Source organism: Sceloporus occidentalis, unplaced genomic scaffold (assembly GCF_023333645.1).
Source record: "Sceloporus occidentalis isolate IW3139 unplaced genomic scaffold, rSceOcc1.0.p SCAF_2, whole genome shotgun sequence".
Classification (NCBI taxonomy): Eukaryota; Metazoa; Chordata; class Lepidosauria; order Squamata; family Phrynosomatidae; genus Sceloporus; species Sceloporus occidentalis.
In genome coordinates, this window is record NW_028316982.1 from 8,203,665 (window position 1) to 8,347,843 (window position 144,179).

Below are 144,179 nucleotides of genomic sequence, written 5' to 3' on the forward strand. Positions count from 1 at the left end.
GTTACTTGTAGGGGGGAAGGGAGAAGAAAGATTTATGCGGTGGTGAGAACATAGAAATCTGATCCAGGTGAGGCGCCTTCTCTAGCAGCACTGCATACACTGCCAAATCTAAAATAAGGAGAAGCGGAAGTATCAGGTCTCACCAGGACGCCACTTGAGGACCTCTAAAGGTGACCTGGCTTCCACAGACTGGGAGGCCTCTCTGGATCACCAGAGCTTCACTGTCTCTGCTCCACGAAGAGGATTTATTATTTCAGGGAATAACAGGGATGAATGTACAGAACAAAACACCTTCTCTTCCCCTCTTTTAATTATCATCATCACCACCACCATCATCCTTTTTTTATTATTTATTTATATAGCACCATCCATGTACATGGTGCTTTACAAACAGTTGCAGAATAAAATATCTACAGTACTATTCAATACTATAAAATACTAAAATATGATATTAAAATACAATGAAAACGCAGAGAGACATAATGCAAACACACAGAGACATAATGCAAAATAAAACAAAATAGGCAGTACGGATAACTGAATATACTAAAGATATAAAACACTGATCTGAAATTCCAAAACTTTTAGAAAACAAAAAAGATTTCAATCTAGATTTAATTGAATTGAAATCAATTTAAATTTGTTTATCTTTCAGAGCTCCTTTGCTGTTGTTATTGACTGCCTTCAAGTCCTTTCCAATTTATGGCTCCTCTAAGTCAAAACTATCACAGGGTTCACTGGGGATGAGAGTGTGTGACTCACGCAAGGTCTCACCCAGTGAGTTTAAATGGCTGAGCAGGACTTGAACCCTGGTCTCCAGAATCCTAGCCCAATGCTCAGACTACTAAACCATGCTGACTCTCTCTGAGCTCCTAGGTCAACACAAAACAGATAAAACCAGGGGAGGACATTTAAACAACTTTTTAAAAGCAGGTTTTCACACACACACACACACACACACACACACACACACACAAAATTGGAAAAGCTCCCCTGATGTTAAGGGCCAAAAGCTGAATAAAATTGTGACCCATTGGAAGGTTGTGAGAGAAGAGCCAACCTGATTTGTTTTGGGAGTGAGTTCAGAAGCCAGGGTGCTGCTGCTAAGAAGGCCCTGTCTCACGTTCCCACCAACCAAGCTTTGTGAGACAGTGGGGCATGAAAAAGGATCTCCTCTGATGATATTAGATTTGGGGCTGGGAGACTGTGGCCCATCTGCTATCCTGGCTCTAAGCCACTTAGGGCTTTGGAGGTCTTCAACTGAACTCAGAAGCAGATTGGAAGTCAGTGCAGTTGGTTCAAGATTGGTAATCTGTAGTCTCTAAAGGGTGCACCAGACCACTGTCCTACTGTCATGTTTATTATTTAGTTAGTTAGTTAGTTAGTTAGTAACATCCATGTACATGAGAGAGCCAGTGTGGTATAGTGGTTCGAATGTTGGACTATGACTCTAGAGACCAGGGGTTGAATTCCTGCTCGGCCATAAAACCCACTTGGGCAAGTCACATTCTCTCAGCCTCAAGGGAAGTCAATGGCAAACTTCCTCTGAACAAATCTTGTCAAGACAACCCCATGATAGGTTTGCCTTAGGGTCACCATAAGTGGGAAAGGACTTGAAGGCACACAACAACAACAACAACAATCCATGTTCATGGCACTTTATAAACAGTTACAAAATAAAACAATTATAACTATTCCAATGATATAAAATACTAAAATATAATACTAAAATACAATGCAAAAAATCCACCACTTTTAAAAAACCACGTATAATGGTTTGTACTAGCTGTAGTTTCTAAATTTTCTTCAAGGGCAGCCCCACATAGCGTGCATAACAGTAGTCAATGGAGGTTGATTCTCTGTTTTCCCAGGTAGGCAATGGTTATCAATCACCATTATTCTTATTCCTCTTATTATTATTATTCCACATTTCTCCCCACATATTTTTATTATCCCTCATATATATTTTAAAAAAATATTATCCCATACACACACACACACACACACACACACACATGTTTTACTGCCCCTACATAGTCACATATGTCATTAAGGGCAAGCCAATAGGGGTTAGGCCTTCATAACCCAGGGCCCAAAACTTCTTGCTCATCCCTACGTAGGATGATAGCATTAATGGTATTTGCATAAATTTTACATTACAATTCAGCAACAGATTCAATAGGCCTGTTCTCCTTAGGCTGTGCAGTCACATTCAGGCTGTCTGTTCAAACTGATGCAGTGGTGAAAAACTGGCACTTAGGAAAATTACTTGCTTGGGTAAAACTCCATTGGCCATGCTGGCTGGGAGCTACCACCCAAACAAGTAACTTTTCTAGGCTCTGTCTGCAGTGGGGGAGAGTTCCATTTTATGTCACGATTGGATTTGTTGGGCATTATAAATTGCTGTAAGCAGGGGAGATGACACCTAATACCCGATCCAGCATGATTTCTAAAAATCCAAGCCAGAGAGAAGGGAGCCAGCGCTTAATGGATGTCATGGAAGCAAAGTTATTGATCGAGCATCATGATGAATCAAATAAGGTTGTCAAAAGAAAAAAAGAAAGAAAGAAAGAAAGAAAGAAAGAAAGAAAGAAAGAAAGAATACATGGAAGCCTAAGACAGCTTAGAAAGTTTGTTTATTTGTTTGTTTGGACTGCAGCACCCAGCACTGCTGGCTGGGAAATTCTGGGAGCTGTTGTCCAAAGAAATACATTTCCTGTTGTAAAAAAAGGGCAGGCACTTCTGTTGAGAGTGCTTTAGCTGCATATTTCTGCATGGCAGAAGGGTGTTGGACTATATGACCCTTGCGTTCCCTTCCAAGTCTAAGATTCTGTGACTTCAGATCCATCTACACTGTAGAAATAATGCAGTTTGACACCACTATAAAAGCCATGGCTTTACCCTACAGAACCCTGGGGTTTGTAGTTTTGTGAGGAACTAGCACTCTTTGGCAGAGAAGGCTAAAGACCTGGTAAAAACTACAAATCCCAGGATTCTGTTCCCAGGATGGAGCTACAGCACTTAAAATGGTGTCAAACTGTTTTGTTATTTCTACAGTATAGATTCACTCTTAAGATTCCAAGGGTGTGTCTACACTGTGGAAAAGAATGCAGTTTCACACCACTTTAGTGGTTTTGATGTCTGTAATTTTATATTGTTTTTAGATGATAAGTTTAATTATTTTATTGTAATATGTTTTTAGAATTTTTATTTGTGAGCCGCCTTGGGTTCCTTCGGAGAGAAAGGCAGGATAGAAATCAAATAAATAAATGGCTCCAGCCTACAGAATCCTGGGATTTGTAGTTTGGTTGGGCACTGGCATTCTTCGGCAGAACAGGCTGCAGACCTCATAAAAGAACAAATCCCAGGATTCCATAGGATGGAGCTATGGCACTTAAAGTGGTGTCCTACTGCATTATTGCTACAGTGTAGATGCATCATTCATTTCTTTTTCAGTCAGACTGTAGCCGCTTTGTTGGGGGATTACTTTTATAGTTTCAAGTATGTGCGGTTTCTCCTGAATTTGGCTGGTGGTGTGCCACAGGCAAGCAATCTTTTAGCACTGACCAATACTGACGCTATGGACCTTGGTTTGTCATGCTGGTGATGGGTGCCAATTGCATCCTGACCTGGGCCATCTCTGCTCACCATGCATCAGAATGCAAGACATCCACACACAAAATGGTGGACCACCTTCTCCCTTAGAAGAAGGAGAAATATAAGATCCTCTCAGGAGATCCTGATGTATCTCTCACCGCTCTGTGAGTCTAGATGGATGAGTGGGCAAGACAAAGCATTCTCCATAGTGCCCCCCCTTCCCAGTTTGGGAATGATCTCCTCAACAAAGTTGGGTTGGTTTCCATCCCTGTTCACTTACCAACAGGCAATGAAGAGGGTATTGCTCCTTATGGCCTTTGGCCCTTCAGACACTGGGACTGAGAGAGCTGCCCAAAACTATGTCAAAACATGGGTCTACATTGTCAGCACTGACTGGCAGCCATGGCTTCTGAGGTTTCCTTTCAGGCCGGGTTCTCTCCCAGATCTGGCCGGAGATGGCATGGATGTTCTGTCCTGGTGGTCTCCCATCCAAGAGGTCTCCAGATCCAACTCTGCACAGCTTCTGAAATCTAACTGGGTGTTCAAGGTAGGGGAGAAGAGAGAGCAGCCTTTGCTTTGGGGACAATTTTGTTAATAGCATCAAGTCCTGTTGTTCGTTCTCACTAAAGTAGATCTATTTAATCTGTGGGATTTACCTACATGTTGACTCACCATTCATCAAACAAAAGGATCCCTGGTGTGTGTGTGTTTAAGTGTTTTGTTTTCATTTCTTCAAGATATTGTTTGTATGCATATTGCATCCTGGTATGCCTGATGAGCTGAGAAACAATAAATGAATACAATAACATAGGAGAAACAGGAGGAGGAACATCCCATGAAAACAAGGCGGGGGGGGGGGTGAAAGCAATAGAAGAAAAGTGGAGATACAGAGCTACAGTTTGAACAATAGAAAAGCTGCAGCAAGGCTGGTGCTTATCCCTAGAAATCATATTTTATCCACACTTGTGTTGATTGCAATAACATCCAAAATCCACAGAATCTTTATGGGGCCAACCAAAATGCACAAAATACATATTGCAAGCTTTCAAAGCTCCACTGGCTTCTTCACCAGTCAAAGGTGTTAAAAATCATACAGGAGAAAGAAAATCTATGACAATGTAAGTCACAGGCCTGCATTTTGTCAAGATATTGGTGTTGTTCTGAATTGAGATGGTATGGAGGGATATCAGTGCTCTTCACCTTTTAGCCATGGGAATACTGGGAGACAAAGCATCTTAAGGTCCAGGAAATAAAATTTAAATTCTATTAGCAACACAAAAGCATACAGTGGCCCCTTGGTATCCACTGGGGTTTGGTTCCAGGACCCCCCTCCCCTGCTACCAAAATCCATGGATGCTCAAGTCTCATTATGTACAATGGCATGGTATCCTTTATATAAGATGGGGACAAATCAAGGTTTCCTTTTTGAAATTTATGTATTTTTAAAATATTTTCAAGCTGTGGATGCTTGAATCTGTGGATAAAAAATTCCATGGATATGGAGGGCTGACTGCACTTCCTTTGAGATCCAGGAAGTCTTTTTTGTCCTTTGCAAAGCTACAAACCCCTTTGTTAGGTAGAGAGCATTGAACTTGTGCTGATGGGGTCACATTTCCCCTAAAGGACAAAGTTCGCAGTTTGGGAGTACTCCTGGATTCGTCGCTACAATTGACATTTCAAGTAGATGTGGCAGCCATGAGTGCTTGGTACCAACTACGGCTGATACGCCAACTGGACCAAAAGGACCTTGAAGCAGTGGTACATGCACTGGTAGTCTCAAATCTTGACTTCTGTGATGCGCTGGGTCTATCATTGTACCAAGTTCGGAAGCTTCAACTGGTTCAAAATGCGGCAGCCAGACTGGTCACCGGTTTGTCCAAATTTGACCATATTACACCTGTTCTAAAATCTCTTCATTGGCTGCTGATCAGCTTCTGGATGCAATACAAGGTGTTGCTTATTACCTTTAAAGCCCTATATGGCTTGGGCCCGAGTTACGTGCAGGAATGCTTCTCCCTACATAATCTGCCCTGCACTCTCAGAATAACTGAGAAGAACGTATTAGAACATCAAAAAACCAGGCTCACATCCCAAAGAGCCTTTACCATAGCTGCTTCAAAATTGTGGAATGGTCTTCCTGAGGAGATCCATCTTATTGCCTCCTTGGAGGCATTTAAGAGGGCACTTAAGACAGATCTGTTTGTATTATTTGCATTTTAACTGTATTATATTTTATATTATGCTGTAATCCCACCTCGATCCACCTGAGAGAGGTGGGAAAATATAAATTATTATTATTATTATTATTATTATTATTATTATTATTATTACACACCTGACCTTGTGTAAGAGATGTTCCCCATCTTTCTAACTGTTGTATAATTATTATTATTATTATTATTATTATTATTATTATTATTATCCACCTGACCTTGTGTAAGAGATATTCCCCATCTTTCTGACTGTTGTATAACTCTATCGTATTTCCACCTGATGCTCACCTGGAATACTGTGTCCAGTTCTGGGCACCACAATTTAAAAAGGATGTGGAGAAACTGGAGCATATCCAAAGGAGGGCAACTAAGATGGTGAAGGGCCTGGAAACCATGCCCTATGAGGAACGCCTTAGGGAGCTGGGTATGTTTAGCCTGGAGAAGAGAAGGTTAAGAGGTGATATGATAGCCTTCTTTAAATATTTGAGGGGATGTCATATTCAGGAGAGAGCAAGCTTGTTTTCAGCTGCTGCAAAGAATAGAACATGGAACAATCGATGCAAACTGCAAGAAAAGAGATTCCACCTCAACATTAGGAGGAACCTCCTGGCAGTAAGGGCTGTTCGACAGTGGAACACACTCCTTCGGAGAGTGGTGGGGTCTCCCTCCTTAGAGGTCTTTAAGCAGAGGCTGGATGGCCCTCTGTTGGGGATGCTTTGACTGTGATTTCCTGCATGGCAGGGGGCTGGACTGGATGGCCCTTGTGGTCTCTTCCAACTCTATGATTCTATAGGTTTTTTTTGTTTTTCGGGCTATGTGGCCATGTTCTAGAAGAGTTTCTTCCTAATGTTTCGCAGATGCTGGCGAAACATCAGGAAGAAACTCTTCTAGAACATGGCCACATAGCCTGAAAAACCCACAAAAAACTATGGATGCCAGCCATGAAAGCCTTCAACTTCTATGATTCTATGATGAGCTAATTTTAATTAATTGTTAATTTATTTTATCAATGTGTTTTTATGTGTATCTTAGTGAGCTGTAATCCCACCTCGATCCATTGGGAGAGGCAGGAAAATATAAATAAAAAACTATTATTTATTGCTGGTAATAGTATATAGCTTAGGTCTGGGCTATCTGATAGACCGTAGGCTGTGAAGCCTGCCCCTAAGGAGTGGCCTGCAGCTGCCTTCAGGTGCACCAGATCAGGGCTGCAGCAACTGATCCGGCCTTTCCAGGGCACAAAAAAGAACCTCAAAAAGTGGCTCCTTTTTGTCCACCGGAAAGGGCACAATAACTGAGGCAGTCCGGCTTGAAGGCACTCCTTTGGTGCTGCATCATGTGAACACAGCACCAGAGGAGTGCCATGATGCTGAGTGGCATGTGGAGTGGCACATGGCATCACGGTGCCCTGAGGACAGAGTCGGGGTATGCGTCAGGTGGACACCACGCCCCAACTATGCCCCAGGCTGGCCTTAATGGCCGGTCTGCAAAGGGCCTGTATCACCCTATATGAGCCTGCTCAGGCCCTAAAGTCCTCAGGAGAGGCTCTTCTCTCAGTCCCACCACCTTCCCAGGTATGGCTGGTTGGGACAGGGGACAGGACCTTCTTAGTGGCTGCCCTAGGCTCTGGAACTCCCTTCCCAAGGAAGCCAGAATGGTCCCCTTCTTGCTGTCCTTCCAACAGTAGGCAAATGCTTTTTTATCCCAACAGGCTTTTCATAATTGAAAGCTTCACAAGAAAGGGCTTTTAAGAGGGTGCTATATTGTTTTTAAGGAACTTTTAAAAACTGCTTTATATTTTGCTGCTCCCATCTTTCTTTGAAATCCTATGCATGGCAGCAGCAGGTCCTGGGATGCTTCAGCCAGGCTCCTGAGAATCCTGGAGGCAGCCAGAAATTGCATCAAAAGAATTTCACCTCTTGGACATCTTGAAAGGTGTTGTCATGTCCAGGTACTCATCTGGTAGGAGCAAAGGGTCTGAAACATCAATCTGGGCCCACAGATCAGGAAGGGGGCTGGATTCACAAAATGGCTAAATGTCTCACAAAATGACAGTTCCCAGAGTTTCATAACATTGAGCCATGGTGGTTAAAGTGATGTCAACCTGGATTATTTCTGAAGTACAGATGCAGCCTCAGTAGTCTGGAGTGGATGGAAAAGCCATGGGCGACACAATCCAAAGGCTTTTTCTCCTATCCAGCCCTGTGACTGTGTAACTAGACTTTTGTTATATATCCAAGGATAGCTGTCTTGGCCATATAGCAAGGTACACTATCACCCAAACTCTACAAAAGAGTCACACCTTTATTGGGCCTACCAAAATGCACATAATATATGTTGCAAGCTTTCAAAGCTCCACTGGCTTATTCATCAGAAAGAAGTGTTAAAAATCATACAGGAGAAAGAAAGAAAAATTACAACACTGGAGTCGCAAGCCCCCATTTTGTCAAAATGCTGTGTTTGTTGTCATCAGCAGTGTTGCCAACAAGCCTCGAAAATTCATCCCCGGAATGTTTTACCAAAATGCAAAATCCCCGGAATTCCCCAATATTTACCGGAATATTCAGTCAAAATCCCAGGAAAGAAATTAATTAAATTCCCCAGATTCTGGGGAATTCCACAAAAATTGACAATGCTGGTCATTGGTTCAGATGGTATGGAAGGATATTCATGCAGCTGGGCCCCTCCTCCTTCTGGCTATGTGGGTACTGGGAGATTCAGTCCTGGAAATAAACTTTAAATTCCATTAGCAAGACAAAAAGCTACGGCCTTTGAGATCCAGTTTGTCTCAAATCCTTTGCGAGGCTACAAGTCCCTTTGATAGGAAGAGAACACAGCAGTTGTGTGCCTTCAAGTCCTTTCTGACTTATGGTGACCCTAAGGCAAACCCTATCCCTGGATTTTCTTGGCAAGATTTGTTCAGCGGGGTTTTGCCATTATTGCCTTCCTCTGACGCTGAAGGGGACATGCCCAAGGTGAGTTCCCATGGCTGAGCAAAGGAGATTCAAACTTTGATTGCAAGAGTTGTAGTCCAATGCTCAAACCACTACACCACGCTGGTTTTCTGTGTAACTGTACACCACCTATTCACTTTCAGCAAAGACAATACAAAAGCAGAGAAAAGAAGCACAGGAAGATGGAGGGGAGGGGAGGGGAGGGGAGGGGAGAGCATGGGAGTGCATGGAAGCAGGTGTGCTCAGCAGCCAGGATGGAGCTCTGTCCTTTTGACCCTTACCTCCACCTTTCTCCCTTCCTCCTGTGGTAGGTGTGCAAGAGAGGAACTGCAGCATTTGGGGCTACTGTTCAGGAAAACAACAGAAGGGGAACATTTCACAGAGCAGCAAGAGGAAATTTCCACTGTAGAGGCCACTGAGGACAGGGGAACAGGCTATTCTACTAAAATCAAGGAGGTTTGTGGCTACTTGCCACCTTTTTTTCTAAATGCATCACTGGCCAGGATCCTCCGTTATATTTGCATAGTTTAAATCTACACTCATGTAGTTGCACAATAGTAGCACCCCTTTGAAAATGCTCACATTGTGCAACCAGGTGTGTATCTACCATGGTGCCTGATGGTTGTCTCCTTGTGCCATGGGGAATAATGCCCAGTGTCTGTTCCTGCAATCCCAGGGGATCAAGGGGGACACTGAAGTCACTGAAGAATTGTTACCCTTCCAAGAATGTACAACTGTATGTGCAAAGGATATGCTTGTGAAGCTCTGTTTAACACAACTGTGAAATGAATGTGGATGTTACACATTGGCCCCAAAAAATTACAACAGGGTGTGTAAGGGAACTTAGAGGTGTGTAAAACACAAACAGGATTTTGGCTATAGAAATGGAAGAAATAATCAAGTGTTATGTAGCCCAACTCACTCAGTGAGCAAAAAGTCCAGACTGCCATGCTGCAGAAATAAAGTAGTTTGACAGCATTTTAGGTTCTATGGCCCAATTGTATGAATTCCTGGGATTTGTAGTCTTGTAGATATTTAGCCTTCCCTATCAGAGAGCTCTGGTGCCCAACCAAACTACAAATTCCATAGCATTGTGTCATAGAAGTTAAACTGGTATCAAACTGCTTTATTTCTAAGTAAAGCACACCAGAGAAGTAGCCTTCCAAACTCTGTTCAAGCAACTCAATGGGTGGGGGGAAGTCCACTGCTTTCCAACATGGTCCATTCCACTGGTAAAGAGCTCTTATTGTCAGAAAGTTCTTCCAAATGTTGAGCCAGAATCACCTTACTTGTAATTTGAATCCAACCCAACACTGCTCTTTAGTGTGGCACAAAACAAGCTCATTCCATCTCCCACATAATGGCAGCTCTTCAGATATTGAAAATGGCTGTACCACCGCCTCCCTCCATCCTCTTATACAGACACTTAAAAATGACTTATCCAGCAACCCATTAGCCAATCACCCAAGATATGTCAACAATAAGATTGGCTTACAAGATGATCCTCTTCCTGAGCATTCAAAACAACAACTCACTGTGTTTTATGGTCCACAACACCTCTGACTCACCTTGTTGTTGACTCATCATACAACCTCCATGCAAAAATATCCAACAGAGGAGAGCCCACCATCTTCTGAGGTTGTTTTTCTTGTTGGGAAAGTTTAGTTGAAATCTTCTTGCCTTATCATTGGAATACATTGGTTCTGGTCCTACTCTCTGGAGAAGCCAAAAACCAGCTCACGCCGTCTTTTACATGGCAATTCTTCAGATATCTAAACTTGGCTAGGCAGTGTGAGAAGCCAGTGAGGTGTAGTGGTTTAAGTTGGACTACAACTCTGGAGTACAGGATTCAAATCCCCGGTCACCCATGGAAATCCACTGGGTGTCCTTGGGCAAGTCCCACTCTCTCACGAAAGCAAAGGCAAATTTCCTCTGAACAAATCTTAGTAAATTCACCTTAATGTCTCTGTAAATCAAAATCCACTTGAAGGAACACAACAAGAACAACTCTACGTCATAGACTGTCCAAAAGACTAATAAATGAGAGTAAATCAAGTCAGAATTCTCTCTAGAAGCTACAATTACTAAACTGAGTCTATCATACTTTGGGCATATCATGAGACAACATGACTCATTGGAAAAGACAATAAAGCTTGGTAAAGTGAGATGCAATAGGAAAGAGAGAGACCTGAATCAAAGAGTTCTTGTCATTTTCCCCAGACAGATTCAGCACCTTGGATAGCTCCCAGCCTGTCATAGTTTGGCCACATCTTGAGAAGAGTGACTCATTGGGGAAAACTAAGGGACAGTCTCGGGCCGCTGCCGGTTGCAGCGCGGAGAAATCGCAGCAGCCAAACCGCGCGACTCCTCCGCACTGCAAAGAAGGAGCGTGAAAATCACACTCCTTCCGACAACCCAGAATAGACGCCGCAAGTGCCAAAGTGCGCACTCACGGCGTCACTTCCAGGCCGTGACGTGCAGACGCAGAGTGTCCTTTACGTCAAAATGGTGGCGGCCATGTGGACTCTGTCTGTAACAGGGTAAAACGTCCCTTATGGAGGTATGTAACGCGCCCCAAATGCTGGAGAAAGTGGAAGGCTGGGGAAGGAGAAAGAAAAATGGATAATAGGTGGATAGACTCCATTAAGTAAGCCATGGTTGTCCTGGGTTTGTGAGAACTGAGCATGATTGTTAAGAAAAGGGTGTCTTGGAGGTCTCTCTTTAATTGGGTCACTATATAGCAGGGTCATTTCTAGGAAGGTGTGGACCACACCAGGTGACACCTAAGAGAGGGATGTCTGTCTTCTGGTGTGGAGTGTACTGCCACATCTAGTCACCAGTAGACCAGGATTTCCAGAAACTAAAGGAGGGACCTGGTCCACCTACCCAGAAGTGTCAAGAAGGCCAGCTGAGATGTTGTTGGCATGCCATAACAAACTCCTGGAGTTTCTCTCTCTTCACGAAATGGTGCCTGAACCCATTTGGGAGCTGTGAACAAAATAGGTACACTTGAACAACCCATGACACTGACATTTCCTTCAGGGGCCCCTGTCTACCACCCATCGGTGGCAAGTAGACCAAAGCCTTTCTCGTCTCTTCTCTTCCCTGGGATTTGTAGTTTGTTGTGGCACCAGAGCTCTCTGACAGAAAGGGCTAAAAATTTCACAAAACCACAAATCCTAGAATTCAATAGCATGGAGCAATGGCAGTTAAAACAGCATTCTTTCCACAGTGTAGATGCAGCCTAAGATTCTGTGAGTCTCTGATTCTGCATGAATTGCTCTTTCAACCAAGGTTTCTGCAGAAGAGCCAACGGATCAAACACACACCCCATGCAAAGACATGGCAGTCAGCTTGCTTTCTGCAGCTCTTACCACAAGCTGGCACTGCACTAGCCTGTTGGACTCTGCCTGTATAAATACCAAAATATTCCTACAGGTATCTGAAGGAGGAGCACTTTCATGTTGTGTATGTGAGAGACAAGAATAGACAGAGAGCACCCATGCTGCAATGAAGCTGTGGGTGGGGAGGATATCCCAGATTTAGGTTGTATCAGAAGAGTCACTAGTGGAACAGACAGGAGGAAAGAAGATGTGGGGAGGGTAAGATGATGATCAGTGAAAGCAAGAAGGAATTAAGAGGCTAAGGCTGGGCAGATGGAAAAACCAGGGAAAATGGCCTGCTCTGTAAGCTGCTGCTGAGCATCAAGGCAATAAAAGTGGATAACAACAGTCCTGAAATATTTAAGAGCCTGTCAGGAAGCCGAAGGAGGAGCAGAAGCCTCTCCAAGATGGAGAAGAGTCAGAGAGCCAAAATGCATGGAAACTGTGGCTGGGGAAGGGTTAGTAAAAGCGCGGGGGGGGGGGGGCAGAGGGAAGGGGAGGGCACTATCATATTAACCAGAATTGTGGGACCTCCTCCTCTGGAAGGTGCTTTTTCCCTTAAAGAAAAAGAACCAAAAATGTTGGCCGAGGATGTGTCACAAAATGGGAAGCTGCAATGGGTGACTGTAATGTTATACAAGTCTGTTATTATTGTTATGTGGCATCATACTATCTTTAACATATGGAGACTGGAGGTGGTTTAGCCAATTCTTTCCTCTGAAATGTCTACAGCACCTAGTTTTCATTGGCGGTCTCCCATCTAAATACTTACCAGGGCTGACACTGCTTAGCTTCGAAGATCAGGCAGGATCCGGGGCCTTGCATGTGTACCTGACTCCAAGTCACCTGTCAATTTATGGTGGCCCCAATAATTTAATAGAGCTTTCTTAGGCAAAGGACACTCAGGGGGTTTTGCCAAATCCTTAATCTGAAATTAATCTGGTCTTTGTTGGCAGTCTCCAACTCATGTACTGACCAGGGCTGACCCTCCTTAGATTCCAAGATCAGACGGGATCTGGGGCCATTAGGATATTTAGGCCTCTCTGGAGCTCCAGTATGTGACTGTAATATTACACAGTTGTGTGTTTGTGTATTATTGTTGTTCTGTGCAAATCATGTCAACCTTAGCTTCTGGAGACACTATGAATGGCTTTCAATTCAAATTAGAAACCAGAGCAGATTTGCTGCCCCACAAGCATGAAAGACACCAGTGCCGATGCAAACTGTTCATACCTGGAAGAATACACCCAGGCCTACTGGGTATTATGAGTACCTGGCAAGTGTTACCCCCAGGTCCAGTCTGCCTTCAGCCCTAGTTGACCACTGATATCAATTTACTATTAAAAAGGGATGTTTTAGGCAAGTAGCCCAGAAAGCACCTCCAGTGCAGGAAACTAGCCATGCCATAGATCCTGTTGGCTCAGCATGGGGAAAGCTCAAGGGAACTTAGCTGGGATAAATCAATTAAGATCAGAATTTGCATAATCCCTTCACATGGGAATGTGATGATGGGTGATGTGCAGGCTACTTGCCAGGAAGCTTGGAATCAAAGGGCACCTCCCTCTGAAGATGACACTTCTTTGTGTGAAACATTTGCCTTGAATGTCCAACCACCTCCACACATCTCTGGCCATTCTTCCTCTTGGAAAATCCACTCAGCTCCTGAGAAACTGCCTCTGGGCATGTTCCATGCTATAAACATGCCCACTTGGGCAATTCCAATTCAGTCCAGTTGAAATCAGGCAGAAACTCTGTCAGATTCAAGTTTGACCCTCAGTACTCCTGGCTGCGCTACAAAGCAGTGTACAGTCAGCCTTCAGTATCCACGGGGATCTATTCCAGATCCACCCGCACATACCAAAGTCCACAGATGCTCAAGGCCCATTGTCCTCATTGGGGACAATAGGACTTTGTCACCCCAGCCACTCAAAGACTGCCTAACCACTGTCACCGTGATGGGTGGCAGGGGGAGATTCCTCTTCCTCCTCCTCCTCTTCCCTCTGCTGCTCTTCCCTCCTCTGACTCTTCCTCCTCCCTCCTCTTCCTCCTCCTCCTCCCTCCACCTCCTCTTTCTTGTCTGCTGCTCTGCCACATGGGCTTGCCATCAGCGGATACTGGAATCTGCAGATGGCAAGTCCATGGATACCAAGGGCCTTCTGTACAAAGCCCCATTCATCTCACAGTCTTTGTCCAGATTGGAGCCTTGCTTCTGGAATTGGTAAAGTATTGTCCAATCCGTTAATTTTCTGTCTATTGCCACCTTTTGTATCTTAGTACTTGTGTGTGAATGTGAGAGTGTTTTTCATGTGTGTTGATTCCCCTTTTAATCAATAAACTAAACTAATTTGGAACCTGCCTCTGGGTTTCTTGGATTTGGAACCTATACACAGATGTGTGTCCTGACTTCAGAGTTGCCTGAAGCCCTCCTGCTGCTTCCTATCAAGTTAATTAATTCTCCTATTTAATACAATTTGTGGGTGTCCTCCCAGAACTCTGGCACTTAGGGGAACATAAGGAATGAAGAGCTGGGATAAGATATGGCTGTCCCAATCTGGTACCAACCCACAAAAACTATGCTTGGAGATGGGGAGGAGGGAGAACATTGCCCTATTTCAGCAAGAGATTGTGCCAGGGTAGGGATGGGACTCCTTGGGTATTTCACCCTTGTGTGCCAGGAGGAATAGTTACAGTACTTTTGTCTCCACTGGTGGAGATAAATAATATTCTTTTGTATTATTCTTTCCATTAGAGTGTCCCAAAGGATTGTGAAGGGATTTTTGGGCAGGGGAAAGCATGGGGGTTTCCTGCACAGGACCAGTGTTTTCTGTGCAGGGAAACATTTTTGTGAGGGGAAAAAAACCTACAAGTTCTTCTCTGAAGAATGATTCTTCCGCAACACTTGGGGTTCTTCCAGTTCTAAGATTCTATAATTTTATGTGCATCTACATTGCAGAAATAAAGCAGTTTCAGCAGATAGTTAGCCTTCTCTGCCAAAGAGGGATGGTGCCTCACTACACTACAGATCCAAGGATTCTGGAGGATGGAACCATGGCTGTTAAAGTACTGTCAAACTGCATTATTTCTACAGTGTAGATGCAGCCCTAGCTTGTCTTCTTCCTCATTTCTAACTTTTCCCATCTTGACCATCCTCTGAATTTGCTTAGCCAGGTGTGTCTCAGTTTTCATTTGCAAAATATTGGATGGTATGGGGTTGGGTGAAAGATAGTGAGCATTCAGATCCTGGGGTAGCAAAGCATGCTTTCCCCATTACTATGCTTGATGTTTGGGATAGGTTTCTACTTTTGCAATTCACTTTTTGATTTTTGCAAACCATAACATTGCTCATTGAGGTCAGAAAGTTCTACCTTTGACTTGTCTGTTTGGCTAACTTTCTTCCAGAAGTCCTGAGGATAATCTATGTTCTCTTTGCCAAACTTTGGGCAGGCTGCAATGTTCTTTCCAGAAAGCCATGCTTTCCTTTTGGCTGTCCTCCCATGAGCATTACTCTTGTTCCATCTTTTCTTGATCGTTGAGTCAGGAAGAATCCCATTAGCCAAGGCAAGTGTGGCTTCCAGATCCTTGGATGTTATTCTGGGGTTCTTCTTTCCTTCCTGAATGATGTGCCAGTTTGTTCTTGGAGAGATTCTGGCAGGGTCACTACACTTCCTGGCAAGAGCAACTGTGGTCTTGAACCTTCTCCATTTGGAAATTATCTGTCAGGCAACCTCTCTAAAAGAAACAACTGTAAGATCTTTGTTGAAAAAAGCCTTCATTGGTCCCCACCTCCCAAGGTAACTACCAGCTAGTCTCTAATCTTCACTTTTTGAGGGGCTCAACAGACTGCCCCTAAGAGGAGGCTATGTGCTGCCTCTTTCCTAGCTAGATCGGGGCCGCAGCAACTGAATGCCACAGCCCCAATCAGACCTTTCTGCAGCACAAAAAGAAGCTGCAAACAGCAGCTCCTTTTTGTGCCATGGAAAGGGCACCTAGCTGTGGCAGCGGCCTTTCAGTACTCCTTTGGCACAATGCATTTAAATGCTGTGCCAATGGAGCACTGTGACACTCCCCACCATGTGGTTGGGCGTGCAGCATGATGCTGCAGTGGGGGCAGCATGTGTGCATACACCACACCCCCACACCGCGCTGGCATATAACACTGGTCTGTACAGGCTCTAAGTTTCTAGAGCAAATGGTGACAACACAACTCCAGGTTTCCTTGAGTGAAACAAATTACCTGGACTCATGGACAACACCAGCAGGATTCTAGCCAAAGTATGGCAAAGGGCTTTGTAATCATTCATGTAAAAATCATTATTGGCAACTAAAGAATCAGTTACCTTGGATCCCATATTGGGAGAAACCTGGGGTATTAATTAATTAAAACAATTGGTCTGCTTTTCCTCATACAGTTCAGGCAGCTGGAAGTCAGGACCTAAAATGTAGGAAAGCCACTACCAAAATATGCAGGAAAAGTGTGTTTTCCCAAAACACCAATGGAGAAAAAGGCAAGCTGCCCCTTCTCACTATCAATGTTTCCCTTCCGTTCATTGCTCAGCATTGCCAGCAAGAAACAGCTGCTGCCTGCAAGGCTTCCAAGTGCGCCAGATGTACCCAGGGCATCCATCCACCATTTCCTCCTAATCCCAGGTCTTCAATCTCTCCCCTGATTAAATTACTGGGCTGGAGTGGGATTATCAGCTAGATGAATGACCAGATGCAGTGTTTTATTTCACTAAACCAACATTAACAGGGCATGCAATACAGGATTTGACTGGGCAAACCAGTCAGAACATGCTGGGAAAGAGAAGTCACCATGGCATGGGATGGGGAGGGATGATGCACTGGTGAGACCTCGGGGATGCTTTTAATTTTCAAAATCCATATTAGTGTAATGCCTTTATCAGGCCAACCAAAAAGATGAGAGAGTTCCCAGACAGGAAAGAGAGGAAGCTGTGCGATTGTTCTTGTGTCAGTTTGAGGCAGAGATGCAATTCTCTGCTAATTTTCTCCTCAAAAGAAGCAATGAGTAATCTGAGCAATTTTGATGCGAGAAAGTCATGCAAAACAGCACAATTTTCAAAGACTATTTGCAGTTTGGGAGTTATTCAGTGTAAAATTCACACTTGGACCTGGGGACTAATGTGACTGGAAGCTCATTGATGGGTTCCCCCTTTCAATGAAAACTGATTCCCTAACCATGGTTCAGAAACACAGTAGCTACAGGTTAGAGGTGTGATAAGTATCACAAAAATAACTTTTTTCAAGCTCTGATCACAGTTTAAAAACTGTGCATAGTAATTTCCATGGATGGTCAGTGCATTTCTGTGAACAAAAAGCACATTCTATACAGAAAACAATATATATCATCAAAAATATTATTTTCAGTACAGAAAATGCTTCAGTTGGGAAATTCATACATGGGTTACTTTGGACAGAAAATAGCATTCTCTAAGTAGAAAATAATGCTGTTTCCTGTGCAGAAAATGATGTTTTTGACACAGAACTACCAACTGTGAATTTTACGTAGAATAAGTCTTGAACTGCAAAGATCCTCATCAGTTTAGAATTCTTCTCATCAGGGTTTCTCAGCACTTAAGAAACTTGATTTTCAAAAAGTACATTCAAATATTCTAGTTTGAAAACTGGAGCACCCAAGTCCCAACCCATCTTACGTTTCTCTCTTCTACTTTGGATGTGCTGCCCACCCTCCAGGACAGAGAGCAAGGTTATGAGGACAAATTCATCCCTTTTGCTTCCAAATGCCCCCAAAAATGCAATAAGCCATTTTAAGTCCAGGAGAAGCTTCTTTTAAAACAACAACAACTGGAAGTGACAGGAGGCCACTTCCTAATTATGTCCTATTTTTAAAATGTGCCTTTCCTGGACCTTGAATGCTCCAGGGAGCCAAATACATGGGGCAAAATGTCCCCATGACCCCTAAGAGGCATTTGAGTGCTAGGAAAATGACTGTCAGGGGACCCTGAGAACCATCTTATGGTTCTGTAATTGTAGTTGGCATCACTTTCAAGATGCCATCCTGTGAAATCCTGGGATTGGTAGTTTGGTGAGGTCTTTAACCTTGTCTGCCCAAGAGTGCTGGTGCCTCACCAAACTGCAAATCCTTCTATAGGGTAGAATCATGGAATCATAAAGTTGGTGTGGATCCCAAGGGCAATCCAGTCTGACCCCCTGCCATGCAGGAACTCACAATCCAAGCACCTCCAATAGATGGCCATCCAGACTCTGTTTAAAAACCTCCAAAGAAGGAGACTCCACCACTCTCTGAGGGAGTGTGTTCCACTGTCAGGAAGTTCCTACTGTAAGAAAGTTCTTAATGTTGAGATGGAATTTCAATCTTCCTTATGGGTGAAAAAAGGAACTACAGTCACCCCTCCATTTTCTTGAGGATCTGTTCTGCACCCCACCCCCTGCAAAAATGGAAATTCATCTATATTCAAACCCCATCAGCTTGAATGGTGGTATCCCCATTTTTCCCCTCTGTTTGCTGCCCATGAATGGGCGAGGGATGTGGACCTCAAGTCCGCAAAAACTGAGGGGTGAGTGTAGTTGCAAGTAGCTCTGTTTCTGGTAAATAGGTCCATTATTTTGATTGACTGATTGACTTTATTTTTATCTCACCTTTCTCCCAAAAAGTGACCTAAGGCAGCTTCTAAGCTATGTTCTCTGGACAGGGGATGATCCATTGCCAGGTTTTATATATTTGTAAGGGAAGAGTTCCATCCCTTTGGGATTCAGGCACTGGGTGCATTTGGCATACCTGCTGCATGTACATAGAGAGAGAGGATGAGATGACTGGAGTGGGATTTAAAGATGGATGAGAAAATCCTTCTTAAAAGCCACTCCTGTTCCATCCTGTTCTGCCTTCCTAAAATAGTGATAACATGAATGACATTGCTAATAATTTTTCACCCTCAAATCTCCCCTTTAATTACTTAGTCCCCCTTCTCTGTCCAGTTGCATTCAGAAGTGGAACTGAGCTCTCCTTGGGCTTCACTGCAGGGTTGAAGATCAAGTAGACCTCTTTTCCTTCCCACCTCCCACCCCAAAGGAGGACTCTTAATACCTAGCACAGTCCCTTCCAACCCTGCTGGCTTCTATCAATAGCTCAGTTTCTCAATATTCCACTGGCACTGAGCTGAGAAGAACCTGAGCCGCCTTCCTTCAGCCAAGCGGGTCATGTCCTTGTGAGGTGGAAACCAGATCTAGATTATATTTCAGACAATGGGACCCTTCCAGGCTTATATCTGAAGCATAACGGTGAGCTGGGCAAAGGGACAGGGAGGGAAATGCACAAAGGATGTAGCTGTGGTTCAGTACACTTTCCTTCTGTCACTGGTTTATGCTTGCAACCAGCTAAGGGATGTAAAACAGCCAGGAAAAGAGAGGTAGAGAGATTACCTTTACTTTAAGGGCATTTCGTGGCTACAGACAGTGATCCCCAATCCTGATGGCACATGTGTTGAGGTCATAAGTTCCCTTTCTATGTGAGACTATAAAGTCAAGGAGTTGAAAGTGGCCACAACGCCCCACGCCCCCCAGTCTCATCCCTTGCCATGCAAGAATACACAACTAAAGGATTTCTGAAAGATACCCATCCAACTTCTGTCAGTCATGTCACCTCTTAAATTTCTTTTCTCCAGGCTAAACATACCCAGCTCCCTAAATTGCTCCTTATTGGGCTTGGTGGTTTCCAGACCTTTCACCATGTGATATAGGATTTTAGTGACAGACTTTAGTGGTCCTGTAAGTATGTATTCAAGCAAGACAGAAAGAGAATGAAAGTGAAGCAGACAGACAAGCCAAAGCACTGATTGCCTAGATGTCAAACTCTGACAGCCCCACACATGGAGGGGAACATCCAGGACAGAAGGCTTGCTCCAAACAGGGGCAATGCTCTCCAGCCATGCTCCAAATTGCTTCTTGGAATCATCTGCTTGAACTGGTTTATCAGTAAAAGATCTGAGATGGTATAGTAGTTTCCATGTTGGACTAGGCCTCTGGATTATATGATTTTAGACAAGTCATACAATCTCAACCTCAGAGGAAAGGAAAGGCAAACTTTCTCTGAGGAGTTCTGGACAAGAATACCCTAGGAGCGTCACTATATTGGAGACTGCATGGGGTAGTGGTTTGAGTGTTGGGCCAGGACTCAAGAAGATCAGGATTTGAATCTTTGCTCAGCAAATTCCTCACTTGCCTGCAAGACAATTTCATGGTCCAAAAGGTGGAAGAGGCAACAAAGGGGTCAGCTATTTTAGATCTGATCCTAACCAACAAGGATGACTTGGTTAATGGGGTGCAAGTGGTGGGATCATTATGAATGAACTCAGGCTTGCTAGAGAGGTTAAGAACAATAAAAAGGGCTTTTTTGGATATGTCCGCAGCAAGAGGAAGAAGAAGGAAACGGTAGGGCCACTGCGTGGAGAAGATGGCAAAATGCTAAACAGGAGATAGAGAAAAGGCAGAATTACTCAACACCTTCTTTGCCTCAGTCTTCTCAGAAAAGGCAAAGGGTGCTCAACCTGAGGATAATGGAGCAGAGGACAGAATAGGGGAATTTCAGCACAGAATAAGTAAAGAGATAGTAGAGGAACACCTTGTTAATCTAAATGAATTTAAGTCTCCGGGACCAGATGAACTCCATCCAAGGGTATTAAAAGAACTGGCAAAAGTAATATCGGAGCCATTGGCAATCATATTTGAAAACTCCTGGAGAACAGGAGAGATCCCAGCAGACTGGCGAAGGGCAAACATTGTCCCCATCTTCAAAAAGGGGAAAAAAAGAGGATCCCAACAATTACCGTCCAGTTAGTCTGACATCAGTTCTAGGAAAGATTCTGGAGCAGATCATTAAACAGAGAGTCTGTGAACATCTAGAAGGCAATGCCATAATCACAAAAAGTCAACATGGGTTTCAGAGAAACAAGTCATGCCAGACAAATCTAATCTCTTTCTTTGATAAAATTACCAGCTTGGTAGATGAAGGGAATGCTGTGGATATAGTATATCTTGATTTCAGTAAGGCCTTTGACAAGTTTTCACATGACATTCTTGCAAACAAGCTTGTAAAATGTGGGCTAGACAAAGGAACTCTTAAATGGATCTGTAATTGGTTTACCGGCCGAACCCAAAGGGTGCTCAACAATGGCTCCTTTTCATCCTGGAGAGAAGTAACCAGTGGGGTCCCACAGGGCTCTGTCCTGGGCCCAGTGCTATTCAACATCTTTATCAATGACCTGGATGACAGAATTGGGAGCATACTTATCAAATTTGCAGATGACACCAAATTAGGGGGAATAGCTAATACCCCAGAGGACAGGATCAAGATTCAAAATGACCTGAATAGACTAGAAAGCTGGGCCAAAGCTAACAAAATGAAATTCAACACAGAGAAATGTAAGGTATTGCACTTAGGGCGGAAAAATAAAATGCACAGATATAGGATGGGTGACACCTGGCTGAATGAAACTATGTGTGAAAGGGATCTAGGAGTCCAAGTAGACCACAAGTTGAACTTGAGTGAACAGTGTGATGCGGCAGCTAAAAAGGCCAATGCTATTTTAGGCTGCATCAATAGAAGTATAGTGTCTAGATCAAGAGAAGTAATAGTGCCACTGTATTCTGCTTTAGTCAGGCCCCACCTAGAATATTGTGTCCAGTTCTGGGCGCCACAATTCAGAAAGGACATTGAGAAACTGGAGCGTGTCCAAAGGAGGGCGACAAAAATGGTGAAGGGTCTGGAAACCATGCCCTATGAGGAACGACTTAGGGAGCTGGGGATGTTTAGCCTGGAGAAAAGAAGGTTAAGAGGTGATATGATAGCCCTGTTTAAATATTTGAAAGGATGTCATATTGAGGAGGGAGCAAGCTTGTTTTCTGCTGCTCCAGAGAACAGGACCCGGAACAATAGATGCAAGCTAAAGGAAAAGAGATTCCACCTGAACATTAGGAGGAACTTCCTGACAGTAAGGGCTGTTCGACAGTGGAATGCACTTCCTCGAAAGGTGATAGAGTCTCCTTCCTTGGAGGTCTTTAAACAGAGGCTGGATGGCCATCTGTCGGGGATGCTTTGATTTGGATTTCCTGCATGGCAGGGGGTTGGACTGGATGGCCCTAGTGGTCTCTTCCAACTCTACGATTCTATGATTCTATGATTCTATGATTCTTTTCATCCTGGAGAGAAGAGACCAGTGGGGTCCCACAGGGCTCTGTCCTGGGCCCAGTGTTATTCAACATCTTTATCAATGACTTGGATGGCACAATTGGGGGAATACTTATCAAATTTGCAGATGACACCAAATTAGGAGGAATAGCTAACACACCAGAGGACAGGATTTAAATTCAAAATGACCTGAATAGACTAGAAAGCTGGGCCACAGCTAACAAAATGAAATTCAACACAGAGAAATGTAAGGTACTGCACTTAAGGTGGAAAAATGAAATGCACAGATATAGGATGGGAGACACATGGCTGAACGAGACTATGTGTGAAAGGGATCTGGGAATCCAAGTAGACCACAAGTTGAACATGAGTGAACAGTGTGATGCGGCAGCTAAAAAGACCAATGGAATTTTAAGTTGCATCAGTAAAAGTATAGTGTCTAGATCAATGGAAGTAATAGTGCCACTGTATTCTGCTCTGGTCAGGCCCCAACTGGAATATTGTGACCAGTTCTGCACACCACAATTCAAAAATATCATTGAGAAACTGGAGTGTGTCCAAAGGAGGGCGACTAAAATGGTGGAAGGTCTGGAAACCATGCCCTATGAGGAACGCCTTAGGGAGCTGGGGATGTTTAGCCTAGAGAAAAGAAGGTTAACAAGTGATATGATAGCCCTGTTTAAATACTTGAAGGGATGTCATATTGAGGAGGGAGCAAGCTTGTTTTCTGCTGCTCCAGAGAACAGGACCAGAACAATGGATGCAAGCTCCAGGAAAAGAGATTCCACCTCAACATTAGGAGGAACCTCCTTACAGTAAGGGCTGTTCAGCAGTGGAACACACTCCCTCAGAGTGTAGTGGGGTCCCCTTCTTTGGAGGACTTTGAGCAGAGGCTGGATGGCCATCTGTCAGGGATGCTTTGATTGAGATTTCCTGCATGGCAGGGGGTTGGACTGGATGGCCCTTGTGGTCTCTTCCAACTCTATGATTTTATGATTCTATGAAAATTTACTGGGTGACTTCTCTCAGCCTAAGGAGAAGGCAAGGGCAAACCTGTTCTGAATAAATTAAAAGTCGCTTTAGTGCCTTGTTATCTAAAATCACACACAGAAAGTCAGGTAGATATGCACAAACACACACAGACACACACACACAAGTGGAAGTTTTAGCCCAGTAAACACAGCATAATTCTTAGGTCGTCCAGGGTGGGTCCTAATGCACCTTATAATCTTCCTTGCAGGACCTAAAACAACTTTTTTTGCCCCACTCTTGTTCTTCCCTTGAGGAGTTGCATGATGATGCAAGTTGTGTGTGGTTTTTCCAGCTGACTCTACCTCCCTCTGCTGTCCTGAAGTGATTCTGCACAAAAGAGATTGTGCAGGGACAGATTTTGAAAAATGCTGGCCAGTGGTTCCCTTGGGAACGGAATAGACCAAGTTTTTTCCTGTATGAGACATCTGAAATGGGTCCCTATGGATGTAGGCCTAGAGTTTTTTCTTGCCAACAGATGGTGATGATGATGGTGGTGGTGACAATTTTATTCATTTATATCCCACCTTTCTCCCAATAAGAGTCAGTCAGGGTGACCAGATGTCCTAACCACAAAGGCGGACAAGGCACCGCAAAATGTAGGACGTTCAAGAAAAATGGAAGGCATTAGAAAATAAAAGCTACAAACATTCATATAAATGTAAATTCATATTTCTTAGCCATGCTCAAAATGAAAGACATTTTGAAATTTCTCCTACACAGAATGTTGACATGGAGGACTAACCCCTAACCCCACTTATCCCTTCTGCCAGTTCTCTGCCTCTACACAAAACTGGAACATATGTTATGCAGATAATAGAGCAAACATATTTTCTGTTGCTCCAAAGAATTGGCCCTGAACCAATTGATTCAAATTTGAGAGGAAAATATTCTGACTCAGTATTGGAAAGAATGTCCTGAGGGAAAGAACTATTTCAGGGTAGAATGGATGGCCTGGTCAGTCCTTTTTTACTGTAGATTTTAAGCAGAGCTTGCATGACCAGTTGTTGCAGATGCTTTTGATCTGGATTTTTACAACTGCAGAGGGTCAGACTGGATGTCCTTCAGGGTACCTTCCAATCATTCTATAATGCTGATTTATTTATTTATTTATTTATTTATTTATTTATTTATTTATATTCTGTTGTTCAGTTCGGACTAAGACTGGAGGCAGCTCACAACCAAATTAAAACAAGCACAGGTAAAAACAAGCAAAACATAAAGATGTAGCCTTAAACACAATTAAGATATTGAAACACTGTTAAGCTTTTGTGAATCACTGTTGAGTTGTGATTTGAGCATTGGACTAGGACACTGGGAGACCAGGGTTCAAATCCCTGCTGGGCCATGGGTGACCTTGGGCAAGTCACACTCTCTCAGCCTCAGAGGAAAGCAAAGGTCAAAACATCCTCTGAACAAATTCTGCCAAGAAAATCCCATGATAGGTTCTCTTTAGGTTTGGTATAAGTCAGAAGTAACTTGAAGGCACACAGCAATGAAGCTTTTTAAACACTTTTTTTTTTAAAAAAGTGTATTACAAAGCCATTAAACCTTTAATAAAAGGAAAAGAATCCTCTCAGTTGCCAAAAACCTGCCTAATTTTTTTTAAAATGGTGTATGCTTGCCCGGAGAAGGCCATAAAGTCAGCGTAACATCCCTCAGCAGGAAAATTCACAACCTCAGAACAGCCGATATACTCCCTGGATGCACCTGTGAAAGTGATGGGATGGAGAGGAGAGTCTCCCTTGAAGACCCTGCAGTCTGAGCAGACTTGCACAGGGAGATGGAGTCTTTCATATATTCTGAATCTGAGCCATAGAGAGCTTTACAACCATGTTAGTCTCAAAGGTGCTACAAGATCCCTTTGCATAGTGATTTTCCAGATTTAACTGGGCAAAAGAACACAAACCCCAGGATTTGGTTGGGGTCAACCCCGGTGGTGTCACAATGAGTGGATCTTGATGATGCCATTAAGCATGACAAATAAAGTCTCAACTACAGTTGTTCAGAACGCAACATTTGGAAACAACTAGTCTAACAAATGAGGCTGCTGCTACACTGCAGAATTAATGTAGTTTGACACTGCTATAACTGCCATGGCTCAGTGTGATGAAATTCTGGGATTTATAGTTTTGTGACGCATTTGGCCTTATCTATCAGAGAGCTCTGTTGCCACAACAAACAACAAATCCTAGGATACCCATAAGATGGAGCCATGACAGTTAAACCCTCTGGATCCTTGAGAGCCTCTTCCCAATGTCATGCTGAGTTGGGCCAGGGGGATCTCACTCCTCTGCCTGGAGACTTTCTCTCGGGGAAAGCAGCAGTTTTCTGAAGGGAGAAAATTCATTGTATTATTTTTTCTCCTTTGAGGCTGTCAACGGACAGCCCTACCTGCCCATTATACTTTCTTAACAATTTCAGCAGACTCTGGCAACAGGGACCCTTCCTGCCTTATGCATCAAGTCTAACATTCATATTTAGTGAGCATAACTAATAACACCTATTGAGGTCAACAGGTAGATATGAGTGTTCTTCTTCCTTCTCTGGCATTGCTGACTCTACTGGTTTCTCCTGCCTGGCCTAGGGATGTCCTTATTTTCTCAGTTTCCCTTGGATGGATCAGCAAGTTCTACTGTAGTGAGTCCCTTCTGCTTCTTACAGATACACTACGTATGTGGAGTGACAACATATTTGAAGAATGGATAATGAACATACCATTTGATGGCAAGGGCAAAGTCCCACATGTGGAACCATTGCAGATGTGTCATTATGCACTTAGAGTGGGGTATTGATGCATACTGTACGTTGTGTACTGCCTTTGGATATTGCTCATGGCATGTTGAGCAATGAGGTGACATCGGGGCAAAACAGATGGGCAGGAAAAAGTGGCTTGAAGCTGCCTTTTCTGAAGCCACATTGAAACCCCACCAACCGCACCGCCAGCTCCCAAGGCAGCTGGAGTGCTCATGTCGTGACCACATGATATGGCTTCAAGCCAGGAAGAAGTGGAAAAAAGCTGCTTCTTTTTGAAATGGCTTTTCTCTGCATAAGGCGCCTAGAAGGCACTTTCCTGCTGGCTTCAAGGCATGTATCATCTAAACGCCACACCTTCAAGTCAGCCTGAAAGCACCTCTTTTTGCCTGTCTGTTTAGCCCCATCTATGTGCCTTTTCTAATCTCTCATATGCTGCACTATGTGAGCATTCTCTATTAGGATTGCCTAAGTTTGAGCATAGAAGCCAGCATGCTGTAGTCGTTTCAGCTTTGGACTAGGACTCTGGAGACTAGGTTTAGAGTTGTTGCTTGGCCATGGAGAATCACTGGATGACCTCAGGCAAGTTACACAGCCCCAGAAAACCCTGTGATAGGTTCACTTTAAGTTCACTATGAACCTGAAAGGACTTGAAGGTACACAACAACAACAAACCTCTAGCACTCTGTAACTCCCTTGGTGGGTATTTTCACCATGCTGAGGCCATGTTGAATTCTTGGCCACACGCACTTTTCCCAGTTCTTTTTTAAACCCCTCCTTGGAAACAATGCTTTTAAGGACTCATGGGAGGTGTAGTCCAACCCAGCTTCCCTTAAAACAGAAAACAATAGACAGTAGCTGTGTGGGTGGCAGGGTATACTCAAGCTGGTGCTCCCTCCATGAAACGCTTCCACCTGTGCTCATTTCCAGCTTTCTGCTACATCGCCCTGAAGTCCAGTCATATCAAAAGGAAGAGGGGAAGAGGCACTAATATGGCTTTGTTTGGTCTAACTAAGGCTGTTGCCACAGGGCAGGAGTAATCCAGTTAGATACTGCTTTAATTGTCATGGCTCCATCCTATGGAATCCTGGGATTTGCATTTTGTTGTGGCAACAGAGCTCTCTAAGAAAGAAGACTAAGGGGTTGTGCAGACCGGCCTGAGGGTGGAGTCAGGGTGTGGCGTTCACATGATTCCCAACTCCGCCGCCAGGGCAGCGTGATGCTGTGCACTACTCCACATGGTGCACAGCATCACAGCGCTCCTCTGCTGCTGCGTGCACACAATGCAGCACCAAAGGAGCACCTTAAAGCCACATCACTGTGGCTATTGCGCCCTTTCCAGGACACAGAGGGCGACACTTTTTGTGGCTCCTTTTTGTGCCCTGGAAAGGCCAGATCAGGACTGCAGTGTATGGTTGCCGCGGCCCTGATCCAGGGAAAATGGAGGCGGCTGCAGGCAGCCCCTTCAGGGGCGGTCTGCACAGCCCCTAAATATCTCACAAAACTACAGTCCGTCCTCGCTTTATGCGGGGGATCCATAAGGCGAATTCTGCCTATGCTCGAGCCCCATTGGAAACAATGGGGTTTGTGCGCGACGGTGCGGCAGCGCAGGAGTGCGCGGGGTGCAACAGGCGCGTGCGCCCATTCAATTGAATGGGACGCACCGCCCCTTCCGCCCCGCGCGCGCCCCGTGGCTTGAGCGCGTATGCTCAAGGCTGCGTATGGCGCGCCCGCGTATGGCTCGGGCGCGCTGTACAAAAAACCAAAATTCCATAGCACTGATCTGTGGAAGTTAAAGCATTGTCAAGTAGCATTAATTCTGCAGTGTAGATACAGCCTTAGAAGCATGCTTGCATTTGTTACACCTTGGAGGTTTTGCTCCAGAAAAATGAGCTCACATCCAGCATGTCTCTTCTTTTTCCCTGGTATGTAAGGATTAAGGATTTCTGATAGTAAGGTGTTTGGAGAAAGTCTGTGGAAGGCCAGTTTTGATGCCTAACCTGGAAGGTAATATAAATATCTGGTGGGGAATGTAGTGTGAATGGAATATGCAGTGTAAGATAATCTGGCACTTTCTGTTTTAGATTATACGGGTACCAAAGTCAGTGTCCCAATCTGTCCAGATATTGGTCTATTAGGGTGTGAGGCAGAAATGCATTTCTTTCAATACAGCTGGATTCTTGATTCGCCAAGCCTCCTGCAGCTCCTGTGTAAGGCAGAAAGGAAGCAGCCAAGCAGGGAAAGCCACTAAACCAGGCAATGAAGTTGCTCTCCCTGACTTTAATGGGAGATGACAAGGCATTTACGGAGTCCCTCTCCACAGCGGTTTATGTGCAATTCACTGTGCATGGTGGAAGCCTTCGCAGAGCAGGGTGCGCTACTGGCCTTTAGTTCCCGGCCATTGCCTCCGTATGGCAGGGGCCAATGTGCCAGCCACTGCCTCAAAGCTATCACTGGTGGATTGCTGGCATGTGTGTGTGGCGGGGAAATCAGTGCCTGGGGGTTCAGGCAGACAAGCAGGGAGGAAGATTTTGCTAAAGACTGGATGGGTTTACTAGAGGATGCTTTGGCTTACCAGGCAAGTGGGGGCTGAAAGAGACAGCCATCATACCCACAGCATAGAGTCAGAAGAGATCCCCAGGGGCCATTAATCCATCCCTCTTCTTCCATGCAGGAAGACACAATCCAAGCTTTGCCTGTGACAGCTGACCATCCCACCTCTATCTGAAAACAGCCTCCAAAGGAGACTCCACCACCCTCCAAGGCAGCAGCATCTTCCCCTGTCAAAAAGCTCTCACCATCATTAAGTTCTTCCTAACGCCTTCCTGTGTCTTGTTCTTCACCCATTTTTCCAACTGTACTGTCTCAGTTTCACACAGATACAGTGTATAAGCAAAGGCTAAAACAGTTTTTGTGTCTATTTTTGTTTTTGTTTTTTTGTTTGTTTGTTTTTTTAAGGTAAGGGGAATTTGTAGAATATCCACTTTAAAAAACAAAAAACAAAAAAACAAAACTAGTAACTCTGGAGCCTTTGATGTTTACAAAGACCTGTTCAAATTTCTATTTATAAAATGCAGAGAGCCAATGTGGTGTAGCAGTTTGAGCATTGGACTAGAACTCTGGAAGTCAGCGTTCAATTTTTCACTTAGCCATGGAAACCCAGTGGGTGACCTTGGGCAAGTCGTACACTCTCAGCCTCAGAAAACCCTGTGATGGGTCACCTCAGGATCATTATAAGTCAAAATGACTTGAAGGCACACGGCAACAAAATGCAGAGCCTGAAATGCGATTTTATTGGCAAATCAGAATGAATTTCCCCATGATATCAAGGGAGAAAGACTACAATGCCCATCCTTCCCAGCCAGTCTTGCATTATCTCTGGTTCTAATGTTAAAAGCTCCAAATATTTTTCCCCTGTTGTTCACGACTCCAGTGATAACTGGCCTTTTTGCTTTGTTATTTGGGCAAATGAACAAACCTGTCTGCCCCTGTGAAAATAGTTCCCAATTTTTGTCTTGAAAACACATAAATAAATACAGTGTTATCCACTAGAGTTTGGTTCAAAGACTCCCCATGGACAGCAAAACCTGTGGATGTTTAAGTCCCATTGAATACAATGGCACAGTGAAATGGCGTCCTTTACGTAAAAGAGCAAAATCAAGGTTTGCTTTTTGGAATTTGCAACTTTTTGGAATATTTTCAAGCCATGGATGGTTAAATCCATGGATAAAGAACCCATAGATATCAAGGGCCAACTGTAAAAATATTGCAGAATGGGGGTGGGTTAGAGAGGCCAGGCTCCTCATCACCTTCCTCCTCCGGCACAAAGATAAGCCTTCTTCTGTCTTGCTGCTCTTCAGAGCTCATTCCTTATACTTTAGATTTTAGAGATGGTGATTTATATATAGCACACCTTGCCTGGAGAGGACAGAACATCACCTGCCTGAGCCTTTTCAATGTGTTCTTTGCAATGGTGATCAAAGGCATCGCCACAATGGAGCACAGTCTGATGCTCACTGCTCTTTTGGAGTTGCCATGAACACCTTGTGCAAAGGTTTTCCAAATATTCCTACTCTCCTTGTTCCTGGCTCAGCATCAGGGGCAGAGATGTTTAACACACTCATCTCAACAAGGCTTTACAAAACAGGGAAAAAATCACTTTCATCTTCCATGACCTTCAGAGGGTGATGCTCCTCTATGTTCCTGTTTCCCTCCAAGTCCATGCTGAGGTGGGAAAGAAAACTATCCCTTCCCTCCCTCTTTCTCTCTCTCTCTCTTTCTCTCCTCCTTCTGGCCTTCTATTTTTAAAATATTAATGAGTATTCTCCTAGGAGAGAGGGACTGAACCCTCCCCCCCGCACACCTGAAGCTAGAAATCTCTGGTTTCCCAACTGAATCATTTCAGCATTTGCACAAAAATGTGGGAGAAGGCAGAGAGATGCTCTTGCATCTGCCTGTGCTTTGCTCTTTCCCTGGCAAGGACCTCTCTCCAAAACAAAAAGCTTTAAGGTCATTCAAGGCACATTGGAGTTTATCAGACAAGGGAAATTGGAAGTATAATCCAATGGCAATCCGAACACAATCATGGGGTTTAATGTTATTGCGTGATAGACTACCCACATGCAATTTCAAGCAATGGGAAGTCAATCCAAATGCATGGGGTTTCACTTTATTGTGTGATAACTACCACACACAATTTCGGGCAATAGCAAGCTATTTTCAGGCAACGGAAAGTCAGTTCGAATGCAATTCGAATTCATGTAAATTCGCTGAACTACCGAATTCACATGAATGTGTTCTGGCCCCCCTTTCTTTTTATTCAAAATTAAGAGAACTCCATTGTTCAGTCTTATCTGGAAGAAGCTGCTTAAACTACTTTTCCTACAGAGTCACAGAAGAGTTGGAAGCAGTGACCCCGAAACCTAGGACTTTATCACACCAACCTGTTATCTCCATGCAATTGGGGTACTTTAAGGAAATGGAAACATACTGGTTTGGGAACATTAGTTATCACTCTTCCCTGCAATAGTGCTAAAGTGCTGCTTTGACTGTCTATGGTCCGATGCTCTTTCTTCCACATGGCTGCCCTCACCCAACCTTCCTACACTATTCCATAACCAGCATGCTTTTTAGTTATTATTTTTATTTTTACTGCAATTGCAAAATTATGTCAATGCAATGAAATAAAAAGGAAAAGAAATGGGGAAAAAAGATCCTTCTTGGGAATCTTGAGGAAAAGGGGGAGTGGGGCAGAATCAGGGTCATTCATCTCATGTGGCTGCCTGAGAAGTGGAACTGCAGTGGAAGAGACCTATTGCATGACGCAGTCATGGAATAGCAGTGAGACTGAGAGCTTATTGATGGGTTTTACCTGTCAATGAAAAGGTGCACTGCATTCACAAATGGAATTCAAGGCAGAAGCAGGATGGAAACAATGTTGTGCAATAAGTACAGTGGGCTCTTGATATCTGCTGGGGTTTGGTTCCAGGACCCCCTATGGATACCAAAATCCTTGGATGCTCAAGTCTCATTAAATACAATGGCATAGGGAAATGGTGTCCCTTATATAAAATGGCAAAATCAAGATTTGCTTTCTGGAATTTATATATTTTAAAAATATTTTCAAGCTGTGGATGCTTAAAGCCATAGATAAAGAATCCATGGATATGAAGGGTTGACTCTATTGGCCAAAGATGCTTTTATCTTTTTGAAATTCCTCTTTTCTATTTCTGTGAGATAAAGCCCCTAGTCTAATGTGATTAAATCACTTCTGAAAGATACACATCCATCGTCTGTTTAAAGACCTCCAAAGATGAGAGATTCCACCACCTTCCAAAAGAACCCATTCCATGGTCAAATAGCTCTGACCATGAGAAAGGTCTTCCAAATGGTGAGGTGCAATCCCTTTTCCTCTTGTTTGAATCCACCACTCCATTTCTAGTCTCTAGAACTGCAGCAAACAAGTTTTCCCCATCCTCAATATGACATCTCTTTAAATATTTAAACATGACCATCATGTCTCCTCTTAACTTTATCTTCTCTAGGCTAAACGTATCCAACTCCTTATGTCATTCATCCTAAGGCTTGGTTTCCAGACCTTCGATCATCTTGAAAACATATCCAGAGGTAGCTGTTGCAAAACAAAATCCAAAACCCATAAAAGAGCTATATCCTTCTTGGCCAACCAAAATGCCAGACAGAGATTTTCTGTATTTTTGTTGGCCAATAAAGATACCACTCTTTTGTGGATGTGGCCTAAAACTATAGGTACATACCTTCTTTACAAGGTTTATGGAGACTGTGTATACTTAGTTGGAAGGCTTCAGAGAGATCATCTAGCTCAGCCCTGATGTGCAGAAATCCACTGCTATGGGACCTCTGCAAGGTGGGCCTCCAACCCCTATTTAGAAGATCTTCCATGAAGGAGAACCTACAATCGTCTACGGAGTCCATTCCACTGTCAAACAACCCTTGCCTTCAGCATGTTCTTCCTAATACTATTCAGAATTTCCTTCGCTGTCTTGAATCCACTCATTCAAATCCTACTCTCTAGAGCAGCTGAAAACAAGCTAGCTCCACCTTCGACATGACCTCCTTTCAGATATTTAAAGATGGCTCTATCATGCCACACTCCAGTCTTCTCTTCTCCAAGCTAAACATTACCATCTCCCTCAGTTGTTCCTCATAAAGTTTGGTTGCCAGATCTTTGGTCATCTTGTCATTCTTCTTTGCACACCTTCCAGCTTGTCAGTATCCTTCTTGAACTGTACAGAATTTGACACAGTACTCTAGATAAAGAACCTGGATATAGGTACTTAACAAAACCATTTCTCACCAGCTCAGACCATTGGTGTACTAGGCATACTCTTACCTGCTCTCCATGACAAAGGCTTTTGCAGTCAACTGTGGAATGATCCCTGGATCCAGAGTGGATCACCTGCCTGCAACATTTGGATCCCACCCCTGACTTATAGGGCCCACATGGCTAGTGCAGCTTCACCACATACTGGGCTCCCACTTGCATCTCTGGGCAATGCAAGCCCAGCTAGCCAGAATGAAATCCAAGGATGGTCTCCTGGTAGGTAATCTTGAATTTCCAGAAGCACAGAGCTGGTAAGGCATCACAGTTTCCTCAGGGGACACCAGCCCCATAAGAACACTCCCCCCGCAAACTAAAAGTGAGGCTAAAAGATTGGATAACTCTGAAAAATGAGAAATTGCTGCAACTTGAGGGTTTTGATTTAAGATTTGGTTGTCATGGTTTTTATGGTATTATAAAACTAAGGTTAATAATCATCATCCAATTGTTCATGCAACAGTTGTGTTTTCAGAACTCCACTTATAAACATGTGAACTAAATAGGGATGCTCAAACAAAGTACAACCACAGACATAAGGGAGCCTATGTGTATGTGTAAAACATGCACAGAATAGTAGCTGTCATTTTTTAATATCACCTAGCTCATAAAGAACCCCAAAGCACAGTGTAGTAGGGGAGTGGCCTCTGCTAGCTTTGCAATCTGGATTTTGTAGAGAACTTGATCATTTCTCTTCTGCATCTACAAGTTGTCCTTGGCAGATCATTTCTGGAATGTATGCACATCTCCTCAGAGGCTGGGTGGTGAATCTATTCCAGGTTTTGGCTGGCTTTAAAGGGGATGGTTTTAAAGGGGCCCCAATGTACTGAAAGCCCTTTAGGAACAGACTTCAAAACCTTAGAGGGCTTTTTTGAAACTTGGATTGGATTCACTGCCCTGTTGACAAGGTAATCACCAGCTGACCCACAGAGATCAACACAATGCACGGTATCTCCCCACATGAGCCTGCCTGCATCCTTTGAGTTGAGCTGCAAATCTTCCCTTAGTTCATTCTGGCACATCAGTGTAAAAAATTTCAGGAGTCGTTTCTCCATAAGGCAAGAATACAAGAGTTTTGCAAATTTTTCAATTACTTTTTGGTGGTGGTGGTGAGTCATTTGGGGACTCTTCAGTAAATGTTTCCTGAAAGGTGTTTTGTGCAGGGGGGGGGGGGGCAGAATACCGATTGCACCCTATGAGTGTGTAGGTTCCCCAACAGATGTGGCTTTATTCAATTCAAAGTTGAGGATAAGAGTTGTGCACAATATACCATTATGTGTGACTGTGCACTGAGAGACAATGTGGATGTGTAAGGGGCATGGATGTGTATAGTTGCATTTGGTTACACATTCAATTGTGCAAGGTCACAATTCACCAACAAGGTGGCATTATGTAAAGTTGCACTCCATTTCCTTAAGGCAGGATCCTGATAATAGTGCTTTGTGTAGGGGGGGGGGGGGGGAGGTCCGAAAAGCATGGCTGAGATCTTATCTCACCAAAGTAGTTAGGAATACATGTTGAGTTCCCATTACCCAAAATGCTTGGGACCAGATATGTTTTAGAGTTTGGATTTTTATTTTAGAATATTTGCATTTGTTGTTCTTGTGTTTTGTGCCTTCATTTCTGACTTAGGGAAACCCTAGAGTAACCCTTTCTTGGCAAGTTTCTTCAGAGAGGGTCTGCCACTGCCATCCTCTGAGGCTGAGACCATATGACTTGCCCAGTGGACATACATACATAATGAGATATCTTGGGACCCAGATCTAAGCACAAAATTCATCTGTTTCATATACATCTTATATACATAGTCTGGAGGTAATTTTATACAATATTTTTAATAATCTTGTGCATGAAACAAAGTTTGTGTCCACTAAACCATCCAAAGGGAAAGGTGACATGATCTCAGCCACCCATGAAAGAAGTTTTGGGTTTTGGAATATTTTAGATTTTGGAATTCTGGATAAGGGAGACTCAACCTGTACTTAACTACATATTGTCTCTTGACCTGACTCTTCACTCCTATCCTAACAGCCGGTAGCTGCATTGAGCCTCAGAGTAAACTGGTAGTGGTCAGAGAATGACTATGAGCAGGGCTATGACAAACAAAAGCAAGACTCTTGTCACTATCTTCATCACATCACAGATCACTGGCAGGAGAGGGCTGGAAATAGCATCCTGTTGCATTGAGCAGAACAGTCTTCTGTTGCCTAGAACAGTAGCTGGCTGTTAAAGTAGGTTTGGGAAGTTGGCCTTTGCAATTGTGACAATAGTTCACCTATCACAAACAGGGATACCAAATAGTTATGAATGTGTACTGCTTAATAAGATGCCATTATTGTTGCTGTGTGCCTTCAAATCATTTCTAACTTATGCCAACCTTATCATGGGGGTTTTCTTGGCAAGATTTGTTCAGAGGAGCTTTGCTACTGCTTTCCCCTGAGGATGAGAGAGTGTGGCACCCCAAGGTTACCAAATAGGTTTCATGGCTCAGCTGAGAATCGAACCCAGGTCTCCAGAGTTGTAGTCCAGCACCCAAACCACTATGCCATTGTGCTAGGCAATTTCCCCCCCCCCCCCACACACACACACAATACTGCCTTTTTCTCACACACAATAGTTTTTTGGGTGAAAAATATAATGGTGGTTTTTCATCTTCAGTTGGAGCACCACAAAGAAAAGAAAAGAAGGCACCCAGAATAGAACAGTTGGTGACTTTGCAAAATGTAGTTCTTGGAACTTCTGTATCTCACAGAAGCAGCAAATCACATCAGGTTAATTGACTGAAGTATAGAGCAGGTTTATGAGAGGCTCCAGCCATTGTGTATGAAACAGGATCCAGCCCTACCTTTTGGATCAGATCAAGGGGAAATAATATAAATGCTTGTCTAGAGCACTGATCGGATCAGAGCTCCCCAACAGATGCTCCCCACTAAAGGCAGGAGAAGACTGTTGGAGTCACAGCTGTGGCATGAGGTGTCATTAGTGCAAAATGACATTTACGATGGTATGTTCTTTAATAGCATTTAAATAAGGCTTTGAATAATTACACCCACTAAAAACTAACATTCCAGAACCTTATTCCTCAAGGAAGATGAGCCGAAACAGAGTTCTTTGCACTGGATGAAGTCTTATTCTGAACCATTACATTCAAGAAGAGGTGACCAAAAAGAGGTGATTCGGGGCAAGGAGGCGGGGAAGGGAGGTCTTGAGAAGAAACTTGAAAAATGTCTCTTGTATCCCTAAGCTTAAAAAGTCAATTTGATCCTTCTGGGTCAAAAAGGTGGAGTGGTCAGTAGAGAGGGATCTCAAGCGAAGGGTCAAGCCTTCCTGGCCAGAATCTCTCACACTAGCTGTCCTTGAGCAAACAGAATTTTTTTTTGGGGGGTGGCCCAACAAAACCAGGAGCAGAAGAGATGATGGAAGGAGAGCAGAACCTTCTGACCACAGAAAGGAAGCATACAAACAAGGAGGCCAGGAAAGGTGTGTGTGTTTATATGTGTGGTTTTTGGTTCAAGTTTCTCTTAGAACAGGGATGGAGACAGTATGGTCCTCCAAGGCTATTTTGGACCTGCCAAAAATCTCCCCAGATTTAAAAAAAGGGAGGGGCTTTTTGCCCACAAATAGCCCCTAGACTGCATCTACACTATATAAATAATGCAGTTTGACACTACTTTAAGTGCTGTAGCTCCATCTTGTGGAATCCTGGGATCTGTTGTTTTCTAAGGTCCTTAGCTTTCTCTGCCAAAGAGGACTGGTGCCTCAATAAACTGCAAACCTGCCTAGGATTCTGAAGGATGGAACCATGGCTGTTAAAACAGTGTCAAACTGCATTATTTCTACAGGGTAGAGGTATCTCTAGTTTAACCACATCTGTGCATTCTAAGCAGGTCTAGGCCTTGCAGAGTTTTTTTCTGTATGCAGGAAAAGACTTAAATTGTCTTTTGGGACAATTCTTGTTTATATATAAAAAGGATCTTCCTTGCTGAAAAAGTGGTGAAGTTGCCCACTGTGGCTCCTAGGGGGATGTTGGAAGGCACTGGGGGCAAATTTAACCTAAATTTGGACCATGAGGGTAGCACTTTCAGCTCTGTGTGGGGGAGAGTCACCCCCCTGACATTTCCCCACCTGATTTAAACCATACATACAAACACACAAATACACACAAACAGGGGTGAGGGCAACAGTGAGTAAAAGGGTCTAACCCTGCACTCTCCTGGAGAACCTTCTTGCTGGTTCTGTGTTGCTCTCAGCAAATCCATTCTAAACTGGATATGTAAAAGAAGAAATAGCAAGAGAGGGAGGAGGAAAAAAGAGAGGAAATGCCAGAAAGAAAAAAAAATCTTTGCTCAAGTCTAAAAATGTGGGGGGGATGTGTGGAGGGGCTGAGGTGGGGGCAACCCTCAGAAGAATTTGTCGTCGATTCTAAAGTGAGGCCGGGTAACGTCATCAGGATTAATAAAGACGGAGATGGACTTCCCTGGGTTCTCAGTCACCAGCTGCTGAAGCTTTTTGGCCAACCGGTCATCAGGCTGACTGCTGTCCCCACCGTCCGACTGTGGGGACGGGATACTGCTGGCGCTGCCTCTCCGCTGGAGTTCTAGTGTGAGCCGGTTGGCCGCCTTGACGTGCTCGATGGCTGTCTGGAGGTGCTCAGCCGGGTCCGAGCGTACGGAGGAGAGCTTCCGGGCATGGAGCATGACTGTCTCCTCAGAGAGATGCTCCAACATGTTGCACTGGGGAATGAAGTAGTTGGGGCACATCTTGTTCACCAGACAGTGCTGGAGGTCATCGATCAGACCCAGGAGGAAATGGGCCGCGTAGTCTTCCTGGGCCAGGTAGTTGGCTGGGAGCCGGTCGCAGGCCCAGAGCATCATGCTGCGCAGGTGGTAGGGGCTGATGGCCTTGGGGCGGGAGAGAAGCTTGATGATGATGGCTTTGCAGGCCTGGTAGGCTTGCATGAGGCTAGGGGAGATGCACTTCTTCAGCTGGACTTCGCTCCGGGCGAAGGACAGTCGCCATTCATTGTCCTTCCGGCCCTTGTAGGAACAGGCCGGCACCAAGTAGAAGCCGCTGATTACCTCTTCCTCAGTGATCTTCCCATCCCAGAAGTGGTTCTCCATCAGCCAGCTCTGGGCCACAGCTGGCCAGCCTTTGAATGAGACAACAGGGACGACATCGTAGAGCATGCGACTGCTACCCACACCCAGAATGATGGAGATGATGGTCCCATTCTTCTCCACCTTCTCCACTTTGGGCATGCCCCTCTGGGGCTTCTTCTGGATCTCAGACAGGACGATGCTGATCGAGTCATAGAACCACTCAGCCACTTTGGTGGGGGAGAAGAAGTAGTTGGTAGCCCCATTGATGTGGTCCACGATGGTGCAGCAATCCTTCCACTTGCTGATGGTCCCCTCATCAAAGAGCCGCAAACTCAGCCATGAGTGGCAGAGGGCTGAGTGGCGCATGTCCAGGGTGACCGGCTGGTTCCGGTCATGGAGCTTCAGGGCTGGCACCAGGAGGGTGAAGTCCATATCATAGTCAGTGCCACGGGCATAGATGTTCAGCTCATCCAGGTCCAGGTCCACCACCCCTTCCCGGACACCTCCTGAAAGTAGCAGGTACTCGTTAGCCACCGGAAGTTTTTGGTCGAGTTTCTGTACCATGCCTGGAAAGAGAAAGAGAGAAAGGGGCAGCATTAGAGACTCTATAAAGGTCATTTAAAGCAGGAGGACGCATCCAGCTTCAACACCACTTCAGAGTCTACCATGAAGAAGGATAGAAAGAGCTCAGAGAGCTCTGGTGCTACAACAAACTATAAATCCCAGAATTCCATAAGATGGAGCCATGGCAGCAGTGTCAAGTCAGCCCTGCATATAGAATTGTATAGTTGGAAGGGATCATATGGGCCATCTAATCCAACATCATTCTACCATGCAAGAATTCACAACTAAAGCATTCACTGGATTTGGAAGCATCCAACAACTTCAATTGACATGGAAGTCACCAGCCAACGCTCTTCCCTCCAACAATAAAACTCTGTCGCTAACATTTGTGGTCTGTTCTATTTGTTCCAGCTGCTGAAGCAGCAGAAGTCTATCTCCTGCCAACTGGTGAATTCTCTGCAGAACTAGCACCATCATTCCAAATATAAACAGAACAAACCGGTGACACACTGGGCACAAGCTAGACTCAGCCATCATGCAATGGCGAAGGGTTTCCTAGATGAGTACTCTCAAAAAGAACAACGGCAATGCATACTACGCTTGGTAGTGGGCTATTGATAATTAGTAACAGGTCTGGAAACCATGCCCTATGAGAAGCAACTTAGGGAGCTGGGTATGTTTAGCCTGAAGAAGAGACAGTTAAGAGGTGATATGATAGTCCTGTTTAAATATTTGAAGGGGTGTCATACTGAGGATGAAACAAGCTTGTTTTCTACTGCTCTAGAAAATAGGACACAGAACAATGGGGTACAAACTACAGGAAAAGAAAATCCAGCTGAATATTAGGAGTAACTTCTTGACAGTAAGAACTGTTTGACAGTGGAACACGCTCAGAGAGTGGTGGAGTCTCCTTCTTTGGAGGTCTTCAAACAGAGGCTGGATGGCCATCTGTTGGGGGTGCTTTGATTGTGAGTTCCTGCATGGCAGGGGGGTTGGACTGGATGGCCCTTGTGATCTCTTCCAACTCTATGATTCTATGATTCTAAGAGCAGAAGACTACAGAAATAGATATGTTTGCACTGAGAAGCCCAGATCTTTTGCAAAACCCTGGTCCCAGCAAGAACAGGGCACACTGTGTCACTTTAAACTAGGAATTTTAAATTGGTATATTTTTATATTTGGGTGGCTCAAATGTGTTCTATGTTCATTTGTGTTAACTTATGCATTAGAATCTCACTGCAAGAAAGTTTTGAATAGTTTTCAAGGACTATTTGCAGATCAAGTGTGGTCAACCTGGATTATTTCTGCACTGCAGATACAACCCCGTACACTCAAAGAAAGGGTTTTTCTTGAGTCAAAAAAATGCCCATTTAATGCCCCTTAAAACCACCTGGAACAGCACTGGGATTCAAGACACACATTCTGGCTGCACCTAAACCTCCAGATATTATCAGAAATCAGCCAAAAAACACCCAGTAAACCCAGAAATAGAGTTGTTGGGTTTTTTGTTCCCTGGGGGTGCATTTTTTAAAACTGGATTTAAAGGTGAAAACAGCCTGAATCATATTATTGCACTAAGGTACAGCCATTGAATCAGTCAGGATGATTAAACATTGGTGAGTTAGAAGGTGATTTGAATCTGTAACACCAGAAAAGCAATTTGCATTATTATCTGAATCCATTTGATTTCAATCAAGGCAACTCTGTTCCAAAAGAGCTGTAGGGGAAACCTGTAGTCTGCTGGCCAACTGTGTTTTGGTCCAGTGGCCACCCACATCGCTTGGCCAGGGCAGGAGAAGTTCTGTGCAAATGCAAATTATGTTGGGACAAGGACAAAAAAAGAGAAAGGAGGCTGGAGCTGGAATTGGCAGCATGGACTGAGAACAAGAGCAAAGGCACCGGGGCAAGTGAGAGAATGTTCCTAAAAGAATAAAAACCAGCCTGTGGCCAACACAGCCTAACGGCGGGTCAAATCTCAGCTCGGCACGACATGCTGCCACTTTCTTGGCTAAGTGTTTGTTGGGATGAAAATGTGCAATGCCTTGGTCATGCCCTCCAACATTGTACAAATGCAAACCAGCAGACATGTGACCAAGCAACATCAGAGTGTGGTTAAGATGTTTATTAATGAGGAAGAACAGACAAACTAGGAATGCACTGCCTTGGAGAGCATTGTCTTCTCCTTCTGTGGAATTTTTAAACAGAGGCTGGATGGCAATCTGTCACAGGGAGTGGATGGTGTCTTCCTGCACGGCAGAATGGGGTTAAACTGGATGGACCTTGGGAGTCTCTTCCAACTCTATGATTCTGTTATTCTAAAAGAGGCTGCAACAGTTTGTTTCAGCCTGAACCTACTGGGGAGGGCAAGATTCTGCCCCCTATTCTTCTTCACTTTGCTGAGTTAATGCAAACTAATTTTTAGGGAAGGTCAAGATTCTGCCCCCTTTTCTTCTCCCCACTGCTGAGTTTGAGTGCAAACTATTTTTTTTTTTTTGCACTTGGTATTCATTTGCAGCAACTGAAGTAAGCTGAGGAGAAAGAGGGAAAGTGGGAGGAAGAGAAAGAAACTGGGACATTTTAAAGGCAGCTATAAAAATGGGGTGGCAGAGAATTGGAAATGTCCTTGCCAAATCCAGGATGGTTGGAGGGTATGCTTGGTATACTAGTTTGGTCTCTTGTCCCCTTTGGGCCCAAGATGCAGCTTGCTAAGGTGGAGGGCCCAATGCCTATCTCATGCCAAGCCTGCTTTAGGTATCTCCCCATGGTGGTATAGGTTACACTCTCTCCAGCAAGCCCTATATGGCTTAGTTCCAGGCTATTTGAAAGGCCATTATCTCCCCATTTGTGCCTGCCCAGGTCCAGAGAGCATCTGGAGAGGTTCTTTTCTCATTCCCACCACCTCCAAAGGCATAATATGAGACAGAGCCATTTTAGTGGCTGCTCCTTGGCTAGGAAGTCTAGAATTGCCTCCTCTTCATTAAGACCTCAAAGGTCTTTGAAAACTGAATGTTTTTAATGAAAGCTGCTGCACTGTTTTAATTGCACTGTTCTCTAAACTGCTTTCCATATTTCAGCTCAATGTTTCAAGTACAGATTGAGTTTCCCTTATCAGGAATTCCAAAATAATCCAAAACCTGAAAGTTTTTTCACAGGTGGTTGACATAGTGATACCTTTGCTACAAATCCCACGGTTCTGTAGGAGGAAACCGTGGCAGTTAAAGCGATGCCAAACTACATGATTTCTACAGTGTAGATGCACCCCAAGTCAAAAGAGCCCATGACATTCACAGGGTGACCAGGCATCCTCCTTTTCCAGGATATGTCCTCCATTTCAATCTTCTATCCAGAAGGAATTCCAAAATGTCCTCCATTTGGAGCATGACAATGAAGCATGAATTTGACATTTCTGAGTGTTTCAAGTTTTTATTTTGTAATGCCCTACATTTTTCTTGAATATCCTACATTTAGTGGTGCCTTGTCCTCCTTTGCGGTGAGGACACCTGGTCATGCTGGTCATTCATAACAAGCCATCCTAAACTCTGTCAGGCAAGAGTCACACAGAGGCAGAGGCCAAAATCTCTCTCCTCTTCTAGTTTCTGAAAAGTTAGTTGCTGCTATGAGTTTTCTCTTTTTCTTTAAAAGATTAAAACCACACACAACCACCAGCACAAACCTAACTTGTTAAATACACATGCCAGTGAAAGAGAGCCCTATGGGACGGCTGGAGTTATTTTGGGGAAAACTATTTTTAAAATCACATGCCGAGCGAATGTGATGCTGTGCTCCCTTTTGAAGATTCTTGTGATGTAATAAAAGGAACACATCCAACCCGCATCAATTCCCTCCTCCTCCTCCTCCCTTCTCATTCAACTCTCTGCTTCCCCTGCTACACTCCATGAGGAACACTCAGCAATTCTTGCACAGATCTTTCCCCAAAATAGCAAATGCTCCTCGAGGTCTACATTTTTTAAAATACAGTAGTCTTTATTTGGCCTCATTATAGAGAATGCTGGATGGAAAGCAAGCCACAGTTTTACAATGCAAAATTAACTCAATCCAAAGCAACACACATGGCTGGAATCCTGTTGGCTGGTCTCCACGAAAATAGACCTATTCACTCAACTGTTGAATGGTGAGTCAACACATTGCCTAATAACAACAACAACAACAACATTCAGTCTTCAGAAATGCTCTCAACTGACTCAAAGGGCTGGTTGAGTCTAGTGATGCAATTCAGACCATGAAATCCTACAGAGGGTAGGTTTGGGGATGCCATGCTACTACTTTGACCTTACTTTCTCATTTCTTTCCCTCAGCCCCACCACCAAAACACAACCATCATCTACCCATCAGGACTCAGGTTCAAGATGCATTAACTTGGATCTAAAGGAAGAGCACTCTTTTCTGGACAGAACTACAGGACATTTTTTTCAGCATAATTTGCCAACTTTGTCTAATCAGAATGTCTTTGTAGCCTCATGGTCTCTCTCCACTTCTGAACCATTTAAAGTTCTTGCACTTTTCAGACTGTCACCTGGCTGAGCTGAGAGTCTTCTTCACATAATCACAGGGATGGAAGAGACCCCAAGGGCCATCTAATCCAGCCTCCTGCCATGCAGGAATACAGAGATAAAACACTCTGGAAAGGTGGCCATTGAAAGTCTGCTTAAAGATCTCCAAAAATGGAGAGTCCACCATCTTCTGAGGCAGACCAGTCTCCTCTATTGCCAGAAGGTTTTCGGGCACAGTACAAGTTGTTGATTATTACTTTTAAGGCCCTACATAGCTTGGGCCCAACTTATTTAAAGGATCGCCTACTTCCATACAATCCTGTTGTCATCTTTTCTCCCCTGGCAATGTAATTGGCAGATTCCATCTATCCAGCCATTTGTATGGGGTTGTTTTGTAGGGTTTTAATTGTTTTTCATTGTTAATTGTTGTATTTTTACGATATGATGTATGTTTTACTTGCTGTTGTACACCGCTGTGATCCCTGGAATAGCGGTATAGAAATAAATTAAATTATTATTATTAATTATTAATCCGCCCTGTGCTCTCAGGTCCTCTGGGGGGAACTTAACTGCAACCTATAAAGACCAAATTGACTGCGACCTCCCAGAGGGCTTTTTCTGCAACCGCACCCAAACTATGGAACGGCCTGCTTGACGAGATCCATCAAAACACCAATCTAGATAGTTTCAAGAAGACTGTTAAGACTGATCTTTTCCGGCAGGCCTTCCCAGAATAAATTACTCAGCCATATAGCGACCCCCCCCACACACATATATCTGGTGACTCTGCCCACTGTTATTGTTTTAATTGTTCATGTAATTTTAACCTTAAACTGTTTAATTCTTTTTTAAGGGGAGTATATTTTGTATACAGTATATGGTGTATTATTTTAATATTGTTGTTAAGCTGCTTTAATTGTTTTTTACAAAAAGCGGGGTAGAAATAAAAGTTTAATTTATTTATTTTTATTATATTATTATTAGAAAGTTCTACATAAGGGTTTGTTGCAATCACTTTTCTTGTCATTTGAATCCATTAGTTTGTATTCTAGAGTCCTGGGCTGCTGCCACACTGCAAAAATAAAGTAGTTTGACACCGCTTTAACTACAAAGGCTGAATGTTATGGAATCACGGGATTTATATTCTAAGGATGCAAAAAGAAGAATTCATCACCTATCATTAAATGGCCAAAAGATATCCTTCCTATGTAAGATATTTAGCCTTTCCTGTAAGAGAACTCTAGTGCCACAAGAAACTACAAATCCCAGGATTCCATGGCATGGAACCATGACATATAAAGTGGTGTCAAATAACAATATTTTGCAGCCCAAGAGACCTTTTTTTTGCCTTTGTTTATGCAGAAAAGGAGTTGGGATGTTGGGTTTTGTTTTCCCCAAAATAATTTCTTGTGTTCAGTAAGGTTTTTCGGGGGACATTCTGCAGATCTAGGAAAGTCAGAAGAGAATATAGACGAGGGCTTTTGCATATTTTTCAGATGGCAAAGGGGTAGATTTGTACTAGCAGGTTGGATGGATCAGTACAAAATCTCTGCCCCTCATTCCTCGTTCTAAGATACATCTGGGAAGCCAACCAGCATGACCTGAAAGCAACAACTGCACTCTTTCAGGGGCACACTGCTATGGCATATGGAGGCTCTTCTGACACAGTCTTCCCCATCAGCCTCAAAAGGTTGAAGATCTTTAGTATACCGAAGATCTCCAGTAGTATATCATTTTATAGTAGATGCAAGAGCAGAACCAGCAAAGGGTAAGTTTATGGAATAAACTTTTGGGCTTTGTACCCACAAAGCTAAGAGGAAGTGAGACCAAAAATAATCCATTTCTAAAACAGCTCCTTCCAACTTTGAAAGTTTAAAGCAGAAATAGATGCCAACGTCACATTATAGGACTTCTCCTGTTCCACTAAAATCACAAGGGAAAATATCAAGATCGCCACTACCACCTAGCCAGCTTCTGGGGGAATAACAGCTTTAAAAATACACACCTAGAAGTAAAGACAACCAACAACCTCAAAGTTACTGGACAACCCCTTCATATTTTTTTAAATCCCCAAGCAAAAAATTATCTCACATTGCCTGAAGCCCAGCAAAAATGAACCAGAATATAGCAGTTTGTCTTTATTTGCCCACCCCACACTTTTAGAAGGGACAAAAATTAGCTGAAAATAAAGCTAGCACAACATGAAAAGTGCTTTGCAATCCTTCTGGGTAAACTAGAATGTGTCAGTGTGATGTGCTAGGGGAGGCGGGGAAGGGAGAGAATTAACCATGCAATTGCCCACAACTGTTGTAGCTACAAAGCAAACAGAGCAGCCATTTGCCAAACTCTTTGACTTTCGCCCCAGTAAAATAATCCGCTTGGAGATCTACACCGCTTTGATCTGGAGGAAAAGTGGTATATAAATAAAAGCTTATATTATTATTATTATTATTATTATTACTACTACTATTTCCTAATGATCCACACATGGCAGCTGTTCCAAGCCATAATAGCTATGGACATATGGCATAATCACCCACCCACCCCAACAATGTGCATTTGCCATCCCATGCCATCAAGTGAGCTTCAACTTACAGAATCCAAGGGTTGGAAGAGACCCTCAAGGGCCATCCAATCCAACCCATTCTGCCATGCAGGAAGATACCATCCAAGCCCTCCCTGTGACAGATGGCTATCCAGCCCCTGCTTAAAAGCCTCCAAAGAAGGAGACTTCAAGGCAACAGTGTCTTCCACTGGGAAACAGCTCTTACTGTCAAGAAGTTCTTTCTCATGTTGAGGTGGAATTTCTTTTCATGTAGTTTGAATCCATTGCTCCTTGTCCTGTTCTCTGCACTAGCAGAAAACAAGCTGGCTCCATCCTCAACATAATAAATAATAAAAAACAACATTTAAAATCATACAATAATATACATAATCCCCCCCTTAAAAAAGAATTAAACACATTAAGATTAAAATTACATAATTAATATTTAAAATCTAATAATCACAGGCCAGGTTATAACAAGACCAAGAATATCCATGGTGTATGGGAGTAATTACTATATGGCCAAGGACTCTATGTCCCCACTTAACCTTCTCTTCTCCAGGCTAAACATCCCCAGCTCCCTCATAGAGCCTGGTGGTTTCCAGCCTTTTCACCATTTTGGTGACCCTCCTCTGGACACCCTCCAGCTTCTCAGCATCCTTCTTGAATTATAGTGCCCAGAATAGTACACAGGATTCCAGGTGAGGCCTGACCAAAGTGGAATAGAGGGGTATTATGTTAAGGAAAAAGCAACATGGGATATACAGTGTAAGAAATAAAACATGTATGTGAGAGTCAGGATGACTCAGCAAAAGCAATTAGAAGCCACACAGGTGTAAATGGTAATGTAATTAGCAAGTCCTAAATGCCAAGGACAGAAATGCAAAGTGGATAATTGAACACACCTGAGAATTGTTAAGTGGACAAGGCTGAGATGATGAAATCATTAATTGAGGGATGAACCAAGAGAACCAATGAAGATGGTTGTACACGCCCACTGGGTGGATACTGACAAGAGTGGGTGGTGTTTTCCAAGGGCTATAATAATGGCTATGAATCCCAATGTATTTTGTGGGTAGTAGTAGTGAGGAATATTAGAGTTGTGTTGGATAGTTTTGGAGCTGTATATAGTAGAATAAAGTAGATCTTTTATATAAGACTACTGAGTTGTCTGGTGTCTTGAATGAAGATACAAGAGCCAGCTGGATCCTGAAGAAGTGTGAAGACTTCTGTGGAAGCAAGAGTGAGAAGGCTTGGAGAGTTTGTCAGGGTCTTCAGCCTATTCTCTGTAACTCTGCTGCTTTAGAGCAAAGCTTTAACCACTGGCCAAAACTGGTCAGCGCCGGTGCGTAACAAGGTGGTGAGTTCGAGCCAGAAGTGAAGAGCTACAACTCCCATCATCCCTGACTTATTATTACTTCCCTCAATCTCAGACTATACTCCTATTGATGCAGCCTAGAATCTTATTGGCTTTTTAGCTGCTGAATCACATCTCTGACTCATCTTCAGTTTCCCTTTAATATGGCTCATACAGTTTCCATCTGAATGAGAGAACTCAAAAATCCCCAATCTCCAGCAGCCCTGCTCAGGTCTTGCAAACTCAGGGCAACCATAGATTCCTTGGTAGAATCCATTCACTTACATGGTGATCTTCCTTTTTTCCTACTGCCTTTCAGTTTTTCCAGCATTATTTCCAGTGAGTCCTGTTTCCTCATGATATATCCAAAGTATAATAACAAACACTGAGACGTTTTGAGTTCTAGAGAAAATTTTGCTTTCATTTGCCTTCTTGGCAGCCCATGTATTTCTCCAATGCCATATAATGAATGAGTTGATTTTGGAGGATATGTGTATATCCAAGAGAGCCAGGCTGGTGCAGTGGTTTGAGCATTAGACTATGACTCTGGAGACCAGGGTTTAAATTCCAGCCCAGCCATGGAAACCCACTGGGTAACCTTGGCCATGACATATTCTCTCAACCTCAGAGGAAGGCAAAAGGAAATTTCCCTCTGAAAAATCTTGCCAAGAAAATCTTCCAATAGCATCACTTTATGGTCACTTTAACTCACAAATGACTTGAAGGCACACAACAACAAGAACACCGACAAGCGTATACCCAAAGCCAAAGCAGGATTTTTTTTCTTGTTGGAAGAATATAGTTCTAGGTTACAGTCTGGACTCAGCTTTAGCAAAATCTGGTTTCAGTCCTTCTTTTGGACAAAACCCAGGGACAGGGACAGAAACAGCATGCAGTATGGGAAACAGCCACTAGAGGGGAGCCTTCCTCATCAACTCTACTTCAAGAAAGCAATGCAATATGGATAACGCTTTCTTGTTGCTTATAGGATATGGATGTGTGCAGTGGCTACCCCTTTGTGGTTTTTGCATTACTGGTGCATTAGAAAAAAAATCCTTGGGATTTGTAGACAAACATGTTCTTTTAAATTAAATCTCTGTAGTCTGGAATTTAACCAATGCTTATACCGTTGTAACAACACTTATATTCCAGGGACAGAAAAAGAAGAACTCATTACCTATCATTCAGTGGTCAAAAGATATCTTTCATTTGCCTGAACATCTCTTTTATAGACATCAACTCAATGAAAATGTATTTCTGGAAATAAATCAGTATTGTTGTTGTTACGCACTTCCAAATCGACTCTGACGTATGAAGTCTCCGCCATAGGGCTTGCTTGGCAAGGCTGATTCAGACAGGGTTTGCCATTGTGGATGCTGCTGTGTGCCTTCAAGTATCATGGTGTTTTCTCAGCCAGATGTCTTTAGAAGGGGTCTGAGCCTGAGAGAGTGGGATTTGACCAAGGTCCCCCAGTGGGCTTCTGTGACCAAATGGGAATTCATACCCTGGTCTCCAGAGTTGTAGCACAATGCTTAAACCACTACATCACACTGGCTTGGACTTTCTTGATAAACATTTGTTTGACAGAGGTTTGCCATTGCCTTCTACTTAGGCTGCCAAGAGAGTGTGACTTAACCAAGGACGTCCAGTGGATTGATTTCCCAGAGTACTAGTCTAGCACTCAAACCACTACTGCACTCTAGCTCTCGACATATCTGACCATATCCATATATACTTATTTATATGCCTAGCCCATGCCATATCCTATGGATCACTCTCTTTTTTCTTTTCTCCTTTATTTTCCCATTGTAACCATGTTTTGTTTTGTTTTTACAAAATACAAGACTTTCAGCTGTTCTCCTTTTGTAAGTTGCCTCCTCCTTTCCACCCTGCAGGTGCTTTATTTAAAAACAAGCTGCCAAAGCAAAACGCTTTGGCATTTCCTAAACACACCTGCAGGTAAAGTGCACAATTGGCAGAAATACTTATTATTATTTATAATAACAGCCCCTGAAAACCACTAGGCACTGCAGGGGGCAGGGGAAAAAAGAGAAATAGAACATACCTCACCTTCAGACTTCCTAAAATCAAAGACTAGGTTCACCAGGGAGGAAAAGGAAGGAGGTATAGTATTTTCTACTTGAAGAGCATGCATAAGCTTCTAATTCTAATTATGTCACAAATCAAACTGTCTCAGATCTGGAGCATAGGAAGCTGGAGTATGACCACCAACAAATCTGAGAGGGTCAAAGGTTTGGAAGCCAAGACCCATGAGAGATGGCTGGGGGACGTGTGTATGTTTAGCTTGGAGAAGAGAAGACAGAGAGGTGACATTACATTACATTAGTTATGTATTCCAGCACTGAGCAAGGAGTTACACTAGATGGCCCTTGTGGTGCCTTCCAACTCTTAAGATTCTAGCATTCTTGCCTCACCAGTTGACAAGACTCCTAGACTAGTGCAATCTTACACTAGGTAAAGCAGTCTCAAACTGGATTATTTCTGCAGTGTGTTTTGGACCTGGGTCCCCCAATCCCAACCCCCAGCTGTGTCCACAGCGGCAATACTGCATACTCCAGTTTCCAAGTTGCCAGACCTGCCACTTTGGGCATTCACAGCCAACCCTTGGCTGACCCTGGGTGATCTTGGACTCAAAAGACACCCAACCTGGAGTCCAGCACCAGGCCAGGAGTTTTCCTCTGCCAAAGTTGCCAGCCAAATGGGAAATCTGAGATGACAGGGCTTGTGACCAATGTGGCAGGAAGAAAGAATCCAAGAGGCAAAGAAGAGACTTGGATCGGCAGCTCTCAGGCTCCACAGTCCCAATTGATGCATCTGCAAGACAGCAGGAGTGTAGGCCAAGAGGTAACCAAGGAATCCCCGACTTTGGTGATTGTAAGCCACAAATGGAGTATCTGCTGGAAGGGAAGGGAAACAGGGAAGCCTCCACTTGAATGAAGGCTCCCAACAGGGAAGCTGACAAGAGGGAACCTCTGATTTATGCATGTATTTTGTATTCGGTCTTTCTCGCAAAATGAAACCCAAGGTGACTTACAAACAAATTTAGAAAGAATTCATAGAAATCACCGTGTTAGTCTGGAAAATCTGTATGCAAAGGGATCTTGTAGCACCTTTGAGACAAATTGAAAGAGAGAAGTTGGTAGAAAGCTCATGATACCAACTTCTCTCTTTCAGTTAGCACTTTCAAGGGTGCTACTAGATCCCTTTGCATACAAATTTAGAAAGAGCACAGCTAAAACGTATTAATTGTTCTTGCATGACTTCAGATTCCGCAGAATGATGCCATGATACTTAAAGTGGGGTCAAACATTAATTCTGCAGTGTGGCAGCAGCCTTTGATTCCTGTCTTGTAAGTTAACCTGCACACACGTTTGTTGTTGTTGTGTGCCTTCAGGTCAACTCCAATGTATGGAGACCCTCCTTAAGATTTTCTTGGTGAGATTTGTCCTGAGTTGGCTTACCTTTGCCTTCCTCTGAGGCTGAGAGAGTGTCTGACTTGCCCAAGGTCACCCAGTGGGTAATGGAGATTGGATTGGATGGCCTTTGAGGGTCTCTTCCAAACCTGATCCTAGGAATTAGTCCCAAACCTAAGACAATATCTTGATGGCATGGTGGGATGCACACACAAATGGAAGAATGTCCCACTGATGTGGAAAAATAAAATCCCCTTTCCCACACCTCTGGGACTCCAGAGGCAGCAGACCCTTCCTCCAAAGGGTCTCGTGGAGGGACAGGCCCCCTGCCACTTAGCTTTGCCCACCAAGGAGGAGGCATAAGGAGGCCTCCTTAAACCTGTTAGAGCAGACCCACCATGACCAAGGCAGAGAAGAGGATTAAGGCAGAGGCAGAGAGGGTCAGGAATGGTGCCGGACCGCAGGGCTTTGTACTCAGATTGAGGCCATAAACCTTTAAACCGGAACGGAGTGGGGTGAGGAGATGGGAAAGGGATCTGTTGCCCCAAAGGGTGGCCCTTGGGGTGCCAGATGCCGAATGGTGCTTGGAAAACAGAGCCAGACAGTTTCTCCTCCTCCTCTTATTTTCAGCATAAAAGACTCTTTATTGCAATGCCTGGTATGCTTTCTCTCTGGCCTAGAAGCTTGCATTCTGTGCATTTCACTTAGCCGAATAAAGGTACCACTGTTTTGTGAATTTTGGATGTTATTCTGGCCCAGAGTTGTGAGCAAGAACGCCAGACTGCATCTCATACATGTGTGCACACATAAATGCGTTTTAGGGGCATTTTGGACCCAGGTCTCTGCAGTCTTGAGCTGCTAAGCCCATTTAGACAGAGTGACCAAAATGCCTATTCCAGGACACATCCTAGACTTCAGCCTTCTGTCCAGGAGGAATTTCAAAATGTCCTCTATTTAAGCACAACTAAGAAGCATGAATTTATATTTTTATGAGTGTTTTTAGCTTTTATTTGGTAATAACCAACAATTTTCTCAAATGTCCTACATTTTGCAATGCCTTGTCCTCCTTTGCGGTTAAGGCATTGGGTCACCCTACATTTAGATAACCTCAGGGAGCCATTGGCCCTCTATCTAAAGTAGCTGCTGTGTGCATAAAATTAGGGGAGGAGGGAAGACTTATGACTCTCAAAGGATTCATAAATAATTTGCTTAATTAAAATTAAAGCACTCTCCTGACACTTCTTTTCTCCCACTCCTTCCACTCTGCAAATCCAGAAATGTAAATTATGCTACTTCTGGCAACACATCCCAAAACTGAGAGTAGCCACATTAGCCCACTGGGACCAGCCAAGCTCAGCTCCAGGAGCCCAAAACCAAACTGATGTAAGTCTCAGCCCCTCAAATCTCCTTTCCTCCAACAAGGAGCCCTCCTTCTCCAAAAGGCCAAAACACTGGCTGCACTGCAGCAATAATGCAATTTGCCACCACTTTAACTGCCATGGCTCCATCCTATGGGATCCTGGGATTTGTAGTTTCTTGTGACACCAGAGCTCTTTGAGAGAGAAGGCTGAAAATCTCACCAAACAACAAATTCCAGAATTCCATATCATTGAGCCATGGTAGTTAAAGCGTTGTTCAACTGCATTAATTCTGCAGTGAATATGCAGCAGCAGTCTAGTAGAAGCACCCAGGCCACATCTGATACTGTGGAAACTGCTTCATTATTCCTCTTAATTCTTAATTACAAAGGAGTTTGATATTAACTGGCTGCTGCCTGAGAGTGTTGTTGGACATTTATTTATTTATTTATTTCTGGTATTTATACCCTGCCCTTCGGCCCTAAAGGCTATCAGAGCGGCTTACAATTATTATTTTTAATTAGACGGTTCCCTGCCCTCAGGCTTACAATCTCCTCATTGTTATGTTTTAAATGCTTAAGAATATTTTAAGTTAGTGCAGTTTCTGACAAGATCATTTGTTTAACAGCTTCTAATTTTTCTTTTTAGATGTTGTGGTTTGAATTTTGGAATAAAACTCTGGGATATCAAGGTTCAAATCCCCACCACAGAACCCCTCTGGGTAACCTTGGGCATGTCGCACTCTCTCAGCCTCAGAGGAAGACAAGAGCAAACCTCCTTTGAAGAAATCTTGACTTGCAAATGGCGGTGTAGTGGTTTGAGTGCTGAACTAAAACAGTGAGAGACGAGGATTCGAATTCCTGCTCAGCTATGAAAATCCAATGCAGGTCACACACTCTCAGCCCCAGAAGAAGGCCATTACAAACCTTCTCTGAATAAATCTTGCCAAGACAGTGTTTCCATATGTCTGAGAGCCTGCATGTCATAGTTGTTAAGAGTGATGGACCAGGACTTCTGGAAACAGGGGCTCAATTCCTTGCTCAGCCATGGAAACTGACTAGATAACCTTAGTTAAGTCACACATTCTCAGCCTTAGAGGATGGCAATGGCAGGTTTCCCCTGAAGAAATATGGCCAAGAAAACATAACAATAACATAACATAACAATAACAACACACTGGGATTCCTATCAGGGTAGTGGTTTGACTCTAGAGATCAGGGTTCAGTTCCCCACTCGAGTATAAAAACCCACTGGGTGACCTTGGGCAAGTCACACTCTCTCAGTCTCAGAGGATGGCAATGGCAACCCCCCTCTGAAGAAATATGTCAAGAAAACCCTGCAATAGGCTTGCCTTAGGGTTGCCATAAGTCAAAAATGACTTGGAGGCATACAACAACAGAGCAGAAGGTTCCCCATGACACAATCCATGCAAGACTGCTTATTTTAGCACAAGAAACTTAAGCAGGTGCCCTCCTATGTCTGAACCCATCATGGGGAACCCGAGAGAGTTTGTTAATTGCCCAAATGCCATCCACTCTGCTCAGACTTAGGAGGAAGATCCTAAAATGTTTTCTTCTTCCCCACTTGGAAAAAAAAGCTTCCATCCCTGTTTGAACAATGCAGTTCCCCTTTCTTCCCCTCTTTCCCTAAAAAACTAGGATTACAAAGGGGACATCTGTTCCTTTTTGGACTTGCTGGCTGCCTCAGCTGGCAATAAAACTCTGCCCAGGAGAGGGATGTGTGAAGTGGAGTGGAGTGGCTGTTAATCACCAGTTGCTGAGTGATAAAAGTGGCCTTCAATTGTGAAGAGGCTGGGAAACCCAAGTGGGAACCATCAACACCCCCTTTTTTCCCCCTGTTTGTTCAAAGAGAAAGTCCAGCTGGCCAGAGGGGGACAACCATATGAGACATCAGATCCAGAGGTTGCTACCAAGATAAAGAGCCCCACAGGGACCAAACAGTGCTTGAGCTATTCAATAATGCTCTGTCTGTGGGATCCGACACTGGAGGAAGAATGGTATGCACCATTTGAAATAGTGTATCACTTTCTCTATGTCTGTGGGGCATTTTTTTTTGAGGTAATGCAGGACATCTACATTCAGACAGTGGTTCCCAAACTTTGTTTCTCCAGTATGTAGAGGGATCTTGTAGCACCTTTGAGACTAACTGAAAGAAAGAACTTAGCAACATGAGCTTTCAGTGGCTGCCAACCAGTGTTGGCAATGTACAGCTACATGGGGAAATGTTCTGGCTATCTAAGACAGCTTCATGGGATCCTAATTGTTAAGATAAGCTGCTTCTCTTGGAGACAAGCACAGTTTTCTTGAGGAGGTTTGCTTACTTCAAATGGAGAAGCCAAACTTTATTGCCTCTGTTTTATTAACTTTGTTTCCAGTCAATTCATGGGCACTGGGGAGAGGATTACTTTTTTTGTATACATACAAATCCTAAAACATCTCAAAACGTAGAGGCTATGGCCATCACCAGCCCTCATTCTCCTTCCCTCTCAATTATTTTGCCTTCTTTACTGATCAAGGAAGCAGGTGAGATCAGAAAGCTAGCATAATTGAATTGGCATCTTTTGGCTGGCCCAACCAAACTATCGCCACAATCTATGATTTATTTTTGTTTTGCAGGCAGCACAGCAGCTCTCCCTGCAATTTTGTCTGTTTCTCTGTGTGAGTAAGAAGGCAGGTGGGAGCAGAGCAAGATGCCTTCTTCCCACCGTAGGCTAGGAGGAAATATTTTTGAAATGTTTTCACTTGCAGATATTTTTTATGAATTTATTTTTTAAGTCAAGTTATGAGCAGCACTTGTTGGAACCAGGTAAATATAGCAGCTCCGTCTGTGCAGAGACAGGAAGGGGTGCCCACCCCCATCACACTCCTCAAATTGGCAAAGCTCTGGAAGCTCTTCTCCTTTTTTTGGCCAAGAATGTTATGAAAACAAGTATTAAACAGGAACTGGAACATCCTGCCTTCAGACAGCCCCTACATACACACACCACATGCAACAACCAGAAAAAAGAAAATTATGCACTTCATTTCTTTTAAGTGTCAGGTCATTTTCCATCAAGGACTCCCTCTCCCTACCAAAATGCTCTAAAGGTAACAGATCCTGTCTGACCTTCAAGGCTAAGCAGGGTCAACCTGGTTAATATTTGAATGAGATGCCATCATCAAATACCAGGTGCTGTAGGCTAGATTTCAGAGGAAGGAACTGGCAAAACCACCACTGAGGATTATTTGCCTAAAAAAACCCCTGTGAAATTTATGGAGTCACCATAAGTCAACAAGCAACCTGAAGGCTCATAGACACACAATCTGGCACAGGGCCTAGGTACCATAAAGGTACCAGATCCCATCTGATCTTGGAAGCTATGTTAGCCCTGGTTAGTCATGGACATCATGGACTTGGAACAACTAAGGAAGATTAAGGGAAAAAGTGCAAAGGCAGGTTTATTGCTGAACAAAAAGAAAACAAAGGCCTGGTACATACCTCCCTTTGCGGCGCCTTCGTCATGTGTGAGAGTTGTCTGGGGGGCAGCGCTTCCAGATGCCCCACAACCCTCGCACGTGATGAGGGCATAACAATGGCGGTGCCCTGTTTACATGGGCGCCACCATTGTTATGCAAGTGCCGCACGGCATCTGCATGGCGCGTGCAGCACTTGCGTAATGCGTGTGCCAGTGGCGCACTCGTTAAGAACCCACTTCTTGCAGGTTCATTTTCCGCTGGCGAGAAGCCTCACCGTTTGGCGGCTGAGGCTTCCCTCTGGCGGAAAAACAGGCACCGGTAGGCCGCGCTTTTTGGGTGGTCTGTATTCCGCCAAAAATAATGACCATGGAGAATCTACATAAATTTAACCTAAACAATGAGGAAATAGAAATAGTGAAAGAGCTCCTGTACTTTGGATCAAACTTAGATCAGAATGAGGGATACAGTCAAGAAAACAGAAGAAAACTAAAAATCAGGAGGGCAGCTTTGAAAGAACTACACAAAATCCTAAACAGTAAAGATATACAACTGAGCACAAAAGTTAGACTCACACAATCCATTGTATTACCCATCACCATGTACGGATGTGAGGGCTGGACAGTAAAGAAAGTGGATAAGAAGAAAATAAACTCATTTGAGATGTGGTGCAAGAGAAGAGTGCTGAGAATACTGTGGGTGGCCAAAAAGACAAACGAACGGGTCCTTGAACAGATTAAACATTAAATTTCCTTGAAAGCCAAGATGACTAAATTGAAGCTGTTGTACTTCAACAACATCATGGGAAGATGATAATGATGGAAAAAGTAGAAGGAAGCAGAAAGAGATAATGATCACATACTAGATGGAGGGACTCTATTAAGGAAGTCACATGTATGAATTTACAGGACCTGAGCAGAGCAGTGGAAGACAGGTAGTCTTGGAGATGTCAGATCCACAGGATCACCATGAGTCGGGATTCACTCAACCGTAGTTAACAAACAATGAAAGAAAACAGGAAGGCCACAACACATGTGGATGAACACTGTCAAGGAAGATACTGCTGCCCCGAGTCTGCAAGACCTGAACAGGGCAGATTATGACCAGGACTCTCAGTCTCTCATTCAGAGGCTTGTTGACTTGATGACACAAAAAATAACAACAGCAAACATAAAACAAGACCGAACTCTTCCTAGAAGCCAAAATTACTGTCATAAGCTGAATGAATCATGAAGAAACATGGTTTTTTGGAAAAGATGATCATGCTGGGAAAATAGCAAGGCCACATTTCAGACCATCCAGGAAGCCACAAAGACTGCTGCTCTAACTTTGCAAGACCTGAGCAGGGCTGTGACGCATGCCATCGCTTGGAGAGCTTTCATTCGTAGGGGCACCATAACATGAAGCTGCAGAATATACCAGCAAGAAACACACAGCAACAACAAAAACTACTGCAACAACAGTAAAAGGGTATTGTCATATTAGGGGCTTTGGAATTGGTCTCATGGCTACAGCCTTTGTATTACAAAATGGCTGTTTCTTTCTTCAGCCACTGAAAATCTGGGTAACTAAGATGAAGAAGGTGTCAAGGATGACAGGAAGGATACAGCCTCCTGCGCAAGTATACCAGAGAATTCACTTAATCCAGATCATGGCTTCATCAGCTGTTTCCTAAGCCAAGGGTGGGAACTGCCAAACAACACTGACTATCAAAATCCACCGCCTAAAATTGGTGTGGGGTCCCTGTAGCTCCCTCCAACTATTCCTCACCATTGGATATGCCACTAGAGCTGCTGGGTGCTGCAGTCCTACAGTATCTGGTGAGCCACACAATTCCTATCCTCCTGCAATAGGACAACACCAATAGTTCTGTGCAGCCACAAAAGGATAGGCATCCAAAACATATCTACTAACATGAAAGCAATTATAGTTGGCCCTTGGTATCTGCTGAGGATACCAATCTATGGATGGCCAACACACAATTATACGAGGGTCATTCAATAAATACTTAGCCTACAAAAGAAAAATGAAAATTTTGGAAAATGCTCCAACTTTTTCAACCCGTCCGAAAAATACGTTTTCCCGAGGTCTGCAAAATAGGCCTCCGTGGCAGCGATGACCTCCTCATTCGACCCAAATCTTTTCCCGGCGAGTGACTTTTTCAGGTTTGGAAACAAGAAGTCACAGGGGGCCAAATCTGGGGAATACAGTGGATGGGGCAGCAATTCGTAGCCCAATTTGACCAATTTGGCCATGGCAACCGCGGAGGTGTGAGCTGGCGCGTTGTTGTGGTGGAACAGCACTTTTTTCTTCACCAAATGGGGCCGTTTTTTCTTCAATTCGGTGTCGAATTGACCCAATAAGTCGGCATAGTAGAGCCCCGTGACTGTTTTACTCTTCTCGAGGTAATCGATGAGGATCACACCTTGTGAATGCCAGAAAACGGTGGCCATCACCTTTCCAGCGATAGAACAGTCTTCGCCTTCTTCGGAGCACGTTCACCGGGTAAAGTCCACTGTTTCGACTGTTCCTTGGTCTCTGGTGTGTACCAGTGGATCCATGTTTTGTCGACGGTCACGAAACGACGCAAGAACGCTGCCTGACTGCACTTAAACAACATCAAACATGTCGCCGATGTGGTCTCACGGTTGCGCTTGCTGTCCAGTGTGAGCAAATGCGGCAACCATTGCTCTGACAGCTTTCTCATGCCCAGTTCTTCGTGTAAAATATGATACACTGTTCCTTCTGTGATGCTTACAGTCTCAGCTATCAATTGGCGGGCTGCCAACACGAGATCGTGGATTTTTTTTTTACATTTTCTTCCGTAGTAGCCGTTTTCGGGGCACCTGGGCGTGGCTCATCAAAAACCAATGTGCGGCCATGATCAAACTCGTTGAACCAATTCTTGATGGTCGCCATCAAAGGAGAAGAGTCACCGTACACAGCATCTAAGCGCTCTTTGATTTCGCTGCGCGTTTTTTCTTCCAAAAAAAAGAATCGAATCACCGAATGATACTGCTCTTTTTCCATTTTTGTAAAACCAACCAACACGCTCGCTTCCAAAGGCTATCAAAAAAAAACATATGAAGGGAATTGACTAAAACTTTGACAGTAGGCTTCTAAAAGAATGTACTGCACAATGGTAAAACTCTTTTGTAACAGCAGCGCCATCGGGCGGTGAGGCTAAGTACTTGTTGAATGACCCTCGTATACATTATATGCCATTATATATATTGACATAGTAAAAGGGTGTCCTTTATTTTAAAAAAGCAAAATTAAGATTTGCTTTTTGGGTGTTGTTGTTTTTTTAAGGGGGAATATTTTCAAGCCATGGTGGTGGAATCCATGAATGCAGAATGTGTGGATACTGTTCAGCAATGAAATTTTGAAGAAATTAATAATAGTTAAAAATCAGAGTCACTCACAAGGCTTGATGCAATAAGGACATAAGCATAACCATATCTATGAAGTCTTCTATCCCTAGTATATTTATCTTATTTATTATAGAATATAGATTACAGAATATAAAATCTCATCAAATATAGTTAGAGTACAGAATGCAATACAGTATATACAAGCTGAGAGCCAGCATCAAAGCTGCAATACTGAAAATCTCTGCCTGCCAAATAATGCATTAATTCTGAGAAAAACCCTCGTGTTCCATGGCAATGTGGCATAACTGAACCAAGGCAAAAAACACGCAACCAAGCACACAACCCAACATGTGATGTTTACCCATGCGTAATGCACAATGGCACTCTTTCAGTAACTCTGCCTCTACAACACTGAAGTGAAATGTCTAATTTATTCATAATTATCAAATCACAGACAGATGAAAGTTTAGGCAGAGGTTCTTAATCTGTGGCCCACGCTGTTGTTTTTAGCACCTCCAAGTCAAGTCCAAGCAATGGGTGACCCTCTCCTAGGGTTCCCAAGGGGTTCATTGATTAATTTCAGAGGGACTGGGAACCTAAGACAAAAACTGAGGGTTTGCCCCCTTTCAAGAATTGCCTTTGTCCCCAGAATTCAGTAAACAAGTTTTATGTGTTGCAAACCGTAAAGCTTTATTTCAGAAATACATAGGTGTTAGCAGGAAGACATCTGCAGACAGAAGTGCCATCATCCACCAACACTGGCATAAAATTAACTATGGTCCACCCCAAATTTTCACAGACTTCATCTTAATTCATTTACTGATTAAAAATACCAACCCTTTTTGCCATGCCTCCCTCATTCACCCAACCCCACTACCAGCTGTTCTCATCTCTACTTTCTGTTTTCTACTAACAGATCTTGAGAATTTTCCTCCACACATCTGCACATTCCTCCATCACAAGAATCCCTTTGATTCAGCAGCAATTATGTCTATTAGTAATATACTTCCCATCATTGTCATTATTTCCCAATAAACCTATAACATCTGTACAACTCTCTTATACAGTCAACCCTCCATTTTCATGGGGGATCGGTTCCAGACCATCCGCAAAAACAGAAACTCACAGATATTCAAGACCCATAGGCTTCATAGAATCATAGAATCATAGAGCTGGAAGAGACCACTAAGGCCATCCAGTCCAACCCCCTGCCATGCAGTAAATCCAGATCAAAGCATCCCTGACAGACGGCCATCCAGCCTCCGTTTAAAGACCTCCAAGGAAGGAGACTCTATCACCCTCCGAGGGAGTGCATTCCACTGTCGAACAGCCCTTACTGTCAGGAAGTTCCTCCTAATGTTGAGGTGGAATCTCTTTTCCTGCAGCTTGCATCCATTCCTCCGGGTCCTAGTCTCTGGAGCAGCAGAAAACAAGCTTGCTCCCTCCTCAATATGACATCCCTTCAAATATTTAAACAGAGCTATCATATCACCTCTTAACCTTCTTTTCTCCAGGCTAAACATCCCCAGCTCCCTAAGGCGTTCCTCATAGGGCATGGTTTCCAGACCCTTCACCATTTTAGTCGCCCTCCTTTGGACGCGCTCCAGTTTCTCAATGTCCTTTTTGAATTGTGGCGCCCAGAACTGGACACAATATTCCAGGTGGGGCCTGACCAGAGCAGAATATAGTGGCACTATTACTTCCCTTGATCTAGACACTATACTTCTATTGATGCAGCCTAAAATCGCATTGGCCTTGTTAACTGCCGCATCGCACTGTTGACTCATGTTCAACTTGTGGTCTACTTGGACACCTAGATCCCTTTCACATGTTGTCTCCTTAAGCCAGGTGTCCCCCATCCTATATCTGTGCATTTCATTTTTTCGCCCTAAGTGCAGTACCTTACATTTCTCTGTGTTGAATTTCATTTTGTTAGCTGTGGCCCAGCTTTCTAGTCTATTCAGGTCATTTTGAATTTTGATCCTGTCCTCTGGAGTATTAGCTATTCCTCCTAATTTGGTGTCATCTGCAAATTTGATAAGTATTCCCCCAATTTTGTCCTCCAAGTCAATGATAAAGATGTTGAACAGTACTGGGCCCAGGACAGAGCCCTGTGGGACCCCACTGGTCACTTCTCTCCAGGAGGAAAAGGTGCCAATGTTGAGCACCCTTTGTGTTCATCCGGTCAACCAATTACAAATCCACGTAACAGTTGCCTTGTCTAGCCCACATTTTACAAGCTTGTTTGCAAGAATGTCATGGGGAACTTTGTCAAAGGCCTTACTTGAATGGGGGGGGGGGGTTTGCGAGCGGCTGCAGGCATGCACTTTGGTGCGTGCCCCATTTTAACCCTCTCTGTTTGCTCCTCGTGAGTAAGCAAGGGTCGTGGATCTGAAGTCCAAGAAAACAGAGGAGCAACTGTATATCTAAAACATTAAACATGCTAGATATTCAGGGTCACCAGACGTCCTCACTGCAAAGGAGGAATAGGCACCACAAAATGGAGGACATAAAAGAAAAATGCAGGGCATGACCAAATAAAAACTAAAATCACTCATATAAATAGAAATCCATGCTTCTTAATGATCAAAATGGATGACATTTTGGAATTCTTCCTGGACAGAAGTTCGAAATGTAGGACATGTTCTGGAAAAGCAGGGCATCTGGTCACCCTATATATATTACAACAGCCACAGCAACCAGCTTATGACAGAATGTGCCAGATTCTGTCACACACACACACCTTTCCTGTCCTTTTTGTTTCCTTGAAAAATATGTGCAACTTTCCCAGGTGCACAGCTTTCATCAGATTCTGAGAGGTCCGTGACCAAGAAAGGTTACAGAACTGCTCTCCTGTTTCTCCTCTTTCAAGCCTCCACTGGTCTCTAAAAGAAACACTCAGCAGAATAACAATTCTACGCGCTGCTGGCCAAGCTACTGGTAACTGATTGCTATCTACCCAGCAGTTTAAAAGCTATGGCTGGCAATGTTTAACTGGATTTGGGTCTAGAGTTCTCCCTCTGTTTATGGCTAGAGCCATAAAGTCAGAGATGAAGGTCCAAGTTGCAACTCAGAATAACCGATGTCCTCCGGCCCTAAAGCCACATTCTTTTCCTTGCAAGGTATGTTTGTTTCCTCCTCCCTGGCAAGCTCTTGAGGCCAGGAAAAATATATATGAAGGTCTCCCAGATGTTTCCTGGAAGATTTCCAATTTGATTAAAAAGAGGAGTTTTCTAATCAGTTCCTGGTGAGTAGAAGCTAAAAGAAAGCACAGCTACTTTCCAGACAAGCCAGGAGGGACCCAGTTAAAAATATTGCCCCAAATCCTTTGGGGACACCAGACCAGCGTGAAAGGCTATCGTGCAACTAGTTGCACTTTCCCACACAGTTCTGGTCCCTGGCACAGCCAATAATTCCACAAATCGTTAGGTCTGGAATAATTATGGCTGAGATCCTCTATAAAATGTATGTTATGTAACTTTATGTATACAGTCAGCCTTATACACTGACTTTTTATACATGGATTCAAGCATACGCAATTTGAAAACGTTCAAAAAAAGTATAAATTTCAAATATTAAATCTTGATTTTCCTTTTTTTATGAGGGACACCATTTTGCTGTGTCATTATATCTAATGGGACTAGGGTTGCCATATCCCGCCTGGGGCAGGACATTCACGCTTTTTGACCGGTCAGGGAGGTGCCGTCCCGGTTTGCTAATTGACTCGGGTTTGCCCCGGGTCGGGTGGCAGCTGCTGCTGCAGCTGCAGCTGCTGTGGCTGCTCTTGTGAGCAGTCGCTGCGTGCAATGGCACCAGCCTCTGGCGGCCCTTTCTAGCGGCCGCATGCAAGAGCAGCTGCAGCAGCAGCCGCCACTAGTGGCCGCCCCAGTGGCCCTTTCTAGTGGTCGCTAGCACAAGGGCCGCTGCAGCAGCTGCCACTAGCGGCCGCCCCAGTGGCCCTTTCGGCCGGCCAGCCGGGGAGCCAGCCACCTCCTCTGGCTCCTCCTCCTCCCTCTCCTTGGTGGGCTGCGGCAGCGGCCGCACCGTCCAAGGCAGTGGTGCGGGCCGAGGCTGGCTGTGGCTGATGCACGCAATGCTTCTGTGCGGGCATGCACGCAGAGCTAAATACCAGCAGCTCCAGCCGGCCAGCAACCCACCTCCTCCTTCTCCTTGGTGGGCCACGGAGGCAGCAGCTCGCGCACATGTGTGTGTGTGCACGCCTAATTAGCACCAAATCCTCCCCTTCAGGCTGGCTGGCCAATAGGAGAATAACAGGGGCGGGGCTGTTTCCAGCTCAGTCTCCTATTGGCCATCCGCAGGGAGGTTCAGAAGAGGAGGAGGTGGAGGAGCACTGAGCCTCTGGCTCTCGGCCAGGGGGAGGGGAAAGGGGCATTTCCTGGCGCGATTTGGTGCCCAAAATGTGGAGGAGGAGGTGGGTGGCCAAAACGAGGAGGAGGAGGAGTTGTTCATGTGTCCTCCATTTTAAAAATATGTCCTACACTTGGGACTAAATTTTGTCCTACATCTTTTTACATTTGTCCCGGTTTGGAGGTTGACAGTTATGGCAACCCTAAATGGGATCTAAGCATACACAGATTTTGTTATACACGGGGGATCTTGGAACCAAACCCCAGCGCATAACAAGGGTCCAGTTGACTTAGCTATGTAGCAAAGGCACTAAAAAAACCTGTTCAGGAACTGTGAAGATGTGTAACAAGACACTGGCATGAGTATGTCCATGTGCATCAAACTCTACCAATCCATATTGGCACAGCGATCCCAATGTCATTGGGACTTCAGCATTGGTCCCAATGTACATTGGTCTAATAAATTTACTGGGAGAAAAGGTTGCAGCCCTTGAACAAGGCAACAATAAAAATATGGGACTTACAAACAGCAGTGCTCAAACAAACAAAACCATTTAAAAGGAAGAGTGGAAAGAGAAAATAGCTGAATTGAATTATGTTCCAAAATTGTAATCCATTAGGAGAGGTATGGGGCAACCAGCATGGTGTAGTGGTTTGAGCACTGGACTGTGACTCTTGAGACCTGGGTTCAAATCCCCACTCGACCATGGAAACCCACTGGGTGACTTTGTGCAGACTCTCAGTCTCAGAGGACAACAATGGCAACTCCCCCGTGAAGAAACTTGCCAAGAAAACCACATGATAGAGTAACCTTAGGGTCACCCAGGGTGACCACATACTCTTCTTTTCCAGGGCAAGTCCTACATTGCAACCTTCTCTCCAGGATGAATTCCAAAATGTCTCATTTTGAGCAAGGTAAGAAGCATTAATTTACATCTATATGACCGTTTTTAGCTTTTATTTTGTAGGATCCTATATTTTTCTTGAATGCCCTACATTTTATAGTCCCTTGTCCCCCTTTGTGGTTATGAGGACATCTGGTCACCTGAGGTCACCATAAATCAGAATCAACCTGAAGGCATGCAACACCAACCACACACACACACACACGCCATCAGTTGCCAGATACTCCAGGATGCATCTAAAGCCCCAGATTTAGCTGACTTATTTGGTATAATAGATGCCACATTGGTTCCAGTGACATGACCTGGAAAAGTATCTTTGCTACAGCAATTGCACATCATGCGTGAGAGTAGAGCATGGAGATCAGCCACAGACGCCTCGTTGCCCAGAGTGCCCAGTGTATCAACATTTATATTCTTGGAAAATAACGCAGAAATGGCATTTTATTCCCTGCAAGCCATAGGCTAATTTGGTGGCTGCTAAAACGAGCAGCAGCAACAAGGTCCAGGAATAGTCAACAGCAGCAAAGGCTTCTTCTGTGCCTGGCGGGCAAAGGAGGAGACAGCAAAAGGAACTGAATTATCCAGAGATGGGGAGGGAAGGAGAAGGGGGGCAAGCAGGAAAGGGCAGGACTTAGACCTGATCCATCCACTGATATTTGTTTTCAAAGAAAAATGTATAGCTTTTCTCCCAGCAGGGCTCCCAAACCAGCTCACAAATTCAAATAAAATACCTCTTTTGGAAAAGAAAAGGTTATAATAAAAAAGTAAAAGAATTCAATGTTATCTTATTAAAAAAAGCACTAATTTTAATTTTATTTATAGAATAGAATAGAAATTTTATTTTTACCCCACCTCTCTCGCAGGATTGAGGCGGCTTACAACACAGTAAAATAGTTTTCCTTATATAGTTTAATTATATGTTTTGCATGATTTTAATTTTTTAGCTATGTCTTTTTTAAGTTTTGTAAGCTCTGGCTGAGGAAAAGGTGGAACAGAGATGGTGGTGGTGATGATAGTGAAGAAGGAGGAGGAGGAGGAGGAAGAGGAGGAAATGGCTTTAAAAATATTTAAAAGAGCCAGCGTGGTTTGAATGCTGGAACAGGGCTCTGGGAGAGCAGGGTTCAAATCCTTGCTTGGCCAGGAAAACTCACTGGATAACCTTGCCAAGAAAAAACAACAATAGGGTTGCCTTAGGGTTCCCATAAATCAGAAACATTGTAGGCACGCAACAACAACAACAACAACAACAATTGGTTGACTGGCCAAACCCAAAGGGTGCTCAGCAATGGCTCCTCTTCATCCTGGAGAAAAGTGACTAGTGGAGTTCCACAGGGTTCTGTCCTGAGCCCAGTGCTATTTAACATCTTTATCAATGTGAAAGGGATCTAGGAGTCCTAGCAGACCACAAGTTGAACATGAATCAACAGTATAATGCAGCAGCTAAAAAGGCAATATGATTCTAGGCTACATCAACAGAAGTATAGTGTCTAACTCATGGGAAGTCATAGTACCACTCTATTCAGCTTTGGTCACCTAGAATAATACTGCATCCAGTTCTGGGCAACACAGTTCGAGAAGTATGTGGAGAAGCTGGTGGTTGTTGAGAGGAAGGCAAAATGGTGAAGGGTCTGAAAATGATAAAGCCTTATGAGGAGTGGCTTAGGGAGCTGGGTAGGTTTAGCCTGGGAAAGAGAAGGTTAAGGGGTGACATGATAGCTTTGTTCAAATATTTCAAGGTTTGTCATATGGATGATGGGGCAAGCTTGTCTTCTGCAACTACAGCAACTGGGACATGGCACAAAGGATGCAAACTACAAGAAAAGAGATTCCACCTAAACATTAGGAGGATCAGAAAATAATAAAGATTGTCTAAAAAAAATAAACATTAGGAGGATCTTTCTGATAGTAATAGCTGTCCAACAGTGAAAGATAGTGCTGCCTCAGAAAGTAGTGGAGTCTCCTTCTTTGGAGGTTTTTAAAGAGAGGCTGGATCTGTCCCAGGGAGTGCTTTGATGTTGCCTTCCTGCATGGAAGAAGGGGGTTTGATCAGATGGCCCTTGGGGTCCCTTCTAACTCTATGATTCTGTTCTATGATACAGTGTGGGAAGATGCTGCTCCCCTGAATGCAGCGGTGCATCCCTGCAAAATAAGAATGCACACCCACACATACTAAATGGAGTCAACTGTCACATATGGTGTGGGCAGCTCTTCTGTGAGGTGTGGGAAGGTGAGTGCAGAAGATCTGAGCAGAGAGTTCTGGTTATTGGCATCTCCCCTGCCAGGTGATGGTTGTGAAACATGACCTGGCAACTGGGGCACATGCACAACTCAGATCTCATGATGACAAAAGCACAGTTCTGGCCCAGGAGCTCATTAGTGTGCCCATATTTAACATGGTGTGTAGAGCAGCAGCTGTGAAGTGACCCATTTTACCACCAAGCCATCCAGCAAATCTGTTCGGTCAAATCTCTGCCATCTAGCCAAGTTTTGAGCGGTAGCTGCTCTTACCTTCCTAAAAGCAGCCAAAAATGATTCACTGTGTGTGCAAAGAAGAAAAGGCAGCCGGGAAAAGAAAAGAGGCTCCATTTCCTACAATGAACGTAAGATTCTCTAGCAATCTATGAACACCTGGTTTAAATCTGCTTTAAAGTTGGGAGTTTTTCAGCTCTTGATTAGGATGTCTGAAATTTTTTAATACTTTCAAATTTTAAATGGTTTAAACTGACCTCATTGCAAGCTGGAGAGCTTATGATGTTGTGTGCCTTCAAGGCATTTCGACTTATGGCAATCCTAGGATGGGAGTCAGCGTGGCGTAGTGGTTTGAGTGTTTTTTACATTTAATTTATTATGGCAAATAGCCATCATAAAGTGTTGGACTCTGGAAACCAGAGTTCGAATCCTGACTCAGCCATGGAAACCCACTGTGTGACCGTAGACGTGTCACACTCTCTCAGCCTCAGAGGGTGGCAATGGCAAACCCCCTCTGAAGAAACTTGACAAGAAAACCCATCATAAGTACACCTTAGGGTTGCTGTACATTGGAAACAAAGGTACACAACAACAACAGAAACAAGGCAAACCTATCAGGGGGTTTTCTGGGGCTGAGAGTGTGTGACTCACTCAAGGTCACCCAGTGGATTTCTATGGCCAAGTGGGGAATCAAACCCTGATCTCCAAAGTTGTAGTCCAATGCTCAAACCATTGCACCACGTTGGCTCTCACTCTTATAAATATTTACAAAAATAAATAAAGCACAGTCTGAGGCATTAAAAACTGCAAACCTAGCTGCAGACTGACATCTAAAAGTGACGCTATCAACACTCTCCAACCCGATTGCCAAATTGGTGTGTTTCAGTATTTTAAAAGGTGGGAAGGAATCACAAAGATAAGACACATATGGGCGGGATACAGATGGGCAAAAAGGGGTGTGTTCATGATGTCATGAAGGTATAGCCTTCAGACGGCCCTTACCTGAATGCCGCCATGAACACGCCGCCCACACGCCCCAAGCGGGAAGAAGCGGCATTAAAAAGGTGCTGCTTTTCCCCGCTTCTTTTCTATATACTGCGCAATTGCACAGCTCCGTCTATAAGCTGCTGCACCGGTACGCCAGAATTGTTACGCCGCTAATTTAAGTTGCCCATTTAAAAGCTCCGTGTCTGCTGCATCACATAATGAGTCGGGGTCCTGGAACATGCGCAGTTTGCACCGAGGCTCTAATTAGAGCGTCAGATGCCATGCAGATGTGGAAGCTGCAGCACAGCTGCACTCTATTTTAATGCTCGTAACCCTAACCCTAACCCTAACCCTAGAGCAACATGTACGCAAGCGCTGCTAGAATTGGGGAAAGTTTGGAATTTAAAGTGAACCCCTACACACATTCCTGTGCCATTTTCACCTAACAATAAAAAAACCCTAAAACTTTAAATATTTACATATGTACAAGGGAGGTGATGGGGGATGGCAGGGGGACAGCGGTGGCAGCGGCGACAGCTGTGGCTGTGCATTGCAGATTCAGCAAGAGCGTGGGGACCAAAGGAGAGGAGGCATCCATGATGCTGGTGACACTACCAACGTGCAAGCGGACAAGGATGCCAACACCAGCTGATCACCAGCTGGCAGGAGACCACCATTGTTCTTGGGCAGGGCGAGGGAAAAAGTTTAAAGGGGCCTGGGCGCTTTAAATGTGCACATAGGCTTTCTGCCGCCGGTGCTGAGCGCCACAGCTGCGCAGCTGCGCATCCGCCAGCCAGCAAAAGAAAAAAAAAAAGCCCCGTTTTTGGCCGCCCGTGCAGAAGCTGCCTCTCTCTTTGCAGCGTCCTCCGAGGCGGCGGTATGGAAACTGCGGGTCAGAAACGGCCCCAGGTGAGGCGTCTTCACTGCCCCCCATGTGGAAGCCCCATACACCTGAGCCACGCCCCCGGGGCGGGCGGTCTGGAGGCTCCGTATTCAGCAGAATACACCTCCAAGACGTCTTCCCCTGCCCGTCTGTACCCCGCCTTATTTTAACATGAGCTTTCCTGAATTACAATTCCTTTCCTCAGGTACAGGCTGTAATTCTGTGTGTGTCCTTTGTTGTTGTTGCCGCTGCTGCTGTTGCCTGACTTCAAGATGCTTCTGACTTATGGCAGCCCTAAGGAGAACCTTTCATGAGAGGTTTTTCAGCAAGATTTGTTCAGAGGTTTGCAATTGCCTTCCCCTGAAGCTGAGAGCATGTGACCTGCCAAAAAATCACCCAGTGGGTTTCATGGCTGAGCAGAGAATGAAACTGGTCTCTAGAATCATAATCCAACATTCAAATCACTGCACCACATTAGTTCTGGGTGGTGGTGGTGGTGGTGGTGGTGGTTGTTATTATTGCATAAGCTTTCCAGATATAGGCTGTAATTCTTTTTGTGTCCTAGGCACATGTAAATCCCCCAGTGGAAGCAGTTGGATGTCTTTGTCCAATGTGGAATGTTTCCACTTGATTCAAGGTTGCAGAATTGGAGATGTTCACACAAGGCCACTGAGCATGCAGATCCATGTAGGTGGATTTTCACTGTGTGTCATCCATGGAACTGCTCTGCACATTTGATTGCGTACTTGGTTGAAGATTAAGGTTCAAAACACACTGCAGAAATAATCCAGTTTGAAGCTGCTTTAACTGCCCTGGCTCAGTGCTAGAGAATCTTGAGAATTGTAGTTTATTGTGGCACCAGAGCTCTCTGACAGAGAAGGCTAAATGTCTCATAAATGTAGTTTCCACCGTCCCCTAGCATTGATCCAGGGCAAAGTAGTCTCAAATTGAATTATTTCTGCAGTGTGTTTAGGACCTTAGTGTCTTAGTTTAGCTGCTAGTGGCAATCCCATTCAACACTAGAACTGCCAAGCAAAATTAAATATGTGCACGGAGATGTACACTACACAACCCAGTTGGAGAATCTCAGTACTCCTGTGCAAACCAGAATGGAGATTGCAGCCAAGAAATAAGAAGATGACTAGGAACGGGAAGGGCAGCTATGAAAGAACTAGATAAGATCCTAAAGAGTAAAAAAATTCAACTGAGCACCAAATTCAGATTCATCCAGGACATACTTTTCCCCATAACCATGTACAGATGTGAGAGCTGGACAGTGAAGAAAGCAGATAGGAAGAAAATGAACTCATTTGAGATGTGGTGCTGGAGAAGAGTGCTGAAGATATTGTGGACATTCAAAAAGAGAAAAAGATCAAACCAGAACTCTCCCTGGAAGCCAAGATGACGAAACTGGGGCTCCATACTTTGGCCATATCATGAGAAGACATGACTCACTCGAAAATACATTAATGCTTGGAAAGGTGGAGGGTAGTAGAAAAAGAGGAAGACCACACACCAGATGGCTAGATTTAATGAGGGAAGTCCCAGACATGAATCTACAGGACTTAAGTACTGTAGAGCAGTGGAGGACAGGGTTTTTTTGTTTTGTTTTTTTGGAGATGTCTCATGCACAAGGTCACCATGGGTCAGGGCCTACTTGAGGGCAGTTAACAAGAACAAAACAAAGGGTGAAGTGAGGTGAAGAGGCTCGGGTTACATTTTAATGGGGCTCAGCATCACAGAGACCATGAGATAGCAATTGTCCAGTAAGATGACAGTTGAGCAGCAACATGAATCTTGAAATCTTTCTCAGGAGTGGTTATAAAATCCCAAGAAAAGACCATGAGGAAAACACTAAGAGACTCTGTAACAAAGGGAGCTGGTGGTGGATGCTGCTGTACCCCAGAGTACTTCAGCTAGACTAGACAAAGGAGTCCAGACTCCCAGCTCCTCCTTGAACATCAAGGACTACAAATCCCATCCAATGTGTAAATAGAATAGGAGAATGTAGCTAGTCACATCAGGGACTCTGGGTTTCTTTTCCTGACTTGGTTTAAATGATCTAATCTGTCTGTAACTTCCAAACATGTGCCCTGAAGAAAAGATGGCCCTCTATGTAAAAGATAGCCTGCTGCTATGAAGATTTCTTTCTTAGAATAAAACATTTAAAAGTACTCTGTCTCTCATGCTCCTCTTTCATGTGTCCTTGCTCAGTCTAACCCTTTCCCAGGGTTGGGGGAGGCAAAGAAACATCTCTGCAGCATGAGAGGTGGGAATCCCAGCAACATCCCATTAAATTGCTATAAAAGGAAAATTCAAACCAATGGAGGGGGTGGTGGCAGCTACTTGATCTCTGGCGATCCCATGCAGGAAGAGACCATGGAGTTTATCAGACGCTCAATTCCACTAAGGAAGTGAAAGGAACGTTGCAAAATGACCTTATAATACGATGTTCTACCACATTGTTTGCTTTTCTATCATTCCCCCGAAACGTGGTGTTAGTGCTACAATTGCGCAATAATTGCGATTTGCGTGATGCAAAACCATGCATAGTGGAACTGTTTTCTACACCAGCGCCTTCCTTTTGTCTTGAACATTTTGCATCAACACCTTTGCGCATGCTCCTTGGTGGTTTGGTGGCATCGTGACCTTTGTGCTTCCAGGGGGGGGGGGAAGAGGGGAGAGGCCCCTTCCAGTTTCCTGTTTCCGCCTAGAGTGTGTGCATGCGAGTGTGCATGCTAGCTCCAGCTCCATGAATGGGGCTGGAATGGATTACCTTTTAGGGTTCCTCTAATTTCTAGCCTCCTCCGTTTTCCCTCAGGACAGAATAAGGGGCATGAGTGGAAGGCCCTTTGGGGTCCCTTCAATTTCTAGCCTCCTAGGTGTTCATGCAAGGCAGAAGAATGGGGCTGGAATGGATGACCTTTTAGGGTCCCTCTAATTTCTAGCCTCCTACGTTTTCCCTCAGGACAGAATAAGGGGCATGAGTGGAGGGCCCTTTGGGGTCCCTTCAATTTCTAGCCTCCTAGGTGTTCTTGCAGGGCAGAAGAATGGGGCTGGAATGGAAGACCCTTTGGGGTCCCTTTAACTTCTAGCCTCCTATGTATTCCTTCAGGACAGAATAAGGGGCTGGAATGGATGACCCTTTGGGGTCCCTTCAATTTCTAGCCTCCTAGGTGTTCATGCAAGGCAGAAGAATGGGGCTGGAATGGATGACCTTTTAGGGTCCCTCTAATTTCTAGCCTCCTATGTTTTCCCTCAGGACAGAATAAGGGGCATGAATGGAGGACCCCTTGGGTTCCCTTCAATTTCTAGCCTCCTAGGTGTTATTGCAGGGCAGAAGAATGTTGCTGGAATGGATGACCCTTTGGGGTCCCTTTAATTTCTAGCCTCCAATGATTTCCTTCAGGACAGAATAAGGGGCAGGAGTGGAAGGCCCTGTGGGGTCCCTTTAATTTCTAGGATCCTACGTGTTCCTGCAGGACTGAAGAAGGGGCTGCACCGAATGGCCCTTGGGGGAATCCCTTGCATACATTAGTTGTACGTACCTCCCACTCCCACCCCCCTCCCCCGGGATTGCCTTGAAAAAGGAAGGCCACCGGAAGGGAATGGGGTGAAAAAGCAGCTCAGCATCATGGGAACTTTGCAATCAGTAACATTTGCGTTGCGCTGCGTTGCTGCCTACCACACCAAACCTTTTCGCAACGCATTCGAAATGATAACGGGAGACAAAGGCCTGACTTCCCTTTTTTCCCGTAGTGCCCAAAAAGGGAAGGAATGACGCTAAAACTACAGAAGCATTGCACAACGGGCTCCCATAGAAATGAATGACGTCTGGAAGAACATCGCGCTATCACATTATTGTGCAATGTTGGTCGCGCAAAAATGACTCTTTGGGCAGGAAAAATCACCAAAAAGTCATGTCTGATAAACTCCCATGACAAGCACCCTGATCTGCCTCACTAAAGCAATGCTTTGACCAGGGCACTGCCAGGCTGCAAAGGTAGATTTTGGAAAGCATGACATCATCAGACCTAACTTCAATGACTGCACTCACAATGGAGTTATGTTGACAATGTAAGACCCTTGTTAAGTCACCCAGCAAGACAAGAAGCGCATTACAAGTTATCATACAGACACTTAAACAGCCCCATAATTTAAAAGAATAAACAAGCCCAGCCCACTGAGCCACCACTTCAACTGTCAAGGCTCAATGCTGTGGGATTCTGAGAACTGTAGTTTTGTGACATTTAGCCTTCTCTAAATGTCACAAAGAGCTCTGGTGTCACAATAAACTACAATTCCTGGAATTCCATAGCACTGAACCATAGCAATTAAAGTGGTATCAAACTAGATTATTTCTGCAGTGTGGATGCAGCCTAAAGCTTTGAGGTGGTGGCTTCCATGACATTAGGGTGGTGAATCCACCCTGGATTTTAATCTAAACTTTAAAGGACCACTCCAAGATCTGGGGCCCATTTTGCAGAATAGGATTCAGCACCATGGATAGTCCCTTTACGTTTTGGGTTGAAACCCAGTGTGGATTTACACCACAGCTACCAGGATGGATCCATGATGTGTTTCTTTATCTGTCTGGAAAAGATGTGCCTGGCAGGAACTCCAGAGACAAGGTCTTCCTGGTGGCTGCTCCTGGGCTATGCAACTCCCTCACCAGGAACATTGGGACGGCTCTGTCTTCTCTGTCCATCTCTGATGAAAACCTTTTTATTCGGATTGCAAGGGTTTCAACAGTGTACCATTGTATAGAATTCTTATCTTTCCTCCTTTTGATAGATTTGTTCTAAATGGTTCCAGTTCATTAGAAAGTTTTACTGATTGTTTGGGCGGGGGGGGGGGGGGGGAGGTCCCATTCAGTGGAGCAGTGAATCCACTCTGGGGTTTGACTGATTTAAAAAGAGATTTTCAAGCTCCTGATACTGTTTTGGAGACAAAGTTCAGCACATTAAATAACTAACTCCTTTAAAGCCTGCATAAAAACCTGGAGTTTGCCCCTCTGACCATCTCCTTTCCCAGATGCTGCTAGAGTTCATCTGTTCTTTAATGACAACCTTTGGTACACTTTTATTTCTCTTTGTATGTGTTTTTTCTTTAAGGGAAAAGGCAGGTTATAAACAAATAAATCCCCATCTTAATCATTCCCGTCATCCCCTCACACCAGCCCTCACCTGCAGCCTCAACAGGTCCAGTAGCACAGATCCTTCCTCCTGGGGAAAGCTCCACAGCTCTCAAATGGCACCATCTGCGCTTGCATCCATAGGGCCAAGCCCCCCCCCCCATCCCATTCTGCCAGTGAAACAACCCTGCCCAAGAGACACCAACCATCTGGAGCTAAAGAAACCTCATCACCTTTTCTGTCTCTGTTGCCAAACTGCAAAACAGAAAATGCATGGAAGCAGACTGGCTCTCCTTTTGGGGGCTGCAGGTGACCAAGCAAGATTCTCCTGATCAGCCACAGCAGTGGCTGGTAGCTCCTATGTCCATGCATTTCTGTGCAAGCAAAAGTTCTGCAGGGGTGACCATGGCACTTGCATTTTGCTCATTCTTGGAAAATGGTGGGCAAGTCTTCCTCAAAACCTTCCATGCACCAGTCCTTGGGACTTTAGAAACTGACCCTGTACATTATTTCCCATTACACAAGGAAAAGATCAGCAGATGCACAAGTAGGGACACCTCTGGTTGCACAATCCCAGTACAGTCGGCCCTGTCTATCCATGGATTCAACCATTCATGGCTTGAAAATATTCAACAACAACTCAGTTCCAAAAACAAACCTTGATTTTGCTGTTTTATATACGGGACACCATTTCACTATGCCATTGTATTTAATGTGACTTGAGCATCCATTGATTTTGGTATCCTATCCACAGAGGCTGGGTGACCAGACATCCTCCTTTTCCAGGACATGTCCTACATCTCAGCCTTCTGTCCAAGAAGAATTCCAAACTGTCCTCCATTTTGTGCATGACTAAGAAGCATGCATTTATATTTATGTTAGTGTTTTTAGCTCTTATTTCACAATGTCTTACATTTCTCTTGAATGCCCTACATTTTGTGGTGCCTTGTTATCCTTTGCAGTCAGGACATCTGGTCACTTGCACAAAGGGGTTCTGGAACCAAACCAAGGGCCCATGGGACTAAGCATGAGGGTTCAGTAGTACAACCACTGTGTAAGTTTGTGAGAGGAGATTTACACTACACAAGCACAAAGCACAATCTGACCCATTATCTGCTTGTGTTTCTGTATCTTCATTCTCATAAAAATCCACCCCATCAGAGAAAGCCTCCTCTGCCCTGATCCAGCCAAGAAAATCACTGGATCCCAGCTGAGGCTGCTCTCTCCCTCTCTCCTAATCCCCCCCCCCCCGCATGTGTGTGCACCAGATGGTGCAAGGCTGCTATGGGTTGCAAATTGAAAAAACAACAACTTAATAAGCCCCAGGAAAACAGGAGGGGTTGGGGCTGGGCATGCTAGTATTAGGTGAAGGAAGAGCCAACCTTCAAATATTAATACCTCATCTCTTGTTTAATTCATGGGCCAAGAGCAGAGAAAGGAGGAGGAGAAGCAGGGGGAAACAAGACCTGCTGCTCTGCAGAGCCATCTTCCTTATTTTTCCCTCTGCAGCTCATGGAAAGGTCGGAGGAAGAGATAGGGGAGTGCACAGAACGATGGTTTCTGCTCTCCTTGCATCACTCCTCACATCCTCCAATGCTAAGCAGAAACATAAAGGCATAAAGGACTTGGAGGTCTATCATTCATAGGGTTGCCATAAGCCAGGGGTAGGCAACCTGCAGCCCGCGGGCCGGATGCAGCCCGGCAAGGCCTTGGGACCAGCCCCAGCCTGGTCCTGCCGCCGATTGCCACCGGAGCCTTTGGCCTCTCGCGTGAGGGCGTGGGGCCTTTGGCCTATCAGGAGGAGGCGGGCAAGCGGGGGCAAGCGGCAGGCAAGGGGGTCAAGTGGCGGGCAAGGGGGCCAATTGTCTATAGAAGCTTCCGAAACATGCATTTATAGTAACATTTTTTTTTAAAAATCAGCAATTTTTTTGCGTGTCCTCCAATTTTTTTAAAATGTGTCCTCCATTTGAAAATTTTGTCCTACATTTGTCCTGGTTTATTTATTTAATTAATTTTAAAAAAAACATTTAATTATTTATTTTTTGGCTTCGGCCCCCCAGTTGTCTGAGGGACAGCAACCCGGCACCCGGCTCAAAAAGGTTGCCTACCCCTGCCATAAGTGGAAGCTGACTTAATGGCAATTAAAAATAACAAAGAGTGTTACTCCAGGTAAAGTTGTTACAGCAAGTCCTTGTTATCCACTGGGGTTTGGTTCCAGGATCCCCCATAGATAACAAAATCCATGAATGCTCAAGTCCCATTAAATATAATGGTATAGCAAAATGGTGTCCCTTATATAAAATGGAAAATCAAGGTTTGCTATTTGGAATTTATACTTTTTTAGAATATTTTCAAGCCATGGATGCTTGAATCCGTGCATTAAAAATCTGTGGATAAGGAGGGCCAACTGTATATGCTTACAAGTTGACTATAACTTATGGCAACCCTATCAGAGAGTTTGCTAACCCAATTCAAAGGAGGTTTGTCATAGCCTTCCTCTGAGGTTGAAAGAATGTGACTTACCCAAAGTTACCCAGTGGGTTACTCTGTCAACCCTAATACCTCCCTCTTTTAGGCCAACCAAAGATGCAGAGAAAGCAGTCAAGAGCCTGGCAGGATCATTGGAGGTCCTTCAACCCCTCGTCTGCAGCAGAAACATCCCCTCCTGGCTTTAAAAAACTTTAAACCCAAAACACAGAACTGTATCTCTAACATCTTCCAACAATTTTTCTTCCCCTGGAAAAATTTTAACATCTTTGCCTGATAAAGAGCCAGTGAAGCATTAAAAGCTTGCAGGGTGCATTTTCTGCATTTTGGTTGGACAATAAAGATATTGCTTTTTTGTGGATTTTGGATTTTGTTGTATTTTAAAACCAAATGCATGCCAAGCAGTAGCTGCTATGAAGGCAGGCAGACGGCAGAGCAGACCTCACATGCCAGCCTCCCTGTCCTAATGGGACCCTCCCCAGAGCAAATAAATCTTTAATTAAAACACGGCATAAACAGGCACAACAGCTCCTTCTATGATGGCAATGAATACTAGCACAAAACCATATTCCAAAAATAACAGTGCACAGGAAGGAAGGAGAGAGGGAGGGACGGTGGGGGAAAGGTTGCATTTCCAGATATAGGAGGAATTGAATGGGCCTAATTTAAGCTGAACAGTCAGTCAATATAAGGGCTCTTACCCAGTGCATGAAAAAGTTCCTTCGTTGGAAATGAATTCCCATAATACCCGGGCCAACTGTTCTCCAAAAAAAAAAAAAAAAAAAAGAACCTTTACACACTCTTTTCTGCCCACTGTGTGCTAAAGAAGGCTCTGGGTTTCAAGCAAAGTTGGAAATACCATACAATATCCCCTGAAGAATGATGCAGCTAATCAATTACAACCACATTAATCACAATTAATCTACAGTTATAAAGGCTATCAATTAGATGGACCATCTGTGCATGCTAAGTTCAGGGCCTCTGAGCATGCACAGAGTGCTCTCACACAAAAAGAGACACACAGCAGAAGGGGACACCACTTTTCAGAGAAGCTTGACCTGTGAGAAAAGTCCCTTCAAGCTACAAAGCTAATAAACCTAACTAAAACCTTATTATTTATTATTAACCTTTATTTATGAAGCGTTGTAAATTTACACAGCGCTGTACATACAATCTTTTTAGTTAGACGGTTCCCTGCCCTCGGGCTTACAATCTAAAAAGACATGACACAGAAGGAGAAGGGAGTGGTGGAGGGAAAGGGTAAGAGGTCCAGCAGTTCTTCTCTACCTCCGAGGCCTGGACCAAGGCAGAGGGACTGGAGGGAGGGCTTGGCTTCATAATAGATGGTTAATCATTTTCCAGGGAAAATACATACTCTCAAGTAGGATAATGCATATACACATAGCAATACAGGAAATGGTTTGATAAACAGACAACAAAAGAACACCAAATAGCAAGCGACAATTATGCAATGCCTGGGAAGGCTACTCTGAACAGGATGGTTTTCAGCTCCGTTTTGAAGCTGGTTAAAGAAGTGATGGCTCTTGCTTGTGGGGGAAGAAGGTTCCAGGAGTGAGGGGCAGCAAGAGAAAAGGGGCGAATCCGGGATGGGGCAGAGGAAATCCTGGGCTGAGACAGGAACCCTTGACTACCAGAACGGAGGGCCCGAGTGGGAAGGTGAGGAGAAAGAAGGTCTGATAAGTAAGGAGGGGCCAGTCCATGGAGGGCTTTAAATGTTGACAGCAGGAGCTTGTACTGAATACGGAAAGGGAGGGTGAGCCAGTGAAGGGATGCCAACACAGGAGAGATGTGGTCAGAGCGGTGGGTGGAAGTGATAATGCGTGCAGCTGAATGCTGGACAGAGATTAAAGGACGGAGGTGAGAAAGAGTAAGCCCAGCCAGGAGAACATTACAGTAATCCAGTCGTGAGATCACTAGGGCATGTAGAGGCGGAGAGATATGGTCGGATTTTGGCAATATTGTACAAAAAGAATCTACAAGCTTTGGCTGTGGTCTGGATCTGAGGGATACATGACAGAGAAGAGTCAAAGATAAAACCAAGACTGCGAGCTTGCTGGACTGGTTGAATAGAAATGTTGTCCACAGAGACAGAAAAGGAGTGTTGAAGGGTGGGCTTAGGAGGAAAAACAAGAAGCTCCGTCTTGGACATGTTGAGCTTCAAGCGCCAATGGCGCATCCACTGCGAGACAGCTGTGAGGCAAGACGAGACTTGCTGTTCAAGCCTTGGAGAAAGATTAGGGGTGGAAAGATACAGCTGGGTGTCATCGGCATACAGGTGGTAGGAAAAACCTTCTCACCTTCTTCACCTTCTTCAGCCAACTGATCTAATATTTTGTTGTTGTGTGCATTCAAGTCATTTCGGACTCTAAGGTGAACCTATCCTGGGGTTTTCTTGGCCTAATTTGTTCAGAGGAGGTTTGCCATTGCCTTCCTCTGAGACTGAGACAGTGTGTGTCTCCCCAAAAGTCACCCAGTGGGTTTCCATGGCTGAACAAAGGAGGATTCAAACCTTGGTCACCAGAGCCTTAATCTATTATGTAGGAGAATGGAATTGCCCCTCAGGGGCAGGCGATGTTTGCTCCTTTCAGGTTGCCAATAGCAGCTTGGTTCTGGTAAAGGAGGCTTGAATCGTACAATTCTGTGACTTGCTTCCTAAAGTATAATGAGGAACGAGAGAGATCTTTCCTGCCTTGCCCAGCTGCTGCCAAAGTTACGAAGGGCACGTTCATGGGCACTGCCTTTGACTGGCACCAACAGGTGTGACTGGCTGGATTATCCCCACACACACACACACACGCATAAACAACCAAGAACTGATGCCGTGATCCCATTCCATGTGTGTTGGGCTCTATAGCATTCTCACATTATAAGAGGATATCTGATGCTCTTGGGAGCCTTTTTAAAAGAAGTCATTTTATTATATTGTATGGATCAATATCCTGCTTAAGTGACTAATTGGTTTTAAGCTAGAATTGTTTAATTCCTTCATATGGTCTGATCTGTTGGCTGCCCTGAGACCTCATGATGAAAGGGTCGGAAAAATATAGTTGAATAAGTGGAGTAAATAAATAAGTAGATTTATTTACTAATGTCCATGCAAGGAGAAATGGATCCCACCTCCTTCCCACCTTCCTGCTTAGCCAGGGAGCAAAATGGAGACCACCTCATTCAAGCCCCAAATTACAAGCTTTCTACAAGAACCAAAGCTTTCACCATTTTGGTTGCCTTCCTCAGGACATGCTCCAGTTTGTCAACATCCTTCCTAAACTGTGGTGCCCAGAACTGGACATAATATTCCAGGTGAGGCCTGACCAAAACAGAATAAAGTGGCACTATTACTTCCCTTGACCTAGATGCTATGCTTCTATTGATGCAGCCTAGAATTGTATAGGCTTTCTTGGCTCTCACATCACACTATTGACTCATGTTCAGCTTGTGACCTGCTAGCACTCCCAGATCCCTTTTACATGTACTGTTGTCAATTCGGGTGTCCCCCCAGCCTATATCTCTGCATTTCTTTCTTTCTTTCTTTCTTTCTTTCTTTCTTTCCCCTAAGTGTAGTACCTCACAGTTCTCTCTGTTGAAATCCATTTTGTTAGTTTTGGCCCAGCTTTCTAATCTATTAAGATCATTTTGAAATTGGATCCTGTCCTCTGGGGTATTAGCTACTCTTAATTTAGCATCATCTGCAAATTTGGTAAGTGTGCCCAGGGACAAAGACCCAGAGCAATGAATACAACCTATAGGAACAGAGATTCCATCTAAACCTTAGGAAAAACTTCCTGACAGTAAAAGATGTTTGACAGTGGAAGACTGCTTTCTCAGAGCGTGGCAGAGTATCCTTCTTTGGACACTTTTAAAAAGAAAGTGGATGGAGATTTGTCACAGGGAGGGCTTTGATTGTGTCTTCCTGCATGACAGAAGTAGGTTGGACTGGATGACCACTTGGAATCCTTTCCAACTGATTCCAACTGAGTCCCCTTCTTTGGAGGAGACAGAGACTGAATGGCTATCTATTGGGAGTGCCTGGATTGTGTCTTCCTGCATGGTAGAATGGGGTGGGAGTCCCCTCCAATTCTAGGCTTCTATTATTGTATTCCATCATCCAAGTCACTGAAGGGATTGGAAAGGTCTGATGGTGTCTGTTCTTAAACCCAGGTGAATCTGCCTCCATCTCTTTAATAGCCAGGTGGCAGGGACAAAGCAACCATCAGCATGGAATAAATAAATAATAATAAAATATTTATTTATATACCGCTTTTCCAGGGATCAAAGCGGTTAACAGCATTACAAAATGCATTAAAATTACAGTCACGATTAAAAGAAGAATTTACACAATTCAACAATAAAACAACCAAAACTCATGACAGCTCAACAGTGCTGACGAAGGGGGGGGGGGAGTATTCGGAAGGTAGGAGTCAGGGGTAGGCCTGCTCAAAAAGATGTGTCTTCAGCCCCTTCTTAAATTGGGCAAGGGAGGTTGCTGAGCGGAGCTCAATGGGCAGCGAGTTGCAGAGGTTGGGGGCCGAGGTGGTAAAGGCCCTCCTGGTGGTGGTAACTAACCTGGCCTCTGGGACTCTTAACAATTGCTGCCCAGATGATCTGAGTGTGCGGGGCGGATTATGTGGAGAGAGGCGGTCCTTTAAGTACCCTGGGCCCAAGCCATTTAGGGCTTTATAGGTAATAACCAACACCTTGTATTGCGCCCGGAAGCGAATAGGCAGCCAGTGAAGGTCTTTTAAGGTGTTATGTGACTGGCCCTGGGTGTATCAGTGACCAGTCTTGCTGCCATATTCTGCACTAATTGCAGCTTCCGGGAATGGTACAAGGGTTGCCCCATGTAGAGCGCGTTGCAGAAATCCAAACGAGAGGTTACCAGAGCATGTACTACAGTTTCAAGGTCCCTCTGGCCCAGGTAGGGACGCAGCTGGCGTATCAGCCGAAGCTGATAACAGGTGCTCCTGACTGTCACATCCACCTGAAGAGTAAGGTAGAGCGACGAATCAAGGAGCACCCCCAGACTGCGTACTGAGTCCTTCACCGGAAGCGTGATCCCGTTCAGGACAGGTGGAACCACCGCCATCCCCGGACCAGGAGAACCTATCACGAGTACTTCCGTTTTCTCTGGATTCAGGCTGAGTCTGTTTTCCCTCATCCAGCCCATTACCGACTCCAAACAGGCCACGAGAGGAGAGATGCCATCCCCGGTCACTGCATCAGTCGGAGACATAGAGAAAACTAATTGGGTGTCATCAGCGTACTGATAACCCCGCGCCCCATGTCTCCGGATGATCTCTCCCAGTGGTTTCATGTAAATGTTAAAGAGCATGGGAGACAGAATGGCTCCTTGAGGGACCCCAGATGTGAGGGCCCTCCTATCAGAGCACACGTCTCCCAGCTGCACCATCTGGAACCTCCCAGAGAGGTAGGACCGGAACCACTGGAGCGCAGTGCCCCCGATTCCCAACTCTACCAGGCACTCCAGAAGGATACCATGGTCTATGGTATCGAAAGCCGCTGAGATGTCTAAGAGCACTAACAGGGACACGCTTCCCCTGTCCATGCCCAGACGGAGGTCATCGACCAAGGCGACCATAGCAGTCTCAACCCCGTAACCCGCCCGAAAGCCGGTTTGAAATGGGTCTAGATAATCCGTGTCATCCAAGATCGATTGAAGCTGGATTGCAACCGCCCTCTCGATCACCTTCCCCAAAAATGGCAGCAGCGAAACAGGCCGATAATTGCTATGAATCAGGGGGTCGAGGGAGGGCTTTTTTAGCAGAGGTCTTACGATGGCCAATTTTAAACTAGATGGAAATTGCCCATCCCTCAAAGATGTATTGATAATCGGGTGTAGCATTGAAGTTACTACCGGTCCCCCCTGAGCTGCTAGCCATGAGGGACAGGGATCGAGGGAGCAAGTTGTCTTCCTAACACTTCTAAGGATCTTGTCCACATCCTCGGTACTTACAGACTCAAAATGATCCAGTACAATTGAGTCCACGGACGCTCTGGACACCTCTACTCTGGTTTCTGCTGTAATACTGGCGTCAAGACCTTCCCTTATCCAAGAGGTTTTATCCGCGAAGAAGTTGTTAAACTGGTCACAGCAGGCCTTAGATGGTTCAAGAATAGGGTTCAGGGCAGGAGGGAGCTGTGTTAGCTCCCTCACTACCCTGAACAGCTCTGCTGGACGCGACTTCAGCAGAGAGAAATAGGGGCAACACCGGGATATCAACCCAAAGGGGGCCTGCTGATGCCACATGCCCCCCTGCCCAGGCAGCCAACATGGTGGGCGGCAGTGATCACATTTAGGGAATCCATTTGAACTCCTTACCCCTGGACTCCTGCGTACCAATCCATGCCTCTAGAGACTGGTTATTCAGGCATATGTGTGGAAGAGCAACTCCTTGGGCATTCAAGTGGAAGCAAGCTCCACAGATATCATGAATTGCCAAAAAGACAAATTAACACTGGCTTCTTTCTGGCCACTGCTAAAAACATGGCCTTTTACTGAAGCCTTTGGAATCTAATTGATATTATGCAAATCCACACTTGTGCACAGTTTTAAGTCATCTTAAAAGCATTTTAATTTGTTTTAAAATGACTTGATTAATTGAATGATTATGTTTTTAGTCTGTTTAAATAATTTCCTCCTCCTTTAAATTGGATGAGGTGATTTTACTGCCCTGAGATCTTTTCAGATAAACAGCAGGATATGAATATTTTAATTTTTTTAAAATAAAATAAATGATTTCCAGGAGGAGTCTGAAGAGGTGGCCGGTCACACATCCATTACAAACATAAACACATGCACACATTCCTACATCTGACTCAAACTCATACTGGTGGCATCCTTCTTGGGGACAGAGTAAATGTCAACTATTTAAGAAGTTTTGGGTGTCACAGTATGTTCATCCTATAAATAACTGAGGTTTTGTCTGTATTTTTAAAAAAACTGGAGGGAAGGAAAGGGAGCCAGTGTGGGATAGTGGTCTGATTATAATAATAATAAATGTTTATTTATAAACCGCTTTTCCAACGATCAAAGCGGTGTACATGTCATTAATCAAACAGTAAAAACAGTAAAAAAAGAGTCTACATCATAAAATACATATTAAAATAGAATTAAATTCAAACGACAGTAAAAGCATCGGATAAAAAACTGTTAAAAACATAGCAATCTATTAAAACCAAACTGCAGAAACAATAGGGGAGGTAGAATCTTAGATGGAATTGGGAGGGTAGGCTTGTTGAAAGAGATAAGTCTTTAAAGCCTTCTTGAAGGCTTCCACCGTTCCACTGTGGCGGATATCTTCAGGGAGGGCATTCCATAAGGAGGGCGCTACAGCTGAAAATGCCCATTGCTGTGTTGTTACCAATCTCACCTTAGGGTGGTCGAGTAAACATTTTCCTGTAGTTCTGAGCGTGCGGGGAGGATTATGTAGGGAGAGGCGTTCCCTCAAGTAACCTGGGCCCAAGCCATTTAGGGCTTTAGATGGTTGGACTACGAGTCTGGAGACCAGAGTTCAAATCCCTGCTCAGCCATGGAACCCCATTGGGTGACCTTGGGCAAGTCACACTCTCTCAGTCGTATTGGTGTGTGTCTTCAAGTTATTTCCAATTTATGGCGACCCTAAGGTGATCCTATTTCAGCCTCAGAAGACAGCAAAGGCAACCTCTGAACACATTTTGCCTAGAAAACCCCATGATAGGGTTTAGGTTAGAAGGTTAGACCATAACTCAGAAACAATTTGAAGGCACACAACAGCAACAAGGAAAGAGGAGTAGAGGGGGTTGCTTGGATCATGTAATGATTTATTTTTGCTGCAGCTTTTGTGGATCAGGGTCTCAGGGACAGGGAGGAAACACTCCTGAACTCCTTTGTGCCTTTTGTTTGCTGACTTTACACAGCAGATGGAAGAGCACAGCGCTTCAGCTCTGGGAGGATTATCACTTCCACTTGAGCAAAACTGGGAAGAAAGATTCCTGGAGAACAGAGGTCCTAGCAGACTTTAGGAGATCAAATGTTGTGCCTATCTTCAAAAGGGGTGGGGGATGAGGATCCTAACAATTACAGCTCAGTTAGCATGATGTCAATACCAGGAAAAATTCTAGAGCAGATCATTAAACAGAGAGTCTCTGAGAATTTAGAAAGGAATGGCAAAATTGCAAAAAGTCAACATGGGTTTTTCAAAACCAACTCATGCCAGACTATCTCCTTTTTTGAGCAAATTACCAGTTTGGTAGATGACGGGAATGCTGTGGATGTAGAGTATCTTGATTTCAGTAAGATCTTCAGCAAGATTCTGCCATGATATTCTAGCAAACAAGTCAGTAAAATGTGAGCTAGACAATGCAACTGTTAGATGGATTTATAATTGGTTTACCAGCGGAAAGCAAAGGGGACTCAGCAATGGCTCCTCTTCATCCTTGAGAGAAGTGATTACTTCTGTTATTTCCCTTGACCTAGACACTATACTTCTATTGATGCAGCTGATCTAGAGCTAGACACTATACTTCCCTTGATCTAGACACTACACTACTCACTTCTCTCCAAGATGGGTCCTCTTCATCTTCGAGAGAAGTGACCAGTGGGGTGCCCACGGCAGTCTGTCCTGGGTCCAGTGTTAGTCAACATCTTTATCAATTACTTGGATGAAAGAACAAAGGGCATGCTTATCAAATTTTCAGACGACACCAATTTAGGAGGAATAGCTAATACCCCAGAAAAGAGGATCAAAATTCAAAATGATCTTAATAGATTAGAAAGCTGGGCCAAAACTAACAAAATGAATTTCAACAGGGAGAAGTATAAGGTACTGCACTTAGGCAGAAAAAAATGAAATGCACAAATATAGGATGTGGGACACCTGGCTTGACAACAGTACATGTGAAAGGGATCTAGGAGTCCTAGTAGATCACAAGCTGAACATGAGCCAACAGTGTGATGCACTGTGACTTGCCCAGGACCACCCAGTGGGTTTTTATGGCAAAGTTGGGAATCAAACCCTAGTCTCCAGAGTCCTAGTCCAACACTCAGTCCACTACTGCACCTAATAAATGCAGGGTTAGCCAAAGTGACAGCCAACAACATCCAAAATCCAAAAGAGAGACCAAGAAGAATAATTTAGAAGGCCAACCAGAACATGCCATATCCATCACACTGGTTTCCCCAAGGAAAGGAATGGTGTTGAAGTCCCAGGTTTGTATTTTGATATACCTGCATGCTTTTCAGTTCCTCTTTTCTCCTACTGCTTTTGTTCCAGTTTTGTCACTTCCCAGCCATAAAGGGTGGCTCCAGATTGTTCTTTCTACATGTGCCAGAGCTCCAGGATTCTCCTTTCCCAAAATGATTTCTACACCCTCTTTGCCTCTTTGCTTGGCTGGTGAGCTTCAAAAGTGACCATAGAAGATTTTGTGCCTTCTGCTGGCCTAATGAAAGTATCACTACAATACGGACTTTGGATTGTCAACAACACAATTAATGCTTGCATTGAAAACGGCCCTTGGACACAACCTGGCAAGCTCCTCTTCCTGGCTGAGAATTCTTGGAGCTCTCATTTTAAATCATCAAGGAGATTTTGCCCCTTCAGTTCACTAAGGAGTAAAATGCATGTTACTGGTAGTATTTTTAGTCAACTATTGTTGACTGTACTTGCTTTAAATTCATAAGCTGCTTTGGGTCCCAATACTGACGAAATGGTGGGATAGAAATGAATACAAGAAGATGATGGCAATGACAACATCCCTGGGGACACCACAACTGAATTTATTTATTTGTTTATTTATTTGTTTGTATTTTTATCTCACCTTTCTTCTGCTTGGGATTCCATTTAAAAACACAGTACAACTTTTTAAGAATATATATATTACTACAAAAGCTAAACCACAATCTTACCACAGTTCTATTTTTTGAAAAAACACAAATTGAAACACTTTTGAAACATAATAAAATAGAAACACAACACAGACACCCATTAAAAGCTCCACCGACACAATGTATTAAAAACAAAATGCCTCCCTAAATAAAAAGTTCTTTACCTGCCGAAAGAAAGATGGCAGAGAAGGGGCCAACCAGACCTTCTGGGGAAAGAAGTTCTCCATCTTTGGAGCAGCCACCAAGAAGGCCCTCCCTGAAGACAATAAGTGGGGAAAGATTATGAAATATCAAAGGAAGATGCAGTGCCTCCAGGAAAAGAAAACAGCTGAGATTCTGGTGGCGAGATCTGGGAGCAATTCTAAACAGACTGACAAAACATAGTATCATGATGGCTTGGAACAGGCCTTGTTATCTGATGACACCTTATGGATTCATAGAACCAAAGAATCATTGAGCTGGAAGAGACCACAAAGGCTATTCAGTCCGGCCCCCTTTTGCCATGCAGGAAGACACCATCCAAGCCATCCAGCCCGTGTTTAAAAGACTCCAAAGAAGGAGACTCCACCAAGCCAAGGCAGCACCTGCAGCATGTGCCAAGGAGGGCAACTAAAATGGTGAAAGGTCTTGAAACCACCAAGCCCCATGAGGAGGAGTGACTTAGGGAGCTGGATGTATGTTTAGCCTCAAGAAGAAAAGGTTAACAGGTGATATGATAGTCCTGTTCAGATATTTGAAGGGGTGTCATGTAGAGCAAGCTTGTTTTCTGCTGCTCCAGAGAACAGGACCCAGAACATTGGATGCAAGCTACAGGAAAAGAGATTCCAACTCAACATTAGGAGGAACTTCCTGATGGTAAGAGTTGTTCAGACAGTGGAAAACGCTTCCTCTGTTTTGGAGTCTCCCGCTTTGGAGGTTTTTAAACAGAGGCCAGATAGCCATCTGCCAGGAATGCTTCAATTGCATGTCCCTGCATGGCCAAAGGAGGTTGGACTGGATGACCCTTGGGGTCACTTCCAACTTCATGAATTTATGATTTTATGGTCTAGTAAAGGCGGGTCTCTCTGATAATGGGTGTGATGCCATTTTATTTGGCCTGTGTAGATGAGCCCAAAGAAACTGACAGAGTAATAATAATCTCCAATTAGAAATTGGATTAGATTAGAAATGATGTACCTGGACTGTTCTTACAAGCCTATGCCCTTAAAAGGACATAGATAGGTTCCTTTTTGCAACAGCTTCCTATTAAGTCTGCTCTCCAACAACAGTCCCACCAGTTTGGACCCAAAGGCAGAATTTTGTCTGCACATGAGCAGGTGAAACAACAGTACAAAGACTGCTATTCTATCATGCTGGTTGGAAGGGAGTGGAGAGGACAATAACCAAGCCACAATGAACACCCAGGCTTTGTGCCTGATTTTGGCCTTAGAACAGCATTTTCAGCATTTGGATAAATGTTTTCAGACAGCGATGATCAGAAGCTGTCAATACGGCTACAATATGAACAGAAGAAGGACACCATATGGGATGGCAATCCCATCCAAGCCTCCTCGATTTTTATTCCTGGGTTTTTGGCTGATTGCTTCTACTCAAATGTCCAAATTTATTATTATCGGGACATTTTTGGACTTTTTAGCTGATTTTTTTTCCCAAAAGAAACATTTGCACAAAGAAAAGCAAAATTACATGAATGTTTCCATTGGTTATGTCAAACTCTAAATATGGCCTAGTAGAGACGGGCGCAAAGCACTGTAACCGGGCCAAAACTAGGGTTTGGGAGCACACAGCAACCGCACATTCCCAAACTCTAGCATGCAGCGGCGGCACCATCATGGCGGCCTCCGATCCACATGGGGTCCACCATGATGGCATAGTGTTCGCACATCACATACAGGAAGTGGCATCATAGTGGCGCCCTTTCCCGTTTGCGGCGCTGCAAAAAAGAAGCCACTCTAGGCAGCTTCTTTTTGGCAGTTTATTGGTGCTGCAACATGTGGCTGCTGCAGGAGCAACTCAGGGCAAAGACAGGCAGCAAGGAGCTGCCCATCTCTCAAGCCCCTATGTTTCCAAGGTACATCTTGAAAGGAATGAAGGAATACAAAATTACAATATATCCTCTGAGCAAATCTTACCAAGAAAACCCCATGACAAGATCGGCTTAGGATCACCATGTAGGAAATTACTTGAAGGCACACAACAATAACAACCACAACAACAAGGCAGGAATACAATGCTGTGGCAAACAGCACTTCAAGAGAGGAGCCGTCTTTGATGGCCTCACAGAACCCCAGAATCCTAGACTTAGAAGAGATCCCAAGGGTCATATAGTCCAACCCCCTTCTGCTAAGTAGGAAGACCCAACCCTAGCCCTCCCTGTGACAGATCTCCATCCAGCCTCTGTTTAAAAACCTCCAGAGAAAGAGACTCCAACAACCTCTGAAGCAGCAGTGTCTTCCACTGTCAAACAGCTCTTACCCTCAGGAAATTCTTCCTAATGTTGAGATGGAATCTCATCTCTCAGTGACTTCACCAGTGCCCTCCCCATAGCATCCCCACTAGGGGCCATCCCTCAGTTTCAGATTTTGGCTTTGAAATCTCAGGACTAGAAATTCCTCAGATCTGGCAACCCTATGTATCTACTACCTAAAAATCTCTCTAATAGGGATTGGGAGCTGGCAAGTCTAGGTGCCAAGCACAAATGCCCATCCGACTGGGTGATCTCCACTCCCCTTCCAGAAGACAGTCCCAGCTTGGCACTTCTGGAGCCTTTCTCCTTGCCAAACAGAGAACCATGGACTGCCTTTCTTTGCCTCCCTTTGCCAAGGCAGAAAGAAAGGTTGAATGGACCTTTTCTCTGCAGTGTGTAATTCAATTACTGAGGGTAGTGGGAGAGAGATTTCCTAACTGTTCTGTGCGCTACTGGGCAAACCATCACAAAGCCTTGAAGTTACCAGACTTTTCCTGGAAAACGTCATCAGGGACCAGAATGCTTTTGCAACTGTGACATGCAGCAAGGCTAGTCAAATCAAGCCTGAACCTCAAACAAAGGGGATTTCCCCAAAACCCCTTAGAAACAAGATCATATAATCCTAGAGTAGGAAGATACTCCCAAAGACCACCACTCCAAGCCTCTGCCATGCAGGAATAGACAGTCAAAGTACCCCCAACAGATAAAACATGCCAACCCAGTTACAATGGTATGCATGCCAGGCCGAGTCTCAATGAATCATTAAACATACAAGTACAAAGAAATCAATATCTGGTACCTTTATACATGCTTAGGAATTCTGCCTTTCTTCTTCAAAGCATGCAGATTTGCCTCCCACAACCCACTGCTCTCTGGAATGACTGGCTACAACTCCTACAATACTTCATCCAGAGAAGGCTTCTGGGAGTACAATATCTCTGCAGGAGGACTATGACTCTAAAGATTCAAATCCTCGCTCAGCCATGGAAACCCACTAGGTGACCTTGAACAAGTCACACTCTCTCAGCCTCAGAGAAGGGCAATGGCCAACCCCGTTTGCATTTTTTTAGAGAGGCAGGATATAAATAAATATTATTATTATCATCATCATCATCATCATCTTATCAAGAAAACTCCATGATAGGATCACTTTAGGGTCACTCGAAGTCGGGAATGACTTGAAGGCCCATAACAACAACAACCGCAACAAACGTTGCAGGGCACCAGGTGGAGGGGGGAGCTTTCATATTGACTGATTGATTGATTTGATTTAGACATGCAGTGGTCAAAAGTGGTGAGGAAATCAGAGTACTGTATGGCCCATTTGTTAAGAGGTCAGGCAGAAATCAGACTGCTAAGGTACTTCCCTATCCAAGCTCACAGGTAATAATATGGTGAGACAGATCACACTGTGGTTTTAACCAAAATTTTGGGATATGATACCAAATCTTATAAAGTAATGATCTATTCAGGATCAATGTTTTTTTAAATTGATTACCACCACAAAAAAGAACTAGACAAGATCCTAAAGACCAAAGGAACTCTCGGTGGTTCTGTAATACAAAAGCAAAGAAAATCAAAGCATGCAAATATGACCCATCTCCCCACTAAAAGCAATGAATCAAAAGAAACAAATAGCAATGAGAAATGTGCAAAGGAGGTTAGCAACAAAGGAAAATTTAGCCTCCATACCATTGCCCAGCCTCAAATTGTAAAGCAAATGCAAAAAGTACTCAGAAAGGTTATTAATCCAAATGAACCCTTTCATGATACTGAACAGTTATTAATGTTTAGCTATGATGCTAACAAGGACTCCAAAAACCATCTGCCTATTGGGAGAGACCCAGCAGCCTACAAACCAACTGCCATATGACCAGGATGACCAGAAGTCCTAACCTCAAAGGAGGGTATGTCACCATTAAATGTAGGACATTCAAGAAAAATATTGGACATTACAAAATAAAAGCTAAAAACACTCATACAAACATAAATTCGTGCTTCTTAGTCATGCTAAAAATGGAAGACATTTTGGAATTCCTATTGGACAGAAAGCTGAAATGTAGGACATGTCCTGGAAAAGGAGGGCATCTGGTCACCCTACATATGACCCTCCCACCCCTAGCTGGAAAGAGTGGGAGGTTTTAAGGCGAATGGGCTTGGCAGTCACATTAAAGACAGGTCCAAAGCAGTTGATGTGGGCTCTATTGCAAAGGAAGAAACTGGCAAAAACACCTCTGAGGATCCCTTGCCTAAGAAAACTTTATAAAGTCCATGGAGTCACCATAAGTCAACAGGCAACCTGCAGACAAATAAGACACACACAGCCACCAGATCCTATCTGATCTTGGAAGTGAAGAAAGGTCAGCCCTAGGAGAGAGCCAATAAATCCCAGGTGCCGCAGGCTCTATTTCAGCAGAAGGAACTGGCCAAACCACCTCTGAGGATTCCTGGCCTAGGAGTCCTGTGAAATTCATGGGATCTCCAAAATTTGACAGGCAAATTGAAGGCACATACAAGGCACAAATGAGATCCAGCTTGATCTTGGAAGCTAAGCAGGGTTAGGCTAGTACTTGGAAGGGAGGTCACCAGGGAATCCCAGATGCTGTAGGCTATATTTCACAGGAAGGAACTGGCAAAATCAACTGAGGATTTCTTGCCTAAGAAAACCCTAAGAAATTCATGGAGTCACCATAAGTCAACAGGGTACATGAAGGCACATAATAACACACACAACTAAATACCCTACAGACACCAGATCTCATCTGACCTTGCAGCTAAGCAAAGTCAGCTCTGGCCAGTACTTGGATGGAAGACCACCAACGAAATCCAGGTGATGTAGGCAATATTTCTGAGGAAGGTACTGGTAAAGCAACCTCTGAAGATTCCGGGCCGAGGAAAACTGGGAAATTCATGGGGTCACCATAATTAGATAGGTGACTTGAAAAGCACATAAATGCACACAGTTGCTGCCCAAATCGGTGCCAAACTGTCCACCTCAAGGTTTCAGATTCCCAGGAAGCAACTCACAGCTCAGGTTCTCATCACAAAACAAGCTTAGAGTGATGGGTGCTGACACTCAGCAGCAGCATGTCAGGGAGGATTAAGTTCATGATTTAAGCAGCTGACAGGTCAGACAGGCAGCAGAATCTGTCACAACAATGCAGGCAATGCACTCAGGGCTTCTCCACACCCAGCAATTTTCAGGAATGGTCCAACAGCTCTTGAGAAGGAACTCTGGGGCACTTCAGCCACTGCTGGAAGTGAGAACTGCAACACTTCAAAGGTGATCAGCCTGCCAGACCATCACTTACTCAGGTGTAAAAGGCAGGTGAAACAGGACCTCCATCCCATAGCTTTGTTAGGGGTCATAAACATGTTCCACAGATTCTATCCCAGATCCTGTGCTTGTGTTTGCATACTGCAAATCTATACTCACAAAGTCTGCATCTGCACTGCAGAAATAAAGCAGTATGGCACCACTTCAGCTTCCGCGATTCCATGTTATGGAATTCCGGGATTTGTAGTTTTACAAGGTACCAGAGCTCTCTGACAGGGAAGGCTAAATATCTCACAAAAATACAAACCCCAGATTTTGTGTGCTGTATTCCTGCATGGCAGGGGGTTGGTCTAGATAGCCCTAGTGGACCCTTCCGAATCTGTTTCTTCTACATGGATGTATGTAACTCTTTCTTCCCCCGTGTTTCACTGGTAGTGTGCAAGAAGGACACACATATAAACAACACCCATTACCTTTATGCCACTTCCACCAGTTTCCCTCAACATTGCACAGAGAAGAACAAATGAATTCTTCTAGGAACAGCAAGTGAAGCATCGCCCTTCTTCTGCCAAGGGCTTTTGAAGGAGACTAGTGAAAAGTGAATCTGGGCGCTTGCGCATAAGTGTGGCTGAAGGTTGTTTTTTCCATCCAAGCTCAAAGGTGAGCTTCAACCCAAAGAAGCATAAAGAGTCCAGGTAAGGTCTTCATGTTCCTGGGAGAACATGATGTGCAAAAAGAGAAACTGAGATTGCATCTACACTGGAGAAACAATGCAGTTTGACACCACTTCAAGTGTTGTAGCTCCATCCTATGGAATCCTGGGATTTGTTTTGTGAGGAGTGGTATAGTGATTTGAGTGTTGCACTATACTCTAGAGACCAGGGTTCAAATCCCAACTTGGCCATGGAAACCCACTGGGTGACCTTGAGCAAGTCACACTGTCTTAGCCTCAGAGGAAGGCAATGGCAACCCCATTCTGAAGAAACCTGCCAAGAAAACCCCATGGCAAGTTCATCTGAGGGATTTCCATAACTTGGAAATGACTTGAAGGCACACAGCAACAACAACAACGAGGTACCAGTACTCTTTGAAACAGAAGACAAAAAGACCTTGCCAAACTACAAATCCCAGGATTCTATAAAGATAGAGCTACATCACTTAAAGTGGTGTCATTATTTCTACAGTGTAGATTCCCTCTGTTTCTCCAGGGTGTATTTTAAAAGGCTTTATTCCACAAATTATTCCAACACAATTGGTCCAAGAAACACCATTGTACAACTGAAACATCTTGGGCTAATTTGTGGAAGGGGGGAAATAACATATATACATACATATATATACATATATATACATACACATACACACACACACATCCCAGCTACTTTTCATATATTTACATCCTGGACTTGGGTTTATTGGATGTTTCTGGTTCTTTCAGTTTTTGCCCCTCTGGGGAAACCTGGCTCTCTCTTTTTATTTTGCTGCGTAAGTAAAAAAAAAAAGCTCTGTTTCTGCCTATTAGTGCCAATTTTAAATGAATTCAGTATTGTTGTTTTTTGTTTTACTGTATTACTTTTCCAATTGCTTCCTTTGAGCCTTCTTCAAATTGGTTGCTAGATGATTTTGGAGTCCTCCCTTTTACAATAGGAAGGAGGTATGTCAACACTTTAACAAACCTCGGTTATTTTACAAAGGGATCTCCCAAACTTTGGTCCTCCAGGTGTTTTGGTCTTCAATTCCCAGAAGCCCTAGCCAGCTTGGCCAACAATCAGGAATTCTGGGAGCTGAAGTCCAAAACATTTGGAGGGCCAAAGTTTGGGAACCACTGAGTAAGCACCTTTGAGACAAACTGAAAGAAAGAATTTAATAGCATGAGCTTTCATAGACTATTCCCAGTGATTTCATTCACTTTCAACAGCAGACAACCATGACAGACTTTATCACCAGCTGGGTGCCACAATCCCATGCCTGGGAAAAGTTGAATTTGCAACTGAGTGGCATTACTAGAAAGATCAGGTCATCTCAATCAGATGCAGTAGATGTAGACTCGATCTGGGGATGATGGGATGCTAGTTTTGGCTTCTGAATTTTTGGAAGGAAGCTGGATATTGAGACAGCAGCAGTTGTCACTTTAAGGTCTTAACAGCACCCACAGCTGTAGTCTTGCAATCTGTACCATCGGCGTATTCGCACACTCTTGCACACACAGAGAGAGATTATCCTTTATAACGTAATAACTAGGTCACTTCCATAAGCTCTGAGCTCAACTACTTTAACCCCCGAAGGCTGCTAAGTCTGACTGAAGGGAAGGAGGTGCACAGTCTGATTCACAACATCGGTAGGCCATTCCAAAAGAAAAGCTAAAAATACTCATATAAATATAAATGCATGCTTCTTAGTCATTCCCAGAACGGAGGACATTTTGGAATTCCTCCTGGACAGAATACTTAAATGTAGGACATGTCCTGGAAAATGAAGACATCTGGTCACCCTGTGCAAGACACTCCATGCCAGTGTGAAGTCAAAGACTTTCACAGCGGGCATCCATAATGTTCTGTGGGTTTTGGAGGGGTATGTGGTTGCATTCTGGAAGAATTTATTCCTGACATTTCACCTGCATCTGTGGCTGGCATCTTCAGAGTATATCTCCTCCTCCCTCCCCCAACAACACACCTTGAGATTTCCCATTCAACACACAAACTAACTGCACCATTAACATGTAAAAATCACTTCCTTCCAAACAAGGGTCCCACAGGAATATATATTCCACACACTTCTGTGCCACCAACCCCTGAAGATGCCAGCCACAGATGCAGGCGAAGCATCAGCAAAGAGGGTTGAAAACGAATCATGATTATGAAAATTTGCATTCTGCTTTCTTGCCAACTTAAGAGGTCTCAGACAGAAGGTTAAGCATCTCCACTTCTCCAGAAATGGCCCTGAGGTGACAGAGGACAACAGCAGTAAAAGAAAGCAATGACATTTCCTTCCTCTGCTTGCAACCACAAAGCGTCTGTCTCCCTTTGAGAGCTAGATCTGCCTCTGTCCTATGCAAGGCTACAAGCCATCAGCAAAGTGAATGATTCTCTCAGCAAGCCCTTGTTTGTCATTTTTTTTTAACTTATGGTGATCCTAGCATGGGACTTTCTTGGCAGGGTTTGTTCAGAGGTGGTTTGCCATTGCCATCCTCTGAGGCTGAGAGCATGAGACTTGCCCAAGGTCACCCAGCGGGTTTCATTGCCAAACTGGGAATCAAACTCTGGTCTCCAGAGTACTAGTTCAATGCTGAAACCATTGTGCCATGCTGGTTCAAGCCCTGTAGGTGTTTCAGCTTGATTTCCTTTGCCAGTGGGATCTGAAAGATAGCATGATTAATTTCGCATCTTCTGGTTGGCCCAATAAAGGCCCCACCAGAATCTGAATGGTGGACTTTGTTTTACTGTTGACACAGATATTGCATTGCCAAGGAATAATGGGTGTTTGCTTAGAATTTCCAACCACTCCCTAGAAAGCAAAGCAGAGCATGAGTGGCGCATGGCCCATAAGGCCCTTCCTGTGTGACCAAATAGCCACAGAAGAGCTTCAACATAGTTTCCCTGCTGGGGGAAAAAGAAAATCCTTGAAAAGGAAAAAGAGAAATGATTTGAAATCAATAAAGAACCAAAACCTGAAGCCACGTGAGCAAAGGAAGGTGGAAGCAGCTGCGTTCATCTGAGCCACAATCCTCCCTGAAAGGGGCAGCATTTTGGCAGCTCAATAGGAAATGTTCCTAGGGATTAAAAGGCTGACTCAGCCCCACTCCCTGCTTTCTTCTCCTCCCCCACTTTCTGTATAAATGATGTTTTCCTGGAGAGACAGGCTGAGAGCCTATATTGGTGTTGGGTGGTGAACATCACTACATGTGGACTCATCTATCAATTGTGCTACATAGGCCTAATGGTAGCATCGTACAAATGGGTACGCACCTGAATGTGGTGCCAAATATACAACAACATAATGTGCATAACTGCTGGCAGCTGTATGGGCATGTGCGTCTGCATTCACAGTGGCACCACAATTTTAAAAAAATGTAAGCTGCTGTGATAGCCTTTTGGCTGAAGAGCAGGGTATAAATACTCTAAATAAATAAATACACCTCTGCCTTCACAACCCTGAACTTGTGCACCAATATGTATAAGACAATATTATTGATATTACTTATTTTATTATTGTTGTTGATGTATTTTCATTAACAAAAGATGTCTTACATTAAGTTTGCATAAGATCAGTAGTGTCACTCAGGTTGGTGTCACCCAATGTGGTAACTCATAAATGTTACACAAACCCCATTGACCACCTGCCATACCACACCATACAGAATCCTTGGTAATGCTTTTTGTACTAATGTTGCTCCTAAATCATAATTCCCGATATCACTGAATGTAACAGCAGAAATAATCCAGGTTGACCCTATTTTAACTGCCATGTCTTAATGCTATGGAATTCTGGGAGCTGTAGTTTTGTGTGACCATTAGCCTTCTCTGCCAGACAGATCCTGTGCCATAACAAACTATGATCTCCAAAAATCAATAGCACTGAGCCATGGCTGTTAAAGTGGTGTCAACCTGGATTGCTTCTGCAGTATGGATGCATCCAAACAAGTAGCAAAATTAACATTACACTTTTAACTTACAGTATCATACAGCGTAAATGTATTTACACGTACATAGTTTGATGGGGTTAAAGTAAAAATCTGGTAAAATGTGTTATTTCCCCCCCCCCCAAAAAAAAAAACTAAAACAGTAAAAAAATTTAAAATACCTGAAACTTTTCCTTTCTCCTCCCACTGAGCCTTTTCCAACCCACACCATTTCTTCCTCTGAGCTCTAATGTTTAAAAGGACACAGGCAAATGCCACAGCTCATTTTTGCAAAAGACAGGTGTCTGGAGAGCAGTGGAATCACCTCCCTTAAAGTGTCACCTGGTGCAGTCCACACAACCCAAAAACCCCTAATGATGCCTTTGCATAGTATGTGTGAGAGCACTGGGTTGTACGTTATTGTGATTCACCAATGAATTGATGCAACTGCCTCATAACGCCGAGAGCATACAGTTGTATGCTTCACCTTTTTGGTGTAAGATCTTGGTCATTGTTGATGCCGCTTGCTCTCTTTCTCTAACAAGCTGCCTCTCCTCAAGCAACTGCTAATTTTCCAAAAGTCTCACAGCTGGTTTCCAAGAAAGAACAGCTAAGGTTCATTAGCAACAAGCACACACACTGCTCCTGCTGGTTGCAACACTGTTCATTTGGGATCATGGTATGCTATGTGCTTTTGAGGCAGGGAGAAGGGAAGGGGGGCAACCATCACCTGGACCCCAGCTACCCTCTGCAGATCTTTGGTTACATGGCTGCGGCAAGCAACTATCCATCTTTGGGCTGAGAAGTAGACCACCAGCAAAACACTGCCATGTCCAGGGGTTCCCGGAGAGTTTACAGCCAACCAGGGTGCCTGCTTTCAAGATAGAGGATCCAAGTGTGACCCTGGACTGCAGAAATAATGCAGTTTGATACCACTTTAACTACTGTAGCTCAATGCTATGGAATTCTGAGGCTTGTAGTTTGTTATGGCACCAGAGCTGTCTAAAATAAAAGGCTAAATAGCTCACAAAATAACAATTCCCAGAATTCCATAGCACTGAGCCATGGCACTTAAAGTGTTGTCAAACTGGATTATTTCCACTGTGTGGGTGCAGCCTAAGACCCCCCTGCACTGTTCAGCATTTCTTTCAAAAATACCATTTTTAACAGTCTTTTAAAACTGAATTTCACCTAGAACCTGAACCATTTTTATATGGAGTTTCGGATGAACAGCTGGAGAAAACCTATAGTAGGATCACTACAATATACAAGACACTAATCCAGTGATGGCGAACCTATGGCACGCGTGCCAGAGGTGGCACTCAGAGCCCTCTCTGTGGGCACACATGCTATTGCCTTGGCACAGAGTTTGCCAGAGTTTCTTACTAGAAAGCCAGAGGGACGTGGCACTTTGCAATAAATAAGTGGGGTCTGGGTTGCAGTTTGGGCACTCGGTCTGTAAAAGGTTCACCATCACTGACTAATCCCTCCGCCAAAAGGCTGGTTGTTAAAACTGTATGGCTTTGTGGAAATGGATACATTGACTACGTTGAGACATAGGAAAAATCTGTACAAGTTTTAAAAAGAATGGTGGATGTTGGATAAAAATATGAAAAATAAGGGAGGTTACGGTATGGTTTTAGGTTTTAAAATACTTACACTTTAAGCAAAACATTTCTTTTTAAAATGCTGTATTTTTTTATTAATTTCTTGGTAAGGACTTTTATCAGTTTTATGATACAGTCGCCCCTCCGTATCCATGGATTCTTTATCCACACATTCAACTATCCACAGCTTTAAAATGTTCCAAAAAAGATATAAATTCCAAAAAGCAAACCTTGATTTTGCCATTTTATGCAGGGGACACCATTTCACTACACAGTTGTATATAATGGGATTTGACCTTCCAACAGATTTTGGTATCTATGTGGGTCCGGGAACCCAACCCCAGCACTGTAGTATGATTTAACTACAGTTACATTAACTTTTGAACAAACTAAGAGGAATTAAATTATGGTATGCTGGAAGCATACCATAATTTTTTTTAATGTGTATATATTTGTTAGGGGACTTTATTAATTGCTTGTTATTAGTTAGATGTCTTTTTCCTTATATTTTTTTGATATAGGAAAGTCAGTGTGTATTTGCCTGTTTGGTTGCTTTAATAAATATATTTCATATCAAAAAAACAGGAAAGACACTGCTGCCTGGGATTCTCCTTCTTTGGAGGGTTTCAAAGAGAGAGTGGATGGCCATCTGTCACAGGGAGGGCTTGGATCACATATTCTTCCTGCATGGCAGAATAGGGGTGGACTGGATAGCCCTTGGGTTTTCCTTCCATCTCTAGGACTCTAAGACACATTGAGGGAGGTAAAGGGTTGGGAAACTACCCAACCCTGCAAGGAATGGCAAGGGGAGCTGGGTATGTTTAGCCTGGAGAAGAGACATGATATGGCTATCCTTAAATATCTGAAAAGCTGTCGTGCAGAAGTTGGAGCCAGCTTGTTTGCTACTGCTCTACAGGGTAGGATCCAAACCTATGGATTCATATTACAAGAAAGAGAATCCAGTGAAACATTAGGAAGAACTTCCTGAGGGTAAGAGCTGCCTCAGTAGGGTTAAAAAGAAGAAGGAGAGAGGAAGAAGTCCAGCAGCATCTTTTAAGACTATTTTAATATGAGTCTGTGGATTCATCATCATCATCATTTCCTACCTGCCTCATTGCATGGGTTCAGGTGGAAAACAACAACAGATTAAACACATACACAACACATAGTTAAAAACACACAACATCAATTAAAACACATAAACCAGTTAAAGCATGGAACATGCGTTTAAAAGAACATATAAGATTTTGGCTGCATCTGCACTGCAGAAATGATGCAATCTGACACGGCTTTAGCATGGCTCAGTCCTCTGGGGTTCTGGTATCTGTAGTTTAGTGAGATATTTAGCCTTCTCAGTCAGACTCTGTCACACTTGATGAGACATTCTGGGAGCTGTAGTCCACACAGCAAGTTTCCCTACACCTGATAAAGAGGTGCTTTCTTCCAAAATCCATGTCATGGTGTTGCATTAGTGAAAACAATGAAGACAGGCTGCATCTGCACTGCAGAAATAATGCACTTTGACACTACAGCTGCATGCTATGGAATCCTGGGATTTGTAGTTTACTGTGGCACCAGAGCCCTCTGTCAAAGAAGGCGTGCAAAACTACAAATCCCTGGATTCCATAGCGTTGAGCCATGACCGTTAAAGTGGCGTCAAGTTGCACTATTTCTGCAATGCAGATGCAGCCTAATGCATATTAAAACAATCCACGGTTTATAATTCATAATTTAAAATTTATCTGGGTATGCCTGCCATAAAAGACTGATCAAATGCACTGATGGAAGAATAGATTCAAAGGAGAAGGCAGTGGACATTCCTTCTTTGGAAGTCTTTAATCAGAGGCTGGATTCCCACTTTGTGGTTTAGTTGTGGATTCCTTCACAGCCAAAGTGGGCTGGATTAGATAGACTTTACTGATCCCTCCCAACTGAGTGATTGTATGACTCACGCTGATTCTTGCCAAGACAAGAAGAATTATATAAAAGTGTTCCCACAGATGCCCAACCCAGCACTTGCAAATACCAGCTGCCATTCTCTCAACCCTCAAGGCAGGGCAGGGCAGGGAAGAAAACACCACTGTCAGCTCTTTCTGGAGAATTTGTGTGCCTGGAAGGCATGTTCTTAGTCACTTGTGTTGCAATTCTTGAAGCACTAAGGAAGTAATACAGTGTGGGCAAAGTCCAGTTCCCCAGGGGCCCTCTCACATTATAGTTACACCACTATGATTCCACCTTAACTGCAATATCCTATTGAATCTTGGGATTTGCAGTTTAGGGATGGGTACTTAGAATTCTCACCAAGAAAACGTTATTGCCTTCCCAAACTAGAAACCCCAGACATCCATAGGATGGAACTACAACAGTTACAATAGAAGTGTGGCACTATAATTGTGCAATGTGTGAAAGGGAGGCAGACCCTTCTGGATTGCAAATCCCAGCATCTCTCAGCACAGGCTAGGGGACTAATGGGAGCTGAAGTACAATAACATCCAGGTTTAGCCCACCTCTCAAATCACAATCACAATCAGCAAGGGTTGCCAGATGTCCTAACCACAAAGGAGCACAAGGCACCACAAAATGTAGGACATTCAAGAAAAATGCAGGATATTATAAAAGCTAAAAACACCCATAGAAATATAAATTCATGCTCCTTAACCATGCTCTGCATATTGGACATTCTGGAATTCCTCTTGGACAAGAAGGTTGAAATGGAAGACCTGTCCTGAAAAAGAAAGGCTTCAGGTCACCCTGCTATCAGCCAACCTGTCTAAAGTCATGGGATGCATCTACACTGCAGAAATAAAGCAGTTTGATACTTTAACTGCCGTGAATCAATCCTATAGAATTCCAGGACTTTTAGTTTTGTGACATATTTATCCTTCCCTATCAGAGAGCTCTGGTGACCCACCAAAATACAAATCCTAGAATTCCATAGCACTGAGCCATGGGAGTTAAAGCAGTGTCAAACTGCTTTTATATCTGCAGTGTGGCAGCAAGCATGGTTGGATTTTGAAACCAGTTTGGGGTCTTGGAAAAAGCTTGTAATCTGAGGCTTGAATGAGGCAATCTCCCTTTTGCTCCCTGGCTAACCAGGAAGGTAGGGAGGAGGTGGGATCCATTTCTCCTTACGTGCAAATAAGTAAATAAATCTACTTATTTATTTATTCCACTTATTCAACTATCTTTATCCCACTCTTTCATCACAAGATCGCAGGGCAGCTGACAGTTCAGTCCATATGAAGAAGTTAAATAATTTATACCTTAAAACCAATAAATAATTTAAGCAAAATATTGATCAACTCAATAGAATAAATCAGTTTCTTTTTTAAAAGACTCCCAAGACCATCAGACACATCCCTTATGGTGTGAGAAGGCAACGGAGCCTAATACACAGGAAGTGTGGGATCATGGCATCAGTTCCTGGATGTTTCTGGAGGGAGGGAAACTGCCTAGCCAAAGTCAAACCTGTTGGTGCCCGTCAAAGGCTGTGCCCATGAGCATGCCACCCATAATACATTGGCAGGAGCTGGGCAAGGCAGGAAGGATTCGTCTCGTTACTCATTATATTTTGGGAGACAAATCACAGAAAGAGTCCTAGGATCCAAGCTTCCTTCCATGCCAGATCCAAGTCAGCTTTGGCAGCCTGCAAGGAGCAGACTTTGCATACCCCATAAGAGGCAATTCCTTTCTTCTATGTATTGGACTACAACTCTGGAGACGAGGGTGCAATTCCTAGCTTGGCCATGAAACACACTGGGTGACCTTAGGCATGTCACACTCTCTCAGACTTAGAGAAAAGCAATGGCAAACCTTCCCTGAATAAATCAGGCCAACAAAACCCCATTATAGGTTTGCCTCAGAGTTGGCCTAAGTCGGAAACTACTTGAAGGCATGCAACAACAAGAACGTGTGGTTATAGGGTTGTTGTTACAGCAGAAGGGGAATGAGAGCATTGCCCTCCCCAAATAAGAAACCACCTCCCCAAGTGAAATTTCCCTCCATTCCTCCAATTTCTAACATCGCAATAATTCAATACAGCCTTTAGACATACAGTTGGAGGGGGGAGTTCAATACAGCCTTTAGACATATAGTTTGGGGGAGAGGAGCTGAGAGAGCCAGGGAATGCAAACGCAGCAGATGGAAGTGTTCTAGGTGTTAATGATGTTCAGTGTCTCAGCTCAAATCTGCACTGCAGAATAAAGGCCGTCTGACACTGCTCAAGTCTCCTTTCTGGTTCTCACACTACATTCCAATACTCATTCATATGGTTCTCTACTCACTTTGGCTTTAGGCAACATCCTTCCTCCTGCGCACACCCCACACACAACTATAGTGAAAACTGAACTTGTTACCTCGTCATCACACGCACAAAGTTTTGCATGTCTACTTCCATTCCAGTCTGCTTATATAGGTCTGTGTCTGGACCCTCCATGCCACCCCATGCATCTAAGAAAGTAGACTTGAGTCTACAAAAGCTACCAACTTCTCTTCTTCAGTTAGCCTCAAAGATCCCTTTGTGTATTAAACATAGCAACAGTTAAAACTGCTTTAAAAACCACAATAATTTAATAACCATGCATATGTATACTTTGATGTAAATTAGTCCCTAAAGGCTTTAATAAAAATATATGTTTTGGCTTGGCAACCAGAAAGAAAGAAAGGTTGACACCCATCCAGACCGTGATGGGAGGATATTTCACAGTCAGAGTGCCACAACCAAGAAGACTCCCATCACAATGTCTCCCTACATGGGACACAGAGGTCACACCCTCCAGCAGACCTCAATTATCGGGCAGAGAGAGAGAGAGAGAATATTCTTCAAGTATGTCATCACCATCATCTTGGATTCAAACCTATATGGCTTAGCTACAAACTATCTGAAAGATCTGCCAGCATCCTAAGATATTCAAGAGAAGGCTTTCTCTTGGTTCACCACTATCACAGGATTGCTTGGTATGGAAACAGGAGACAGGGCGCTCTCAGTGGCTGCTCCCAACTTCAGGAACTCGCTTCTGCAGGATGCTAAACTGGCCTCTTCCTTGCTTTCCTTTCACCAGTAGCCCAAAACTTTTATTTTCAAGCAGGCTTTTAATGTGTAATTGTACTCTGAAGAAACTTGCCAAGAAAACCCCATGATACTTTGTCTTAGGGTCACCGTAAGCCGAAAACAACTGGAAGGCACACAGCAACAACAACAGCCTCACTCAGAGCACACTGCAATAAGGGTGACACACATGCTACACAGAAGTGTAATATGGCCCTGTATAGATGGGCCCTTTGCAGCATGTCCACGACGTGCTAGGGTTGCCTCGGGGCGGCGCGTGCACACGCCCTGCAACCCTAGCACGTTGTCAGCGCGCCGCAGTTGTGCAGCACCATACAAACGGCGCGCACAATGATTACGTTGCAGCTGCACCGCCTACAAACGCCACTGCACAGCTGCGAAGTAACGGAGCTGTCTCCGGCGCTTTTTTACAGCTCCTTCTTTGCTGCGCAGGTGCACAGCGCCATTTGTAGGCAGCGGAGCTCCTGTTCAGCAAAGAGAGAAGCCAAGGAGGCGCCTCTTTTTGGCGGTCTGCACCCTGCCATATGTTACACATAAGTGTATCAAACAAAGACATTTTTCCAGATGTAACAGTAGACAAAATAGTCCCTTCCCAGCCTTCCTATCCAGCCTCCAACTGGAAGTGAATGCAACAAGTATCCAGCAAGGTCACTCCTTCGTGCCACTTGGGTGATGTCTCCACTTGGCCAAGAATGCTAACAAGGATTATAAAACCCATCTGCCTAGTGGCAGAAGCCCAATTCAATACAAATGTTCTCAAATCTTTGCACAAAGAAATGGAGAAAGACAACCCAGCAGAAATCCTAGGGTTTCCCATCTGCAGCAGGGGCAAAGAGTCTGAGAGAAGGCCCTGTGAAGCCCATGAGTGATGCGCAGCTGATCCCAGATAATGGAACAGCAGCATCTCCAACACCAGTTTAAATGAGACACAATACTCAACTCTGACTTCCTATGATATCTCTTTGTCTGATTCATCCCCAATTTCGGTGCAGCCACAGCACCTTCTGAAGATTTCACTTCCCGTTTAAACTAACTGCATTTCAGCATTAAATCCAAACCATGATTAATCTGAACTACAGTTTAGTGAAACCAGCCAATTTCATAAACCATTGTTTGAAGCTAGCTTCTTTCAGTAAAGCTGAGTAAACCACAGTTTATACCATGGGTGTGAAGCATTTATTTATTTCATTTTTGTGCCATCTTTCTCCCAGAAAGGGACCCAAGGTGGCTCACAAATAAAAACATTTTAACAAACTTTGCAATCAAAGTCTAAAACAGCTAAAAGCACCAAAATAAAAACAGTACAAAACCCAGTAGCTGTCCAGGTGGCTGCAACTCCCAGCATTCCTTACCACCAGCTATGCTAGTTATGGAGATACAGTCCAACAATATCTAAAGAGCTGCAAGTGTCCCACTCCTGCTTTAAACTAACCACAGTTTGTTCTGAATCAGAGATAACGCTAAACCATTGTTAGAAAAAGATGAACAGAAAAACACACAATTTTGTATCATGGCCACACAAGAGGAGTCAAGAGGAGACAAGGACAGGGTGACCAGATGTCCTAACTGCAAAGGAGGACAAGACCCCACAAAATGTAGGACCTTCAAGAAAAATGAGGGGGGATTGCTTAAAAAAACCCTCAAAATATGCATATAAATTGGGGCTTTGCTGCCATGCTCAAAACGGAGGACCTTTAGGAATTCCTCCTGGACAGAAGACTGAAATGGAGGATATGTCCTGGAAAAGGAGGATGCCCAGTCACCCTGGTCGAGGGAAACAAGAGAGTTAACACTGGTTCTTTTAACATCGCAGCATGGCTGTATTTAGACTTGTGGTGATGCTAATGGTTTCTATAAGCCTACAAGGTTGAGAGGCCTAGTTTTGGGAGGGGGGGGGAACACTTTCTGATGGCAGGAAAAGAATTGCTCACAAGGGGAACTTTGCTCCAACCCAGAGGAAACCTTTCCACAAGGTGCATTAATAACAGTGCAGATAGGCGAACCAGGAGTGGGGAGACTCTGTGGGGGAAGGGAATGACTAGGATGACTGGACTTCCAGGCGCACGGCTGACTTCACTTGTGGCTCCATCTGTAACACACTCCGGCTGTGATTGATGTCCATTCCAATACATCTCTGGCTTCATAATTACAACAGAAAGCAAGACTGGGGAGGGGGAGGCTGATGAATCCCCCCTCCGGCCCTCCCCTCCCCCCTCCCACATTATCCAACCCACTGAGCAGCTCTTTGGAAGCAGAGCCTGCCTCCAGGCTCCCTATTAGGGCAGGGAACAAGGCAATGAGGAGGGAGAGAGAAACCTGTTTGCAGGGTGCAAATGGGATCATGACCCTTCTGCCTTACATCACTGCTCCTCCACCCCCCAAATGCTGCATCTTTTGTCTTTGCAGACAAGCTCTAGCAAGATGTGGAAAGTGGGGGGAAGGCAGGATCTCAGAAATAATTCTACCTCCATCAAGGTGTAACTGAGGGGAGGGGGAGGGAAGAAACGGGGAGCTTCTTTTCTTTGGTAGATTTTAAAGAACGCATTATATGAGTGTATTTTAATGGTTTTCTTGTACAGTCGGCCCTCCTTATCCACAGGGTTTTTATCCACGGATTCAAGCATCCACAGCTTGAAAATATTCCAAAAAAGTATAAATGTCAAATAGCGAACATCGATTTTTGCCATTTTATGTAAGGGGCAACATTTTGCTCTGCCATTATATTTATGTGGACTTGAGCATCCACAGACTTTGGTATCAACAGGGGCTCCTGGAACCAAACCCCAGCGGATACCAAGGACCCAGTGTATTGTATTTTAACTGTTGATTTTGTGTGTGTGTCTTTTTATTATGTTTGTATTTTAACATGTTGCCCTGAGAAGAGGCAAAAAATAAATATTTATATTTGAATTTAAAAAAGAAAGAAAATAAATAAATTTTATTAATAATAATATTATTCCCAAAACACTCATTTTGCTTGGAGAAGGGGAGAAGCTGGTTTTGCAAGAGAAGGCTGGGTTGCAAAGAAAAGGTTGGGGAGAGGCAGGCCTCTATCCAGACACACTGCCCCCCAGAGGATGCAGGTGGGGGCAGAGGAGGGCACACTTACATGCCCAGCCTGGATCTCAGGGGTAGAGGTTTGGCACATTAAACGGGAGCATTTTGGCCAAACCCAAAGTGGCCCAAGAGGAGGGGGAATGAAATTGGCTTAGTGGTCATATCTGGAGCACATGATGGTGTGGGGAGGAATCCCTCCACATACAGGGCAGCGGCCTTCCCACTGCACCCCAGACGCGCCTTAAAGTGCCAAGGCTTGTGCTCCCACCACCATCACCAAAAGCTTGTGCCAAGGAGAGGAGGATCCACTCCTTTTTCTTGGCCCCTTGGCAACTCTGGCTGCCTTGCCTAGATCTAGAGGATTGTGTTGGAATTAGCCCCAAACCCTCCGTTACATCCAGTGACATGTGGGAATTATGACTTATGAATAACATTAGTACAAAAAACATTCCGAAGGAGGCAAGCTTGTGGTCCGAGTGTTGGAGTACAACTCTGGAACAGAGTTTGAATCCCAGCTCGGCCATGTAAACCCACTGGGTGACCTTGGCAAGTCACATTCTCTCAGCCTCAGAGGATGGCCATGGTAAACCTCTGCTGAAGAAATTTGCCAAGAAAACCCCATGATGGCCTTCAGGTCACCATAAGTCAGAAACAACTTGAAGGCATACAACAACAACAACAACAACAACAACAACAACAACAGAGCACTGGACACTCTCCCTCCCTGCCACACGCCAGTCTACTCATGAATAAAACGGCAGATGGTAGGGAGGTAGGGGTGCACTTCTCCGGATGTCACCCCTCTTCTAGGGTGTCACCCAGTGAGCTCTGCACTCCTTGCACCCCTCTCAAGTGATGCCACTTGGTATCAACAAGACATTCAGGATTCAGGAACTCTGTACAACCCTGGAATGCACCCAAGACATACCAGGATCCCTCCAAACTCTGGCACCAGCTATCTATTTTGTTTTCTAGTTAGGCCTTGCAGTTTTGCTCCTCTCTCTGGTTTCCTTTCTCTGGCTGACATTCCCAGTCTTGCTTGCTATACCTTGAAGAACAACAGCAAAGGGCAGAGAGAGACATCCATACATTTTCCCCTGTTCTGTTCTACTGGCATGATATGTCCAGACTGGTTCCTCTAACTGGTTTCCCATTTCGTCCCAGTATGCCCTATCTCAGTCTTTCCCCCTCCCTCTCTTTCAAGGGAAGAAGAGCATCCCTGCAGCCTCAGTGCTTGGGATCCCCACTGGTAGATGGGTAGACAGGTGTACAAGTGGGTAGGTAGGTAGGTAGATGGGTAGGGAGCCCTGGTGGCACAGTAGCCAAATGCCAGTACTGCAGCCACAAGGTTGTGAATTCGATCCCTGGGGCTCCAAGGTACTCATTTTACCAGCCCTCCATCCTTTTGTAGGTTGATAAAATGAGTACCCAGCTTGTTTGGGGCAACTGGCTTACAGATTGTAAACCACTTAGAGAATGCTGAGTTCATTGATGAGTGGTATAAACTTGTATATGTTATTGCTACTGCTAGGTGAGTAGGTTGGGTAAGTGGGTAAGTAGAAGAGTGGGTAGGTAGGTAAAGAGGGGAGGGATGGTGGCAAGAGTAGGGAGGGAGGTGAGTGGATAGCTAGGTAGGTGGGGTGGGAAGGAAGCTGGTTAGGTAGGTGGGTAAGTAAGTAAGTAGGTGGGTGGGTGGTTAGGTAAATGGGTAGGGAGGCTGGTTGCTTGGTAGGTAAGTTGGTTAGTTGGTAGGGGGGAAATGGGTAGGTGGGTGGGTAGGTAGGTAGGTAGGTAGGTAGGCTGGTGAACAGGTGGGTAGGTTGATGGCTAGGTAGGTTTGTTGGTTGGTAGATAGGCAGGTGAGTGGATAAGTAGGAAAGTAGGTAGGGAAAGGTCCCTGGTGGCAGAGTGGTTCAATGCCTGTATGGCAGCCACTCACTCACAAACCATAAGGTTGTGAGTTCAATCCCAGGGAAAGGGCTCAAGAGCAGCTCAGGCTTGCATCCTTCTGAGGTTGCTAATCTGAGTCCCCAGATTGTTGGAGGCAATAATTAGCTTACCCAGATTGCAAAGTGCTTGGAGACAAGTGCTACAGTGCACTGATAAGAGGTACAGAGCTATACTTGCTATTGCTCTTGGTGGTGAGGGCAAGGATGTGGGTGAGTGGGTAGGGTAAGTGGGCAGGTGGGTAGGGAAGGGACAGGGGCAAGGGAGGGTAGATGGGGAGGTGGCTAAGTTGGGAGGAAGGCATGGGGTGATGGCAAGGGGAAGCAGCTGGGTGGATGGTTGGGAGGAAGGTGGCTGGCTTGCTAGGAGGCGGGAAGGGAGCTGGGGGGGTGGGGAGCTGGGCAGGCGGAGGAGGGGGTGGGCGCGCCCTCCTTCCCCGGCCTCCTCCTCCTCCTCCTCCTCTTCCTCCCTCCCTGGGCCCTGGGGGGGGTCTCTCTCGGGGGGGGGGACTGACCCAGCATGGAGAAGACGAAGTCCTTGGCGGTGTGGATCTCGAGGGCTCGCTGGTCGTCGTAGTCTCGCTGCTCGTGGCGCCCGAACTCGGCGATCAGGCGGCCCAGCTCCTCCAGGCGGGCGCCCGAGCGGAAGTCCAGCTCCAGCGGGAAGCAGGACGACGAGGAGGAGGAGGACGGCGCCGCCGCTGCCGCCGCCGGGAGGGCCCCGCCGGGGAGCCCCGAGGAGGAGCACGACGAGGACGAGGAGGACGACGACGAGGAAGGGGCCAGCTGCCGCCCGGAGCCCGGAGCCCGGCCCGGCGCCGCCATCTTCGCCCGGCGGCAGCGGCCAGAGAGAGCGAGACTGGCCTTCCCTGCCCTCCTGCTCTGAGGCCGGCCCTCCCTTCCCCTCCTCAGGGCTCCTCCGCCCCGCTCCTCCTCTGCCTCACTCAGGCGCTCTTCCTCGGCGGCGGTGCTGAAAGGAGGGAGGGAGGGAGGGAGCCGCGAGGGCCACGCCCAGAACCCCCCCCCGCAGCCGCAGCCAAGAAGGAAAGAACCGGGAGGAGGAGGGAAGGAAGGAAGGAGAAGCCCGCCCAGACCGGCAGGGAGGCCTTCCTCCTCCTCCTCCTCTTCCTCCCGGAGGCCGCGCAGGATTCGCAGCCGACGCCCAACAGGTCTGGGCAGCAGCAGCGCAAAGGAGGAGAAAGAGGGGAGGGAGGCCCTTCCTCTTCAGCCCCCTCCCTTGTGCAGTCCTCCTTCTGGTCCTCCCCACCGGCAAGGAGGAGAAGGCACCGCAAATATATAGATATAGATATAGATATAGATATAGATATAGATATAGAGAGAGAAACCGTTGGCCATATATATGGAGGACTATACAGACTATATAGTCCTCCATATCTATATGGCCTATGGACTATATGTGTGTGTGTATATACTTGCAGTGCCGTCCCCTCCTCGCCAGTGGCAAGGGCAGGTATCCTTTTTAAAGCTTTGCTTTATAGCAAGTCCTCCGTGTGTGTGTGTGTGTATGATCCATGGCTATAAAGAGCTGACTGTATACCTTTAAATTACAACATCATAAATACCACCTCAATGTATTTAGAAGTACACACGCCTCTCCTTTCTCCTCCCACTGAGCTTCACTGCACTCATGCCATCTTTCCAACATTGTAAAGGGATGCGGGTGAATGCCAGAGGCGTTAGGGAGCAGTGGTGTCGCTGGTGTGGTCCACACTCCCCACATGCCCCAAATGATGCCCCTGGTTACTCCACCACACACCACCCTCTCCATCAAGGCAGAATGGCACCTCCACATGCCTGGTGCCAGTCCAGAGGAAATGAGGGAGCCAAGGAGACCGTTGGCTCCTCTGGCACAACCGATATGGCTAGCCAAGCCATTGGAGCATTACTCATTTGAGGCTGAATTTCTTTCTCTCTCTATTATCATTATTATAATTCCTACCACTAGTACTGCTATGTAGAGAGATCTTGCAACACCATTGAGACTAACTGAAAGAAAGAAGTTGGCAGCATGAGCTTTTGCAGACTTAAGTCCAATTGCATCTGAGGAAGTAGACTTAAGTCAACAAAAGCTCATGTTGCCAACTTCTTCCAGTGTCTCAAAGGCGCTACAGGATCTCTCTACATACTGATTCTACAGACTAACACGGCTATATCTTTGAATATTACTTCTATTGGCATAGTGGTCTGAGTGTTGGACGACTCTGTGGACCGGGGTTCAATTCCCAGTTCAAACATGAGACCCACTGGGTGACCTTTGGCAACTCATGACAATAGCAAACCCCCTCTGAACAAACCCCTTAGGGTCACCGTAAGTCAGAAACGAAGGCACACAACAACAATTATTTTGCTTACATCCCACAGCCCAGGGACAGAAGGTGGTTTGCAAGCATTAAAGCAGATACAAACAAAAATTCACCCCTCTGAAAACACAATAGATGTTAATAGATGTTAAAATATAGGCCAGAATCCACCTCCCAAGCTGAGTAACCCCTTGGAATCCACTGGCGAATGATGATGAGTCCCTGGACTGACATAAAGCCAATTCATTCCATGGGTCAGGATTAACAACAGGATTTAGGCCTTAATTAAACCATCCGTGGAATTCAAAGTATCCTTAATACTATTTATTCATTCCTTCTGAAGCTTGCATGTGGCCACATCACCAACAAACAAATTCTTCTAGGTTTCTTGGGACAGTTGTTGTTGATGGAGAAATATAAAAGAAGCCACACAGAACGTTTCTGCATTTGGCAGCCTGGATGAAAAAGTTCTGTGAGACTTAGAAGCTGGCGTCCTCCTCAAAACCCACAAATGAATTCCTATGAGGGTACTCACCGTCAGCCGTCCGTATCCACAGAATATTTTTAATCTACAGATTCAAGCATCCATGATTTGAAAATATATAAATTCCAAAAAGCAAAGCTTGATTTTGCCATTTTATATAAGGAACACCATCTTATTATTCCATTCAAAGATATAGTCGCATTAGTCTGTAGAATAGAGAGATCTTGTAGCACATTTGAGACTTAACTTAAGAAAAGAAATTGGGAGCATGAGCTTTCATAGACTTCAGTCTACTTCCTCAGACACATGAATCTATGATTCTATGCATCTGAGGAAGTAGACTGGTGTCTACAAAAGCTCATGCTGCCAATTTCTTTCTTTCAGTGAGTCTCAAAGGTGCTACAGGATCTTTCTATGTACTTATTATGCCATTGTATATAATATATATGCAACCTGGAAACATCACCCAAGGAGACTTTCTGCTGTGCTTTCTGCAACCGGACCTCTTTATCCCGAATTGGCCTTTTTAGTCACCAACGTGCTTGTACAAAGCGCAGGATGAGTCCTTCCTGAATCTTTGTTCGCGAAGCAAAGCCAGAGAGAGAGAGTATATAATGGCACTTGAGCATCCATGGATTTTGGTATCCACAGAGGGTCCTAGAACTAGGCCTACCATAGTATGATTTCACTTTTACTTTAATCATTACATTAACTTATGAACAAACTAAGGGGAGTTAGGTGAGGAATGCAGAAGAATCATAATCAGGGATGCTGGGAGCCATTTGCTCCCCCGTTTAGTGTGTACATATCGTTGTTAGGAGGTTTATTTAGTTTTTTGCTTATGTTTGATGCATTATGCCTTTTTGTTGTTGTTTTTTTTGTTGTTGTTCTTAGTTTGATGTGTTCGTATGCTTTTTGATATAGAAAAATCAGTGTATCTTTATCTATTTGTTTTGTTGTTTTAATAAAAGTATTAAATCAAATTAATTGAATTAAAATATTTAATAAAAATAGCTCACAGAATAACAAGAGCACACTGTATTGTGTGAGGTGTGTCTCTGCTTTTCTTCAGGATCAAAGCCAATGTGATACTAGGCTGCATCAACAGGAGCATAGATCAAGGGGAGCAATTGCGCCACTCCATTCTGCTTTGGTCAGGCCTCACTGGAATACTGCGTCCAATTCTGGGCAACACAATTCAAGAAAGGTTTTGAAAAGCTAGAATGTGTCCGGAGGAGGGCAACCAAAATGGTGAAAGGTCTGGAAACCATGCCTTAGGAGGAGCAACCTGTGGAGCTGGGTTTGTTTAGCCTGGAGAAGAGAGGGTTGATAGGGTAGCCCTGTAAAAGTATTTAAGGGGTGCCATGTTGAGGATGGAGTGAGCAATGAGTTCAAACTCCAGGAAAAGAGATTCCACTTACATAATAGGAAGAACATCCTGACAAAGAGCTGTTCAACACTGGAAAACAATGCTGAGAGTGTACTGAAGTCTCCTGCTTTGGATGCTCTTTTTAAACAGACACTGGATAAACATCCGTCACAAGGATTGCTTGGATTGTGTCTTCCTGCATGGCAGAAGTGGATTGGAGTGGATGACCCCTGGGGTCTCTTCCTACTTTATGCGTCTATGGTTTAAAGCTAGATAGAGGGGGCCAGGAGATGCATCTAAACCCCACTCTCTGATTTTACATAGCAAGTTAGTCCTGTTGCAATTGCACAATCGTAGATGGGGAAGGCAGGAACACTCCCAGTAGAACTATCTGTATGAGTTTGGGGTTGGAAACCAGCTTCTGTGTTTCACAAAAAATTCTCATCCAGGCTTCCTAACACCAAAGTGACCTGTGTGGCTTCCTTTATGTTTCCCAGCCCTGGAGCTCACATTGGCTTACAAAGCTGAAACAGATACAGACAGAAAATTTAATCAATGAAATTGTACAGAGGCTGAAATAGAATTTAAACTGTCAATAGAATTAACAGTAGTTTATAACTGTCAGTAGAAATCAACATAGCAGCCAGTGTGGAACTGTGGTTTGAGTAAAGGATGGTGACTCTGGAGATCAGGGTTCAAATCCTGGCTCAGCCATGTAAACCCACTGGGTGATCTTGGGCAAGTCATACCCTTTCAGCCTCAGAGGATGGCAATGGCAAACCCCCTTTAAATGAATCTTGCCAAGAAAACCCCATGATAGCCTTAGGAACACCGCAAGTCAGAAATGACTTGAAGGCACACAACAACAACAGAATTAAACATGTCCAGGGGACACATGTTGACCATACAGCAAAGTACAATAATATTAATACCTTTATTGGGCCAACAAAGCTGCACAAAATACATATTGCAAGCTTTTGAATCCCCACTGGTTTCTTCAACAGGTAAAAGTGTTTTCTCCTGTATTTTTAATGCCTTTGCCTGATGGAGAAGCCAGTGGAGCATTCCAACATGTATTTTGTGCAGTTTGGCTGGCCCAATAAAGATACCACTGTTTTGCAGATTTTGGATGTTATTGTACAGGAGAATTAAAAGCAACATTAAAAAAAGACAAAGAACAGAATATGTTGAATGCCTTTCTTGCTAAAAGAGTTCCCAATTGAAGCAAAAATAAAGTCTTTGCATGCTGCTAGAATGACACCATGAAGTGGTTAGTCTAGGCGCCCTAGGAAGGTGAATTCATAGCCAGTGAAAAGCCACTAAAAAGGCCCTCATCTGTTTTCTCACCAAATCTCCCTGTAGAGGGGATGAGATGGATAGAAGGATCCCACTGAAGATCTCAAAGCTGGAGGCCATCTCAAAAATTCAGGTCAAGCATGGAGGGATCAGCACCCAAAATTGCTCCCAGACACACACAGGCAACTGGTGAAGCTGTTGCAACAAGGGTCTTGTTATGTGCTCCTTCAAATCATTACATAGTACCTCTCATGAAGCAACTTGGGCTGCATCTGTACTGCAGAGTACAGTTTAACACCACTTTGATTACCATGGCTCAGTGCTATGGAATTCTGCAATGTGTAGTTTTGTGATGGCTTTTGCCTTCTATGGCTGCATCTGCGTTGTAGAAATAATGAAGTTTGACACAGCTTTAACTGCCATGGCTCAATGCTATGAATCCTGGGATTTGTAGTTTTGTGAGCTATTCAGCATTCTCTGGCTGTTTATGCATTGCAGAAATAATGTGGTATGGAATTCTTTGGTGCCACAAAAAACTATAAATCCCATTATTCCATGGTATTGAGTCATGGCAGTAAAAGCAGGTGTCAAACTGCATTAATTCTGCAATACAGATGTAGCCTTGGCCACCCAGTCTGTTACTACTCAGTAAGCCCCCAGAGCTCAATAGAAATTATCCCAGACAACTGCATATAGGATTGTTGTTGCTGTTTGTCTACAAGTTGTTTCTGACTTATGGCGACTGTAAGGCAAACCTATCATAGGGGTTTCTTGGCAAGCTTTGTTCAGAGGGGGGTTTGCCTCTGCCTCCCTCTGAAGCTGAGAGAATGTGACTTGTCCAAAGGGTTTCCATGGCCGAGCTGGGATTCAAACCCTGATCTCCAAAGATATCCAATACTCAAACCATGACACTGTTATCCTCTTAATATAACAGCTCACTTTGAAGGGTCGTGAGCACTTGGTTTCATGGAAATATAGGTCAGTAGAACATGAGTCATCCATGCGAGAAGGAGCGTGTGAGAATCTATCCTGGATTTAGTGACACCAGCCCCCAAAACACCCAGAATTTATACAATTGTATCTGCTGTGATGGAGAACCTGGCACAAGGAACATAATCTTCTGTCCAGTTGTGTGTTGTTCAGGTCTTATCCTAATCTGTGCCTCTGTTGCATATTTATTAAGCATACGCAGCTCTCACTGCCCTATCTTGCTCAGGAATTTGATCGCAAAGCAGGATGATTTTCAGCTGGGTCCTCCTAAATTTCACAGGAAGAAAGAAGCTTCTTTTTCTCCTACACACTTTAAAGGCTGTCCATTAAGAATTAGTAAAATTTAGATTCTGCAGCCCCATGATGGTTCTTCTTAATCCCTCCTTTAATTTATTTCTAACGAACCTTTGTTTTTGTTGTAAACTTCAGTTGACTTTGAGTCATGGCTTGTGACCTCCCTGTTTGAATCAATCTATCTTGTGTGCAGTCTTCCACTCTTTCTACTACCTTCTACCTTTCCAAGCATTATTGTCTTTTCTAGTGAGTCATGCCATCTCATGATGTGGCCCAAGTATGACAGCTTCGATTTGATCATCTCGGCCTCTAGGGGTATTTCAGGCATGATCTCTTCCAGGATCCATTTGGATGTCCATGGTATCCTCAGCACTCTTCTCCGGCACCACATCTGAAATGAATTAATTTTCTTCCCATCTGTTCTCTTCATGGTCCAGCTCTCACATCTATATCTATCTATCTATCTATCTATCTATGAATATTCGCAATGCAGAATATTGTGGGAATACAATGGCTTACACGATTCTAACTTTAGTGATCAGTTGTATATCTTTGCTCTGTAGGATCTTGTCTAGTTCTTTCATGGCTGCCCTTCCCATTTCCAGTCATCTGATTTCTTGACTGCAGTCTCCATTCTGATCAATGTTTGATCCAAGGTACAGGAATTCTTTGACTATTTTAATTTCCTCCTCCTCCTTTTCTACCTCCTCATATTTATCCATTTCATCTCATGGATCAATTTGGGGGGGGGGGGGGGGATGAGAATTAACAGACAAACAACATCAGTTAAAACGCACACCAAATTAAAAGGACAAATCACTAAGATAAATTAATGTAAATCTTCTGTAGTTATTATTTTTGTTTTCTTAATGATCAGCATTAAGCCTATAAAGAACCTATGATTCTTTAAAATGAACCTATGATTCTTTAAAAGGCCAAGTACTACCAGGGATGATAAAACCAAATCAAGGCCCCAGAGCCAATAGTTGATGGAGGATTCAGCAAACACAGTCAGCAAAAGAGACACACAGCCCTGCATTATTTGTGAACCACACAAAGATTAAAAAAGCAACAAAAAAGAGAAAAAGGAGAAACAGTGTAACTGAGATTTGTTGCAGTGGAGACAGAAAACAGAATTGTGTTAATGAGCAATGGAAAGACATCATCCCCATGTTTGGGGCCAACCCACATCCTCTCCTTATGAACACTTGCACATAGCAATTGCAGTGCCTTCAAAAGCACAAGCAAAGCAAAATACAGAACAAGACATTCATAATAAGCCATCCTGGGGAAAAATTAAAATGATGGACTGAAGATGACACATTAAGGAACTGGGAGAAAATTTGAGTTATGCTGTGGCACCACAATAATGAATTGTGCTATGACACAACAGAATGGGTATCAGCAGATGCAAGTTGCAGCATGCACCCTTGTGCAGCATGCATGCGTGCTGGCATGCATTCATGCACAATTTTATGTGTGCATATAATAAATAATAATAAAAGTTTTATTTCTATCCCGCCTTTCCAGGGATCAAGGCGGCGTACAATAATGGGATATACCATCCCAATAACAGATAAAATACAATAAAAACAGTTACAATATCAGCATAAAAACAACAATACACAATAGCGTTTCCAAGCATCCAGGCTAGCAATGGGGGGGGGGAACATAATAGGGCTATTGGGGGTAAGCCTGTTTGAATAAATACGTTTTCAGCCCTTTTTTAAATTGGGCTAGGGAGGGGGTTGAGCGGAGCTCATCGGGGATCAAGTTCCAGAGCTTAGGGGCCGCTATTGAGAAGGCCCTTTGCGTGGTGACAGCTCGTCTCGCATCTGGAACTTTTAAAAGATGTTTATCCCCAGATCTGAGAGTGCGAGGCGGATTATATGGAGAGAGGCGGTCCTCTAAGTACCCTGGGCCCAAGCCATTTAGGGCTTTATAGGTAACGACCAACACCTTGTATTGTGCCCGGAAGCGAATAGGCAGCCAATGAAGATCTTCAACTACCGGTGTTATGTGGCTAGCCCTGGAAGATCCAGTGACCAGCCTTGCTGCCATGTTCTGAACCAACTGAAGCTTCCGGGTATGATACAAGGGTTGCCCCATGTAGAGCGCATTGCAGAAATCCAAACAAGAGGTTACCAGAGCGTGTACAAGGTCCCCCCGGCCCAGGTAGGGTCGCAGCTGGCGTATCAACCGAAGCTGATAACAGGTACTCCTGACCGTCGCATCCACCTGAGATGTGAGGTGGAGCGACGAGTCCAAGAACACCCCCAGACTGCTAACAGAGTCCTTCAGGGGAAGCATGACCCCGTCAAGGACAGGTGGACAAACCTCCAAACCTGGACCTGGGGAACCTATCACAAGTACTTCCGTTTTCTCTGGATTCAGCCTGAGTCTGTTTTCCCTCATCCAGCCCATTACTGACTCCAGACAGGTGTCTAGAGGAGAGATGCCATCCCTGGTCACTGCATCAGTCGGAGGCAAAGAGAAGACTATTTGGGTGTCATCAGCGTACTGATAACACAGTGCCCCGTGCCTCCAGATGATCTCTCCCAGCGGTTTCATGTAAATGTTAAATAGCATGGGAGACAGAATGGCTCCTTGAGGGACACCAGATGTAAGGGCCCTCTTGTCAGAGCACACGTCTCCCAGCTGCACCATCTGGAACCTTCCCAAGAGGTAAGATCGGAACCACTGGAGCGCAGTGCCCCCGATTCCTAACTCTCTCAGGCGCTCCAGAAGGATACCATGGTCAATGGTATCGAAAGCCGCTGAGATGTCCAAGAGCACCAACAGGGACACGCTACCCCTGTCTATGCCCAGATGGAGAGCATCGACCAGGGCGACCATGGCAGTCTCAACTCCATAGCCCGCCCGGAACCCAGTTTGAAATGGGTCTAGATAATCCGTATCATCCAAGATCGATTGAAGCTGGATCACCTTCCCTAAAAATGGCAATAGCGAAACGGGCCGGTAATTACTATGCAACAGGGGGCCAAGGGAAGGCTTTTTAATCAGCGGTTTTACTGTGGCCAATTTCAAGCTGGTTGGAAACTGCCCGTCCCTGAATGATGTATTAATAATCTGGTGCAACAAAGACTTTACACCTACTCCCCCCTGAGCCGCTAGCCATGAGGGACTGGGATCGAGTGAGCAGGTTGTCTTCCTAACGCTTCTAAGGATCTTGTCCACATCCTCGGTACTTACAGACTCAAATTGATCCAGTACAATAGAGTCCACGGAAGCTCTGGAGGCCTCTACTCTGGATTCTGACCCAATAATGGTGTCGAGATTAGCCCTTATCCGAGAGGTTTTGTCCACGAAGAAGTTGTTAAATTGGTCACAGCAGGCCTTGGATGGTTCCAAAATAGGGTTCAGAGAGGGGGAAGGCTGCGTGAGCTCCCTCACTACTCTGAACAGCTCTGCTGGACGCGACTCCGCGAACGCGATACGCGCAGCATAGAACGAATTCTTTGCTGCGTCTATCGCCTCTCCATAGTCATCTAAGAGAGAGGCTAGGAGAGCCTTGTCGGTTAAGAGATGGTGGCTTCGCCATTTGCGCTCTAGTCGTCGCAGGACCCGCTTCCTTGCCTGGAGATCTTCCGTATACCAGGGCTGTTTTTTGGAAGCAGGCCTGAGAGGACGCTTGGGAGCGATACTGTGTATAGCCCTGGAGAGATCAGTGTCCCAGATGGTAGTCAGGGCATCAACAGAATCGCCGTCACATCCAACCATAAACCCCTCTAGGGCTTCTTGGAACCTTTTGGGTTCCATCAGCCTTCGAGGGTGGACCATTCTAATAGGTCCACCACCCCCGGGAGGGAACTGGGTAGAAGCCTTGATTTTTGCCTCCACCAGGAAATGGTCCGTCCATGACAGGGCGGAAATATTAGTTACTTCCGCCCACGGACTTTCCATGTCCGTGCAAAAGACCATATCGAGTGTATTACCCGCAGAATGCGTCGGCCCCAAGACCAGTTGAGACAGGCCCATGGCAGTCATGGAATCCATGAACTCCCGACCCGCACCAGATGGATTTTGACTGGCCACGAAGAGGATGTCCATGTGCAATGCCCAATCCTGCACAGTGGCATTGCATGCACAACTCCACATCCACAACATTGAATTGAATGCAAATGACCTGCATTCTACATCATCTTACTTCCGTGGGGGAATTATTATTATTATTATTATTATTATTATTATTATTATTATTTCTATCATTTTTCTCAGCTTGGGATTTAAAATGGCTAACAACTATTAAAAATGATAAAAATCTACAAAATACAAAAGCTAAAATACAATTAAACAATCAGAAAAATTAAAACCAGTTTAAAATATATTAAACACACACAGAGAGAATTCAAAGATATAGCCATGTTAGTCTGTAGAATCAGTATGCAGAGAGGTCTTGTACAACCTTTGAGACTAACTGAAAAAAGAAGTTGGCAGCATGATGCATTGTGCTAAGGATCTCTCTCTCTCTCTCTCTCTCTCTCTCTCTCTCTCTACACACACACACACATACATAAGACACCTGCTTATGAGCCAGTGTGGTATAGTGGTTTGGGTGTTAGGCTAGGACACTGGAAGACCAGGGTTTAGATCTAAACTCAGCCATGGAAACCCACTGTGTGACCTTGGGTAGGTCACACTCTCCGAGCCTCAGGGGGACACTCCCCTCTGAACAAAATATTGCAAGGAAAACACCATGATAGGTTTGCCTTCTGGTCACCCTAAGTCAGAAGTGATTTGAAGACATACAGCAACAGTATCATAGAATCATAGAATTGCAGAGTTGGAAGAGACCACAAGGACCATCCAGTCCAAACCCCTGCCATGCAGGAAATCTAAATCAAAGCATCCCCAACGGATGGCCATCCAGCCTCTCCCTAAAGACCTCCAAAGAAGGAGACTCCACTACACTCCGAGGGAGTGTGTTCCACTGTTGAACAGCCCTTACTGTCAGGAAGTTCCTCCTAATGTTGAGGTGGAATCTCTTTTCCTGGAGCTTGCATCCATTGCTCTGGGTCCTAGTCTCTGGAGCAGCAGAAAACAAGCTTGCTCCCTCCACAATATGACAGCCCTTTAAGTATTTAAACAGGGGTATCATATAACCATATCTTCTCCAGGCTAAACATCCCTAGCTCCCTAAGTCATTCCTCATAGGGCATGGTTTCCAGACCCTTCACCATTTTAGTCACCCTCCTTTGGACACACTCCAGTTTCTCAATGTCCTTTTTGAATTGTGGTGCCCAGAACTGGACACAATATTCCAGGTGGGGCCTGACCAAAGCAGAATAGACTGGCACTATTACTTCCCTTGATCTAGACACTATACTTTCATTGATGCAGCCTAAAATCGCATTGGCCTTTTTAGCTGCTGCATTGCACTGTTTACTGATATTCAACTTATGCTCTACTTGGACTCCCAGATCCCTTTCACATGTAGTTTCATTCAGCCAGGTGTCCCCCTCCACCTCTCTCCAGTTCACTTCTCTCCAGGATGAAAAGAAGCCAAAATAGCCAAGATAGTCAACATTTTTGAAACCAACCAATGGCTAAAGAAGCTGGGGGCATTTTTTCTTGGAGAAAAGAAAACTAAAAGGTGATGTGATCGCCATCATTAAATATCTCAAGGGGTTTCATGTCGAAGATGGAGGAAGCTTGTTTTCTGCTGCTCAGGAGATTGGAAACTGAATTAATGGATTCAAATGACAAGAAATGACATTAGGAAGAATGCCTCGACCATAAGAGCAGTTTGACAGTGGAATAAATAGCCTCAGGGGCTTAGCAGAGTCTCCTTATTCAGAGGTATTTAAATAGGGGTTGGATGATCATCTTTTGAGAGTGCTTTGGTTATGTATTCCTGCCTTGAATGGAGTCCCTTCCAGCTCTAAGATTTTATCTGTCTGGCACCAGAATGATGTTCTTTGTTGCATGGCACAAAAAGGGTAAGAGAGAAGCTCAAATAGGGAATGGAAATGTGCAGCAACCGCTCCTACGATCTTAATGTGAAAGGCATTAGGAGTCTGGATTAAATTCTTACTGAACCCCTTGTCAAGTGGCTACTGTAGGGAACCCGGTGGAGCACATGGGCAAGGATGGGGTGGAGCGATTCCTGTTCAGCGCAGTTTAGAGATAGAAAGAAAGAGGTCAGCTGAGGCTTCTGGTCAGCCCAAGACCGTTCCTGAGCTGAAAGTGATTAAATTTGCAACTGAACTACAGCATTTAATCTTAAAACACCAGAAAATCTGTTCCATTTCCAGCTGCATCCAGACACTGTGGACAGACAGGCGGTAACTTCTACAATGCAAAAGTAGAATAAACTTCCTCACTTAGCGCTCTTTCACAAATATTACATAGGTTCCCTTAATTACAATTAACATCTAGCTCTGGATCTAACCCTTACAGTAATTCCCAAACTCTGTCCTTCCAGGTGTTTTGGATTTCAGCTCCCAGAATCCCAGAACATTGGCTAAGGTAGCTGAGTCTTTTAGGAACTGAGGTCTGAAACACCTGGTGAACCAGAGTTGGGGAAACACTGATTTAATGTTTCTGAGTTGTGGTGAATGCACCTCATGTTCATCCTCATGGATGAGGATTGGATCTCGTTTGATATGTGCCTGTGCACATGTGTTAGAAACTCATTGCTGGCAGTCACTGTATGCAGTATACATGGAGAGAAAAGCACCATGCCCACAAGTTAATACAGTAATATGTGCAAATATTTTCTTTTTTCACCTTGCACCTGAGTAAGAAAGAAAGTATGTCTGAAGAAAATCACTTAAATCTATGAAGAAATATTGGTGCCATTCCAAGATGTTTTGATACCTGAACATGATAGCAAACGGTGGACCTCTTTAGTCCATGGTGATACTACAGGGTGAGCAGAAATCCTCCTTTTCCAGGACATGTCCAACATTTCAACCTTCTGTCCAGGAAGAATTCCAAAATGTCCTTTTGTACTGAGCAAGACTAAGAAGATTGATTTTATATTTATATGAGTAATGTCCTATATTTATATGGTAATGTCCTATATTTTTCTTGAATGGCCTACATTTCCTTGTCTTCTTTTGCAGTGATGACATCTGGCATATACCCATGGATACCCAAGGCATTTTAGCACTTGAGGCAGGAAATTCCAAAAGGCTTCTCCTCCTCCCACAGAATAAAAATCCAACAATAAACTCTAATAATAAAAGAGAGTGCCTGTGTGTCTGGTTTGTCACCCACGTTCCAGTGCCAAGTGTCGTGTCTAAATTTCAAACAAGTATTGGGAGTTGCTAGGAGTGTAACGGGACCAGCCAAAACTTATCAAGAAATCATGCTAGATACTTCAAAATTTGTGAAGAACAGAATGGTTTTTCTTGTTATCTGAGTAGAGCCACAGAAGTAATGCAGTTTGACTCCACTTTAACAGCCATGGCTGCCTGCTATGGAACCCAGGGATTTGTAGTTTGTTGTTGCACCAGAGCTCTCTGGCAGAGAAAAGCTGAATAGTGGTCAAAACTAAAAATCCCAGCATTCCATAGCATTTAGCCATGGCATTTAAAGCAGTCTCAAACTGTATTCTGCAGCCAAGAGTGCTCATTTGAAACCTGAAAATTTTCCTAGAAGTTGGGCTGGAGGGGGCTGTCCTCAAAACTCCTCAGGAGCCTGTGATAATTCAAAATCTTACAGTGGGCTTGTTTGTTTGGATTTTTTGTTTTGTTCTTCTTGTTGTTTGTTTGTTTTGTTATAGTTCAAATTCCTGTAGCTATTTTCAAGTTGGAATTCCTCCCAGGGGTCTTCCTAAAAGCAAAAAAGATGGCCTATCAAACCTCATCAAGAAACTTAAATACATTTGTTTCTTGATGAGGTTTGGCAGGCCACATTTTTTGCAAAAGCAAAGCTCTAAAAACAGGAATATAGGTGGGGAAACAGGAGAGGATAAGGACACAGATGAAGCTTTAAAAGCAGTGGGGAGATGGGAGAAGACTGTGGAGTTTATCACACAGCCATTTTTGCCCAATCTGGGCACGGGATGGGATCAGGACTGAATAGGGAAAAATAGGTGTTATCACACAGAAAAATGCAGACTTTGTCACAGGGCAAACACAAGCTGTCCTCCAGCCACACTCGTCTCACCGATTTTGGTAGTACAGAAGCTTTCTGTTCCACAAAATCTGCCGGCTAAGTGTGACTGGGGAACGGCTTGTGGTTGCCCTGTGACAAAGTCCACATTTTTCTGTGCGATAACACCCATCCCATGCCCAGATCGGGCAAAAAAGGCTGTGCGATAAACTCCTCTGTTGGTAAGATTTTAAAAAGGGGGAAAGCAAGAAAATAGGTGTCTCCCATGGGACCCTTAGAGGTTATTTGGTGTATTAGGGCAGTCCTGGATCCACTTACATTAGAAAATTCGATAACAATTTTCTGTCTATTCTTTCAACTTCCTGAACCATTCATCTCCCTCTACCAAATGTCAGGGCTGGCTTCATGAAATACAGAATGCTAGGTAAATAGGTGTGCAAGGTTTAATGAATTATTCAGGGCAATGACGGTTCTGGTTACAATTTTTTTTAAGTGGATCAGCTGAGCAAGGTCTTAATTTTATGGAACAGGCTTCCTTTGTCCTCTAAACAGTAAACAAATTAACATGGAGCTCAAAGGCCACTCTGTGTGCATCCCAGTCACATTGGTGCCTTGCAGAAGGAAAGTCAGAACTCCTGATACTGGAATTAACATTTTTGGATCTCATTTGCGTCAACAAGCCAGGGCATTTACGATTGGAAAGCACTGTCTTGTTCAAAAAACAGAATCTTAGCTCTGTCTGTTTCTGTCATCTCCACGATCACCAGCTGAAACACAAGATAAAGCCCTTGTTTTGTAAATTTGATGAAAGAAACAACAACAAAAACCCTGTTTCTTCTCTTTCTCCCCTATTTCCATGACGGGGGAGAGAGAGTCAGCTATGCAGTCAATGACTGCGATGCTGCAACAAGGAGACAGAGTGTGACTCATGAATTTATGTGATGATTGTGTATTATCAAATTGCAACTCAGTGCATTTCAAATGTGAGAACAAATGTGAAATCCCATGACTGCAATGTGCCATCCACACTTGTAGGCACAATGCACAGTACACAGCTGCCTGGACAATGTGCAATTCTGCCACCTGCATCATGGTGATGCATACATAACTCTGCTTCTGAATATGGCCATTTTGCTTCAAAAAAAATGTCCAACCACTTCTGTATTGGAGTTTACACATGTGTAAGTCACTAGCAGGGGGCCAGCTGTAATCACTAAGAAAGCATCTTTATTAAGGCCTTGCAAAGTGTCTCTATGTACAGATAGGATCAATTTAATTAATCAGTGGCTAATACTCTGGAAACCAGGGGTTGATTCAATTGGAGGTTTTACACATGCCTAAAAGAAATATGGCTAAAATAAAGCCAGTGTGGTGCAATGGTTTGTGTGTTAAGACTAGGACTCTGGAGACCAGCATTCAATTCCCAACTCAGCCATGAAACCCAATGGATGACCTTCAGCAAGTCACACTCTCTCAGCCTCAGGGAAAGGCAATGGCAAACCTATTCTGAACAAATCTTTCCAAGAAAACCCCATGATAAGGTTGCCTTAGGGTTGTCATAAGTCAGAAACAACTTAAAGTCTCAGAACAACAACAACAACAAATGAAAAAGTGCAATTCAATAAATTTCTAATCAGACATAAATTCCACTGAGTTCAGTGTGGCTTAATCCAGCCACAACAAAATTCACCTTGGTTGTTTTACTTCTGTATTTATATGCAATTGTTCCCATCATATATATCATCCTCCTCTGAGCCATCCTTGGCTCATCCCTTCTCTTCCTTTCTTTTCTGCTTTCCTCACAATTCTGTCTGGCACAGAGGTGAACAAGAATACAACAGCAGTGATTTCACACCTGGTTTGCAATGTATGTGTGGGTTGGCTCATGGCTTTTGCTTTAGCGTGTGCCATTGTGCCGCAACAATATCACACCCTTCAACTGTCCCAATTGGGCAAAGACAACCCTGATTAATCCACAGCCGTCCCACTTTTTCATCAACTTTTAAAATGACCCAGTTTCTTTCTCCTTCAGTTGCTACAAACTGATTTCAAAATGCAAAAGTAGTTTGTACTCAGTCTACTCAACTGGGGAGGAGAAGTGGGGGCAAACGTTTGCCTTTCTCTGTAGATAGAGGATTTTATCAGCTTGCTGTTCTGCGGAAATCCTATTAGTTTAAAGAAATAGAAACATATCAGTTTGGGAATATTCATTATCACACTTTTATGCAATAGTGTGAAAGTGTTACTTTGGCAATTTATGGTCTCTTTTCCACATGGCCTCCATAACCCTGCCTTCCTGCCCTAGGCCATCGTGCCATTTGATTTTTATTATTTTTATTTTTACTGCAATAGGGCAATTCTGGTAATATGATGAAATAAAAAAAGAAAAGAAAAAATTGAAAAGGAAAAGGAAAGGAAAGAAAGGAGAGCTTCCTTGGGAACAATGAGTGGGAGAAGTGGACAGGAGGAGAATGATGCCCACTGAGGCCTTGTGACTGCTGGCATATCAGAACCACAACAGAAGGAACCTGTCACAGAAGGCACTAATGAAAAAGCAGCGATACTGGGAGCCACTGATAGGTTTCACCCACCAATGAAAAGATGTGCTCCACTAACAAAAGGAATGCAAAGCAACAACAGGACCAACAGGACCACATGTGATAAATAATGGCAAAAGACACTTTTATCCTGTTGAAAGTCCACTTTGCTAGCCTCACATGATAAAGTCCCCTAACAAAATGGTCAGACAGTTGCAGCCTCTCCTGCCTTGTATGTTCTTCCTCATCAGTAACTTTTGCCATCTTGACCACACTCTGTGGTTGCTTGGCCATACACATTTCCAGTTTTTAGGTGTGAAATGTTAGACAACATATCACACACAAACACACGCCTACTTACTTTCAGGAAAAGTCTTCCTGTTCAAAGTTTGTTGTTGTGGTTTTGTTGTTGTTGTTGTTGTTGTTGTTGTTGTTGTGTACCTTCAAGTCGTTTCCAACTTATGGCAACCTGAAGGCCAAGCTATCATTGGGTTCTCTTAGCAAGATTTGTTCAGATGGGGTTTTGCCAATGCCTTCCCCTGAGGCTGAGAGCATGTGATTTGCCCAAGGTGACCCAGTAGGTTTCATGGCCCAGCGAGGAATTGAACCCTTGCCTCCAGTCTTAGTCTAATGCTCAAACCACTACACACTGCTGACTCCCTTTCAAGGTCCCTTTTCTGACTACACCAGCTTTACAGTTCTCTGTTGGGCTTGTGTGATTCTTCTGTCAGTTGACAAGGAACATTTCCTTCCTTCCTCCCTTCCTTTCCCTTTGGCCAGAGCATTGCCTCAGGGAATGTCCTCATTACATTTCCCTTATGCTCAGATGCTTGCTTTTTATGGGGAAGGCTGCTTGCTACTGCTGGCAAACAGGGGTCTCCCCTGCTTGCTTTTCCTACTGCTTCCTTGGATAGAACGATAGAATCATAGAATCATAGAGTTGGAAGAGACCACAAGGGCCATCCAGTCCAACCCCCTGCCATGCAGGAAATCCAAATCAAAGCATCGCCAACAGATGGCCATCCAGCCTCTGCTTAAAGACATCCAAGGAAAGAGAATCCACTACACTCCGGGGGAGTGTGTTCCACTGTCGAACAGCCCTTAGTGTCAGGAAGTTCCTCCTAATGTTGAGGTGGAATCTCTTTTCCTGGAGCTTGCATCCATTGTTCTGGGTCCTAGTCTCTGGAGCAGCAGAAAATAAGCTTGCTCCCTCCTCGATATGACATCCTTTCAAATATTTAAACAGGGCTATCATATCACCTCTTAACCTTCTCTTCTCCAGGCTAAACATCCCCAGCTCCCTGAGTCGTTCCTCATAGGGCAAAGTTTCCAGACCTTTCACCATTTTAGTCGCCCTCCTTTGGACACACTCCAGTTTCTCAATGTCCTTTTTGAATTGTGGTGCCCAGAACTGGACACAATATTCCAGGTGGGGCCTGACCAAAGCAGAATACAGTGGCACTATTACTTCCCTTGATCTAGACACTATACTTCTATTGATGCAGCCTAAAATAGCATTGGCCTTTTTAGCTGCCGCATCACACTGTTCACTCATGTTCAACTTGTGGTCTACTTGGACTCCTAGATCCCTTTCACACGTAGTTTCATTGAGCCAGGTGTCACCCATCCTATATCTGTGCATTTTATTTTTCCGCCCTAAGTGCAATACCTTACATTTCTCTGTGTTGAATTTCATTTTGTTAGCTTTGGCCCAGCTTTCTAGTCTATTCAGATCATTTTGAATCTTGATCCTGTCCTCTGGGGTATTAGCTATTCCCCCTAATTTGGTGTCATCTGCAAATTTGATAAGTATGCTCCCAATTCTGTCATCCAGGTCATTGATAAAGATGTTGAATAGCACTGGGCCCAGGACAGAGCCCTGTGGGACCCCACTGGTCACTTCTCTCCAGGATGAAAAGGAGCCATTGTTGAGCACCCTTTGGGTTCGGCCGGTCAACCAATTAAAGATCCATTTAACAGTTATTTTGTCTAGCCCACATTTTACAAGCTTGTTTGCAAGAATGTCATGGGAAACCTTGTCAAAGGCCTTACTGAAATCAAGATATACTATATCCACAGCACTCCCTTCATCTACCAAGCTGGTAATTTTGTCAAAGAAAGAGATTAGATTTGTCTGGCATGACCAGTTTCTCTGAAACCCATGTTGACTTTTTGCGATTATGGCATTGCCTTCTAGATGTTCACAGACTCTCTGTTAATGATCTGCTCCAGAATCTTTCCTAGAACTGATGTCAGACTAACTGGATGATAATTGTTGGGATCCTCTTTTTTCCCCTTTTTGAAGATGGGGACAACGTTTGCCCTCCTCCAGTCTGCTGGGATTTCTCCTGTTCTCCAGGAGTTTTCAAATATGATTGCCAATGGCTCCGATATTACATTTGCCAGTTCTTTTAATACCCTTGGATGTAGTTCATCTGGTCCTGGAGACTTAAATTCATTTAGATTAACAAGATATTCCTCTACTATCTCTTTACTTATTCTGTGCTGAAATTCCCCTATTCTGTCCTCTGCTCCATTATCCTCAGGTTGAGCACCCTTTGCCTTTTCTGAGAAGACTGAGGCAAAGAAGGTGTTGAGTAATTCTGCCTTTTCTCTGTCTTCTGTTAGCATTTTGCCATCTTCTCCACGCAGTGGCCCTACCGTTTCCTTCTTCTTCCTCTTGCTGCGGACATATCCAAAAAAGCCCTTTTTGTTGTTCTTAACCTCTCTAGCAAGCCTGAGTTCATTCTGCGCTTTAGCTTCTTTACCCCTACACATGCCTGCTATTTCTTTGAATTCCTTTTTTTTGTGATTTCCCCCTTTTTTCCATTTCTTATACATGTTCCGTTTCAAACTTAGCTCGGTTGAAAGTTCCTTAGTCATCCATCCTGGTTTCTTGAGACACCTCCCATTTTTTCTTTCTCACTGGAACTGTTTGAAATTGTGCCTTCAGTATCTGTCTTTTGAGAAACTCCCATCCGTCCTGAACTCCTTTATCTTTCAGTATTTCTGACCATGGATCACCCTCAATACTTCTCTAAGTTTACTGAAATCTGCTCTCCTAAAGTCTAGAATGCGTGTTTGACTATGCCTGGCTTCTCCTTTCTATTGTATAACAAACTCCAGGAGAACATGGTCACTTCCACCTAATGATCCCACCACTTGCACCCCATTAACCAAGTCATCCTTGTTGGTTAGGATCAGATCCAAAATAGCTGACCCCCCTTGTTGCCTCTTCCACCTTTTGGACCATGAAATTGTCTTCCAGGCAAGTGAGGAATTTGCTAGACCTTGAGGATCTGGCTGAGTTTGACTTCCAGCAAATATCAGGGTAGTTGAAGTCGCCCATCACTACTACATCTCTCTTTTCTGACTGTGTGGTCATCTGTTCTAGAAAGATATCATCCAATTCCTCAGTCTGACTTGGGGGGTCTGTAGTAGACTCCCACCGTAACATCCTTGTTGTTTCCCTCCCCTTTGATTCCTATCCAGATGCTCTCCACCTGGCTTCCATGATTGATGTCCTGGATCTCTTCACTGGTGTAAATATCTCTGACATATAGTGCTATTCCTCCTCCTTTCCTGTTTGGCCGATTTCTCTTAAAAAGGTTATACCCCTCTATTTCCACATTCCAATCATGAGACTCATCCCACCAGGTTTCAGTGATGCCTATTATATCATATTTGCTTTGCTGTACTAGGAGTTAGAGTTCATCTTGCTTATTTCCCATGCTCTGTGCATTAGTGTAGAGGCATCGCAGACCACGGGTCCCATTTACTTGTTGCTTGTGCAAGTTTATTTGCCTCCCACTGTTGGGTCCTTGCACTTTTTTTCTTGTTTCCTCTATGTCTGTTTGACTATTTTCTCCAGCCCTTTCACCTTCCTTAATATTGTCTCCCTTCCCCACAGAACTCAGTTTAAAGCCCTCCTGATCAAGTTCTTGAGAGTGCTGGCAAAAACATTTCTTCCAACTGCTTCACACAATAGTGAATCATCAACAGAGAGGACTAGCCACACTGGGGCCATGGAACCCAGAACAGGGTGACCAGCTGTCATAACCACAAAGGAGAACAAAGCACTGCTAAATGTAGGGCATTCAAGAAAAATGTAGGACATTACCAAATAACAGCTAAAACCACTATGTTAAATGTATGTGCATACTTTTTAGTCATGCTCAAAATAGTGGACAATTTGGAAATCAAATTCCAATCACTCTCTTCCATGCCAGCATTCTCTGAAGATGCCAGCCACAGCTGCTGGCCCTAACATCAGGAATAAATTCTTCTAGAACACGACCTCATAGCACAAAAAAACCCCATTAAAACTATAATTTGGAATTCCTCTTGGATAGAAAGGGTGTGGGGACAGTTGGTGTCGCCTATTTCAGTGGGGAAGTGAATCTGCTCTGGGTTTTAGTCTGAATTTTAAAGGAGCTGTCAAAGGCACTGGGCCTATTTTGACATGGTTTAGCTCAAAAAGTTTCTGTGCTGAGCATTCTTCTGTAGCAAGTGGTTCAGTGGTTTTTAGGGCTCCCTTCCATCTTATCATTCTAGGCTATTTCCCATCATTTTTACTTCCAACAGAAACTTTCCTTTATCTTTCCCCTTTTTTCTCTTTTCTTACTTTAAGCTTATGTGATTTTTTTAATAACACACACATATACACCACATCTGTGTGAGGAGGAGATTCAAAAGAGTTCCACTTCAGAGCAAAGGAGTTGCAAAGAAGTGTAACCACAGACTGTGAGGACTTTTCAGCAAAAGCCTTACTAGAGAATGAAGGAATGCAAAGAATGTTCCCTCTGGCTGAAGAGATTTAAAGGATCATTTTTCCCCGTGGGAAGAGCTTGAGATGACAAAGTCTGTTTCAAGGCCTTTCTTTGCCTGAGGGGATTGTTCTGGCCAGTCGAAAAATTCATTTCAGATTATCTCCTAAACCATGAAAGAGCCAGCATAATTTTGTTTTTGAATGTTGGACTAGGACTCTGGGAGGAGGCCAGGGTTTGCATTCATGCTCAGCCATGGGGAAAAAACCACTGGCTTTTGGAAGTCACACTCTCTCAGCCTCAGATGAGGGCAATGGCAAGCCTCCTCTGAATATTATAACCCTTGCCAAGAAAACACTAGATTTCCTCATCCGAAGACAAGGCATACTTAAATGCATGCAACTGGTGCATTTACACTGTAGAAATCATGCAGATTGAAATAATGCCCTTGACACTACTTTAAGTGCTGTCACTCCATTCTATGGAGTCCTGGGATTTGTAGTTTTACAAAGTCTTCAGCCTATGCTGCCAGAGTGCTGGTGCCTCATCAAACTACAGTTCCCAGGACCCTGTAGGATGGAGCCATGGCAGTTAAAGTGGTGTCAAACTACATTATTTTTACAGTGTAGATGCACTCAGTAAGCAGAAGGTTACTGGTGGTTAGTGGTTGCATGGTCAAGGCAAGCACCATGTCACTCTGAAATTAGGGATGCCAGAGTAATACACACACACACACACACATATATATACAGGTAAATATTAGTGTTGTTATTGTTGTTGTTGATGATGATGACAATGAAGGAGAAGCCAATGGCGCTTCGAAAGCATGCATCCTGTATTCTGTGCATTTTTGCTTGTAGATTTTTGCATTTCACATTTTGCTTTTGCGTTTAGCATTTTGCAGTAAAGGGTGTTATTTTTCCATGCTCAGAGATAGTATGCCAAAATCTGAAATCAAGGCAAGCTTCTAGGAAAAGGAGGCTGGTTGAAATAGCCTTTGGGCATAAAATAGCAAGACAGAGCCTCTCTTTTTGGCTGAGTTCCCTAAATCAGGGTTGAAATAAATAGGAAGAAATAGTTACAGTCTTCTGTAACAGAATTCTCCAAGCTCACCTCTGCACCCTCCACTTCGTGACCTTTCAGGAATCATTAATCACATTTCAGTGTAAATGCAGTCCCAGCCTATCTATCGAACCACTGCAGGTTCAGCTGTCTGCTAGTCCTCCAAGATAATGTATTTTTGCTTTGGGGTGATGCTTCATAATGAGATTGCAATATGCCACATCCTGTGGCAAGTTGGTGGAAAGGTAAATACCTGTATTATGACTAGACCAACTATAAAGAGATACTTGTAATACACACACACACACACACACACACACACACACTTTTCTATGCATCAACACACTGCATGGTTTTTCAACAGTGATAGCAGAATGTCTGACTTGGCACAAAAGTTCAAAACCTATACCATAAGAAGAGTTGGCTCAAGATGCAAGGTGTGCCTTCTGATGGCTTCTCTTCCAAAGCCAATGGGTTTACCAAATTATCCACTCATGGAGGCAGAAGGGACCCCAAGGATGCATGGACTCCACAGTGAGCCCACCCAAGAGGTAGGCCATCCATCCCTCTGTTTAAAGACCTTCAAAGAAGGTGAGCCCACCACAGTCTAAAGGAATCCATTTCACTGTCAGACACCTCTTGTGATCAGGAAGTTATTCCTAATACTTAGATAGAGTCTTCTATCTTGCAATTCATTGGGTCTGCAGCAACAGAAAACAAGCTAGCTAGCTTCAACATCCCTTCCTATCTTTAATGATTATTATCATATCACTTCTCTTTTCCATACCCAACACCAACTGTTCCTCATAAGGTGTGGTTTCCAGACTTTTACCACTTTGGTCAACCCACCTCTGAAAGACACGTCCACCTTGCCTATGTAACTCTTAAACTGTGGTGCCTAGAGTTGGACACAGACCGCCAGGTGAAGACTGAGCAAAGCAGCTGAGACCAAGCAGGTTTGGGTCTTGTTGACTTGAAGGCACCCAACAATAACAATACTGACACTGCAAATCCCAGGATTTCATAGGAGGTTGATACATCAGTGAAAATGAAATCATAGTGCAATGATGGTGTAGTGTGACAGGCCCCCTGGACTCTTTTGAGTCAGGCTACTAGCTGTGTTTCACCAAGAGATATTTACAGCAGTATATTAAGAAGGCATCTCTGTTCAAACATATGCACACACCCAAAAACATACTCTTCCTCATCTTCACCAGGCCCCTGACTTTCTTGACCTGGGCAAATGGGTGACACACACACACACACACACACACACACACACACACACACACAGATGTATGTAGAAGAGCAAGCCTCCCAACTCACATCACCGAAATCCCCTAGCTCCTAGGAAGAGTGGTTTAAGGGGGCTAGGTGTGTTTAGTCTTGGAAAGAGAAGGTTAAGAAAGGACATCAGGGACGTAGCCAAGGGGGGGTTCTTGGGGTCCGGACCCCCCTTCCGTTAGAAAAATGAATGCGTGCTGCTGCACCTCCGCACCCAAGCCCCAATATAATGGTGGCACTTAGTCTGGACGCCCCCCCCCCCCTTCCTAAAATCCTGGCTAGGTCCCTGAGGACATGATAGCCCTGTTTACATCTTTGAAGAGATGTCATATTATGGATGGAGCAAGCTTGTTTCCTGCTGTTCCAGAGAATAGGACACTGAGCAGTTGATTCAAACTACATGAAAAGAACTTCCTGACAGTAAGAGCTGTTTGACAGAGGAAGAGGCTGCCTTGGAGTGTGGTGGAGTCTACTTCTATGGAGGTTTTTAAACAGAGGCTAGATGGCCATCTGTCAGGGGTACTTTGGTTGTATGTTTCTGCATGGCAGGGGATTGGCCTGGATGGCCCTTGGAGTCTCTTCCAACACTTTGCTTCTATGATTCTATTATCACTAAAGGCAAGCAAATTGACACTTTACCAAGACAAAATTAAAATTGCAAATTGGATTTAAACACATGATGACTGAAATCTATTATGCATAATCTCCAACATTACCTACCCTGCAACTACAGAGTAGACCCATTCAATCACATGAATTTACATATGTGTTGTTGCAACATTCAGCAATGAACTGAAGGGTTAGTGCTAATCCAAAATACTCCAAAATCCAAAATTATCCACATGGGTGGCTGAGATAGTGACATCTTTGCTTTCAGGTGGTTCAGAAATTTTGTTTTCCAAAACTATTTAAAATATTATGTATAACATTACCTACAGGCTATGGGTATAAGGTGTACATAAAACATAAATGAATTTAGACTTGGATCCCATCTCCAAGATAGCTCATTATGTGTATGCAAATATTCCAAAAATCCAAAATCCAAAATACTTTGGGTCCCCAGCATTTCAAAGAAGGGAGACTCAGCCTGAAACCTGGAGTTTCCAGTTTATGTATTTATTTCAGACAAAGCAGCCATCAACCAATCCCAATTCTTTGTTTTTATATAGTCAGCATGAGCTTTTCCTTTCCATAAATAACTTTTTCTCAGCTGGCAGGCAAGCAGAAGGCTTCACTACTATGAAAAATTATCATTTGTAAGGAGGAGTATCACTTTCCCCCTCTGTAATCTGTTTTATCTGTAATCTGAAAAACTGATGTCAAAAATCTCTGGTCCTTCTCGGTCTGTCACAGCAAACACCAGATAAGAGACTGTTCTTGGACTGATTAATCTACTCCTGATCTCAGTCTTTTTCTGTTTCTGGTTTCTTCCTCAAATCCTTATGGAAAATGTTTTATCATAATCCATGGCTGCATTTACACTACAGAATTACTACAGTTTGACACCAGTTTAACTGTCATGGCTCTGTCCTATGGAATCCTGGGATTTCTGGCACCCAAGCTCTCCAGCTGAGAAGGCTAAAGATCTCACAACACTACAAATCCCAGAATTCCATAGCATCAAGCCATGGCAGTTAAATGCATCAATTCCGCAGTGTAGATGCAGACTATGTCAAGGGAGAGCTTTGTGTGGCTCAGGGGACCTTCTTCATGGCTCCTAAAATCCCTATCCCAGTTCCCCAAAGCCCTCCAACTCCATGTTGTTGTTGTTTTAATGGTGTAATTTGGGGAAAATGTTTACCCACAAACCATGTAGAAAGTCCCTATGCACATGAAAACACATGAAAATAACCCCACCTCACAAGGACCCCAAGACCTCATTGTTGCTCTCTGCCTTCAAGTTGTTTCCAACTTATGGTGATCCTAAAGTGATCCTATCACAATAGGTTTCCTTGGCAGAATTTGTTCAGAGGAGGTTTGCTTTGTCACCCAGTGGGTTTACATGCCAGAGGAGGATTTGAACCCTGAGCCCCAGAGCTGTAGTCCAATGCTCAGACCACTACACCATTCTGGTTTTCCCAAGATTTCATACTACCCACAATCAAGACCCCTTGTGACTCACAAATACCAGTTTCATTTACATTCCATCTCAAAATAGTGGCAGGAAGTGACAGAAATGGCTGTCACCATTTTGAGAAGGACTGTAGTGGAAAATGAAGGTATTTTGGCTTTCTGTGGGGATGGTGCAACCCATGGGGGGATTCTGGGAGAATACTAGCCTCATGCTCTTACATAGTTGCCCACCCTTAGTATATGTGAACTAGGATGCTTTGTGGTTTCTCTTAAGAAACCTCACCATTTTTTCTTCATTGCCGTTCACCTTGCACATTGATCCAGTGATGTCAGTGTTCCTGTTCCCTTTGACAAGGAAGTAGCTGAGATTTACAAATACTATAAGAAGCTTTTGCATCCCATTCTTGAGGAACCACACTCTGTTGTGCATCCATTTGCCACGTATTCACTAAAACATTTGTTCATCAGCAGGCACTCCTTCCTATGTGTAATCCATTGACCTTTCAAGTTCCCATTGATGGCTGTGTTCAACATTTGCTAATGCAAATAGAACACAGTTTGAGCCGTATTTAGGAAGCCTCTTGTCCTTAATGGGAACAGGAGGGAGAAGCAAGATGCATTACACCTGAGAAATATTAACAGAATGTAAAAACCAGTCCTTCCTCCAGGTCTTTGATCTCAACGGCACGTTTCCAAGCTCTAGAGATCACAGACTTTTCCAAGTCTGCAATTCAATGCTCCTGGCTTACATGTCATTACGTTTTTCTCAGAACACTTATTATTATTATTATTATTATTAACCTTTATTTATGAAGCGCTGTAAATTTACACAGCGCTGTACAAGCAATCTTTTTAGTTAGACGGTTCCCTGCCCTCGGGCTTACAATCTAAAAAGACATGACACAGAAGGAGAAGGGAGTGGTGGCAGGAAAGGGTAAGAGGTCCAGCAGTTCCTCTCTACCTCCGAGGCCTGGACCAAGGCAGAGGGACTGGAGGGAGGGCTTGGCTTCAAAATGGAAGGTTAATCTTCATCCAGGGAAAATACATACTCTCAGGTAGGATAATACATATACAATACATAGCAATACAGGAAATGGTTCGATAAACAGGCAACAAAAGAACATCAGATAGTAAGCAACAATTATGCAATGCCTGGGAAGGCTTTTCTGAACAGGATGGTTTTCAACTCCGTTTTGAAGCTAGTTAAAGAAGTGATGGCTCTTGCTTGTGGGGGAAGAAGGTTCCAGGAGTGAGGGGCAGCAAGTGAAAAGGGGCGAATCCGGGATGGGGCAGAGGAAATCCTGGGCTGAGACAGGAACCCTTGACTACCAGAACGGAGGGCCCGAGTGGGAAGGTGAGGAGAAAGAAGGTCTGATAAGTAAGGAGGGGCCAGTCCATGGAGGGTTTTGAATGTCGACAGCAGGAGCTTATACTGAATGCGGAAAGGGAGGGGGAGCCAGTGAAGGGATGCCAACACAGGAGAGATGTGGTCAGAGCGGTGGGTGGAAGTGATAATGTGTGCAGCTGAATGCTGGACAGAGATTAAAAGACGGAGGTGAGAAAGAGGAAGCCCAGCCAGGAGGACGTTACAGTAATCAAGTCGTAAGATCACTAGGGCATGGACCAGGATCTTGGCAGTAGAGGCGGAGAGATATGGTCGGATTTTGGCAATATTGTACAAAAAGAATCTACAAGCCTTGGCTGTGGTCCTGGATCTGAGGGGTACACGACAGAGAAGAATCAAAGATAAAACCAAGACTGCGGGCTTGCTGGACTGGTTGAATAGAAATGTTGTCCACAGAGACAGAAAAGGAGTGTTGAAGGGTGGGCTTAGGAGGAAAGACAAGAAGACACCAAAGACAGAGAGTTGAATCTCACTAACACAGAGAGGTCCAGGTTGGTGGATATACCTAACAGGGTTTTCTCAGTAGCAGCACCTCAACTCCAAAATTTCCTCCCCAAGGGAAGTCTGGTTAACTCTTCTCCTTTTGAGTTTACACCAGGATTGTATTAAAACCGGAACCAAAGGCCGTGCAAATAATACAATCTGCTCTGGAAGCTGCTCTAGCTGTTTAAAGTATAGAGTTCTAAATTATTTTTTTAAATAAATCATTTTAGGCTGCATTGACACTGCAGAATTAATGCAGATTGGCAACCCTTAACTGCCATGGCTCAGTGTTATCAGTTTTATAGTTTTGTGAGGTATTTAACCTTCTCTATCAGAGAGCTCTGGCACCACAACAAACTACAAATGCCAGAATTCCATAGGATGGAGCCATGGCAGACAAAGCAATGTGAAACTGCATTATTTCTACAGTGTATATGCACCCCACGATTGACATCCTTAGGGTTGCTGTCTTAAGATGAACAAACCCAGATACATAGATTTATAAAACTAGGGCTGGAATCCTCTTGGTTACTCAAAATTAGAGTGGAACTATTGGAGCCATTGTTGACTGGTAAAATATAAATGAATCCATTGATTCAGCTGAATTCAGATAGAATTCTAGATAGAATTCAGATGAATATCTTCCACTACAGAGCCCTCGGGGAAATAAAGTAGCTTTCTGAAGAAAAGAAACAAAAGATGAGAGGCTACATGTTCATTTGTCAACTGTAGCGTTCTCCTCTCTTCTCCAAACTCTTAATGAGCCAGCCATCTACATATACGAATATGTACATGCATATACTACTTAATAGCCCAGGCAGACAAAATTAGGATATTTTTTTAAAGGTGTGACACCAGAGGAGAGTGTCCAGAAAATCTGAAACATGTCTCCCAATATATATCAGAAAAACTTAATCTTGTGATGAGCATGATCCAGGAGGTGGATCGGCCTACACAGAAAAAAAACTTTTGGCAAACAGTTTGTAAATGTGTCTGCACAATCTCAGAACATCATGTGCCCGTTAATATGACCAGATTATTTTTATCCAAATGGAAAGTGGAAGGAGGCAGTTCATCATCAGTAGTTCATCATCAATTCCTGAAATGAAGGTGGGAACCTTTGGTAACCCAAGGTGTGCAGGTGTGGTAGACTTGGAATCCTGCCCTTAAAATCACAGGATGATACAACTGTAGAGTTGAAAGGGATCCCAAGGGCCATCAACCCCTTGCCGTACAGGAATGCACAATAACTGCCCTCTTGAAACAAACTCAGCCTCGTGCTCTTTAAAGAATTCAAATGAAATCCATTCCACTGTCAAACAGTTCTTAATGGTCAAAAAGATATTCCTAACATTTGGGTGGCATCTCTTCTCTAGTACAAAATGGACTTGGCAGGAACACTACAATAACAGATGAAACCAAGGTGTATAGCATAGTGTTCTGGATGTTGGATGAGGATTCTGGTGGGCCAGAGTTTGAATCTCCACTTAGCCATGATAACCAAAAGAGTTGACTTGAACACACCCTTTTGGCCTGAGAGGAAGGCAAGGACAAACTATCTCTGAATCAATCTTGCCAAGAAAATCCTAGGATAGTGTCACCATATATAGTGGTTTAAGCATTGGGCTAAGACTCTGGAGAGGAGGATTCAAATCCCTGCTCGGCCATGGAAGCCCACTGTTGGACCTTGGGAAAGTCACACTCTCTCAGCCTCAGAGGAAGGCAATGGCAAACTCCCTCTGAACAAATCTAGGTTTGCCCAAGGGCTCTCATCAGTTAGAAATAACTCAAAGGCACACAACAACAAGTAATTTTGTAGGGACACTTTGACACTTCAAAGATCAAAGTTCGAATCCCCAGACATCCCTGGAAACTCCCAGGTGCCTTTGGGTAAGTTATATTCTCTCAACCTCAGGGCAAGGTCATGGTGTCAACCCCCCTCTGAACAAATCTTGCTAAGAAAACCCTGTGATAAGTTTGCCTTAGGGTCACCATATGTCAGAAGTGACTTGAAGGCACACAACAACAACAAAGGTGGAGAACTCCAGTAATTTGAAGGAAATAGTTGTGTAGGTGGGCTTTTAAAAAAATTGATGTATCTCAAAGAGCAAGATTTGCACAAGCTATGCATGATGTATCCTGGAGAACGCTCTGTCTTCAGCTCTGAAATGCCGTGGGATATCATGCCTATTTTGGCTGGTTGATAGGAGATCAGCTTCCTTGGTGAGAGGCTAGAAGCTGCCTTTCCTGCATATTCACTCTGGGCCAGAGAAAAATTTGGGGTGTCTCAAATCTCTACCCACTGGCTCTAATCTCTACCCACTCCTGGGTTACAAAAGCCATGGATTAATATTTTGCTGTTGGCATCGGGATCAAAAAATATTTTCATCCACGGATCATGGGGACTCTGCAGCATCTCCAGTGCACTGTGATTTTCTTATGTCTCTTAATGAGAGGTACCAAAGAGTAAGCAGTTTCCTTAGCACCAACGGTTCATATTCTCATTGTTTGTGTCCTTGTTGTGTATGTCATGTGTCATCTCAAGGATTAAGAGTAATCTTTCTCCAAGGAGAGCTTGGTTGGTCTCCATCCCACTCTTCACAAATTGTGAACCATCCCAAAAGATGGACATTTTGGCTCTTTGTGCATCTGATCCAGAACTCTGGCTGGTTCCCATGGCAGTGGATTTTGTCTTGGTTTTCCCTCATTTCTTTCTTTCTTTTATCATTGCAGAGATATGTCTTAAGTTATGTAATATATGGTATCTATTATGAATAGTTTTATCTATATTTGATAGAAAATTACTTGCTTTTTTTCTCAGTGTGTGTGCCTTTTAAGTCGCCTATCAACTTATGGCGACCCCATGAATTTTGTAGGGTTTTCTTAGGCAAAAAATCCTCAGAGGTGATTTTGCCTGTTCCTTCCTCTGGAGCAGAACCTGTAGCACCTGGTATTTCCTTGATGGCCTTCCATCTAAGTACTAACCAGGTCTAGGAACCATGCTTGCTACGCCTAGACTGAGCCTCAATGTATCCCTCCCACTTCTTTGTCTATAAACTATTTTGCTGGGACTTCCGGGTTGGTTCGGTGGCAATGGCGGATCACCTTTAGGAGAGTTACAGAGGCGAGATCTCCGCTCGGGGGTTCCCCCTAAACACAACGCTTGAAAAATAAAAACACTGGTGACTAAAGAGGGGGTTTCCCCATCCTTAGCAAAAGGAGGGGTTACCTGGCTCACAGAGAGCTCCTGAAGCCCCGATCGGTGAGCAAAGAGACAGAGACGGAGGGAGCCGTTTCGCCACCACGGAGGAGAAGGAGACGGAGCCAAAAGGGACCGCGCAGGTGGAAGCCGTGTAGAGCGACCGGCGAAAAACCACCACCAGCAATAAATATAAACTGAGTAAGCTAACTAATAATAAGAAATCTTGTGCATTGAGAAGAAGTAAAGGGGAAAATCCGACAGGATAGCTACAAAAACAAAGGAATTTGTGTTTAAACAACTAAGGAACTCTAAGGAGAGAGAAGCGGCGGAGTAAAGGTGAAGGAAAAGAGTTGCAACAATAACAAATCAATTGATACAAAATAACAAAACTATTCTTTCCTATAAACCTTGCTCTAACAGTAACTAAGCGACCCCATGAATTTTGTAGGGTTTTCTTAGGCAAAAAATCCTCAGAGGTGATTTTGCCTGTTCCTTCCTCTGGAGCAGAACCTGTAGCACCTGGTATTTCCTGGATGGCCTTCCATCTAAGTACTAACCAGGTCTAGGAACCATGCTTGCTACACCTAGACTGAGCCTCAATGTATCCCTCCCACTTCTTTGTCTATAAACTATTTTGCTTTTCCAATTTTTCCTGCACATGGATTTCTTGTCCTATCTCTCTTGGCTGCCTGAACCTCTTGCTAAAGATCAGAGGGGGGAAAGAGCTTGAGCAGAATGTGAATATTGGGTTGAATGTGAAAATTGGAGGGTCAAAAATTGTACATTGTGATTTATTTCAGAGGGAAGACTAGCCATGCAACTCTACTGCACCAAAAATAACCAAACATTTTGTGGCAGCCGTGGATGGATTTCTGATTTTGTGTGTGTGGGTGTGTGTAAAAGGATGAGCCTGTCACACTTTTAAGTATTTTGTGTCAAGAAAAAATGTTTACATATTACCAGGGAAGGTTCTGCCTTTCAGGGAATCAAACATCACTTTGAAAACCTACCAGAAAAAGTCTGCTCAAAAAATGAACAAATTAACTAGAATACGTAGACTAAACACTGCAAAATTAATGCAGTTTGACAATGCTTTAACTGTCTTGGCTGCATCCTATGGAATCCTGGGATTTGTAGTTTGCTTTGGCACCCATGCCCTCCATCAGAGAAGGCAAAATGCTCACCGAACTATAAATCCCAGAATTGTATAGCGTTATTGGGCCATGGAAATTAAAGTAGTGTCAAACTGCATTAATTCTGCAGTGTAGATACAGTATATCCTATGTATTGTGGGAAGGAAATAGGATTAGCTGTAGGGATTTATTTAGTCATTCTCCCCCCCCCCCCACCAAATTGGGTTGGAGGGTGTTTTTTTTAGTATGTTGTTTTGTCACTGCTATTTTTATTCATCTTCTGTCTTTAGACAGTCCAAGACTCAAGGCAGTGTTCTAAAGTTAAAACGTATATGGCTTTTAAAAAAAGCCTTTTCATCTGGATTCTTTTTGATACCATCTCAGATGGGAAGATGTTTATCCGGACCTTTTCAAAGACATTATCCAATACAGGTTGAGTCTCCCTTATCTGAAATGCTTGGGGCCTGAGGTGTTTTGGATTTGGATCCCCCACCCTAGATTTTGGAATACCTGTATTTACTTTTATGTACATAATGAGATACTTTGGAGATGGGAGCCCAGTCTAAACACAAAGTTCATTCTACACAGAGCCTGAAGGTAATTTTATATAAATATTTTAAATAATTTTGTCCATGAAACAAATTTTGTATACACTGAACCATCAGAAAGGAAAGGTGCCCCCATAAAACGAAAAAACATTTTAGTCTTTGAAATATTTTGAAATTTGCAATTCCAGATAAGGGACACTCAATTTATAAATGGTTAAACAAAAGGTAGTAACTATATCCAGGAGGAGCTGTGTTGGCCATGCAGCAAAACACAACAAAATCCAAAATGCACAAAACAGCCAACTAAAAAGCACAAAATACAGTGGGCCCTTTCCATATGCAGGGGACCCCCCCCCCCCCCCCGGCATAAGGCAAAAATTGTGTATGCTTAAGCCCCATTGAAAACAATTGGGTTGTCTTCCTGTGCGCGCCATGGCAGGTGCGGCACAAGCACAAGCACCATTGTTCCTGCCATGGCTTGCCTTGTGCATAACGTTAAAGCCATGCCTGGCACACCTGCATATGGTGTGGGCACACTGTACATCATGCAAGCTTTTGAAGCTTCACTGGGTTCTGCGTCAGGCAAAAGATTTTTAAAAATCATACAGGGGGGAAATAGTAATAGTGTTGGAGTCAAAGGCCTACATTTTGTATCAGATGCTGTCTCTGTCATAGTTCAGTTGTTTTGGAGAGATCTCATTGCATACAGAGGCTGCTCCCCTTTTGTCCATGTGGAAACTCGAGACAAAAGGCAATAAAAATTGTTGTTGTGTGCGGTTTTCTTGGCAAGAGTTGTTCAGAGAAGGTTTGCCTTCCCCTGAGGACAATAGTGTGTGACTTGCCCAAAGTCACATATCATAATATTTCAACTCTATTAGCAACAGAAAAGTTACTTCCCTTGAGATCTAGGCTATCCTAGTAATGTCTCAGTCCAGCACCCACTTATTGCTGAAGCCTTAAGTCAATCACTTTGCCCAAAAGGTGACATTTCCTTTCAGTGGCATTTCCTGTGTGTAAGGCATTGTTTGCCAACTGTAGGACCACTTGCTGGGAGAGACAAAACCTTGTCTGCAGTAGAGGTTATTCAGTATTCAGTTGTTTAATCAGGACACTTGATGGTAGATAATGGAGTTCACAAGATCTGGTGAGGAAAGGTCTTTCCCAGTTAACCCTTTGTTCTCTTAGGCCAGAGATTCAGCGAGATTCCATTTTAGAACATACATACATACATCCTGGTGGGGATGTTCTATTTGCTGCCTTCAAGTCATTTCTGACTTATGGCAACTCTAAGCCAAAGCTATTGTCGGGTTTTCTTGGCAAGATTTGTTTAGGGGAGGTTTGCCATTGCCTTCCTCTAAGGCCAAGAGTGTGTGACTTGCCCAAAGTCCCCCAGTGGGTTTCCACGGTGCAACTAGGAATCAAACCCTAATCTCCAGAGTTGTAGTTCAACACTTAAACCACTACACCATGCTGGCTCTAGGAGGTATTGTACAGATGTGGCCATATCGGACTATAAAGTCATCTTCTCCCTGAAGAATCAGTGCTCCAAGGCAAGGGCTGACGATACAAGAAGGTCCCTGTGAGAGTGGCGGAGCAGAGAGAAGACCTCGCCAGAAGGTTTCAAAAACCTAAGCAGATTCACATGAGGGAGAATGTGATCCTTCAGATAACTTGGACCTGAGCCTAATGGCATTATATAAATACTGGGTGTGTGTGCCTTTCAAGTCACCTGTCGACCAATGGTGATTCCCTGAATTTTGTAGGGTTTTCTTAGGCAAAGAATACCCAGGGATGATTTTGACAGTTCCTTCCTCTGAAATGGAGCCCACTGCACCTAATATTTGTTGGTGGTCTCCCATCCAAGTGCTAACCAAAGTTGGCCATGTTTAGCTTCCAATATCAGACAGGATCTGGTGCCTTTAGGAAAATGTGACATGTGAAGATAATATTGTATTATTATGTGCCTTCCAGTCACTTCAAGTAAACTTATGGTGACCCCATTAATTTCACAGGGTATTCTTAGGCCATGAATCCTCAGAAGTGGTTTTTCCAGTTCCTTCCTCTGAAATAGAGCCTACAGCACCTGGTATTGGTTGGTAGTCTCCCATGCAAGTATTAACCTGGGCTGATCCTGCTTAGCTTCCAAGAGCAGATGGGATCATTTGTGCCTTTAGGATATTTAGGCCCTGTTCTATATTCTGTGTGTGTATGTTCTTTCAAATTGTCTGTCGACTTATGGTGGCCCCATAAATTTCCTAGAGTTTTCTTAAGCAAAAAGTCTTCACAAACAGTTTTACCAATTTTTCCCTCTGAAATAGAGCCTACAGTAGCAATAGCAGCTTCATTTATATATTGCTTCATATCGCACTAAGCAGTCTCTAAGCAGTTTACAACTGTAAGCTAATTGCCCCCAACAAGCTAGGTACTCATTGTAGTGACCTCGGAAGGATGCAAGCCTGAGTTGAGCCTCAGCCCCTGGCTGGGATTGAACTCACCACCTTATGATTTGTGAGTGAGTGGCTGCAGTACAGGCATTTAACCACTGTGTCACCAGGGTTCCTTGGTGGTCTCCCATCCAAGCATCACCAGGGCTGACCGTGCTTAGCTTAGAAGATCAGCCAGGGATCTTATGCCTTGGGGTTATGTAGGGGTAGTAGAAATATTTGCATTGGCTGCCAATAAGCTTCCAGTCTGAATTCAAGGGGGTTGTAACATTTAAATGTTTAAATAGCTTGGGATCTCATTACTGAAAGGAGCACCTCTCCCCAAATTTATCTGCCTGAGGACTGAGGTGTACTTCAGGGGATCCCTCTTGTCCCTCTTCAGCATGGGCAAAACATAATGCAGGGCCTTCTCCACCTTGGCATCTTGGGTGTGGAATATCATCCCTTTGAAAAACATGGTTTCATCCCAATCTGCATATGTGGTGTGATTTTTACCTGGCCTTAAAGTGCTTTAACTGCTTTTAAAACTGACTTGCAGTAAGCAAGTCA

At 44.1% G+C, this 144,179-nt stretch overlaps 1 protein-coding gene across 1 annotated transcript; it reads right to left on the minus strand.

Moving 5' to 3' along the window:
• Positions 1 to 31,899: 31,899 nt before the first annotated feature.
• LOC149317936 (nucleotidyltransferase MB21D2) lies at positions 31,900 to 108,973 on the minus strand. Its single transcript, XM_089508688.1, has 2 exons — positions 108,373 to 108,973; positions 31,900 to 38,634 (listed from the first exon to the last, which is right to left on the minus strand). Exons 1-2 carry the CDS (start codon positions 108,680 to 108,682, stop codon positions 37,370 to 37,372), a joined length of 1,575 nt encoding a protein of 524 aa, XP_089364814.1. The 5' UTR covers positions 108,683 to 108,973; the 3' UTR covers positions 31,900 to 37,369.
• Positions 108,974 to 144,179: the final 35,206 nt, after the last annotated feature.

Excerpts from the sequence above, each read along its gene's own strand:
- LOC149317936 (XM_089508688.1), bottom strand. The coding sequence starts at position 108,682 with ATGGCGGCGCCGGGCCGGGCTCCGGGCTCCGGGCGGCAGCTGGCCCCT. Across the intron at positions 38,635-108,372 it reads CTTCGTCTTCTCCATGCTGG|GCATGGTACAGAAACTCGAC; the intron begins GTCAGTCCCCCC and ends TTCTCTTTCCAG.